A 117,649-nucleotide genomic window follows, 5' to 3' on the forward strand; every position below is an offset into this window, starting at 1 on the left:
TTTTCAAAGCTCTAAGTTTGTTCATTACGGAGATACGCAAGCTGAAACTCAAAAAATTGAGTAAAAAACTAGCGTTTTTCGTAAAAAAGGCTGATTGTTTAATTTTAACATAGCTCAGCCATTTTAAATGTTTTATTAGGACAACTATACATCGTTGGAAAGGTAATGAGATAAGCTTTGAAACTATTTATAAATAAAATGTTGTTTCCAAACCAAAAACTGAAGTTTTCATCGAATAACTGGAGCATTTTTTTGACAAAACTTATTTTTTGTGTTTGTTAATCGAGTACTTTTTTTGCTAACCGATGCTAAACAAGAAACTAAGATCACTTGAAAGATTGGATTATAATCTAACATTGCTGAACATTGCGCCCGTTTATTTCACTTGCTTTGCTACCTACTTCGTGGGCATCGTCGCTTCAAAAATCAATACCTGGTTTCAAGAAGTTCGAAATGACTTTATTGGAATTTTCTGTTGCCTACATTTAAAATTGAGTACCTTAGACAAAATAAGGTATTCGTACCGAAGTTTCTCAAGCGAAACTGGAGAATCTCAATTTGATACCGAAAAAAGTATTCAGCAAAATGTTTACTTAGCATGATGAATTTCTGCGATCAATCCATGAAACTGATCCACGTTTAAGTTCTATGTTGGTTAGTACAAAACATCATAGAAAGTACCTTTAACATATCCTGAAGCTGTCACAAACTCTATAATCAAATGAATTTTAAGAATTATTTTTTTCTGTAATTTGATTTAACAATTAAAATTTTCGCAATTTATTCCCTTGAAGGTAGGGGGTGTCTCAAGTTATATGGCATGGACTCACAACAAGAAACACACAGCAGTAAATACTAAATATTTGACTTAAAATGAATTTATTACGCTTTAACAAATTTTGTTGTAGGGGAGGAGGAGAGTGGAGGGAGGGGGGGGGTGGGTTGAAAGAAAAAGAAGGGAGGGGTTGTGTCCTTAAAGTGGGGATGCAAAATTATGCTTATCCATAATTTAATAATATAAACTTGCAATACAATATATACGCAATTCTGTTGCACTTGCAAATGTATGAAAAGACTATTTATTATAAACAATCAACTATTGAAAAACATGAAAAGTCATAAAAATCGACGTTTATCATTTCAATACCATACAATTACCCAAATTTGTATGAAAAAAACATTTAAAAAGCAAAAAAATAATTTGGCCGCCTGTTTGTATGGAGATGGCCCATAGTGCATTGGTATGCAAATTTTGCTAATTGATTAATAAGGTCTAGCGGACCGAGCGTACTGCCGTCAGATTTTAAAAGGAAACAAAGTTTACGTGTGGCCTTCGCTGGATGATCTTCGCGTTTAATAAAAAAAAACATTTTATTTCTTGTCATTTGAACTGTCTTCTAAAGATTGATTGTTCTTACAACTAGATTTTTTATCGCACAAACTCTTGGAATCAACAGAAAACCGATTTATTTTATTGTTTTCAATGATATTTTTATTTTCTCCATAGAATGAAATTTCATCGCCAAAACTCGATAAAATTACTCAAAACTTTCGAAAAGCTAGCTATTTTCAAATTCATCGGAAAAAAAATACATGAATCTATATTTTTTAGCTAGATTCAGACTACTAGCAAGAACCTTCTTTTCAGCAAGATTGAGAAAAGATGCCATGTTTCCACGAAACAATTGGGTACTAAAGCCCTATGTCATTTAAAAATCCATTTTAAACTCTTTGTAGTCGTACAAAGGGTCATTGTACTCAGAAAAATAAGCTTTATCGCTGTAAACAATAATATCAGCAATCTAAGCTTCATTTTAGGACCCAATTCTGCGAACAAGGCTGTACAAAACCATGGTACTGGATGCAGTGGTACTAAATCTTTTAAGTCGGTTGTTCAACAAGTCTCAGTTTGCAAAACTTGTGGGAAATTGTTATCAAAACACAATTTAGTATGTTTTTTGCAAGTTTGCAAACAAAGTTCGTCCTTAAAATTAGCGTTTGTTTCGCACGGGGTCCTTATAGCCGGTTTTTAAAATGTAAACAAGGTTTTATCTCAAACAACTTTGACAGTTGAGCAATTCTTCACCAAACTCGGAAATGAATTTTACTCATATTTTTTTATTTTGCTCAAACTTTGTGGGGATTCTGTGTCATTGGTTCACCCATAAAAGTCTCCATAAAATTTTGGCAGCTGTTCATATATGAAAAAGACAAAAGTGTTAAATTCCGTTTGCATCAACCGATCAACCAATTTGAGCTTATTTGGTTATGGTTTAGTTGCTCCAGTTTTGATCTGAAATTAGAATGGAATTTTAATGAATTTATTTGATTTATTTTTAACTTTTTGATTCTTCTTCTGGAAAGTTTTTCTCAACCCGATAAAATTTTATCATTAAAAATCTTGTTGTAGGTTTTGACCCGGGAACAACTTTATAGAATATCGCAAAGTGCAAGGAATTGATCCCAGAAAAATACAGGGTTATTTGTTGAGCGTGTTTTGAAATTTTGCCGAAAAAAGTAAACTCATTAAACAGCCTGTACAGTCATCCCACATATTCGGAACACCCACAAATTCGGAACACTTTTGTGTTAATTTGTCAATATCACGCCAAATGCATCTTTTCTGTCGACCCTACTATTTTTAGTACCTTTTTTTATACATTCTCTTGCTATTTCACTAGTAAAAGTAGTTCTTTTAAAACAACAAACTGCATTTCGAGACTATTTTATTCTGAGCTGCAAAACACTGCCTCCAAATTGCCTGTTCCATAATTGTGGGATGTTATTGTGCCTCCCACAATTGTGGAACACCTGAATTTAACAGATATTTTCACCAAAAAGTTATCAGACCATTCATAAAACATGACTAAGCATGGGTTTCATTGGTTTTTAATGTGTGAAGTCATTATTTTATATAATGACTTCACACATTAATGTCATTAATATGTACTCCTGGAGAGAATCAAAGTTTGTTTACATCCGTAAGAAAAAAGTGTTCCGAGTTTGTGGATTTCAAGGGTCAATGTTTTTCTTTGAAAATTTGATATAAAATGTAAAAAAATTACAGCCAGTCAATACATCAATCGAAAGATCGCAAGAAAAGCTTTCACATGCTGGTAGGAGCAAGTCATTATGTTCAATTTTCGATTTTCTATGATTTTTCGAACATTGGCCGATCTGTAAACTGTTCCGAATATGAGGGATGACTGTATATCTTTTAAAAAATCAAAGAACCGAAATTTTTCGAACAAAATTTAATTTTAAATGGCTATATTTTGAAAACGGTGCACTTAATAACAAAAATTTAAGAATTTTCGAATGCAGATTCGATTTGACATAAACAAATTAGGTTAAAACATTTTAAACGCTAGATTTTTTTTTACCAAAATCACTATTTAAAAACAATGTATAACTCGTCGGCAAAATTTTGGTCCATACTGCTGAATGGCTTAGGAGATGCGGGGTTTTGTCCCATAAAACATGTTTTAAAAAAACTCAAAAATTAAAAAATACGGATTTCGGAAAATTTATTTTTGAAAAAAAAATTGATTGTTTATTTTGAAATAAACTTTTAAATGTTTGAATTGTTTTATTTGTTTTTTTGGGGACATATAAACCGCATCTTTTTTGCCTTTGAGAAGTATGAACAAAATTTTGACGCCGGATCATGATTAAAATAAATTGTAAATTTTTTTATTAACGCCAGTTTTTAATTCAAATCAAATTCGCAATCTTAAATTCTTAATTTTTTGAAAAAATGCGCCGTTTTCTAGACACTTAAAGTTAAAGTTTTACTGAAAAATTCCCTTTTTTATTTTTAGAAACAGTGTCAATTTTTTTTCGAAGAGTTCATAAAATTTCCAACAATTTCTAAGTGACATTGAAGATTGGACATCTGGTTGCTGAAATACAGCGGCTTAAAGAAAAAGAAACATAAAAATTGAAGTTTTTTACGGCTTACAAAAACGTTCCAACATTTGATTATGCCAATATCTCAGCAACTTTAGATGGACATTTTCATAAATCTGATTATTTGACCATTTCCGTCTAAAACGTTTTTTTCGTCGTTTTTTTCATTAGGGTGGTCAAACTAGATCCAAAAACTTCTTTAAAACAAATGTAAAAGAAATGTTTCAAACTATTGGAGATATATAGTAACTAGGGGAAATTCTCGTATGTTTGGCAGGTTAATCGTTTGCTCCTAATTCCGTCCAATTTGCTGATTTTCACTACTTAAACAAATAATTGTGCAAAACTTTCGATAGAAACTGGCTTGCTCACTTCCTATTGAGCTGATCATCACTCGATTTCAGTTGAAAACGCTTTTTATGAGCTGTAATTGAATGTCGCTGTGCTGATATGGCAACATTAGAGGCACGCTAGAATTAGATGCTGTTCCCCTACAGTTTAATTTAAATTTTATTTGAGTGTTAGTTTATGAGGCCGTTGCAAACATTTTTTTAAAGTGTATGTCGCTCCCTCCCCCCACCCCCCGCAATTTCAACAAAAGTTGAAATTTAAATAGCCATAGTAAAAAATATAATATTATGTGATAATCGTATTTTATCATAATTAAGCTCGTTTTAAAGTTATTAGATTTTTTTAAATACCAATTTTAGATACCACATAAAGTTAAAAAAAAACTAATGATTGCAAAACAACTGTATTTGTGTAAAAAGCATTTTAAAACACTTATTTCGCGGTGTGTTTCCTAGAACAAACTTAAGATAAAAACTTCGGCAAACCTAATATATGGCACCATGAAAGAAGGGCTCTTTCCGGACATTTTGCGGGGTCCGGCTAAATATTTCATCGGGGGGTCTAGAGCAACTTTTTTATGAAGATTTTTTTTCGAAATTATAGGATTTTCTTCAGAAAAGTCGATGAAAATCGATGGGTTCATGTTCATATCCATCTAATTTCTTATGAATGTGCCTCAAGCGACTCTAAATTATATATTTGACCTCAAATAAAAAGTTTCCAGCCCCAATTTACCAGATTTCTAGCTTTCTATGAAATAACCCCAACACCCAAACTGGAAACCTCAAAACGACCAAATAAAAATCTTTTCTTTGTACAATTTGTCATGAAAATACAGCAACAGATTGCCCGGATACAAATTCGAGCTTAAACCATTGCTAAACTTGGAGTATTTCATTTAAAAGCTATTTATTACCCAAAAGGTTCCCAACATTATTTTTTCAATCCTCTGCCAAACAACACTTTAATATTTTAAAACGTTTTCGAATCAATCACATTGTGGAAAATAGTTTTCTGAACAATTTCCATAAAAAAGTATCAATTTCGGTTCAATATAAGCAGAGATATACTCAATTCGGTAAAATAAAAATTGACTTTCTTCAAAAATTCTAGATTTAATTTCCATTCAAACGATGAACACTGCCTACTATGATATTTTAAGGATGAAACAATTTTGCTGAAACATACCATTTATTTAAAATGTCTATGAAATTTATAGAAATTATTTTATTAGAATCATAAAAACCCAGTAGGCGGTGTTCATCGTTTGAATGGGAATTAAATCTAGAATTTTTGAAGAAAGTCAATTTTTATTTTACCGAATTGGGTATATCTCTGCTTATATTGAACCAAAATTGATATTTTTTTATGGAAAGTGTTCGAAAATGATTTAAAATATTTAAGTGTTGTATGGCAGAGGATTGGCAGAGGATTGAAAAAATATTAGGAACCTAATAATAAATAGCTTTTACATGAAATACTCCAAGTTTAGCAATGGTTTAAGCTCGAATTTGTATCCGGGCAATCTGTTGCTGTATTTTCATGACAAATTGTACAAAGAAAAGATTTTTATTTGGTCGTTTTGAGGTTTCCAGCTTGGATGTTGGGGTTATTTCATAGAAAGCTAGAAATCTGATAAATTTGGGCTGGAAACTTTTTATTTGAGGTCATAAGAAATAAGATGGATATGAACATGAACCCATCGATTTTCATTGACTTTTCTGAAGAAAAATCCTATAATATCGAAAAAAAAATTTCATAAAAAAGTTGATTTAGACCCCCCGACGAAATATTTCGCCGGACCCCGCAAAATGTCCGGAAAGAGCCCTTCTTACATGGTGCCAAATATCAGACTTGTCGATTTTTTTATCTTAATGTTCTCGAAAAAATGCACCGTGATTTAATTCAAATGCTGAAACCTTGACTTGGCAATTTTCGACTTTGGTCAGAGTCTAAGGAGTCGAGCAAAAAATACTTGCAACGGCAATACTTAATAAAAGATAATTTTTTTATAATATTTTGTTTGCATCAATGTTTTTTTTTAAAGAAATTGATGAATTTTTAGAATCATGGAAATAATTTAGTATTTTATTTTATTTTTCTTACCTGAATGATAAGAAAATTATTGTATATTTTTTAGATTACAGCTTTTTAAAATTTGGCATTCATTCGTTTAAAACTCAACTCACTTTTAAACAGTTTTGATCACTTTGTACTGAGCCCCAACAATCTGCACTACTCCCGAGCGTCGGAGCTAATAAATATTCAGCGCAACTTTCAGTTTCGTTGCAAGCCATTGATAAATTGCTGGGTGGAAAATGCAAAAACCGCGACGTGCTTGCACCTGACCTGAACTGGATCAGACTCAAGGTTGACGAAAGTGGTTAATACGATTGTTTAGAAATGTGAGATATAACATTAATTGAAATAGGATATTTTGCGGAGGAATGTAGCGTTTTTGATAAATTCTATTCAATTTCAGTTCAAATTAAATAAATTCGAACAAGATGGAATCGCTTGTTTTATATACAAGAAAATTGCTGTGTAGTTATTTAATTCAATTATTTTTAGCTGTTTGCAGGTTCTTTTCATAGATTAAATATTTGATTTGCAATAAAATTACATTGGAATTCTACCCGATTTTACAATGATGGTATCGTTGACACTGACAAGTTTAAATCTTGAACGTAATTTCCATCATTCAAATCACGAACGGCTCTGAGAATGACAAAGCAAACAATTTGCTCTAAGTATTTAGATCAACATTGAACTAGAACGAGAATGAGAGTGGAGTTCAAGATTGTATAACACGCAACGCTGTCGTTCAAGCTACATCGCAATTATGGCTTCAAATTGATTCAAAAGTTCTACACCAACGTGTCACTGACCACAACTTCTTTTGATTTCCATTACTTATGGGCTTTCAGGGAAACCACAGCCGACAGCCATAGATCACAGCTTTAAAAAAATCATTTGCATTTGCATTCATCCATGGTCAAACGCTTTCCAACCGCCGCGCGTGAACCAGATTTTCTAACAGTTGCGCGCCGCATAATCTCGCGCACGTGAACAAGATTGCGTCAGGCACGTGAAAAACCTGGCGGAAATTGGCCGCGATTATCTCATTACGATCGTGAGTTTACACACCTTCGGGCGTACCTTGCCCCACGCCATGTTCTGAACGATGCTGCTGCTACCGATGATTAGCTGGTCTCACCAAGTTCAAGATCTTCAATGTTAAGGTGAATGCTGCAATGCAGGTATGCACCCAGGCAGCGAGATCTGCTGCATCGTTGATTAAGGTAGAGCGCGTACGTTGCTTTACGTTGAGTTGCACAGATATTGACCTTGAATCGCTGAAGTGACTTAATTTGGTTGCTACTGAATATGGTAATTTGGTGAATGTAAGCAGTATTAAAGATATTTTCGGGTTGGATTCGTCAGATTTAAATTATATTTATTCAGTTCCAAACACTAAATTGCAATTTTGAGATCAGTTTAAATTTGTAGAGTATTTGCCATAAACATCCTGGATACAATGATGTCAATGGGCCACTCCAGCACTCCGTTCCACCCATTTAAGAACAAGAGTAAAGCAAGTACAACTTTCAACCAACAACCGTCAATCCCAGCAACCCGTCAGCTTCTTCTTTCACATTGTGTAACGCGCGATGACGTGATAGCTTCGATGTGACACTTTTGTGCGCGATGGCACCGCATTACGCACGTGAAATACCACGGCCGGTATTAGTAGGCCGGTCACGTGGCGGGCGGGGGTCCGTTTTTGGGATTTGCTCAAAATAAATAAGCGACGACGAAACCGGTGACGACCGTAACAACGCGAATTCTAATTCATTACCCTTCGATGGATTTCGATGTGTCGGCACCTGTTACCGACGGTCGTTGAGTAGAGTTTACCGCTGGAGCTTTCGCGCGAAATTTCTGTTCGATGGATTTACCCTATGATTTGCCAGAATAGAATCGATTGATCCAACCAAACACGGTGTTTGTCCGGGTTGTTAGAGTTTGCATGTCAAAAGCGGAGTTTGTAATTGTTTAGGGCGATTGTGACATTGTGAACATGTTTGATTTGGATTCTGCTGATTAATTCTCTACATTTTTGCAAATCGACATTTCATGGTTTTTTGTTATTCGGATGACAATTTGTCTATTTTGAATCAAGACTGACATTTAAAAAGGGACAAACATTCAATATCCTTTTGAAATGTGAGTCTTGATATAAAAAATATAAAATATTGTTTTCGAAAATATCGCAAAATTTCACTAATTTTTCATGTTTTGACATTGATAATCGGACCTTTACTGCCCTTTTACGGCGATATGATGTATACGCCATTGAGGTGATTTTGCTGTAGACACGATTTGCTGTTTTTGTTCATTTTTTCAATTTAAAATGACTAATTTAAGGTCTGCTCTGTAGAAACTGTTAAAAAGTATATTACAAGCCCCTACAACATTTCTGTTTTTTTCCTATTCTCTACGATTTTAAACCACAAACATCATTTGGCCGAAAAAATAGCATTAAAAAATCACTACTTTTCCTTCTTAATGATGTATGTATACATTGCTCGATCAAAGTAGGGTATATTTATAATGCCAGCTATTTTGACAGCTGAGCGGATCCCATAATGTATTCTCTACGTGGATACTTTAAGGGAGAGGAGGGTATTAGGGCGCGTTCTTTTATTACGTAACGCAGTGGGGGGAGGGGGGGAGTAGGAGGCCGTGTTAAGCTCTATACAAAAAAAATAAAATTTGTATGGAAATTTTGTTACGAGGAAGGGAGGGGGTCTAAAAATCCGACTGTTTGCGTTACGTAATAAAAGAACGCTCCCTTAGCGATTGTCTACGCTCCATAAACACATTTTTTGCATGAACAATTGTCCGCATGGGAGGTGGGTAGGTCTAGAATTTTCAAAAAAAGTGTCTACGTGGATGTGGATAAGGTGTCATCCGTTAAGTACGTCACATTAAAATCAGCCAAAATTTACTCCACCCCCCTTTGTCACGATTTCCCTATGCTTTTAACACGCAATGTCACGCTTGCTCAAAACCCCCCTTTTTCCTCAGAACGTGACGTACTTTATGGATGACGCTTAATAGACGTCCCCTCAAGAATTAAATCAAAATTATGTAATAAAATATTGCCCAGTCTTGATTTGGTCACAAAAACATCAAATTAACTTTCAAATAGTATTGAATTTGACTTCTATCAATTCTCAATGTATACATACATCATGATGAGTAAAATTGGCGTATACATCAGAACAACTCTCTACGAAATCGGCCGATTTCGACCATTTTTATTTTTTGTATTTTTTTATTTGACTCAAACTTTGTGGGGGCCTTCCCTATGACCAAATAAGCTATTTTGCGTCCTTGGTTCACCCATACAAGTCTCCATACAATTTTGGCAGCTGTCCATACAAAAATGGTATGTAAATATTCAAACAGCTGTAACTTTTGAGTGAATTTTCTGATCAATTTTGTGTCTTCGGCAAAGTTGTAGGTATTGTTGAGGACTTTTGAGAAAAAATAGGTACACGGAAAAAAAATTTGAGGATTTTTTATCAACTTTTTTATCACTAAAACTCAATTTCCCAAAATACGTATTTTTTGATTTTCGAGATTTTTTGATATGTTTTAGGGGACAAAAATCCGCAACTTTTGAGCCATAGATAAACATGGTCAAAAAATCTGCCGCCGAGTTATGAATTTTTGAAAAAATAGTGATTTTGGAAAAAAAATCGAAGTTTCATGCAAAAACAAGTTTGACATTATTTTTTAATGCAGAATTGAATTTGCAATCGAAAAGTATTTTAAAGATATTTTGATAAAGGGCTCCGTTTTCAAGATATAGCCACCGAAAGTTTGATTTTAGCGAAATATTTGCAGTTTTTCAATTTAAAAAAAAAGTGACCATGAGTGACCATTTCTAAAAATATTTTTTTTGAAAAGTTCAGAAAATTTGCTATAAAATTGTCTAAGAGACATTGAAGATTGGACCTCGAAAGAAAAAGAAACACGACAATTGAAGTTTTCTTATTCTCACCAAAACAACCCACCATTTTCTAATGACCATATCTCAGCAACGAATGGTCCGATTTTCAATGTTAATGCATGAGTAATTCGTGAAATTTTCTGATATTTTCGAAAAAAATATTTTGAAATTTTTTAAATCAAGACTAGCATTTAAAATGAGCGTTATATTCAATGTTTGGCCCTTTTTAAAATGTTTGTCTTGATTTAATCAATTTCATTTTTTTTTCAAAAAGATCGAAAAATTTCACGAATGTTTCATGTGTTAACATTGACAATCGGACCATTAGTTGCTGAGATATCATCATTAGAAAATGGTGGGTTATTTTTGTGAGATTAAGAAAACTTCAATTTTCGTGTTTCTTTTTCTTTCGAGGTCCAATCTTCAATGTCTCTTAGACAATTTTATAGCAAATTTTCTGAACTTTTCAAAAAAAATATTTTTAGAAATGGTCACTCATGGTCACTTTTTTTTTATATTGAAAAACTGCAAATATTTCGCTAAAATCAAACTTTCGGTGGCTATATCTTGAAAACGGAGCCTTTTATCAAAACATCTTTAAAATACTTTTCGATTTCAAATTCAATTTTGCATTAAAAAATAATGTCAAACTTGTTTTTGCATGAAACTTCGATTTTTCAAAAAATCACTATTTTTTCAAAAATTCATAAATCGGCGGCAGATTTTTGGACTATGTTTCTCTATGGCTCAAAAGTTGCGGATTTTTGTCCCCTAAAACATATCACCTCCGTGTACGCACGAGAGCAAGCAGCAGTCAAGTGCTCTGTGCTCTACCGTTTTTTCGAAATTTTTCACCGTAGTTGATAGTGATTACCCGCGAGTTTGCTTCTCCAGCATGCCACAGGCCGGCCGTGGCCGTGGCAGTTCGAGTGCGGCCTCGAAAAACCCGCGAAGTTCGTCTACCGGCCGTGTGCAAAAAGGTAAACAAACAAACGCCGTGTCGGCCGCCATCGCGCAGGGGAGCGTGAGCGCAGATGGAATCGACAAAAAGTATCTACATCCCGGATACGTTCCGAGATCACCAGTGCGAACCCGTTCCGGTACTTCCGGTGCCACGACCAGTGGCACATCAACATCCGCCAACATCCCCATCAGGAACGAGTTCCAGATGCTGAGCGACGACGAAGAAAACAACAACACCGACGGTAGCAGCACTAGCGACGACAACGACGATGACGGGCGTGCACGGAAGAAAGTGTCGACGCCAAAAAAGAACAATTCTCCAAAGGAGCGTAGACCACCTCCAATTTTTGTTTTGGACACGTTGGCGGACGATGTTGACGAGTTGCTGGAAGGCCTCGGATATTGTCTGAAAATCGGTAAGTCGTCAGTGCAAGTGCAAGTTTACACATTTGACGAAAAGAACTTCGACCTGGTTGTGGAGAAATTGAAGCGTCAAAACTTCAAGTTTTACACATTCGACCCCGTGCAGAAGACTGCCGTTAAGGTCGTTTTGCAGGGGTACTAAGACCGCCCGATCTCCGACCTCAAGAAGGACCTCTCGGGTGCTGGAATAACGCCGCGTGACATAAAAGTGCTCTCGCGGAAGACTACAGTCACAGGTACACACACACTGTACCTGTTGTACTTCGACTGCGGCACCGTCAAAATTCAAGACCTGCGGCGAACTAAGGCGTTGGACGGGTTTTGGGTAAACTGGCGGTTCTACTCAAAGAACCCGTCGGACGCAGCACAATGCCACCGTTACCAGAAATTCGGCCACGGCTCGCGGAACTGCAACCTCCCGCCCCGCTGTGTGAAGTGCGGTGAATCACACCTCTCCAAGGCGTGTGCACTGCCGTGCAAAGCGGACTTGGGGGACAAGGCAGAGCAAACGAAGGCGCGCATCAAGTGCGCCAACTGCGGAGGTAACCATACCAGCAACTACCGTGGATGCAGCGCACGGAAAAACTACCTCGAGGAGTAGGAAAGAGGAAGAAGCAGCAGCGTCCCACCCTCCTCAGCGAAGTACGAGCGAAACCGTGCCGGCAGCTGGTCATCGTACGGTTCCAGCGGACAACTCAGCGTTCCCTCCTGGATGGGGGCGATCGTTCGCCAGCGTGGTCGCTGCCGGCAGTGGCAATACGGCCCAGCAAGAAGTTACCGGAGAAGATCTCTTCACCCTGCCGGAGTTCTTTGCTCTCGCAGGGGAGATGATGACGCGGTTTCGGACCTGCCGTAACAAGGTGGAGCAATTCCTGGCCCTTGGGGAGCTGATGATCAAGCACATCTATAAAGGATAAAAAACTGTGATCTAGTTTTAAGCTTTTTCTATTTCTATCCCCTTTTCCTTGCAATTTTAGTAAGTTTTTTTTATTTTTTTCTTACTCTTGGTGACACCTTTATTTACAAGCAATAACTGTTCCAAAATGGATTATGATGTAACACACAGCTGTGTAGAGTCGTGCCCTTTGTAAACACCCCTACACATACCATCTTAGTGCCAAATGTTGGATACCTCTACATCGAGTACTTTGGCAGGGAGGGAGTGTGAAGGTGATGGAGAGAGAGAGTCGGTGGAAGGCATTGGGAGCAGCAGAGGACGAGGAATCTACGACGAGTCCGAACGATTACGGCCGGAAGTGCAGGACACGGATCGTCGGTAAGCGGGTGGTTGGGAGGATTTACCGGCGGCTTAGATGCAGCGCTTGAGAGCGGCCACGACGCTACATCTGGCGACGAGGATGAACGGTAAGAAGTTATCAGTTGGAGGAAGTTTTCAGTGCGGGGCGTAACGCTAGTGTTGTGTTTTTTTTATGCTTCCTTGTAGTAGTGTTATGTTGAAAGGTGGTTTTGCTTTTCATGTTTGTTTATTTTTTCTGTTACTGCAGTACTAGATTGAAGGAAACATTGTTGCTAGTTTTTGATTTGACGTAGAATTACGTTTAATTTATTTAAGATGTTTCACATTAGTAGTCAGTTTTGGTTCAATTTGGAATTCAAAGCAGTTTAATGGTGTTAAACAATTCTATTTTATGGCAAATTTTTGGTTATTGCGTATTTACCGGGAGTTGATTGTATATACAAAATACATTTTAAATAGCAGTTGCTGTTGATAAAAAAACTCTGAGGAGTTAAAAGTTTTTTTTTTTGTAAAAGTTGAGTTCAGACAAAAAAAAAAAAAATCTGAATTTTTTTTGCGTTTTGTTCGGATTTAAGTTACAATGAAACATTGACTTTTGGTATTGATACATTTATTTGAAAATAATCGATTTTTAAGTATCGTTTCAGTTTTTCTTTCATCGACTGCAAGATTTCAACTTTATGGGGCACCAGTTTTAACAAATGTTTTATACACCCGGAGGAGTCTACTTAAATCTTGACGAAACTTGATAGTTCAAGATCTGAGAAGTAACCTGAAAACATACTCTGAGGAGTTAACAATGTAAAAGTTCTGAGAAGTGAGCTCTGAGGAGTAAGCTTAGTTCAAACTCTGAGGAGTGAACAAATAATCAACTCTGAGGAGTTTACCGAGTACAATTTCAAGCTCTGAGTAGTGAGCTAACTGTGAGGAGTATGATGAGTTCAAACTCTGAGGAGTGAATTAGGATGCTACTCTGAGGAGTTTAACCAATTTCTAAGAAGTGAGCTAGTTCTGAGGACAGCTAAGTTCAAACTCTGAGGAGTGAGTAAAGACGCAACTCTGAGGAGGTTGCCGAGAACAATTTCAAGCTCTCTGAGGGTTTAGCTGAGTTCAAACTCTGAGGAGTGGTGAGATTCAACTCTGAGGAGTTTACCAAGTACAAGACTCTGAGGAGTTGATAAATTTTCTAAGTAATTTTCCAAGTTCAAGGCTCTGAGGAGTAGATGCATTTTCTGAGGAATTTGGCAAGTACAAGACTCTGAGGATTGATGAATGTGCTAAGTAATTTTCCAATCCAAGACTCTGAGGAGTTTATGTTCAAGACTCTGAGGAGTAATGCATTCTCTGACTAATTTTCCAAACTCAAGACTCTGAGGAGTTATTGCATCTTCTGAATAGTTGAACTGATGAACTCTGAGGAGTTGTTCTGAGAAACCCTGAGGAGTTTTGCTGAAGAAGTCTGAGGAGTTGTATTGGAGATTCGTGAAGTTGTATGGAGAAAATATTGTTGTTCTGAGAAAATCTGACGAGTTTTGCAGAAGAATCTTGTTAAAAAAAATCATTTTGATTATATTATAGAATAACATTGCTGTCTAAATTTAAAACGGATGTTAGAATTTACAGTTCTAAAGAGTTTACTAAGCATTGACTTTACAGCTTTTACTCTGAGGAGTATATGTTGATGCAGTTGATTTAAGGAATTGTTTGAAAAGGGTAAAGCCCTTGAATTCGAAAATTCAAAAGTTCCGATAAGTTGGATTAGTTGAAAGATTTCAGGAATTGAAAAAATGTTCTAATTGATTGAATAATTATTAATAGTAAATGAGTAAAATTCAAACTAACCTTAAGGATTTTTTTTTCCTGCTTTTATACATTTTTTTATGCGTTTAAAAACCCTGCTTGAAAACAGGTCTAATGCAACTGCAAGAAATTTAAAAAAAAATCGAGATAAATTGTAACTTGACTCGGAGGAGTATGTAAATCTATGAATGGAAGTTGGTTTAAAGGAATCGAGTTTTGTTGGTTTGCTGGTTAAGCAATTTTGAAATCAAGAAAATTTGTTACTGCTTTGGAAAATTCGAAAAAAAGAAATAAAATCCTGAAAAGTGCTGCTTTCTAAGTTTTAAAATTACTTACATTTGCTACATTTCTGGGAGTTTAGGAGATTTCAATCCCGTGGATAAACATGTTGAAGCTTGGAGGAGTTAATTTAAATTTGATTCAGAGGAGTCGGTAAATAAAGCTCTGAGGAAAGAATGAAAGCCAACTCTGAGGAGTTAATTGATTCAATTTTCTGAGAAATGGACTTTGATGCTACAGTGCAAGCTCTGAGAAGTGAATCATGAGTAGACATATGGAGCTGATTTTACTTTCATAGTATTATTGTGAAAGCAGACAAAAATCAAAATACGAACGCAACCTGTCAAAACTGTTGCGCCACAGGCTGATGTACACGCTAACGACAAACCACTACATTTTTGTTCGGCGCAACAGATTTTTTCGCGCAACAGAAGTGTTGCGCACTTCGGTTTGGTGGTGCGCGAATAATATTTTTCAATAAGGATATCCTGAGAAGTTCCAGAGGATGAGTTACTGTAATGATTTTTGAACGAGTAAGCAAGAAGTTTTTAGAGTTTATAGTTGAAATGAGTGGATTCGAGAAACAATTAAGGTATATCCTGATGAGTTTGATTCATTAAAAAAATCTAATTCAATTAAGCATTTCAAATTTATTCTCCGACTATTTTTTTCCTAATATGGTTTTCCATGGAGTGTGTGTCCTTCCATTTAAAAAATAGTATCATATAATGACAAACAGTACATATTGAATGAAGGAGAAAAAAAAAAACAAATTAAAGTGGCAGGGAAGGAGTACATACAAAGATTCATAAGTCTGAGGAAAAAAGTCTGATTACGTGATACGTCAAAAGAGATTGTGATGTAAATTCATATGTATCATCAATTTACAAATAAAACTAAATATATGGGTTTTCAAAATAATGGAATTAAATGATTGTACTGAAACTTTGAGGTTTCTGATCACGTTTAAGGTCTAATAAAGTAAGGGGGGGATGTAGAGTCGTGCCCTTTGTAAACACCCCTACACATACCATCTTAGTGCCAAATGTTGGATACCTCTACATCGAGTACTTTGGCAGGGAGGGAGTGTGAAGGTGATGGAGAGAGAGAGTCGGTGGAAGGCATTGGGAGCAGCAGAGGACGAGGAATCTACGACGAGTCCGAACGATTACGGGCCGGAAGTGCAGGACACGGATCGTCGGTAAGCGGGTGGTTGGGAGGATTTACCGGCGGCTTAGATGCAGCGCTTGAGAGCGGCCACGACGCTACAAGCTGTAAGGAACTCCAAAACTCTGTTATGAACTTCAAAATAACTTATTGTATCTTGATTATTCACCAATAAAACCGAATTGAAATTGAAATTAAAACATATCAAAAAATCTCGAAAATCAAAAAATACGTATTTTGGGAAATTGAGTTTTAGTAAAAAAATAGTTGATAAAAAAATCTGCTTTTTTTTCCGTGTACCTTTTTTTAGCACAGCATAGCATAGCATTGGTGTCTACCCGTAGCTGCTACTTCGTTATTGACCAGGACCCCCAAACATTGCTCCGTGGACCACAGATGAAAAGCAGGAACCAATCATCACCCCTTCGCAATTTTCAAAGGTCCCTATCGTGCTGATCAATACCGACGCCGGCCACGACCAGTGGTAAGACACGGGAAGTGGATGGGAATGTTAGTCCGATACTTGAGTGATGGGACCGCCAAATCGACTGCGTCTCCGACAAAGTATCACATGAGTTTTGAGGGTTAGTAAGATGGGTATGAGGTCAGGATTCACTGTGGTAGGTGATGCGACCATGAGCAATTTGTTTATCGGTTGAAATTTTAAAAATCTTAGGCAGCCGGCTGCGGAAAGATACCTATCTAGGGATTTAAATATAGTATTAATTCGACCGCGATTCTCCAGAAATTCTCCGTCGGCGTGCCTTCCGATCAACGGTGATGTAGGAAGGGCTTCATTCATTAAAATTATTTTATATCATAAGCCTTAAAACATATCCGTCGACGTGCCTTCCGATCCTCGATGATATGGAAAGGACTTAATCCAGCAATACGACTTGCTTGTCTCAAAAAACAAAATCGGATCGTTTCTATCGAAAACTATATAAAGAGAACAAAAATAAAATTCATCGGCCAACGAACGCGCGAACAAAAAATAAATGAAAAAAGAAGAAGAAGAAATCCAATCACCCCATGTACACCAATAGCGACACAAAAGAGACGGAAAATAGCACGAAAAAAAAACAGGACAGCGCGTCCACACAGGCACTGCACTATTGATCTTTTTTTCCGTGTACCTATTTTTTTCTCAAAAGTCCTCAATAATACCTACAACTTTGCCCAAGACACCAAATTGATCAGAAAATTCACTCAAAAGTTACAGCTGTTTGAATATTTACATACCATTTTTGTATGGACAGCAGCCAAAATTGTATGGAAATATTACGGGCTTTCATCGGTAGTTTTCGGTGAAATTAAACTCACAAATTAGAAGAAAGTAATGAAACTGATAGGTGGATAGATGACTAGTGTCTTAGAAGAAGATGGAAAAGGACGGAAACTAAGTCAGCGAAAGGGCGAAAGGACCGTCCTGGAGTCATTTGGATGACACACAGGGATGATTTGTCTGTGTACACTTACTGAGGTTGCGACTCAGTACTTGTATACAGCCAAATTAGAAGGTTAAAAGACTTGATCACACACGTACGCTTTCTCATATGGCCCTTTCGCTGATTTAGTTTCCGTCCTTTTCCATCTTCTTCTAAGACACTAGTCATCTATCCACCTATCAGTTTCATTACTTTCTTCTAATTTGTGAGTTTAATTTCACCGAAAACTACCGATGAAAGCCCGTAATATCAACAATTTAAGGTTATTAAAACAAAGTTGGGTAAATAAACAATCAGTCCCAATACTGAGCAAAATTGTATGGAGACTTGTATGGGTGAACCAATGACGCAAAATAGCATATTTGGTCATAGGGAAGGCCCCCACAAAGTTTAAGTCAAATAAAAAAATACAAAAAATAAAAATGGTCGAAATCGGCCAATTTCGTAGAGAGTTGCTCTTTTAGAATTTTTAACAACAGATTTAAGCTTTTTAATTATACATATTAACCTTCTTACGGTATTGGGGTCCTTTTCGGTCTTTTTGAAATTTAAATTTGCCATAACTTTTGCTATATACATGCTAGAGCCTTGAAATTTTTTGATATTAAATTTATAGTATAAATACACATTTCACACAACAAATAAATCTCGGACGACCCCTAGGGGAGCGTCCATAAAAAAAAGTTACTTAAAAGGTATTGGGGTCCTTTATGACCACAAACTTTAAAACATCGTCAAAAATCCAGTTTTTGATCGATTCTGGTTCTTTTGGTCACAAATGAAAGCTTAGGACGTCCCCTTTCCGAAACCGACCTGGAATACCGGATTTGGTCACTGTGGCCACCGGGAATCGACTACAACCTAAAAAGGACCGTTTTGAGACCCCAACTTTGGCGACCTGTATCTCCGGCAAATTTCAACCAATCAGGATGCTCCGGGTTGCATTCGACAGGTGTAGACGCGTAGTGAACATTTATAAAGATCCGGAAATATCTTCAAACCGGACATTACAATTAGACTTATTCTCATAGGAAGGAGGAAATATCAGGTAGATTCACCTGACCACAGGGGGGCTACCAAGAACAAAAGGAAATATCAAAGGGTTAATGAGATTAGTGAGAAGGTAGACACCATGTGGCGAGGTAGTTAAAAGGATTACATGACAAGGAAGGAAGTGTGTAAATCTGATTAATCCGTCCCGCTTACTCTTATGCTGATCAATAATTTAAACTATATACTTCAGTAGTGTAACACGTAGGTTTAATGTTATATTGTAAAATTTTCCAAATAAAAGTTAAGTTCGGAGATCACTCCCAAAAACAACTGTTTTACTTCAGTCAATTGAGAACTCCTCATCCTCGTATTAGAACGAGCAGTCTCCAGCAGCCAGCAGTCTCCAGCAGTCACCCGGGATCAGCACCAGCAGTTCTACTTGGAGTCGTCGGCAGCCAGAGCGTAAGTTCCGCAAATTAAAAACGTACCCACACGTTTTTACATGGTGGCTCCAGAGAGGATTAGGAGAAGTGCTTGTCGGAATCAAGCACTGAGGACTCGAGCTTCCGGTCAGTCGAAATCTGATCGTGATCGTAAGTAAAAGCGTGTCCGACGCTATAGAGCGGACAAGTGATCAAGTGTGAGCAGTGTCAGGCTCAGTTAGTGCAGACGAATTATCGTCAAGAGTGTAAAAGCGTCTCCGACGCTCTAGAGCGGTCAAGTGACCAAGTATGAGCAGTGTCAGGCTCAGATAGTGTAGACGAGTTATCGTCAATAGTGAATAATCCTGGACAATAGTCCAGAAGAACACAGTGAACGATCCTGGGCAAGAACCCAGAAGAAGAAGAAAGTAAGAAGAACCTTTTAATAGGTGATTCAACATTAAAACTTTACTTCAAGTAAAGGGAAGACTGGATGAAAATTCAGAGATCCGCTTGGTTGCAGAAAATCACCAAAAATAGTAAAAAAACCTTTTAATAGATAGGTGATTTCAAGAAGTGAAGTGAGTGGTTAAAGGAAGACTAGAAACACATATATAAATAAAAAAATATATATAATAAAGGAATAAAAACTGTAAGATTGCAAAGCAGATTTAGTGCAAAGCGAGTGATAAAAAAATATAAGAAGTAACACAGCGAGGTCGAACATCAAGAAGCAACATCGAGCATCAACATCGACAAAGCAACATCGAGCATCAAGAATCGACGAAGCAACATCAAGCATCAAGGATCGACGAAGCATCATCGAACATAAGGTATTTAGAAATATGGATCACAAATTCATAGTGAATCCAAATGGTAGGTGCAGGAGTTGCACCAATCTTGATGATCAGCACATGCTAATGTGCAGTCATTGTGATCGGTTCTTCCACCTGCAATGTGTAGGACTTGGCCGTATGCCAAATAAGAATGAAAACTGGCACTGCATCAAGTGTGATGCAGTTGCCAAGACTTTACAAAGTTTTGACCAAAAGGTCAAACAATTAGAAAAAAGTATTGAGGATGTTTCAACTAAACCCTCAACAGAAAACAAAGATATATTGACTTGCCAGTTTTACAAGGCATAGTCAATAAATTAGAAGGACTGTCAGTTCAACCAAGAACTGCAGATTCATTTTTATTTAGGCAAACTTTAATAGACTTGCCAAAATTCAACGGCTCTTTTAAAGATTGGCCAAAATTTAAACAAACTTTCTTTGAAACCACCAAGCTTGGTAATTTCTCTGACATAGAGAACATAAACCGGCTTGAAAAATGTTTAAAAGGAGAAGCTCTACTTAGAGTCAACTCCTTTTATCGGATTCTAGTAACGTCAGCAAAATTATGAACGTTCTAGAAGAGCGATTTGGGAGTATTGAACAAATTTACAACGGATTAATGAACGATATTATAAAAGTTCGTAATCCGAGTTATGATAACCCAAAATCCATGGTTGATTTTATATCAGCCATCGGAGATTTGGTTATTAATATGGAGAGTCTTCATCATGAAGAATATTTAAACGATCCTCGACTAGTTCGGGATCTAATGAAAAAACTTCCATCTGGTCTTCAGAACCAATGGTTAGATAATATAAACGAAGAAAAAACGCTATCATCACCTACCAATCCTTATAAAGCTCCAACGATAAAATTTTTACACTTTTCTAAAACCAAAAGAAAAGGTAGCCATTGCAAAATTAGTCGATTCTGATAGTTCAAATTCAAGAACTAAATCAGAACGAATTCTTTACACACAGGATACAAGCCAAATTAGCTGTATCAAGTGTAATTTAAATAATCACAAACTAATACAATGCTTTAAATTCAAAAAATGACACCAGAAGAAAAGCAAAAATTTGTGACGGAAAAGAGGTTATGCTTCTCTTGTTTAGGAGCAAATCACGTAACAAAACAATGTCGATCTGCTCGAATTTGTAATATAAATAATTGCAAAAGTAAGCATAATAGGATGCTTCATGGAAACAAACCAGATTCTGGATCAGGAAGGGTATCAACAGAACATACAGTAAACTGTCATGTTAAAAGGTACAACAAGGTCTTTTATCAAATTGTTCCAATAACGTTGATAAATGGTAACAACAAAGTTAAAACCTTTGCCTTTCTTGATTCCGGCTCATCAGTAAGTCTCATAAATGCTGATACTGCAGAGCAACTTCAGGTTAAGGGAGTATTTAAACCAATGACATTAGCATGGACAAATGGAGATACCCAAGAGGACTCCAAGAGCATGTCAGTGCAAATAAGCATCAAATCTTCCAACAATGGTAGATTTAACGTTAAAGATCTACGCACTATCGAGAATTTAAAACTTCCAACACAATCTCTAGACATTAACTGTCTTAGAAAGCAGTTCTCGTATTTAAAAGATGTTCAATTAGAATCATATGAAAATGCAACACCTACAATACTATTGGGTTTGCCTCACGCTTACTTGTTCAAAGGGAAAAAGAAATATCAGGACAATTTTCTGAACCTGTAGCAAAATTGACTAAGTTAGGGTGGGTATTATATGGCAATAGTAAACATGACGCCCATAACAACAACGAACATTTATTTGTAATTTCAGAAGACATAGATGATGAGCAATCAATTAAAGAAATGATGTCCAAATTCTTTTCGGTTGAATCTTTGGGAGTAAAAGTTCCCGAAAACGTTCTTATTTCTAAATCAGATGAACGTGCCTTACAAATAATGGGCAAAACATTAGTACCAACAGAAAAGGGATATGAAATTGGTCTATTATGGAAGGATGACAATGTTAATCTTCCTAATAGCTTCAAAACAGCTCTGAATAGATTCCTCCTTTTAGAAAAGAAGAGCGCTAAGGATCCTTCATTGAAGGAATGGTATAACAATAAAATAGATGAATATTTGGGTAAAGGTTACCTGAGAAAGTTAAGCCCACAAGAATCAGTAGCGGAACTTCCGAGAACCTTTTACCTGCCCCACTTCATAATTGAAAATAAAAATAAAGAACCCCCAAAACGAAGATTGGTCTTCGATGCGGCGGCAAAAATTAACGGTATTTCATTAAATTCTCAGTTGTTATCTGGGCCTGATATGACCGAATCATCTCTAGGAATTAAAATGCGCTTTAGGGAGGAACCAATAGCTGTATCCGGTGATATACAGGAGATGTTTCATCAGGTGGGAATTCGTAAGGAGGATAGAAACTCTCAAAGAATTGTTTCTCGAAAAAATCCTAATGAACGTTTAGACATCTATGAAATGCAAGTAATGACCTTTGGTGCCACTTGTTCTCCAGCCTGTGCACAATACGTAAAAACACTAACGCAAAACAATTTTTGAACACTTGTCCAGAGGCAGTTGAAGCTATTTTAAAAATCATTACGTGGATGATTATCTAGACAGTTTCAACGATTTAAACAAGGCAACAAAGATTGTGTTAGATGTGATAAAAATCCACGACAAAGCACACTTTAAGATGAGAAATTTTATCTCAAACTCAAAATCATTGTTGGCAAATTTACCCAGCGATAGAATAACTGCATTGAACGAAATCAAATTAGACATGGACGAGAACGTTTTTGAAAAAGTACTCGGCATGTACTGGAATACGGATAAAGACAATTATAAATTTAAAATAACCGCCAAATTTGATGAGATACAAAATCCTACAAAAAGACAGTTATTGTCGTTTGTTATGAGCATTTACGATCCCCTAGGTTTGATTGCACACATAACGATACACTCAAAGATCATTATGCAAGACCTTTGGCGTGTTGGAATAGAGTGGGATGATAAAATTCCAGATTCAGTAAAAGAAGATTGGTCTACGTGGATAAAACTATTATCTACACTAAACAACCTTAGAATTCCTAGATGTTATTCATATGCAAAGAATATTATCAAAAGAGAACTACATGTATTTTGTGATGCGTCAGCAAGAGCGTACGCTACCGTCATCTATATCAGAACTATACATGATAAGGGAATTGATTTGACAATAGTAGCAGGTAAATCAAAAGTTGCCCCTACAAAAATTATGTCAATACCTCGTTTGGAACTACAAGCTGCTGTATTAGGAACAAGACTAGCAAATACTGTGCAAAAGGAAACACGGTTGGAAATTAATACAATAACTCATTGGTCCGACTCAAAAACAGTTTTAAGCTGGATAAAATCTGAAGTCAGGAAATATAAGCAATTTGTGCAATACAGAATAAGTGAAATCTTAGATACCACAGTAGAGTCTCAATGGCAATACATTGATACAGCCAACAATCCCGCAGACGAAGGAACTAAAATGATAACAACACAATCAAAATGGGTTTCCGGTCCAGATTTTTTGAAAACTTACGATAACCTTTGGAAAATTGGAGATAAAGGTTCCCCAGATCTGAGCCATGAGGAATTACGACCTATTTTTACCATAGCAGCTATAGATAAACCAAATTTTGATTGGTTGAACATTGAATGGTGCTCTGATTGGACCCGTTTAAAAAGGTCGGTATGTATAGTAATGAAATACATAGATTGGTTAAAACATAAATCAAAACAGACAACATTTGATAAAAATATTACAGCCTTTGATATGGAAAAGGCAGAAATAATCCTTATCAAGAAGGCACAATGGGACTCGTTTAGCGATGAAGTGTTGGACTTGACAACTAAAAATAGAATCGAAGAAGAGAGTAATATTAAACCACTAACACCAATCTTAGATAAAAATGGCGCACTGGTTTCAAACACTCGGTACGTCAATGCTAAATGCTTACCATATGGAGCTAGACAACCATATATTTTGCCTAAAGCTCATTATGTTTCACAACTCATTTTGAAAAAACATCACGAAATCTTTTACCATAAAAAGAGAGATGTTGCAATCGCTGCAGTGAGATTGAAATACCATATAATTCAGATAAAAGCAGCTATGAATAAAGTTGTCAATAGATGCCAATATTGCAAAAACAATAAGGCGAAGGCTTACGTTCCACAAATGGCGCCTTTACCTGAATGCCGAATTCAACCGTACGTAAAACCATTTACGCATACAGGAGTAGATTATTTTGGTCCTTACAATGTCTCAATAGGTAGAAGGACCGAAAAAAGATGGGGAGTCGTTTTTACATGTATGACGACAAGAGCAGTTTATTTGGAAGTTGCACACGATCTAAGTGCAGACGCCTTTTTGGTCTGTTTAAACTCCGTTCAAAGCAGACGGGGGAAGATAAAGTTCTTGTATAGCGACAATGGCACCAACTTTGTAGGTGCAGATAATGAGTTAAAGAAAATTCGCTATAGGCTTGCGTCTGATGGAATCGTTTGGACCTTCAATCCTCCATTATCCCCTCATTTTGGAGGAGCATGGGAACGAATGGTAAGAGAAATTAAGTCCTTGCTTCCCAGCGATACTATGCCTGAACATACGCTTAGAGCACTCCTCACTGAAATTGAATTTATTATAAACTGCAGACCACTTACATCTATATCGTTAGATGCAACGGATGACGAACCTATTACCCCGCATCATTTCTTAATGGGATGTGCAGGAAGTACTGAGACGTCACTAAATGATGTTTCTAAAGCCGAAGCCTCAAGGCAACAATGGAAAAGAGTACAACTCTTAGCAAAGAATTATTGGGACAGGTGGCTACACGAGTACCTGCCCACTCAAGCAAAACGATCAAAATGGTCGAAGGTTGTAAAAAATGTGAAAGTTGGCGATATAGCACTTATAGCCGACGACAATCAGAAAGCCAAATGGAAAAAGGGAATGATAATAAAAATTCATACTGGCAAAGACGGTAATGTAAGATCAGCAGTGGTAAAAACCGCTAATGGTGAATATACCAGACCTGTCGTGAAATTAGCAGTTTTAGATGTTTTGGAACCATCTAAACCTAAGGAAACTGAAAAACAAACTAAAAATATACAAGAACAAAACCCAGTACATTTTGTAGGCTATATAAAGGTTATTGAAAAACCAAAAGCCAACTGGGGTATAAGAAAACAAGTAGACATAGATGAAGTTAAAAAATTAGCTTCAAGGTTATCTGCATCCGACCCTAAACCAAAGAGGAGGAAAATTATTAGACCCTGCACCTGGATGAACATTTTAACAACGTTGTATTTTATATGTTTATTCCTTGGAAAATCCCTTGGATTTCAAGGATCTGGATTAATTGCATATGATTGCAGCAATCCTGAGGTAAATTTAACTAGCTACTCTCTCTTGGACGTGGCTTCATGTTTACCACCGACAACTAATCTGTCAACACAGGAAATATATATTCAGGTGTTACAAAAAAAGGTGAACAAGGAGACAAAAGTTTTTCAATGTAAAGTTATAATACAAAGAAAAATTAGGCATTGTGGGATGCATTCACACACATCGGATTATTACAAAGGGTATGAATACATAGTTAAAGATTTTACTTCAGAGGAATGTAGATATTCACAACAACTGGGAACAATCAAACTAGCGTATGACTTCCATCTTCACGAATTAAAACGCAATGCTACCACTAGAGGGGAAGAGTTGATCGTTGGAACACTTTCCGGTAGTAGTTGCAGAGGTGGGACTTATAAAACTCATCTTTACACCTGGGAAGACGCTCTGGTTTACTACCAATATGAAATTACGCTACGCGATTATACAGCAGTAGTAGATTCAGAAAATGATATTATTCATTTGAAAAATGGCTTAACCTGCACGTACAGCCAAGGAAAATGTCTGGATGCAGAAGATGGGTACTTAACATGGGACATAGAATTCAATAAAAAATGCGAAGAAACTGAATTTGAAGTTTTGTTTGAAGGGGTAGTTAACAAAACCGTGAATAACGAAAAATCAAACCCAATGTATAGTACTATTACGTCCACTCATTTGTTCTCGATACGCACCAAAGATGTAACGAGAATCTGTGGAAGAATAGGGTATACCACTGATCACCCCGCATTATTCTTTTAGAAACATCTGTTGGAGATTCCCCATTCACGAAATCAAACGTGGTGGGAAGAAATTTTGATCTCTTTACATATTTCAACTCAAAAATTACGTTCGTAGAAAACTACTTCGGACAAAGTATGACGGAGTTGTACAATACTGTAATGACAGAGATGTGTAAAGTCGACAAATCTTTACTAGAAACAAAACTAACATTAGCAAGAATTAATCCAGCTGAATTCGTCTCAAGCATTATAAGACGATCAGGATATACAGCAGTAGCAGCAGGGAAGTATTACATGTACTCGAATGCAAACCTGTATACGTAACACCCCGGTTTGAGGATAACTGTTACCAAGAGATTCCAGTATTTTATAATAATAAATCCATGTTCATTGCACCAGTAACAAGAATTTTACAAAATCGTGGAAATCAAATTGATTGTACACCAATACTGCCTGCAAAATTTCGCATTGGAGGGAAATGGTACACAGTAGATAACAAATTTAGAGAAACGGTAGCACCGTCTAAAATATCAACAGAAATAGTCATAGCTTGGAAATACACTCCTTTACCAAACTTAATGGAAAGCGGTGTTTATGACTATGACAGTGTAGAGAAAATGAAAAACATGATTTATAATCAGGTAGACAAACGCGTTGCCTCAAATGTGCTTCATAGACTATTAGACGGCCATCAATCAGATCAACAAGGATATCGATTAGAAGCATTAAATGTAGTTGAAAAAGCCCAGAACATTATATACTCGATATTTGAATCATCATATATTATAGGTTTTTGTCGTATTTCATCATTCTTTTCTGGAATAATCATGATGAGTTATATATGTATACTAATATTTAATCCCATGACATGGATAATGATCTAAAGGAAGATTAAATGTAACAAAACAAGAGAACAAGCACAGATCAACATAAATTTAGAGACGCATCTGTAATATTTTATTTTGTAAACCATAGGATGATTTACGGGTCCCGGAATGTAGACGCGTAGTGAACATTTATAAAGATCCGGAAATATCTTCAAACCGGACATTACAATTAGACTTATTCTCATAGGAAGGAGGAAATATCAGGTAGATTCACCTGACCACAGGGGGGCTACCAAGAACAAAAGGAAATATCAAAGGGTTAATGAGATTAGTGAGAAGGTAGACACCATGTGGCGAGGTAGTTAAAAGGATTACATGACAAGGAAGGAAGTGTGTAAATCTGATTAATCCGTCCCGCTTACTCTTATGCTGATCAATAATTTAAACTATATACTTCAGTAGTGTAACACGTAGGTTTAATGTTATATTGTAAAATTTTCCAAATAAAAGTTAAGTTCGAGATCACTCCCAAAAACAACTGTTTTACTTCAGTCAATTGAGAACTCCTCATCCTCGTATTAGAACGAGCAGTCTCCAGCAGCCAGCAGTCTCCAGCAGTCACCCGGGATCAGCACCAGCAGTTCTACTTGGAGTCGTCGGCAGCCAGAGCGTAAGTTCCGCAAATTAAAAACGTACCCACACGTTTTTACAACAGGTATTACCTGTACTTTGACCACAAATATTAATATCAGGGCCAGGTGACCTACCGGTTCCGAAAATCCAGAACATCCGAAAAGTTCATGTTTTACTGTTTTTCACATACATGTGATTTTAATACTCTCATGATAGTTGAAATTGAGCCATAAAACTTACTAAAAAGTTAAAAAATGTAATTCTGTTAAAATAAAAGAAAGAAAATTCCATTTTAGCATAAGGGTTTAATAACAGTTTATTTTATCATGACAAAATTTGTTATTGGTCTGATATTGGTTGAAAGCTAAAACCACTTTGAAATAACATTTTTTGTTATGGAAGAATACCTCCAACTGTTATTGGGATGATCGGACTACTTGTGAAAATAATAAAAACAATAATAAAGATTTGTTCGAAGAATAACTAAAAATAACTAAGTCTGTTATTACAATAACAATCCAATAACAAAAAATCATAACGACGAATAACAAATCTTGTTATAAATAACATAAAATGTTATTGGCCAAGTATTTTCAAACATCAAAAAAATGTTATTCCCAAGATATTTTCGTCTGCTCGTTTTGGTAGTATATAAGAACATTTTTTTTCTAAAATAAAATCACCTAAAATCAGGATCAACTCGGTTGACTCAAGAAAAAAAAAATTTCAGAACATTGGCAAAGTTACATACAACAAGATTCACTTCCAACCTAATAATTTTCCAAAATTTCAAGAGCTATTCTTTCCAATGCTTTTAAAGATCAAAAATTTGGATGAAAAATTGATTTTTGGCGATTATTTTAGATCGAAGCTCGCCTAGAGGGATAATTGAATAGTTATCTGTTGCATCTGCATTTGCAAAAAAAATGAAATCATGCTCCAGATATTCATAACACTACCCAAATAAGACGTTACTCAAATTCAGTAGCCTAAAACAACCCTGAAACAAAACATGTCAACAGCAACGGTAAAAACCCTTTTCTCCAAAAACCCGTGAATCCCACAATCCTGTTTCTATTGACGGATGCTTCGCGACTTGAAAGGGATGCCCACATAGAAAAATGGGCGGAAAACGTCCAAAAAGCGGGGACGTTTTGCCTGAAAGCGGGCCCGATTTTCAGCACGCTTTTTCCCCTCGTTGTGGCCCATTTCGTGCCAGAATGCAACATTTAGGCGGGCGTTACGCATTTTGGCCGATGCATTACGCCCGTCTGAGGCACGATTTTAGGCCCGTTTTGACCACGATGACGGGCAAAAAGGGTGGCGGAACGGGGCGCATTTTGGGGGTTCTTCTTCTTCTTTATTATTTCCGGTTTCAGTTTAGGGCGGTTAGGGTGATCAATATAATTAGGGTGACAAAAAAACAAAACAAATTAAAAATTTTATTCAATTAAATCTTACATCAACAATACAAACTTAACCTAATTATAACTAGCTCAGATAAATATAAGTTGGGTTAGTAGGATTACATGACTTTGAATAGGTCTTATTGGTTCTAATGGCTAATTTTGCTAAAATAAGTTTACAAAATGAGGTATAAATAAATTTGATAAAATTAAGATAAACTAAGTTGAAATCAGTTAAATTTAGTTAAATTTGGTTCAATTAAGTTATGTTAAGTTTCATTTGGTTAAATTTGGTTGAGTTTATTTAAAATAAGCCAAATTTAGTTGAGTTTAGTTGAATAAAGTTTTTTTTTTTATTAAATCGAATTTAATTCAGTTAAATTTTAGTTAAATCAAGTTAAATTTAATTCAACTAAGTTAAATTACGTTGAATTAATTGAAATTAAGTTAAATTGAGTCAACTAATGTCGGATTAAGATAAATTCAGTTAATTAAGTTAAGTTAGTTAAATTGAATTAAATTTGGTTAAATTTAGTAAAATAAAGTTGAATACAGTTTCATTTAGTTAAATTTAGATAAATTAAGTTAAATTTAGTTAAACATAGTTGTATCAAATAATTGAAGTTTAGTTAAATTTAGTTAAATTGAGTTAATTTTAGTTAAATTGAGTTAAATTGAGTTAAATCGAGTTAAATTTAGTTAAATTGAATTAAATTTAGTTGAATTTAGATAAGTTTAATTGAATTAAGATAATTTATGTTAAACTGAGCTAAATTTAGTTAAATTAAGTTAAATTTAGGTAAATTTAGTCAAATTTAGTTAAATTTGGTTAATTCTGGTTAAACTTGGTTAAATATAGTTTAGTTGAATTTAGTTATTTTTTGCTAAATTTGATGAAATGAAGTAAAATTTAGTAATCTTTAGTTGAACTGACTTATTTATTGGTATGTTTAGATATTCTCAGATTAATTTTAAAAATTCAGTTAAATTTTGTAAAGTCAGGTAAATACTAAGTAAATTTAGTTTAATTCGATTAAATTTGGTTAAGTTTATTTAAAATAAGTCAAATTTAGTTGAATAAAGCTATATTGTATTAAATTGGGTTTAATTCAGTTAAATTTTATTTAAATCAAGTTAAATTTATTTCAACTAAGTCAAATTAAATTAAAGTTAAGTTAGTTGAATTTGATTAAATTTGGGTCAATTTAGTTAAATAAAGTTGAATACAATTAAATTTAGTTGAATTTAGATCAATTAAGTTAAATTTAGTTGTAACAAATAATTGAAGTTTAGTAAAATTTAGTTTAATTGAGTTACATTAAGTTGAATTTAGATAATTTGATTTGAATTAAGATAGTTTATGTTAAATTGAGCTAAATTTGGCTAAATTAAGTTAAATTTAGGTAAATTTAGTCAAATTTCGTTAAATTTGGTTAATTTTGTTAAAACTTGGTTAAATACAGCAAAGCTTAGTTGAATTCAGTTATTTTTTGCTAAATTTCGTGAAATTTAGTAAAATTTAGTAAAATTTAGTTGAATTTACAAACTTTTTGTTAAGTTTAGATATTTTCAGATTAATTTTGTAAAATTCAGTTAAATTTTGTAAAATTAAGTTAAGACTAGGTAAATTTTGTTTAATATTATTAAATTTGGTTAAATTTATTTAAAATAAGTAAAATTTAGTTAAGTTTAGTTGAATAATATTATTTTTTATAACATTGGGCTAATTCAGTTGAATTTTAGTTAAACTAAGTGAACTAACGTCGAATTAATATAAATTCAGTTAATATTAATTTAAGTTAGTTAAATTTAAATAAATTTGGTTAAATTAAGTTGAATTTAGTTGTTTTAAATAATTGAAGTTTAGTTAAATTGAGTTAAATAAAGTTGAATTTAGATAAGTTTATTTGAATTTAGATAATTTATATTAAATTGAGCTAAATTTAGTTAAATTTGGTTATTTTTTGTTAAACTTGTTTAAATATATTAAAGTTTAGTTATTTTTTGTTATGTTTAGATAATTTCAGATTAATTTTGTAAAATTTAGTTAAATTTTGTAAAATTAAGGAAAAATACATTAGTTTAATTTCATCAAATTTTGTAAACTTCAGTTGAATTTAGTTATTTTTGTTAAATTGAGTTAAATTCAGTTAAGTAGAATTTTGTTTATCTTAGCTAAATTAAATTAAATTTAGGTAATTAAGTATATGCGTTAAGGTAAGTTAAAAAACTTGGTTGAAATTAATTAAATATATTAAAAAAATAGTTTTATCTAGTTAAATTTAGAAAAATTTATCAAAATTTTGGAAATTTTAGTATAATTTAGAAAATTTGTAGTTGTAGTTGAATTTAGTATTTTTTTGTTATATTGAGTTAAATTTAGTTATTTTTTTAGAATTTAGATAAATTCAGATAAATTAAGCTAAACTAAGCTAAATTATGGAAAGAGTGGAACTCTATAATAAAGAGTTAAAAAAAATCAATTACGGTAAGTTTATATGAAATTAAGTGCAGTAAAATTAAGTAAAACCAAGTTTAATTTAGTGTATTTTAACTTAATAAAGTTTTAAGTAAAATCAGGTTAATTATAAATAAATTAAGTTAAATTAGATTAAATTTAGTTATATTTAGAAAACTATAAGCTGAATTTGGATATTTCCTGTTAAATTAAGTTGAATTTTGTAAAATTAAGTAAATTTTTATTACAGTTAGTTAAATTGTGTTAAATTCAGTTATATTAATTTTAAAGATGAATTGAGTTAAAATTAAATTTGTTATGTATAATAAAGTAAAATTTAGTTAAATTAAGTTAACTTAAGTTAAATTTAGCTAAATTAAGCAAAATTAAGTTAAATTAAGTTGAACTTTGTTAAATTAAGTTAAATTATATTAAACGAAGTTTATTTAAGTTCACTTAAGACAAATGCAGTTCAATTCGTTAAAATTTAGTTAAATTAATTTAAATTCAGTAAAATTTAGTAGAATTTTGCAAAATTTTGTTAATTTTGGTTACAGTTAGTTCAATTTGATTGAAATTAGTTACATTAGGTTCAATTAAGCTTGATTAAATTTAAACTAAGTTAATTAAAATATGTATTAAGTTAAAGCAAGCAAGAAAAAAGGAGTTTATAGAAGATCCAGAGATATTTTTTTAAATTCAGTTAAATGTTTAAAAAGAATTGGGCTTAATTTAATTAAATTTTGTTTGATTAAGAAAACTTTTGTTAAATTTAGTGGCAATTTGTTAACTCAGTTAAATACAGTTAATTTTTGTAATAATAAGTTAAATTTAGGTAAATTAGGTTAAATTTAGTTGATTTTTGTTCAATTGAGTAATTAGATTAATTTTGTAATTAGTAATTAGATAAATTTTGTAAAATTAAGTTCAATTAAGATAAACTTAGTTGAACTAAATTATATTAATTACATTTCATTACACTTAGTTGCATTTGTTTGATTTATTAAAAAAATATATAGAAAAAAAAAAGTTTTATAAAGTCAAATGGAGTTCAATTATGTTGAATTTAGATAAGTTAAATTGAATTAAGATAATTTATGTTATATTGAGCTAAATTTAGTTAAACTAAATTAAATTTAGTTAAACTAAGTTAAATTTAGTTAAATTTGGTTAATTTTGGTTAAACTTGGTTAAAAATAGTAAAGTTTAGTTAAATTCGTTTATTTTTTGTTAAATTTCGTGAAATGAAGTTAAATTTAGTAAACTTTAGTTGAATTTACTTATTTTGTGTTTAGTTTAGATATTTGCAGATTAATTTTGTAAAATTAAGTTAAATTTTGTAAAATCAGGTAAATTTAGTTTAATTTCATTCAATTTGGTTAAGTTTATTTAAAATAAGTCAAATTTAGTTGAGTTGCGTCAAATTACGTTGAATTAATTGAAATTAAGATAAATTGAGTAAACAAAAATCGAATTAAGATAAATTCAGTTAAAATTATGTTAAGTAGGCTGAATTTAATTAAATTTGGTTAAATTTAGTTAAATAAAGTCGAATACAGTTACATTTAGTTAAATTTAGATAAATTATGGTAAATTTAGTTAAATTTAGTTAAATTGAGTTATATTAAGTTGAATTAAGATAAGTTGAATTGTGTTAAGATAATTTATGTTAAGAATAACGAGGAGGTTATAGAAGATCCAAAGATATTTTATTTTTATTCAGTTAAATGTTTAAAAATAATGTAAAAGGTAGTTGAATTGGGCTTAATTTAGTTAAATTTTGTTTGATTTAGAAAACTATTGTTATATTTAGTGATAATTTATTAACTCAGTTATATACAGTTTATTTTTGTATTATTAAGTTAAATTTAGGTAAATTCAGTTAAATTTAGTTGATTTTTGTTCAATTGAGTTATATTTAGATAAATTTTGTAAAATTTATTAAAATAAACTTAGTTGAATTAAATTATGTTAATTACATTCATTAAATTTAGTTACATTTGATTGATTTATTACAAAATATATAGAAAAAAATGTATTATTTTGTAAAATTTATTTAAGTTTCTTTATATTTAGTAAAACATATTTAAAATAAGATAAATTAAATTAAGTTAATCAAATTATGTTAAGTAAAGAAAAGAAATAGTGAAAGTTAGATAAATTTATAAAAAAAATGTTTTATTTAGTTGAATTTATCAAAGTTTAATTAAATTTAGTTATGTTTATTAAAATTCAAGTAAATTTATTAAAATAAAATTAAGTGAATAAATTTTGATTAAAAATAGTTAAATAAAGGTTAAATTTTGTTAAATTAATAAAAAAAATCGTTTTATTAAGCTGAATTTAGTAAAATTTAATAAACTTTATTAAAATGTAGTTAGCTTTAGTTAAATCAAGTAGAATTTAGGAAATTTTTGTCATGTTGAGTAAAATTTTATAAAATGTTGTTAAAGTAAGCTAAACTAAGATAAATTACGTAAACTATGTTAAATTTGGTTAAATTTAGTTATATTTAGAGAAAAATAGATGAATGTAGTTATTTTCTGTTAAATTTTTTAACATTTGATTAATTTTTGTTACAGTTAAATTATGTTAAATTTAGTTATATTAATTTATTTTATGTTGAATTCAGTTAAAATAAATTTAATTAAGTTAAATTGAGTTTAATTAACTTAAATCAAGTTAAATTTAGTAAAATGAAGTTCATTAAGTTAATTTAAGTTAAATAAGGTTGACTTCGGTAAAACTTAGTTAAATTAGGTTAAATTCAGTTGAATTTAAAAAAAATCAGATAAATTTTGCAATATTCAGTTAAATTTTTAAAATTTAGTAACGTTTTGTAAAATTTAGTTAAATTCGGTTAAATTTAGTTAAACATTTTAGGTGAATTCAGCTATTTTTTGTTAAATTGAGGTAAATTCAGTTAAATTTTGTAAAAGGTACATTTAGCATTTTTTTTTTAAATTGAGTTAAGTTTTTATTAAATTTAGTTAAATTAAGTTAAATAAAACTATTTTAAATCATTTTAAATTAAGATGAATTAAGATAAATTATGTAAAATTAAATAAAGTTTGATAAATTTAATAAAATTAGTTAAATTTAATTCAATTTAGGCAAATAACGGTAAATTATGTTAAATTTATTGAAACTTAGATAATATTGGCTAAATCTGGCTAGTTAAGTTGAATTTAGTTAAATTTTTTAAAAAAATAATTAAATTTAGTTGAATTAGAATAAATTTAGTCAAATTTAAAAATAGTTAAATATAATTAATACTATAGTTAAATATAATTAATACTTAATTTAGCTATATTAGTTAAATTTATTAAAACTTAGTAATTTTGGTTAAATTTAGTTAAATTTAGGTTAATTTAGTAAATTTGTTTATGCGTGCAATAGATAGATAAAAAAATAAATTGTTTTCAATAAGTCCAAATAAGTAAACATTAGTAAAAATTAGCTTAAATTTGATTTTAATTAGTTTATGGGTCTCGTGGCGCAGGGGTAGCGGCTTCGGCTGCCGATCCCGATGATGCTATGAGACGCGGGTTCGATTCCCGCCTTATCCAATGAGCTTCTATCGGATGGTGAAGTAAAACGTCGGTCCCGGTTTCTCCTGTCTCGTCAGAGGCGCTGGAGCAGAAATCCCACGTTAGAGGAAGGCCATGCCCCGGGGGGCGTAGTGCCAATAGTTTCGTTTTTTTTAGTTTAATGAATTAACATTAGCTACCGTCATCAGGGGTGACATTGGGTCTGGGGTGAGATTGGGTTATACAAAAAATCAGAATGTCGCCCCTGATGACGGTACATATAGTTGAAATTTGTAAAATTTAGTTTAAAGAATTTGTAAAATTTAGTTCAACTATAGTTGACAATAAGTAATATTAGGTAAATTTTGTCAAAATGAGATGAAACTTGATAAAATTTCTGAGAACTTTGAATAGTAAAATATAAACTACTTTCCTGCCTAGAAGAGGAACAAAAAGCGTGCGAGAAGTCAATTCTCTCTCGGAAAAACCAAAAAAGGAACAAATGCGTAGCACTTAAGCAAATCGACGCTGGTCAGTTGAGGTTCCAGCTGACGGAATCCTTGCCGATGCGACCTCGGCCGGCCCCGATGGCGTGACGTCGTTTGGGTTGCGAGAGATGCATCATCTGCTGCAGCGAGTTGAACAGCTCGGTCACGGTTGATCCGCAGGCGTAGCACCGACAGACTGCTTTGGATGTTGGGACAGACGGACTGGACAAACTGCTGGACGGCCGGGTTGGCGGCAGACGGTTTGACGGCCTGCCCGTACAGCTTTTTGCGCTGTTCTTGAAGCTTTTTGCGCAGCGAAAGTTCTGCATGATGCTCTGGGTGTCGAACTGCAGCGCTTGCGGGGCCGGTCCGGTTGTTGGTTATTGGTTAGTAGGTGCTGCTGGGCCAGTACCGTGCTGGACTCATAGCCAAACCGTGACGTGGCCTTGTTGATGCGGATCAACGGTTCCCGACGAGTGGAATCCACAGTTGCCGAACGCTTCAGATTGATGACGTTGGTTTTGCTGCTGGGGGAACCGACTGTTGCCGAAGGCGTCGCTGTTCGACGGGAAGGTCTGGCAAAATTTCGTTCCGCTCGACTTATTGTACTGCGGAACCACTTGCTGAAGCCCGATCTGGATTGGGCGACACTGTTGCCGGTGCCGATTTCGGTTGTTCACGTTGACCCCGTTCCGCTGCCATCCAGCGGCCATCCACTCCTGCTCCTCCTCGATGACCGTGTCCTGAAGGCGGTAGTGATGATGGAATACGTGAGAATAATAATCAATGTTAAAAACTTACCTTTAATCTGCCGACCAACACCACACCTGCACACATTTTTTCCTGACCAACTGAAAAGTTCAAACGAAAAAGTTTGACAGTTCGCGCGTTATGAAAAATGAGAGAGTGTGCGTTTCGGCCTGCACGAATTTTATTGGTGTGCGTGTGCAACTCAAAAATCAACATTCTCGTGGATTGAGTCTTTGATAGGGGGTCTGAACTGGCCCTGGCGAAGCCCGCTAATCGCCCGCTCCCCCCCCAAAAGTTAGAGTGGGTGATTGATATTCTAGTGTTGTACTGCGCACTTCAGAAATTGCGCGTACGGGACAGATCATCCCCTGGCCCAAAGTGGGAGTGACAGTGTGTGTATGTGTGCGAGTAATACCAAATAGTTACCCGTTTCCCGGAATACTTAAACGCGGCGATTGGCATTGTAATGATGATGATGATGGTGGCGATGATCAAAAGATGGGAAAATTAATTTTAATGAGACGCTCTGCCGGTCACACCGGATAGGGGTTGGGTTGGCAGATATATTTGTTTCCTTTTAGTTGAAATGGATGAGTACTGTTGGGCTTTATGACTGATTATGGCACAAATCGATTTTCTGACGTTTGCTTTCAGTAAATTACAAAATTGCATACTAATCACACGTATCAATTTTATATCTTTTGAATTGCTTCAAGCAACGTGCCTAAAATTAAGTTTTTCGAAAAATAAACAGATTTACAAAATTAATCTTTTTACCCACATGCCATTCAACGTTTGAATCTCCGGCTATAGCATGGATTGTGTGAGTGATAATTTAATTACATACTATAGCCTTATTTTATTACCTGAGAGCTGACATTGACATCCAAAATGCTCAAGCTCTACCATATGTATCAACCGGCAGGCAGCCAACTTTACTGTGCTTTGCATAGCCAATTCAACTGTGGTGGACCAATTGATGAAATTACGGGTGGGTCATGCAAGCAAACAACTTTTTGTTGGTTTATTTGTTTTTATTTATTATACTGATTTAAGGTAAAATTCCTCAAATTTTTGAAAATTTAATTCGGTTTGAATTTATTGCTTTTCTCTAAAAAAATACTCTATTACAACACTAAATAATTGAAAATCTTAATTTTTTTTAATTGTAAAATTATTTGTTTTTCAATTATTGGAAGCACAGCTAAATCTTCACATTTCAAAATAAACATTTCATCACAAAATCTCAATTTTGACAATCCTTTGATACATATTATGGAGAAACAGAAAAAAATATCAAAAATGTCTATTTTCATTGCCAAAATTTTCATCGTTTGTCTTTTTGATATGACTGGTGACTACTACATCAAGAGATCACGACAGTGACGATTTACACCGTGCACAAGCTTACACACTTAAACTAAGTTCCCAATTTGGAGCGCACGCACGAGGTCTGAATAATTAAAATTTGCCCCTCTTCTTTGTATGCATCCATGCAAAAACTTGCACACACACACATACGTTAAATTGAATACACTCACACGAACACAAAAAAAGTACTGAATCACTATCATAGGTGCAGATATAAGTGATATTTTCGGCTAGCCGGCCTCCGCAGAAGGTTTTCTGAGTATGGACTGTCGGAAAACGCTAGGGTTTGGATGTGTGCTAACCGGTATGAAGTTATTCTTGAAACAATCAAACTTGGTAGTTTAATGGAAGTTCACCTAATTGATCGGGTATTCAAAATTGATTAATTGCTTCGCCTAATTAAAAAAAACATGTAACACATGAAGCTATCACAAAATTAATTTTGCAAGATCGAAATTTTTTTTTAGTTGCATACTTCTTAAATGATTTAAAAAATCTGTACCGATTTTAAAAACAAGAGAAGCTTATTCCAGATACGTTAATGATAAACGGTTTTAGCAACTTAAACGTTTTTTGACTTGTTGCCAAAAAACTGTTTTTATCCTTGATCTTATTCCCACACGGAGAAAAAAGAGTTCCCAAAATCGTGAACCGTTCATGAAAATGGGAACCAAGAACAAAGTGTTCCCATCCCATTTCCGAAAACGTACCATGGGATTTGAACACTTTGTTCGTGGTTCCCATTTTCATGAACGCTTGTTCACGATTTTGGGAACTCTTTTTTCTTCGTGCAATTATTCAATCATTTACAGGCTAGAACGCTGTGTACGGTTCTGTGCCAAAATGTTTCCATGCAAGTAGAACTTGAATGTCAACGGCATGTTACCCCAGGGTTAAAAGGGGTTGCATATATCAAATGTTAGTGAAAAACAAACATTTAAACAAAATAAAAAAAAAACTGTGAAAATAACAAATTTATGTTTTTTTCCATTTTTCCAACAAAAAAAATGTATCGACATGTAACCCCGTATGAAAGAGAGAGGTTTTTTCCCTTTACTCCTTACATTGACATTGAGGTAGTCTTTTCGAGGGAACTTCGAAAAAACATCGTCGTCGGTGAAAGGTCCGACGAATTTTTGTGCAAAATTTCTCGTTCTCCTTGAGCGAGTCTCTGGGCAAAACAATCAATGTTTACATCATTACTTCTGGCAAGAGTATTTCTGGTTGACCTTCCAGTACCCTTAATCTTTGAGAATCAAGGGTACGATGCATTAATGGGCTCAAGTTCGCGAAATGATTGCACCTTAATCCATCAACCAGTGCTCATAACTTTTACTCGCACTGAAAACTAAAAACTAAAAACTAAAAACTAAAAACTAAAAACTAAAAACTAAAAACTAAAAACTAAAAACTAAAAACTAAAAACTAAAAACTAAAAACTAAAAACTAAAAACTAAAAACTAAAAACTAAAAACTAAAAACTAAAAACTAAAAACTAAAAACTAAAAACTAAAAACTAAAACTAAAAACTAAAAACTAAAAACTAAAAACTAAAACTAAAAACTAAAAACTAAAAACTAAAAACTAAAAACTAAAAACTAAAAACTAAAAACTAAAAACTAAAAACTAAAAACTAAAAACTAAAAACTAAAAACTAAAAACTAAAAACTAAAAACTAAAACACACTTGACACTTGACACTTGACACTTGACACTTGACACTTGACACTTGACACTTGACACTTGACACTTGACACTTGACACTTGACACTTGACACTTGACACTTGACACTTGACACTTGACACTTGACACTTGACACTTGACACTTGACACTTGACACTTGACACTTGACACTTGACACTTGACACTTGACACTTGACACTTGAAACTTGACACTTGACACTTCACACTTGAAACTTGACACTTGACACTTGACACTTGACACTTGACACTTGACACTTGACACTTGACACTTGACACTTGACACTTGACACTTGACACTTGACACTTGACACTTGACACTTGACACTTGACACTTGACACTTGACACTTGACACTTGACACTTGACACTTGACACTTGACACTTGACACTTGACACTTGACACTTGACACTTGACACTTGACACTTGACACTTGACACTTGACACTTGACACTTGACACTTGACACTTGACACTTGACACTTGACACTTGACACTTGACACTTGACTCTTGACACGTGAAACTTGACACTTGACACTTGACACTTGACACTTGACACTTGACACTTGACACTTGACACTTGACACTTGACACTTGACACTTGACACTTGACACTTGACACTTGACACTTGACACTTGACACTTGACACTTGACACTTGACACTTGACACTTGACACTTGACACTTGACACTTGACACGACACACGTCCGACACTTGACACTTGACACTTGACACTTGACACTTGACACTTGACACTTGACACTTGACACTTGACACTTGACACTTGACACTTGACACTTGACACTTGACACTTGACACTTGACACTTGACACTTGACACTTGACACTTGACACTTGACACTTGACACTTGACACTTGACACTTGACACTTGACACTTGACACTTGACTCTTGACACTTGACACTTGACACTTGACACTTAACACTTGATAACGTCATGATTCGAATTCCCGGACGCTTCGAAACCCGGACACTTCAACTTGTTTTATCAATTATTTGGATATAAGTTCGCATTATGAATGTCAAAACTGTGTTATTTGATGATTTCTAACATCAACTTTTATTTAAAGTTTGTTTGAACGCTGTAGTTAATGGCAAAACAGTTAAATAAAATAAAAAAGCTTATCAAAAATGCGAAACATTTCAACGGAAATATTTTATAGGCGTCCGAAGCACTGGGAAGGCAAAGCAGAAATTTATGTTTTTGATTTTCTTAAATTCTAGCCATTTTTTATATAAACTATCGATTGTTTTTATATTAACAGCTTATTTGAGACCTAAAAAATGCCATTCACTAACATTTCAGTTCAAAGAGCAAAATCGAGTGTCCAGAATTCGAAGCAAAAGTGTCCGGGATTCGAAGCACAACATTTTAATTTTCAAATTCTGATGAATTTTTTTTCGAAAAGACATATTTTGCATGCATTCTCTTAAAACTTTGACTATTTGTCCCGCCCGTGTGAATCAATCGGACCGCGCACTGGACTAACAATCCAGAGGTCGCCGGTTCGAATCCCGCGGCGGGTGCTCTAAAATTCTTTGTGTAAATATGGGTATTCGGCGCCGTCGCTCCGTGCCATACTTTCATACACTTAGGAGCCCAGGGCGGCGAAGTTCTTGTAGATTAAAAGGAAGACACTAGTGGTTGGTACTAGCAATGGTGGCCGACAGCTATAAAGTCAACTTCGTTTTTTTTTCTCTTAAAACTGACTATTTATACTAAATCCTTATGATATTTCTACATTTCCAACTTATTACATGATTTTTTGCCAGCTATAACAAAAATATTATGGTACTAAGTGTCCGGATTTCGAATCATGACGTTACTTGCAAAACCTCGATGAACCTCGTTGGATACATGTACGACGCGTGCTGAAAAAATCTTGTTTTTGCAACTTGTTGCATGAACTCCTATTTTGAAAAATTGCAGATGACAAACAATGCCATTTTTTAAGCTTTGGCACATGTTGGTCCAAATCCAAATTGGCAGTGCTGCCAATTTTTCGAAATAATAATTATTTATAAAAAAAAAAACATAAAAAAACTATTGAATTTGTTTTACTTTATTTTTCTGGAATCCTTGATGCACAATCAAATTTGCAATCGAATGTTTTATATTTACATTTCATTTACAAAAGAAAATAACACATAAAACTGTTTCTTTTTGCATCATCAGCGACGATTTTTTAAGTGACGATAATTTAGTAAATCAAACCATCCACATTAACGACCCCCGGGTCTTTTGTGGTCTCTATTGCAAGTTTCTGCTCGAACCTAGGAGTCCGAAGGCTTGAATGGGGAGAGCACCCAAACCTCTTTTACTCCAAGGAACCTTCCACCCCAGTGTTTGAACTGACGACCTTTGGATTGTGAGTCCAACCGCCGCCAGCGATTCCACCGGAGTAGGCTTGGTTTGGTGTGTTGTTTGTACTTATGGCATGGAGACGACTCCTACACCTGGAATGACTTTAACGGCCTAACAACCAAGGCCGGGACCGACATTTTACTTCCTCATCCGATGGAAGGTTGCACCAGATGGGAATCGAACCCAGAATCATCCGCTTACAAAGCGGACAGCGTAACCATTCGGCCACGCACTGCCAGTCAATATGCGTTTGATTTTCAAGGTCAAAAATGGTAAAGTATCGTGAAATTTTCTGATGCATCGAATAAAAATACTTTCATTATTTTCAAATTGACCGTAATATTTGATATTATGAAAAAAAGGTTTCGACTTTTATAAATGTTTGGGTTGATTTGAAATTTTTGAGCATATGTTTATTCAAAAGACCAGATTTTTTTTCTTTTTGAGGAATTCAAGTAAAGTTCTTCTCAATCATAAATTTTATTTTGCGTTTGAAATAAAGTAAAAATATTTTGTTCGTATTTTTTCACTTTTTCCAATAATTATGATTTTTTTTTGATAAATTGGTAATCCTGCCACATGAATTTTTACCAACTTGTGCCAAAGTTTAAAAGATGGCATTTTTGTCGTTTAAAAATATCCAAAAAAGAGTTTTTTCAAACATGTTTATTTTACACAATCCATTTTTTGCAAAAATGTAATTGTGTTTTATTATATTTTATCAAGGGTATGACTTTTTTTTAGAAGTCCAATGTCTGAATAGATTTCAAAATTCCTTCCTAAGAAAAATGTTTTCAGTAGGAATTTTGCTAGTTTTTTCCTGCTTCCGTTAATCCTTTTTCATACTTTAAAAACGTCCTTTAATGCAAATGTACTTAAAATTAGATGCAAGGAATTCCATAACACTAAAAATTGTAAACAAGACACCACTTCTGTAATCTGATAAGTATAAATAATAAACACTGAATTGAAAATAAAATAAACATATTTTTGAATATTTTAATACCTATGGAGAGCTGCCAAAGTTATACGGATGAATTCCAAAATTTCCAAAAGATTTGCTCGTTCTAGGATGAACTGCTTAACAGACTATCAAAATAACAAAATCGAAAAGTATTACTCTTCGATACAAGTTTACATTTACCATTCACCATAGAGTGAATCTTATCAGAACTTGTTTCGTACACTTAAAATACCATTCTAAGAGTGAACTTGTTGTATGAAACTCGATGCAAAACAGTTTCCCAAAAATCTCCTATCTCTGAAACAAACAATCTCAAACTATCGCCCAAAGATCTCAATTACCTCGCCGAGAACAATTACTGCTGTATACTAATACATTAAGTACACACAATTTCCACTTTATGCTCCGGGGGTGGCTGTTCGTGTTCTAGCCCCGATCACCACACGACGACGACGGCCAAGTACCACAGTCAGTGCAATGCTGAGTACGCCGTGAATTGAATATCAACTACTTCTAGACGCCGCCGCCGCCACCGATCGTTCGACGTATTCTCTTCCAGAGTAACACGAGACTTTGAACGACTGGTCGAAGTCATATGAACGCGCTATCAAAGCTGGGCCTCGTTAGTCTTTGGTGAGCTACCGCACGGATAACGCGTCTCGTCTAGGCTTACGAAACAAAAAAAGTGAGCTGAGAGAGAGTTTTGGGTTTTCCGAATCGGTGGGGGAAATCAGTGACACAAGAAAAGGATAAAAATAATGTAGTTAAATTTTTGAAAACGAAAGAAGCAAATAGGAAAAGTGAATTTTCAACGAATTTTAAGAAAAAGAAAATGAAGAAGGAAAAAACAGAAGCAAGCAGAAGAAACGAAAAGCTGGTGAAAATGCAGTGAAAATCTAAACGAATCAGTGCTAATTGGCCAAGTCAACAGTGGATAAGTGACGATAGAATAAAACACAAAACCAAAGAAAACAAGTGCCAGTGCAGCTAGTAACAACGAAGAAATGTACGTCCGACTGGTAGCGGCCCTTCTAGGGTTGGCTTTGGCCACAACGGCCGTTGGCGAGGACCAGCGGAAGCAGTGCAACAGTTCCGCTGGCGAGGTCACGGGCGATTCCACCGTAATTGGGTGGAGTTGGTCCCACGTGGCCAGCAACAGGTCAACTGCCAGCGGGAGCAGTGTAGCCAGCAGCAGCGGAAATCTCAGTGAAATTGACGAGCTTCTGCTGAGTGGGGTGGGGCAAAAGTTTCGGACAGAGTTTGCCGGGGCTGCCCGGCTGGAGCAGGAGGAGCGGCTGGAGGTTGGGGAGGATGAAGCAGGTAATGGAACAGAAGAGTGAATATGTGGCATACCGGGCGCCTCCATTGAAGTGATGATCTTTTACTTTTGTTTTATTCACATTAAATAAAAAAATTAGACTTCATCAGAGTGAAATAACTTAAGCAGTTTTTTTTTTAAATTTTGAACTCTTTAAAGTGATGCAAGTGGGTTGAGCATTTTTAGTTTTCGAGGAATTTTGAAATATTTACCATTTTTTTGCAAAGCATTTTTTGAAAAGAGTTACCTGAACTTCAATCAAGTTTTTCTATATGGCATCCAATTTTCCAGGGTTTTGAAATTCCCGGATAGTCATAAAATCTATGTTTTCACTATATATGTTGTGTTTTTCTAGCTTAAAATCATGCTCAATACTGTTAATTAGTGATAATCAACACTTCAATCTCAACAAGGACAGCGCCTTTAAGAATGCTTAAAATTCATTAAAAATAGTTTTTTGTTCAATGTTGTGCTTTGAATTCTAAATGAACCACCATTTTTAATCCAATATGATTTAATATACTTACACGGAGAGACCGGCCGGAACAGTCTAAGAAAATCTTGGTTAATTTAACTAAAAATATGGGTCATTTTTTTACACAGCTCTTTCTCAACAATCGATTGTTGATTTTGTTAACCCGAAATTGCTGACCACCAGTAACTAAAAGTAACTAAAAAAATAGTTGGAAATGTCATTTTTAATGGTTAAATGGCCGAAAAAAATCCTAGCAGTCGACTGCTAGCATATTTTTTACAGAAAATTAACTTTTTTTTTTGTTTCAGCTGAAATATTGTGGAATATTCTGTAAAAAAAGGCTGGACCATATTTTTCAACTATTTTTTAACATTTTTTTTTCGTTGTATCAGCCGAATATATTTTTGCATGCAGCAAATTATTAGTGGTTTTTAACAAAACATTTCTTAATTTAACATAATTTATGTTAGTTTCTATATATATTTTCTTTGATTATTTATCGATACAGGCTGGGCCGAATTTCTAGGTATATTTTTAATTAATGTCTTACTTGAATACAGAAAAATATTCGTACATGTAGTCAATAATTAGCTGTCGTTAGCAATATTTTTTTATTGAATTTGCAGTAAATTTTATAATAATGCCTCACAAATTAATGCTGAGTGTTTTTATATACACATTTATTCTGCCTAAAATTTTAACTTTTGGTACTAATTTGTTTTTTGTTTGCATGAAGTTATTAAATTACTGTTAACTTTTTTTAACTGTTATTATATAACATGTAAAGTTTGATTAATGTTTAAAAAAGTATAATGAAAATAGCATATTACAAATTTTATTAAACATATTTAAAAAAGATTTTTTATTTCTCGTGAATGCCTTAAAAATAGAAACCGAGCAAAATGTTCACCAAGTTTTAAATTTATATTTTTATTATGTTGTGTGAAATTAAAAGTTGTATTCACTTACCATCACTGTGAAATCATCCGATAAGTCATCATCATCTACAACGGTCTCAGGTTTAGTTATTTTTTCTGTGGTTGTACACAGAATTTACACCAAAGCGAACCTTTTGCTGCAAAAAGACATATGAAATTTATTAGTAATTTGATACAAAATTCTTAATTTCGGCTATAAACTGATAAAAGGAACGTAAATAAATGTAATTATACTGAGGAAAGAAGAAATATCAATAATGCTACTTACCAAGCATGCATTAATTTAACAACTACTTTTAGCAACACACTTTGATTGCATTTGATTCAATTTATTCAACGTACTCCGATTCCTGAAAACAATATTTTGGGTTTTACTTACCAGTTTAATGAGCAGCCTTCTTTAAACAGCATTTTTTTTAAATATTGATGTCTTCTTTTGTATATCTCTTATAAATTTATTTTTGAGACATTTCCCATGATCGAATTTTTATTTTGATATTATGTGTACGCATTTCCATGTATTTAATGGTTGATGATTCTGAAAAAATTGGTTCATTTAATTTGTATCCATCGTAAGAACAAAGGTTTTTGATGATTCTGTTTTCTAATTAAAATCACAATAGATAAATTGTTGTGTGAAAATAAACCAATTCTTACTTAGATTAACCAACATTTTGTTAAATTTGCCCGTGCAAGTATTGTCGTGCAAGAGCTCTCCCGCCTCTTCTTTTCACTACCCTTTCCTTTCCTTCAAACATTGTCATGAAGTCCCCTCGCATCAGAGGTCCTCATTGCGTATGTCCTCGTCTTGCTCTTCATAGTTTATCACCTGCAAAGAAATCATGTTCGAATTCTGACTTCAAATGACAGACGTAAACAAACCCAAGTTCATCTTTTAAATATTCAGCCAATTGTAAATTATATTCAACCAACAAAATTTTTAATTTCCCAAAACCAAAGCTAACAGTCGAGCACGTTCATTCGAGTTCGGGATATCTGTTAGCTTTTTGCCTTTAGCATTTTCAACAAACAGGTTATTAAATTAATACTGAATTTTGGTTAATTTAATTGAATATTGGCAATGGCAAGAACGTTTTTGTAAAATCAACAATTTTAATTGTTAAAATTTCTGGGCACAGTCTCTCCGTGAATATTAAAATATATGCTAAGTTTTTAAATATATTTCTCTATATTTTGATATGACATGACGAAAAAGCCTTTCAATTTTTTTTAACTGTCTGAAAAAACAAAATAGGAAAAACAATTAAATTGATACCAGCCAATTTAAAATTTAAGATAAGTTTAGAATTCCATGTTTTATACAGAACAAATTTTACATAATTATCTTCAAGTCAGTATCGCCTACTGGGGAAAATCGGAACCTCAGTCTGCATAGGTACAGAAGAGAGAGAGAGAGAGAGAGAGAGAGAGAGAGAGAGAGAGAGAGAGCTACAAATCAGGAAATTGGTGTTGTTTTGTTCTGTTCCTGTTTTAACCGAAATCAGTAAAAAAATCAAAAAAATATACATCAAATTGGCTTAAACAGCTATCTTAATTCGTTACTTTGGTCCTTAATGAGCAGTTCTCTAGGATTTCGGTCATTCGATTTTTTTTGTATTTTTTAATCCGACTGAAACTTTTTTGGTGCTTTCGGTATGCCCAAAGAAGCCATTTTGCATCATTAGTTTGTCCATATAATTTTCCATACAAATTTGGCAGCTGTCCATACAAAAATGATGTATGAAAATTCAAAAATCTGTATCTTTTGAAGGAATTTTTGATCGATTTGGTGTCTTCGGCAAAGTTGTAGGTATGGATACGGACTACACTAGAAAAAATAATACACGGTAAAAAAATTTGGTGATTTTTTATTTAACTTTTGTCACTAAAACTTGATTTACAAAAAAACACTATTTTTATTTTTTTATTTTTTGATATGTTTTAGAGGACATAAAATGCCAACTTTTCAGAAATTTCCAGGTTGTGCAAAAAATCATTGACCGAGTTATGAATTTTTTAATCAATACTGATTTTTTCAAAAAATCGAAATTTTGGTCGTAAAAATTTTTCAACTTCATTTTTCGATGTAAAATTAAATTTGCAATCAAAAAGTACTTTAGTGAAATTTTGATAAAGTGCACCGTTTTCAAGTTATAGCCATATTTAAGTGACTTTTTTGAAAATAGTCGCAGTTTTTCATTTTTTAAAATTAGTGCACATGTTTGCCCAGTTTTGAAAAAAATATTTTTGAAAAGCTGAGAAAATTCTCTATATTTTGCTTATTCGGACTTTGTTGATACGACCTTTAGTTGCTGAGATATTGCAATGCAAAGGTTTAAAAACAGGAAAATTGATGATTTCTAAGTCTCACCCAAACAACCCACCATTTTCTATCGTCAATATCTTAGCAACTAATGGTCCGATTTTCAATGTTAATATATGAAACATTTGTGAAATTTTCCGATCTTTTCGAAAAAAATATTTTCAAAATTTTCAAATCAAGACTAACATTTCAAAAAGGCCAAACATTCAATATTACGCCCTTTTAAAATGTTAGTCTTGATTTGAAAATTTTGAAAATATTTTTCAAGGGTTTCCAGCAAGGCCCAAGACTGGCAAGTAATTTATAATTACTTTGATTTGTAGCTGGTAATTAGGTTATTCTTTAATTACTAAGTAATTAATGGTAATTAGAGTAATTTAAAGTAATTAATTGGTGATTAAAGTAGTTTTTGAGTAATTAAAGTAATTGATTTTGTACGTTATCAACGAAACTATTTAGATATAATCTATTATAACAGTATTTTATAAATTTCAAATTAGAGTGAAACGCAAAGATTAAATAAAAACTGATTCTGTATGTAGAAGGCCTTATTCACCATAGTTGTCTTATAAAACTCTCCTAAAACTTATTTTTATCATGTTGTTTATCGAAGCTGATTAACAACAAAACGCCATGATATATTACTCATTCCTTCCTTAACCTGATACAAAGTGTTATACTAACAGGCTATCGTTTGCAATAAATTACATATTACTCAGTGAAAAATGTTTTGTGAATCCAAAATCTATTCATTTTTATTAAGTAATTATTAAAATATTTTTTTTGCAAGAACTACATTTGAATTGATTAATTTTTTAAGCTTTTCCTTCTAATAGGCAGTCAACATTATTTGAAGTTTATGTGGATCAAATATTTAAAACCAAAATGTACTTAGTAAAAAAAAAACATAGTTTTCAAGTCAATCAATCAATTAAAATAAAGATATGTTTTTTTTTTAATATTTTTACATCATCTGCAGAAAATGACAGTCCTGTAATACCTCTCTATTACGAACTAAGCTAAAAATCAAACTCAGTGAAATTAAAATCGACTTATATTCAGAGCTTTTTTTTTAGCCGAGCTCCCGTGGTGTAGTGGTACGGGTTTCGCTTTGTAAGCGGAAGGTCGATGGCTTGAAACCCATCTGGCGAGGCAAAAGGGGTAGGTGGCGGTCGAGAGGGGATATCGGCTGCTGCGGGAATTGACTTTGTCAAGTCCCAAGCCTCCCCAAAACCCATCCCATCCAATCTCTCGGACGATCTGTTGGCGACTGAGTCTGAGCGTTGAAGAACTCTGTAACAATACGCAGAGAAGAGCTTCAAATGCTACTTTCGACTCGGTCACATGCTCTCAGGCAAAATTCGAGCTGAAGATTGGGCTATATGATCGGTAACGATCTCTAGATGGGTCAAAAATAAACGAGATTTCCCTCAATCTCGCTCATCTCCACGTCCTCCGATCGGTCTCTCGTGCTCGTGTGGCATGGCATTTGGGGGATTGGTCTGGGGAATGAGAGGGGCAACTGCTCGAATAATTTGTCAAATACTGTCTCGCTCAAACAATAGCGCTACGGAAGACGATCGTTCGGCAGGCTGTGTATAGCAGCAAAACAGAAAACCTGAGAACAGATCATACTACAATAGATACGCAAGTGTCGCAGTGGTCCGTGTCTGTTCACAGTAAAAAAAAAATATATTCAGATGTGGAAATTAAATCCAATGTAAATGTCACGTTCCACATTATCCGTATTTTCAGTAACAGGTTTTTTTTAATTTGCGTGAGAAAAAAATATGCAAAGTCATGTCAAACCAATGTTTGAAAAACGTTTTAAAACTTAACGTTATTTTGATGAATTTCACAATTTTCAAGTAGAGCCGCTGCAAATATTTGTCAAAGTTTATGTTTTGCTCAAATAATCTGGGGGCCTTCTATATTTTAATGGCATTCGACTTTGGAAGCTTAAAATATTATAAAAATTCATATATTTATGTAAAACAGTACAGTATTTTTTTGCTTTTATGACAAACATGACTTCAAAAACGTAAGTCAACTTAAATAATCTTCTTTTGCAATTGATTGATAAGGGTTCGGTTGATTGAAACGTGAAACATAATGGAATTTCGAATCAGATAATGAACAGGTTAAATTGGCCTTGAAACGAATATTATTGTTCATATCCAGAGTTTTTTTTTTAAAGCTATTGTGTTTCATATGTTTATAGGACCTGTTAAAAAAACTCTAGATATCAATTGAGCTACTTATTTTTAACCGAAAAACGGTATAATTTAATACTAATGCCAATTTTATAATAAAATAAAAAATTCCAAATTTCAAACTAATTAACTCGCTGTAGAATATCATGTAAGCATCACTCAAAGTTCCAGCGCCCTCTAGTGGGGGGCATTTTTGACGTTTGATCGCCTATAGCTATTTTCAATAAAAATTATACGTGAATTCACAATATCCAGATTGGTAGAAAAAAAAGTAAACAGCATAATTTTTGAAAGAGCTATCGAATGAGCTATTTATAAATAATTTAGTTTAGAACCGTAGAAATGAATACTTAAATTTAAATTAAATGTTTTTTATCGTAGTGAAAAATAATTAAGTAATTCGAGTAATTAATCATTTTGGACCAGTAATTTGAGTAATTAATTGGCAGACTGGCAAGTAATAAACGCTTCTGGAAACCCTTGATATTTTTTTCGAAAAGATCGGAAAATTTCACAATTGTTTCATATACAGGGTGTTTGGTTCATGGATGCGGATACTTGGTGGTTGCCTAAAGGACCCCGAAACATGAAAAAAAGTCTTCTACGGTATGGTCGAATTCTCATCCTAAACCGAGTTAAGTAGAATTTACTGTTTTGAGGAGTTTCTACACTAAAATCGATTTATCTCATGATTGTGATCACGGAAAGCTTCGCTTCTGATTTCATGTGAAAGCTGAGTAAATTTCACGATAAAAAATGATTTTTGAAATTTTTTAAACTTTAGTTAAGTCTGCCTACAGAGCCTTTACATTTTTTCCTTGCCCTAGTGTTGTTGGTTTTTTGCATTTATTTTGCGTAAATGGCAGGTAAATGGTTTGTTTTATGTATCAAAACGATGCTCCTAGATCCTCTCTACAATTCTCTCTAAATAACCATTTCCCGAATTCTTTTCCTAAAGCCGCTATTTTAATTTTATTGGTGAAAAAAATCGAAGCCAGAAAACCTGATATGGTACCTTAATAAATCAAACCGACGCCTGACAGAGCATCGCGCAAAGCATACTTGATCAACGCGCGCGCGGCCGCATGTTTGCTGGAAGGAGGGTGACAGTAAGAAAACAAACCACGTGTGCCCATCGCATTGTGGAAAAAAGTTCGTTTCAGAATTGTTTTATTACCGCAGGTATTTTGTCTCGCGTTCTTTTGGCAAACAGGTTAAAACAAAAGTTAAGGGACGGCTATTTAAGGGAAAGAAGGCGTTAATTATTAAAATGAGCTAAGATGCAATAAGTGCGGCATAGGGTCTCGTTGAAGGATTTCCACTGTTGTTCAGTGTGCGGATCGTTTGATCCAACAATAAATAATTAAGCTGATTAAACCAAACATTTTAAAAAATCCCATTGACAATGCAAATAAATGTTCAGTTCGCAGGAAGTAGATACTTTGCTTTTTTAGAGTTCTACTTTTTTTGCATTACAAAAAGGATAAGTTGGATTGTTTCTTGCGTACATAGGACAAAAGCATACATTTCAATCAAGCACCAAATGTTGGCATATCAACACCCTTTGTTTATTTAAAACTTTTGAAAAGGGTTTTTAATTGAATAGCTCAATCAAGACCTAATTCGGAATGTGATCTTACTTTGATAAAAAATATCGAAAATTTCAAAATAATGGTACATTTATTTATTTTCTGAGAATTTAAGAATTTCAGAATTTAAGAATTTAACAATTTAAGAATTTAAGAATTTAAGAATTTAAGAATTTAAGAATTTAAGAATTTAAGAATTTAAGAATTTAAGAATTTAAAATTTAAGAATTTAAGAATTTAAGAATTTAAGAATTTAAGAATTTAAGAATTTAAGAATTTAAGAATTTAAAATTTAAAATTTAAGAATTTAAGAATTTAAGAATTTAAGAATTTAAGAATTTAAGAATTTAAGAATTTAAGAATTTAAAATTTAAGAATTTAAGAATTTAAGAATTTAAGAATTTAAGAATTTAAGAATTTAAGAATTTAAGAATTTAAGAATTTAAGAATTTAAGAATTTAAGAATTTAAGAATTTAAGAATTTAAGAATTTAAGAATTTAAGAATTTAAGAATTTAATCGTTTAATCATTTAATCATTTAATCATTTAATCATTTAATCATTTAATCATTTAATCATTTAATCATTTAATCATTTAATCATTTAATCATTTAATCATTTAATCATTTAATCATTTAATCATTTAATCATTTAATCATTTAATCATTTAATCATCATAATTTTTTTTTTTTACCAAAAACATTTCAAATCCATCTATTGGATAGCAAAAGATTTTATTGAAAGAATGTTTAATTCGATAAGAATTCGTGCATGGTGGTTTATCATGAATAAATTAAATAAATAAACACTTCCTTAAATAAATAAAATAAGTAAGCACTTCCTTAAATAACTAAATCAGTTCTTCCAAAAGTTTTTTAGGTTTCTTTAGAAGTTTTGTTATTCTATGCGTGCATTTTTTTATTTACTTTAAAACGAATTGCAATGTTTGAAAATGATTGAAAATATCAATTCACGTTTATAAACAAAAATCTCTCATAAAACGATTTTCAACATGTTATGATTAAAGCACAGAGGTAAGAAACCCTTTCTATTAAATTGGCTGATTTTACATTTTTATCAAATTATGATCACATTCCGAATTAGGTCTTGATTGAGCTAGCCGGGAACCATGGTGTAGGGGTAAGCGTGGTTGCCGCTCACCCAGTCGGCTTGGGTTCGATCCCAGACGGTCCCGGTGGCATTTTTCGAGACGAGATTTGTCTGATTGCGCCTTCCATCGGATGGGGAAGTAAATGTTGGCTCCGGTCTAAACTAGAGGTTAGGTCGTTAGCTCAATCCAGATGTAGGAGTCGTCTCCCTGGGTCCTGTTTTGGTGGAGTCGCTGGTAGGCAGTTGGACTAACAATCCAAAGGTCGTCAGTTCGAATCCCGGGGTGGATGGAAGCATAGGTGTAAAAAGAAGTTTGCAATTGCATCAACAATCAAGCCTTCGAATACCTAGTTTCGAGTAGGAATCTCGCAATCAAGAACGCCAAGGCAATGCTGTAGAGCGAATCATTTGAATTTTGATTGAGCTATTCAATTAAAAACCCTTTTCAAAAGTTTTAAATAAACAAAAGGGTGTTGATATGCCAACATTTGGTGCTTGATTGAAATGTATGCTTTTGTCCTATGTACGCAAGAAACAATCCAACTTATCCTTTTGTAATGCAAAAAAGTAGAACTCTAAAAAAGCAAAGTATCTACTTCCTGCGAACTGAACATTTATTTGCATTGTCAATGGGATTTTTTAAAATGTTTGGTTTAATCAGCTTAATTATTTATTGTTGGATCAAACGATCCGCACACTGAACAACAGTGGAAATCCTTCAACGAGACCCTATGCCGCACTTATTGCATCTTAGCTCATTTTAATAATTAACGCCTTCTTTCCCTTAAATAGCCGTCCCTTAACTTTTGTTTTAACCTGTTTGCCAAAAGAACGCGAGACAAAATACCTGCGGTAATGAAACAATTCTGAAACGAACTTTTTTCCACAATGCGATGGGCACACGTGGTTTGTTTTCTTACTGTCACCCTCCTTCCAGCAAACATGCGGCCGCGCGCGTTGATCAAGTATGCTTTGCGCGATGCTCTGTCAGGCGTCGGTTTGATTTATTAAGGTACCATATCAGGTTTTCTGGCTTCGATTTTTTCACCAATAAAATTAAAATAGCGGCTTTAGGAAAAGAATTCGGGAAATGGTTATTTAGAGAGAATTGTAGAGAGGATCTAGGAGCATCGTTTTGATACATAAAACAAACCATTTACCTGCCATTTACGCAAAATAAATGCAAAAAACCAACAACACTAGGGCAAGGAAAAAATGTAAAGGCTCTGTAGGCAGACTTAACTAAAGTTTAAAAAATTTCAAAAATCATTTTTTATCGTGAAATTTACTCAGCTTTCACATGAAATCAGAAGCGAAGCTTTTCGTGATCACAATCATGAGATAAATCGATTTTAGTGTAGAAACTCCTCAAAACAGTAAATTCTACTTAACTCGGTTTAGGATGAGAATTCGACCATGCCGTAGAAGACTTTTTTTCATATTTCGGGGTCCTTTAGGCAACCACCAAGTATCCGCATCCATGAACCAAACACCCTGTATTAACATTGAAAATCGGACCATTAGTTGCTGAGATATTGACGATAGAAAATGGTGGGTTGTTTGGGTGAAACTTAGAAAACATCAATTTTCCTGTTTTTAAACCTTTGCATTGCAATATCTCAGCAACTAAAGGTCGTATCAACAAAGTCCGAATAAGCAAAATATAGAGAATTTTCTCAGCTTTTCAAAAATATTTTTTTCAAAACTGGGCAAACATGTGCACTAATTTAAAAAATAAAAACTGCGACTATTTTCAAAAAGTCACTTAAATATGGCTATAACTTGAAAACGGTGCACTTTATCAAAATTTCACTAAAGTACTTTTTGATTGCAAATTTGATTTTACATCGAAAAATGAAGTTGAAAAATTTTACGACCAAAATTTCGATTTTTTGAAAAAATCAGTATTGATTAAAAAATTCATAACTCGGTCAATGATTTTTTGCACAACCTGGAAATTTCTGAAAAGTTGGCATTTTATGTCCTCTAAAACATATCAAAAAATAAAAAAATAAAAATAGTGTTTTTTTGTAAATGAAGTTTTAGTGATAAAAAGTTAAATAAAAAAATCACCAAATTTTTTTTACCGTGTATTATTTTTTTCCAGTGTAGTCCGTATCCATACCTACAACTTTGCCGAAGACACCAAATCGATCAAAAAATTCCTTCAAAAGATACAGATTTTTGAATTTTCATACATCATTTTTGTATGGACAGCTGCCAAATTTGTATGGAAAATTATATGGACAAACTAATGATGCAAAATGGCTTCTTAAAAAATACAAAAATTAAAATTGAAGAAAAAAGACCGATTTCGTAGAGAATTGCTCTAATATTACACACTGCATATACATTTTTTGCAAACACAAAAAAATTTGCAACCGACGGGATTCAAAGCCAGCACCAACAGTAAGAACTGGCGCCTTAGCCCACTCGGCCATCAGGCGGATAAAAAGCTGTTAGGATAAACGCATATATGAGCTTGACATCTCGGTCAAGTTGGTTTCCCATACTGATGAGCTACATATTTCAGGGTGTAAAATCACATAAAATTGCATAAAATAATGCAATATTTATATTACACCCAGGCCTTTTACACGCATCTGGATTACTACTTTTTTTTTGCTGTGTAAATATAATACCAAGTCATCAAAAAAAAAAAAAAAAAAAACAAAATAGAAAAAAATAACGAAAATTATAACAGTCTTCCCTGATAACAAAAAATCATGCTGATTTATGCCGATTACAAATCTAGTTTTTTGTTAATGGTCCTATAAGGTTTTGTTTTTCATATGTTTATAGGACCCATTCAAAAAAACTGTTAATGCTTTGAAATTCTTATCGATCGCTTAGTATTCTAATGTTCATCTATTTCCATAACCAAATCTGAATTATCAGACCCTTATTTGTTTTTTTTCAATTTCGGGAATTCCCGGGACAAGTTTATTTAAAAATCCCGAGATTCGGGAATTCCTAGTTTTGGAAAATTCCGTGCATTTTGTTCCAAAAATTACGATGATGGACGCATTATTTTTCTATTTTTTTTCTAAATTTATTCTTTATGATTAAGAATGGAATTTTTAATAAACCATATTTCTGAATCCGAGCTTTTTATAAAGTGTTATATTATTATTGGAACATTCATCAGCTTGATGCATCTTTTTCCAAAATAATGTCCCTCGTCGAAAAAACACATTTGAAATATAAAAAAACTGAAATTTCAATGAAAAAAGTGTCCGAAATGCATTTTACACTAGCTAAGTTGTTTGCAATAAATAGCTTTCAAACAATGTAAGATTTTATGAACACAAAAAAAATGCGAAAAGAAATCTTTGTTACATTGCAAATTTACAAAAATTCTAATTTTTTTTAATAAACTCAAACAGGCAAAAAAAATATTTTTATAAAAATTTCCGTTGAAATTTTGAAGTTTTTTGATGGAATAATTTTGTCATCCTCTGATTTTTCTGCTGATTTTAGAGAAGGGGTTTCAAAAACTAAAAAAAATAATCTTAAATTCATAATTATTCTATTTTTTTAATGAATTAAATTAGAATATAAAGTATGTGGAACACTTTTCCATGCTAAACATTTTGGGAATTATCCAGATTAATTGTATCTATGGATCCAGTTCTGAAGCAATTTGTTTGTAACAATAGTCCTACGCCCCTACTTTGTGCTGAATCTATTAGATATTACTTCAAGGAGCTTAATCATAAATTATATCGATAGTTATCGTAGTTAAAATAAAATGAATTTCTTGCATAAAAATTCTCGGTACGTTAGGCTGGATGGAAGCTAAGGTGTAAAAAGAGGTTTGCAATTGACTCAACTACAAGCCTTCGGACACCTAGTTTCGAGTAGGAATCTCGCAATCGAGAACGCCAAGGCAATGCTGTACAGCGAATAATCTGATTTTGATCCTTCAAGTTTTTTTAGTCCCAATTTTTTTTTAAATTGTTCAAGACGACCCAAATATAGAGAACAATTACAGAACCTTCTACCTCATTCTAGTCGTCAGTATTCATAGAAAATCCCGATGCCAATCTGCGGCAGTCTGCCATAAAGTGCCATTGAAAACTGCCAATCTTAAAATCGTTACGTGTGCGTGCGTGCGTGTGTGTGCAGGTTCGTCGCCGGAATAACTAAACGACTTGGTTTGGAGCTTGCTTGCTTGCAAGCAAGTGCACCACATAATCGAAATAAATAATCGCATAAGTCGACGTGTCGGGTTATGAATGCCAAATCGCCAAATCTGTCCCGCGGGCAGGGCAAGCCAAGAAAGGGTACGTGCCCTTTGTCAGGTATCAGTCTATTGTTTTGCTGTCGGGGAGGCGGTCATTACTGTCTAGCAGTGCAATTGGAATATCGGTGGGCGGAAAAAGGTTTACCTTTAATGATGTGATGCATTTCAATTGATTGAGGTATTATTTACGATGCATGAACTGAGGTACTTGCGCAGCATTCGAAACCAGAACTTAGTTCTGCAGTTTTTTTTTTGCTTTTTACTGCCAAAAATATTTGACAACAGAAAATCTAGCCATTATTTTGTTTTTGCTGTTAAGGTTTTATTATCAGCTACTCTGGCAGAAATTCTACTGTTAGTGGCAACTGCAGAAACGACAGTTGTCATTCTCATCTCATTGTTAATTGACGGAACTCAACATGTTTTTGGAGTGAAAATGAAATCGAGAATCAAAATTTGTGCAGCAAAGTTGTACAGGGCAGTGAATAAGTAAGAACTGAGAACTGGACCTCTGATCAGTCGAAATCAGCAAAAATCTTCCTCTGGCAGGTTTTTCTGAGAGTGAAATTTGGATTTAACGTGATGGTGGGGTCCTTCTAATTTAATTGTAAATGTGTAGAACAATTGTTGGTCAGTATTATCAGAATTCCTCGGAATAAAGCTCACTACGTATAATCGATTCACGTATTTTTAGATGTCTTATTTTGGATGACAGTGGTCTGTAATTTTGAATCCAATTGAAAAAAATGGTACTGTAAAACAACTTAAATTTGACTTGTCAAACCCCGTGATTTTAGCTCAAATTAATTATATGATTGAATTTCTTATATAAATGAAATACATCTGAAGTCATATATACATATTTTCACCCCTACCTCATCACATTCAGACAGTTGAAAAACAACAAAAAAAGGACTTCCCAAAGCTAAAATAATATATATAATATGTAAACTCACAGAAGTTTTTATTTTATAATATACCCTACTATTGCATTGAAAACAAAAATATTATTTTGAACCATATTTAAAATTTTGGCTTCATAAGAAATGTTATTTGTGAAATATTTAATAAAATTTCATAACTTTAATGTTTTATTTAAATACCGATTTTTGTAAAAATTTGAAAACTTGTACTTAAAATGTTTTGACCTTATTTTTTATGTATTATCGAATTTGCATTCAAAAAGTACAATATTCAAAACAAAAATATCAAGACTAACATTTCAAAAGAGTGTAATATTGAATGTTTGGCCCGTTTTGAAATGTTAGGCTTGATTTAAATAATTTATTATTTAATTTTCATTTTTTTCGAAAGATTGGAAAATTGCACGAATGTTTCATTTTCTAACATTGAAAATTGGACCATTAGTTGCTGAGATATTGACATTAGAAATTGGAGGGGTTGTTTGGTTAAGACTTAGAAAACATAAATTTTCCTGTTTCTTTTTCTTTAAGCCGCTGTATCTCAGAAACCAGAGGTCCAAACTTCAATGTTTCTAAGACTAAATAGCAGGACATTTTTTGAACTTTTCGAAAAAAAACATTTTATGGAGACATGGACACTACTTAAAAAAAGTTTGCAATATTTTGGTCCATGACTGCAGTCATTCTACATATTCGGAACGGAAAATGGATAATTGAACATAATGATTTGCTTTTATCTCCATGTGAAAGCTTTTCTTGCGATCTTTCGATTGTAAATTTTTACGATTTATGTAATTTTATAAAGAAAAACAGTGACTCTTAAAATTCACATATTCGAAACACGTTTTTTATGGATGTAAACAAACTTTGGTTCTCTCCAGGAGAACATATTTTTAACAAAATAATTACTTCACACACTGAAACCATTGAAATTCAAGCTTATTGATGTTTTATACAAGGTCTGATAACTTTTTTCGTGAAAATATCACTTAAATTCAGGTGTCTTCATCTAACATCCCACAATTTTGGAACAGACAATTTTATGGCAGGGTTTTTCTGCTCTGTACAAAAAAGTCTTGAAATGAGGTTTTATGTTCAAAAAGTATTACTTTTACCATTGAAATATCAAGAGAACGTCCAAAAGAAGGCCCTAAAACTAGTGGGGTCGACAGAAAAGCTGCATTTGGCATGTTATTGAAAAAATATTAAAAATTAAAGAATTCCAAAAAATGGATTTTAGGAAATTGATTTTTTTGTGAAAAAAGTTAACTAAAAAATCACATTTTTTCTTCCTTGTACCTATTTTTTCTGAAAAGTCCTCATCAATGCCTACAACTTTGCCGAAGACACCAAATCAATCAGAAAGTTCCTTCAATTTAACAGATTTTCAAATATTTACGTACCATTATTGTATGAACAGCTGCCAACATTGTGTGGAGATTTGTATGGGTGAATCAATAACACAAAATTCCTTCTTTGGTCATATAGAAGGCCCCCACAAACTTTGAGTCAAATCAAAAAATATAAGTAAAATCAATTTTCGGGTTTGGTGGAGAATTGCTCATTTGCTGTTTTTATTATCATTTTTCAGTAATTTATGGTATCTTAAAATGAGTAAAAAAAAGATAAACCAAACATTTTTTTTCTTTATTTTTTTTAAATAAATAATGGAGTCAGATTTGCGATTCCTTTCCGTAGGGTCGTAAGAATTTTCGCGTCCGCCGTCGGTGTGTTTTTCGTTTTTTGGCGTGCGTGTGTGCGTGTGAAGGTGCGGCTGGCTTTGGCTGTCTCGATGACAGTTGAGCCAGTCGGATTTGCGATTCCTTTCCGTAGGGTCGTAAATTTTTCGCGTCCGCCGTCGGTGTGTTTTTCGTTTCTTTGGCGTGCGTGTGTGCGTGTGAAGGTGCGGCTGGCTTTGGCTATCTCGATGACAGTTGAGCCAGTCAGATTTGCGATTCCTTTCCGTAGGGTCGTAGAATTTTCGCGTCCGCCGTCGGTGTGTTTTTCGTTTTTGGCGTGCGTGTGTGCGTGTGAAGGTGCGGCTGGCTTTGGCTGTCCCGATGACAGCTAGCCAGTTTGATTTGACCCTATCAACACCCTATCATACCATTTCAGTTCGATACACATCGAAACTCGTCGTTCGCACCGTTAATCAGTACCTCACTAAACATCAATCATTTAAAACTCGTAAAATCATCTCAAGTTAAAAGTTACATTGTTTAATCCTTCATTCTTTAATTACAAATGATTTTTGTTCTATCTTTCCACAGCCGGCTGTCTAAGACTAGACCATTTCATTTAAAATTTAACAACCGATAAACGGGAAATGTCTCATCCGCAGCATCCGATTGTTTGCCTTGAGAATAATATATAATACCTTTCACCAAACACTATGATTTTGGGTCGCATCATCATCTTCTATGATGAATCCTGACCAAACACCCTATCCTACTAACAAGTTTTCAGGTTCCTGGCGCTCGTGGGGTGTAAGCACAGAGTAAATCAGCTGCCCTAGTAGCAACCTGCGCTAACTAACATTCCCGTCCCTTAAAATCGAGGTCTACAAACTGACATGGCGGGCGCCGTTGGTGGCCAATGACTGTTACCTATTCGCAACTGATCTAGCTTTAGCAATCATGGTGTTTTATCTTTTCAGCGCATTCATACATGCTGTTGATAAGGGAAACACCACTAGATCGTCGAAGCCTATAATCAGTAGTGCTGAAAGGATATTACGGTTCTGTTCAGCAACGGAGGGGCAACCATGGGTGATCTCTCATGCTCATGCTCAATAAATAATGTTGCGAGATATTTAAAATTCGCTTAGAATGAATCCTTACTAAACTACACCCTCAACTTCAACCTAAGATGCACCCCATTCTCGCTGGCCAAATTGACAAACCCTTTGGCCAACTGAATCGGCACCTCCGTCTGCTCCGTCCGCTCAAAGCTAAAGCTCAACAGCAGCTGGTACACGATCGCCTTAATCTCCATCAGCGCAAAACGCGACCCGATACAGTTCCTTGGGCCAACTCCGAACGGCATGTAAGCTGCCGGGTTGATGCTCGCCCGGTTCGTCTCGCTGAACCGCTCCGGGTCGAATCGCTCCGGATCGGGGTAATATTTTGGGTCTCGATGGATGCCGTGCACGGGAAACCACACGCAGGCCCCTTTGTCGATGGTGAACTTGAGGCCCTCGCCGTCGTCTAGAACGTAGTCTTTCACGCATAGTCGATCGATCGCCGGGGCGGGCCACTTTCGGAGACACTCCGAAACGACCATGTCCAGGTAGGTCAGTGTTTGGAGGGCGTCGTACGTGAGGGGTTTACCTTTGAGAAGGTTGTTGGTTTGAACCACTTCTTGGTGGAGCTTTTGTTGGACGTCCTGGTTGAGGGCCAACTCGTAAGCCATGAAGGTAAACACCGTGGAGATTGTGTCGAATCCGGCCAGGAAGAAGATCAGACACTGGGCGATGAGTTCTGGTTCTGTTATCGCTCTGTTCGAGGTTGCCTGGCCGATGTGGGATTCTTCCACCGTTGCGAAACCGGCTCCGGTGTTGGAAGATTCTTGTTGGTGCTTTAGCGTACCTTTCCGAGCTTCCATCAACAGCTGTATCATATCTGGGCGGACGATTCCTCGAGCTTCGCGCGTTTCCACAGTGTCTCGGATGATCCGCGTAAAGTACTCCAACTGTTTCTTACCGATGATGTCGTGGTTGAGCTTGCTCATGATTCCCGGGAACAGCTTGAACGCAATCATCCGAAAGATCACAAACGCTCGCTTGAAGTTCAACATCTCCTTGCCCATAGTGAAGAACTCGTTGTCGCGATTCTTGAACGACTCGACCTGCAATCCGAACGCACACGTAGCGATGATATCGTTCGCGATCCTCCTGAAAAAGTCCTTCATCTCCTGATCAACGTATCCCGATTCAGCAGCTTCACCCCTCACGACCTGTACCATTCGCTCACTGTACTCCGTGATCAGCTCAAACATGGCTCTCATCTTGCTTCCAGTAAAGGCCGGACTCAGCGTTCCTCGCATATCCTTCCACCTTTGGTCCTTCAATCCAACAAGCGTTTTCAGGAACATGATGTTGGAATTTTCACTCGTTCGATCCCCAAACATTGGCCGCCGATCAACGAAATGGTCAAAATCTTTAACAGCCACCTTCTTTATCAGCTCCGGATCACGCAGCACGAAAAATCGCTGATTGGCGTCAAACAAGCCGAAACACTTGACACCCTCGTACTGGTCGTAGATCTTCTTGATAAACTCGTTGAACGAACACTTCTTCGTCAGCACGGGCTTGGTGCTACCAAACATCGGCCTGGCAGCCATCGACGGGATCGGTTTCTCGTGGAAGTAGCCGTAGACCCGGGTTAACCGGTGGTAGAACCAGACCAGGATGGCGACGACCGCCAAGGGGTACACGATGTTTACCTCCATGATTAGGGCGTGAAAGTGCAGTGACTGACGGTGCTATGAGTTTTGGGCAATTTATATCAGCGCGACAACGCGAAGCAGATTCATAGGTCAAGAATTATCAAGACCAGTGTTGCAAAAGAGTGATAGAAAAGCTATCTATAGATTATCTCTGCACCAAAAATATCCGAGAGTATAGCGGCCGTCACTATAGCTTGTGAGATCTCTTCTTGTGTCTCGTGATTCCCAGCGATGCCATTCTCTCTCTATCACTCCTTCCCTTTTCCTCGACTATGTGCTCTCACCGCTGAGTCTCTCAATCTCTCCAAAAAACTGCAATGAGTGAACGCGAGATGGCGATTAGGAGCCGACCACGCATGACGCCCCTTCAAACTGCGTTTGCAAAATTAGTTTTGTGGCGGCTTTTGTGGTTAAACGCTGTTGCGGTAGGATGTTCGTGGAAGCGAGAATGAGAGAGAAAAGGAAAATGTCAATCGCGAGTGGGTAAACACGAAAACGTGTTCGGCTATGTTCGGCGCTGAGAGTTTCAATGAGGAGAGAAGAGCAGTTGTATTTGAGGCATGAATATTCAGGCGAGATAATTGTAGTTGCTGAGAGCTGATATTTTGATATTTTAACAACCCTGATCAAGACTGATAAGATAACTTTCGGGTTTTGAGGTAAACGGAACAATTGCCAGCCTGGTACTAATACAAATTTTACCATTATTTTTGCTGTCCAAAACATGACGTTTACCCTATGTGACCAAATTTGGAAGCGACAACTTTTATCGATCGCGTGGATTATAGCGGTACTATCGGTATGTATGAAAATGCATGTTGATGAGTAACCGCTGAAGCAAATAGCTACGGGATAAGCATTACATCAAATGTATGACTTATTCAGATACCCGCAACTTTTCTCATTAAAAAGTTCATATCAGATCGTTGCAAATATTTGCCCCCTTTCAATGTTGACTCGAAAAATCATAGAGCAATTTGTTTGTCAATGTAACATCAATCGTTGAATTCGGATAACAATGATTATTGTTATCGTATTTTTGTTTTTTTAACATCAAATTCGAGTTCTGCGACCCCATTTCAGTCAAATTTGAATAGTTGATGACTGTGTTTCAAATTACCGTGATATGCAAATGCATTTCCTCAATATTTAATTCTTTCTTCTATTTGGTTCACCATCTTTCATCTTAATTTATTCGGAGTAGTTTAGGATCAAAAACAAGCCAAAGAAAACAAAATCGTGATTCAATATTTGCAATTTTGCACCTCAAAATGTAATTGGGTCATTTCCTCCCAAGAGACCAAGCGCCCATCCTTACCCCATAAAATTCATTTGAAACCTCAGGGTGAATTGAATAATTCAAAAAAACAGTCTCATGATCCAAAAACCTGTCCCATTCGTTTTTTTGCCTTGATCTTAAAACTGTTTTTTTTATTATTTTCATTACTTTAATTTTAGACATTCACTTACTTTCGTTATAAAATTTATATAAACGAAATAATATTAAAGAAAATTGAAGGATTACTAAAACATTTGCTAAGCAATACAGGACTTATCGACTTAAAAATGTGTTATCTCAAGAATCATATAATTTACCCTGAAGTTTTAACTGAATTTAATGTAAAAAAAACCCTCAGCAATCGAATGCAATTGTCAACTTTCCCGTTAGTGCTGGTTCAAAGAGTTGAAAATTCATTTCAAAACATCACACGCAAAATTCTATGGTTATCTCTTAGAATAATGCAAAAAAAAACGAAACTATTGGCACTACGCCCCCCGGGGCATGGCCTTCCTCTAACGTGGGATTTCTGCTCCAGCGCTTCTGACGAGACAGGAGAAACCGGGACCGACGTTTTACTTCACCATCCGATAGAAGCTCAGTGGATAAGGCGGGAATCGAACCCGCGTCTCATAGCATCATCGGGATCGGCAGCCGAAGCCGCTACCCCTGCGCCACGAGACCCACGAGAATAATGCATTTCAAGTTTATCAAAAATCTTTAAAAAGAGAGATGAACCAAATGTCACCAAACTTGGGAACCAAACAACTCCCATGCCAAATGAGGAATGATCCATTTTTGAGGATTTCAAAACATTGTAATAGGGCCGAAGCTGAAGTTTAAACAAAGAGTCTTTCCTGCTCATTCCTAATGTAAACATCAACTGACGTGAGCAGGATAGACTCTTTGTTTACACTTCGGCTTCAGCTCTATTACAATGTTTTGCTTGATTTATTTTTTATGTTTTGTTAAAGTAATCATTGTAAAAGAATGTGTGATATTACGTCCTTGTTTTAATGTGAACATATATTTAAAATTTAATAAGAAGAATGTATTATTCGAGTATATTAAAAAGTCACATTATGGATTAAAAAAAATAAGGGAATATATTACTCACAACCACAAATAAAAAAAAGTAATGACAACTGAGCTTTTTGCCTTTCTTACTTAAGAAAGGTATAGGTTTTGCTTTATGGCTGGACACCATTTTCATCTTCGTAAATATTACAATTCAGCTTGAATTTTAATCTGAAAAATCGCCAAAAAATCGCACTGCATCGATTTTTGACGCTCTATCGATTCACCTTGACAGAACTTGCCTATCTCCAACCCTCGGATTTTTAGAAAATAAATTCCATGGAGTTCGAGTGATGTTCGTGTGTGGTAAAATTTTGCAAAATTTTGTGTCACGTCGTTCTCAGCTCCCCTATATCCGATTTTGATTCTTCTGTATGCATATGAAAGCTAGTGTGCTGAATCTGGGCGAGTTGCCGTTCAAATTCGAAATATCAATCTGTTTTCGAATGTGATAAGACTTTTCAATGAATTACACAGTTTTCATATAAAAATAAGTTAATTTTTTTTCAATCTCAAATCTTTTATTTATCATAAAAACTGCATTTTTCGAGCTCTGCAACCTCCCAAATTTTCATCAAGATTCATAATTTGGTTCTGGAGTTAGAGCAGTTTGATTAACCTACCATAACAAAAAAAAGTACTAAAAAAACGTAAAAGCCCACCTGGTGACCTTCGCCAACCTTTTTCATTTCTTTTTTTATCCGAAATTTCTGTCTTAACATTCCAACGCCCAAGGCTCCAAAAAAGTTGGAACGGTAATTTCAACTCGCTGGTTCTCGGGCATAACTCAACCAATCAAGATGATTCTTCTTTCCAGTAATTTGTTAGGATGTCTAGATGATTCTAGAACTTTGCAGTACTTAATTTGATCAAAACTGTAATTTTTGCGATGAAAAACATCGTTCCAACTTTTTTTTTCGCGTGTAAAAAAAATCGCCGAAAATTCCGCGGAGGCAATCGTTTTAAAAAAAGGTGGAACGATGTTTTCGGTCGCAGAAATTACAGATTTGTTCAAATCAAGTTCTGTAAAATTTTAGGATCATCTAGACATTCTTGCAGGCCAAGGGTGCACATGATACTGATGATACTCGTCGGTTGACACACCTAGGCGAGGAACATCCCGGAAAGAGCCCAACTACATCCGTAGTGCTGTTTGGACAAAACAGCATGGCTCTGGTTCCTTGCAAGTGTCCTATTTTCTTACCTCCACGTTGGCTTGGTTTAGTCATCATGATGACAAGGTGTAACCTAGCTGGTGGCCTGTGGAAACGACTCGTAAACCTTTGACCAGCGAGGGTCAGAGTAGAGACGGCTAGAAGAAAGGGGCGCGTCAATGTGGGAAAGGGAAGTAATTTGTGATTGTAGACGGTATTGTTTTGATTCGCAGTATGTTGATTTAACTGCTGTGGATGTACCTGAGCATCGCAGAACGGGGTTTCTCTTTTTTCCATTTCAGCTAACAGCTATCTTCTGTTTATTTTGTTTCACTGATTTTCAAAAACGGCTTCTGTTTACTATCCTCCATTTGATTTCGATTTTACGTATTTGATTCTCTTATTTCCCAACGCTTTTCCACTCTATTTTACCAATTGATGCTGCTGTAAAAAAAACTGTCTGCTTTCCCTTAATTTAGCAGCGATGTCAATTTTGTTTATCATGTGCCTTTTCTTTATGTATCTATTTGAATAATTTCTCATCTTCCCTGTAAATGTTCCATCATAACAATAATCTAAGCTTGTTTGTTACCTCTTTTTATTAACTATTGTTAATTTCTATATCTACTTCATAAATTACTATATTCCTTTTACTATTGATTCTTTACAAAGTATGTTTCCTTCACTCCTTCATTGTTTTGAAACTTCACCTTTTCTTAAGCAAGTGAGGTTCGAGCCCTTGCTCAATTTATGGAATGATTAAAGGATTAACACAAATATTACTATTGTACTTTTGAAAAACTTTTCTAAGATGCTTAGGACCAAAATATTGTAACAAAACACCGCGACAAAAGAAACAGATAAACACGACTCAACAATAGGGAAGATTTCAGGAGAAAACAATACACAGTAAAATAACAACTAGTTTTTGAATTCAAACTAAAAATAAAACAGTTTTTGCTTTAAAGAAAGTTGATAGGCACACTATAAATGGTTAGGCGCTTATACTTACATCAAACCCTACGTAATGTACCACCCCCGGCCGAGTTAAAATGCGTAACCGGAAAAGAAGGTGTGCATGCCTGGCACGAACACTTAAAGCGTGTTCTAGCGTGCTGCTCGTACTGACTCAGAGCAAGGGTGAGATGTAGGTGTAAGGGCAGTGCGTGTTCGTCGGGAACCTGGTGCATAAGATCGGTCAAGGCCCGTTCTTACACTGAAAATTGCGAATTGCGAATTGCGAATCATCTAGACATTCTTACAAATCACTGGAAACAAGAATCGTCCCGATTGGTTGAGTAATGCTCGAGAACCAGCGAGTTGAAGTTACCGTTCCACCTTTTTCGGGAGGCTTGGGCGTCCGTGTAAGTTGGACATGCGTTGGGCGTTCCAGTGTTAACTAATCTGAAACAAATTTGACATCTATCGGCAATACCCATCAATTTTTAGAACGATTTACTTTTTGCCTTTCTTACTTAAGAAAGGTATAGGGTTTACTTTATGGCTGCATCGATTTTCGACGCTTCGTCGCCAAGTTGTCAAGTTGAGCTTCGAATACTGGCGCGAGAATGCTGGCGCATATATTTTGTGGCTCGAGATGTATTCGTTTTGTAATAGCTTGGCTATCGATGTTTCCTGCAGCATGTCAGATATCGTAGCTTTTTGGTTTCTTTTTCCCTGTCCATTTGTGCATAACTGGAGCCTAACATTTCAAAAGGGCACAAAACTTTTGTAAACAATAGTGTATCCCTTTCACTCAACTGACAGTTTGCATAAGGTGTGAGAGGGATACATTCTTGTTTACAAATGTTTTGTGCCCTTATGAAATGGAAAGCACGAATTGTCCAATGTTTATGCAAAAACATAGGACATTCATCCGGCTACAATCAATTTGTTCCCCGTGTGCTCCTAAAATCGCCTAAAAGTAGACTTTTTTGTGATTTCGTAAGTTTAGAGAGAGAGAGAAAGAGAGAGAGAGAGAGAGAGAGAGAGAGAGAGAGAGAGAGAGAGAGTTTATTTCATTGACATATACGGGGAAACTCATTTTTTTCGTGTTCCAAAACATGTTTTTAAAAGAAAAAGGACCCACATTTTTGCGCGCCCAAAAATTGATATTCATTATTTTTAAGCAAAAAATTTTTCTCGTCTTTTGCAACAAGTTTCATTAAGATTGATGCAGGGAATCATGAGAAATAAGCAATTTTGTTCTTCAATCCAGCAGAAAGGAATACGATTTTTGGCAAGTAACCTCATTTTGGCGCCACCTACATTTGAAACACAAAAATTAAAAGGTGTCCAAATTACCCCCACTTTTTTGTGTGGGGGTAATATGAACACCCCTATGGGGTAATTTAGACATGCCTTGTGGGGTAATATGGACATACCTATGGACACCTTTTATGGGGTAATTTGGACACGTGTTGAAGAATAAGTTTAACATTTGATTTTTGAGCAGGTTTTTTTGCAATTGCTTTATGTTTTTAAGTGTTTTTTGCTCACAATATTTCATCAAAGGTAATAATGATTTTATGATAGAACTATACTTCAATAGGAAGATAACAAATGGTTCAGTGTAGTATACAGTGTAATATTCATTCTGTAATGATTTAAACATTGATTCTGGATTAGGCACAAGTTTAGTTTTTAGTGATTATAGGTATCGTTTAGATTTATCTAAATCAATCTTTATTTCGAGCTAATTAACCTGAAACCATTCATTTTTTAATTTTACATTCCGTAGTCCTGCAAATTTAAATATTATTGTAAACCAGCATAGAAATTAGAAATGTCAAAGAAATTAATTAAAAACAATCAACATTAGAGTCTAGTTGAACGCCAAATGTGCAGTAGTCAGATTTTCATCCATTCAAATATTGAGGGGTCCATTCAAATAATAGGGGTTTTGTGAAAGTCTCATTGCTCACATTCCTTTTTGAGTGTTTTGACATTCTAAATCCCTCTTAATTGAATTCAATCCCTTTAAAAACTCAACCGACCATGAAAGTTACTTTTTTTGCCTGACAGGTAGACTTCCAGGTATGTCCAAATTACCCCATAAGCCATTTCCAAAATACCCCAATTGCATGTTCTATCAAAAACTGCAATTTTTGATATTGAAAATTGATAAAAGGCACAATATTTATACGTACATATCTCAGGTATCGTCCAAGCAACCCCCTTAAACAAATATTGTCCACTATTTTGCTATATAATCCTTGCAAAACCTTATTTCCCAACCCTCAAATATTAGAACTTAAGGTAGTGCCAATCAGCCTTTGGAAACTTTTACATATTATAACAAAATTACTCAACCTATTCCAACTTTTTTGGTTTGTCCATACTCCTAGGTCATTACTAGTACTTGCCTTATCATTTAAATTGCCATTTTTACTTTATAGCCGAAGAAAAGGTGATTTTTAAAGGGGTGTCCAAATTACCCCAAACTCCCCTACGATTTAAAATATTCTTTTGGCGAAAATTGCGTTTTGAAATTATTTTGGAAAACATATCATTCGTAATAGTTTGCTTTCATCATATGATTTTTTGTATCATTTCACTTTCTTTTGTGCTGACGTTATAAATAAACAAAGTCGATGTTATGAATTGGAAGAAGTTCTACCATTGTTATATTCTTTAGTAAGAAAGGCTCTATCTCACCCCGGGTGGGATTAAATCGGTTTTTTTTAGTCAAAAAGGACAAAACCCCTTTGACTCTGATGAAAAACAAGTGAAATACATAGAAAAATCAAATTTTAAGCCTTCTGTATTTTTTTTTTTAATCTTTGATAAAAATTTTGGTTTTGTTAAGGGATTTCAGGAGACACAAGGAAAGAAAATCATTATTTTTTATCTCATTAAATAAGTCAATTCTGATAAAATTACGAAATAAAGTTTTTTTTTAAGTTTCGAAAAAAAATACATTATATATTTTTGAAAAAAAAAGTGCAATTCATAAGTTCAATAGTGCAATTATTGTAAAGATGCACGTTTTTAACATAAATCACTTTTAAGGTCAAGTTAAAAATTATTTTTCAAATATCTGAAATAATGTTCATCTCCGTTCAGCTCATAAGAAATAGTTTTCAAATAGCTGAGAAAATTCTCTGTAATTTTTTTTACAGTGCCAATCCAACTTTTGTTAAGATATGGTCTTTCAATGAATGAAAATTACGAAAATAAGTAAAATATGAGTGCCCAAAAAATAGAAATACATATCGGAATAGGTTTATAATGCCATAATATATTTTTAATGTTTTAATGCTATGAAAATACATAAAATCGTTGTAAACACCTTGCATCCATGTTCACCCTAGTTTTTATTTATTGCTTCGGTAAGGAAATCCAACTCATCCACATTTTACGATCGAGACTTCTTCATCGTGTAAACAATCCACGCAAAACCTGATCGCACACACATTCATTACAGCTGGTTGCACTCCAATTTCCACGCCGCGACAAATCGCCAGCGTGACCTTGACCCAGTTTGGACCGCCATCACGTCCACTTGCTGGTGAGCCGTAAAACCAGACCCGCGCCACAATGTCAACGACCTTGGGCCGGGCGCTGCTTCTTCGGCCAACAAGTCGTGTGCAAGTGCAAGCCGCCAGCGTGTAGGTCTAGTTCAAAGTTGCACCAGATCGGCCACTCACTGCACTTGAAATTCTGCAAAACCTGTTACAAAATGAGTAATCCACATACCGTTCTCCCTCTCTTTCTCCCTCGCAGAGTATGTTTCCATGCTGGGCCAGAAGTTTTTCTCCATCCACGCGCCGTTCAACCCGGCCTACAGCAGTCGAGTTTCGCCGGGCTGCAAGCGAGCCTCCGACGCGTATCTGGCAGCACTGCGCACCCCCCGGCTGTGGGCCTGGCGAAGTAAGTACAAACCCTTCTCAGATTTTGATTGTGCTAGAATCATGTAATTTGAATAGCTTTTAATATATTTAATATTCCTTTTCCAGTGCACGACGCCAGCGGCAAGATCAGCTCCGGTGTTCTGAACGGCAACATCAACCAGTACGGCGACTACGACCAGTGCTTGAACGTCAACGTGCCAGCAACCGCGAACAGCAGCAGCAACAACGATCCGTCACTTCAGGGCCGGTACTGCCTGGCCGGAATACAGCCCAGTGTTGCCAGCACGGCGCTGCTGCAGCACGTGTTCAGCCTGGTGCAGTCGCACGGGATGCTCAAAAGTCAGCTGGGTGATGTAAGTACAGCTGTTTTTCATTGCGGAGAATTTGATACGAGGAGATTTGGAATGTCATGTTACAGCGGTGTGATGTGATGTTGTAGCAGTTTGTTGAGATTTTCATGATTTGATCACGAGAATGTATCAATGATGAGATTTTATGTAAACATTGTTTCACGATCAGGTGTCAATGCTGTGTTTGTTGATTGATGGTAGTGAATTTTTAATTTGAGCTTAGACTATGTTAGAAAAAAGCTGGTGATTTGTTTTCAAAAACTCATCAATTTGTTCAATTTGCCTTAAATTACTAAACCGCTCAATTAACCTTGCTTTCAAATGTAAGGTCGAGTATTGCGCACGTGATCGATGAGCAACCAGTTTAACAAATCGAGCAATATCAGTAAAAAGTGTGAATTATCTCCTGAACGCATCCTTGAGTCAATACAAATCCTCACAATAACGAGTGTGGGATTCACTGCAAAGAGACTTAAATGCAAGGTTAAGTCCGTACTTGTCACCTTGATATCCGCACCCATCGAAACGTTTTGTCGTGTGAATCCCGCCAAAGAGGCTCGTCCGATGAGCCCCCCCTCTTGAAATCGTTCAAGCTGACAGAACAACTTTTACTTATAGCGTCATGGCTGTGGCATTCTGAGCACATTATCTGCTCTCTGGCTCTCAAACTGGTAGTAACCGGCAAAGCATGAATGAGCGTGCACGTGCCCAGAGATGCATCTGAGAGTAAACGGTTTTCGAATGTTGTGTGCTGCTGCTGCGATTTGCATTTGAATAATGAAATGGTGAGAAACACGATGCGAGATAACTGTCCTGACAGATTGAATTAGCTATTCATCATCTTATCAGCGAATCACAAATAAAATGCCGCCCTGTTAGGGTAGAGGACCCAGTTTTCGCCCTGCTCCAGTTTTCGCCCACCTACTGGATTTAATCTGTATTTAGCAAACTCATACCGTTTTTTGGTTGAATTTATAATGCAGGTTTACATATTCATTCATTTCTAGTACTAATTGAAACTTTCCTAATGAATTTCTATTGTTTATTAAGTTTTTATAAGCTTTTCAAAAAAAGTCTTACTGCAGCCGCCATATTTTTGTCAATTTCGACTACAGCGGGTAATAATGTTAATGAGGGAAAACAACTCATTTTGTCCGAAAATAATTTAAATGAGTAATTCATTAGTTCACTGTATGTCTGAATTTCATGAAAATCTAGTGATTTACCTGTTTTAAACGTTTACCAAAGGTTATTTCAATAAAATAAAGAGGGCGATTTCTGGGGTCATGAAAAAACATGAGATCCAATTTTCGCCCAGGGCGAAATCTAGTATTGTGTTTTCAGATTTTATCTAGAACCAGTTTTCGTTTACAATAAAAACGAATCAAATCGCAGTGAAATGTGCTTGAAAATATATTTGGAACATTCTAGATTATTTTTAAAGGTTAAATAATCATTTTAATTACTTTCATTCATAAGGGGTTTTGGTTCAAATGTTGTAAAAGTTTACTGGTACATAGGAGAACAAATTAAGCAAAGGATGGAGAAGTAGTTACACATGTGCTTAGATATTTTTATTAAGAGGTACTCGATGTTTTATATTGAGTCAATTCGAGAGCAAATGACCCACACAAAGCTAAGCAAATATGGTCTCTTATTGATACACAACATGTTCCCGAAGCTAAATTTCATTGATGTGCACATATTTTGTCGTACATATTATAAATTGAGGTTCAAAAAATCCTAGGAGTTTTTTTTTTCAGATATTATCCTACTTATTTTGAGATTCTCTGTCTATTACAACTAAAACCAAAACATGTTCTCACTCGCATTAAAAAAATATGACTGAATCAAAATTTGTGATAGAACTCATGTGTCCCTGTTCACCCAAGATAAGGGCAAACAGTTACAATTAGCTCCATGTTGTTGTTGATTTTGTTAGGGGAGCTTTAACCTGAGGTGTTGTTGTTGATTTTGTTAGGGGAGCTTTAACCTGAGGTTAAAGCTCCCCTAACAAAATCAACAACAACATGGAGCTAATTGTAACTGTTTGCCCTTATCTTGGGTGAACAGGGACACATGAGTTCTATCACAAATTTTGATTCAGTCATATTTTTTTAATGCGAGTGAGAACATGTTTTGGTTTTAGTTGTAATAGACAGAGAATCTCAAAATAAGTAGGATAATATCTGAAAAAAAACTCCTAGGATTTTTTGAACCTCAATTTATAATATGTACGACAAAATATGTGCACATCAATGAAATTTAGCTTCGGGAACATGTTGTGTATCAATAAGAGACCTTATTTGCTTAGCTTTGTGTCATAATTTCATTTGATTTCTTGATTTTTGTCATGGGCGAAAACTGGTTCCAAGGGTGGGCGAAAATTGGATTTAGGGGGGCGAAAATAGGCTCTTCAGAGCACTTTATTAAAACGCAAAATTTTATAAAAAATGAACATGTAAATGATAAAAACCTTGTGGAAACTTAAAATCAAATAGTTTATCAACGTTCTACAACAAATAGAACCAAAAACCATAAATTGTCATCAAATTCTCATCAAATTTCCTAGATTGCCACTATAAAGTGGGCGATTTCTGGGTCCTCTACCCTAGTTAGCCAGTGCACAGTGTTCGGAATGGCAAAATTAAGTGAAATAAATTGATAACACCTTTATTTGACGTCCTAGGCAAATGGTGTCTTGGGAAGAGTTGTTGTACTTGATAAGGGCTATCTTTTAAAGTTATTGACATACAGGGTGACGACCTTCCAGGATGTCAACCAAAAACTAACTTTGTTGGAAAGTTGTAGAGTTTCATGAAAGTTTCATGAAAGTTTGCCGAAAGCGTCAAATTTGTAGCTCTTAATCTACTCGAGATATACGCCATTTTTGCAAAAATGGTCCAAAAAAGCACTTTTTTGATGATAACTCAAAATGTTAGCATTTTAGCGGCCTACTATGTTCTGAAGAGTTGTTTATGACATAAAGTTACACATCTTTGCCGAAGACAGCAAAATTTTTTGAGCATTTATTGAGGAGTTATTACCATTTTTAAGTGATTTTGAGCCTATTTTCAAGTTGCTATGTTTTCAAAATGGCACATTTTGGCGCAAACCCGAACAATGCACCTGAAAGTACACACTTTCAACTACATTTCCTGAAAATATCTCCGTGTCTCTCAGTGTCTATTTTTAGATATCTCAATTTGAATTTGACGGTTTTTAATTAATTTGTTTATAATTTTTAAGCGGAATCTTATTGAAATCGGAATATTGAAGGGTAAATTGTTCGATTTTTTCGAAAACACAACAACTTGAAAATAGGCTCAAAATCACTTAAAAATGGTAATAACTCCTCAATAAAGGCTCAAAAAATTTTGCTGTCTTGGGCAAAGATGTGTAACTTTATGTCATAAACAACTCTTCAGAACATAGTAGGCCGCTAAAATGCCAAAATTTTGAGTTATCACCAAAAAAGTGCTTTTTTTGACCATTTTTGCAAAAATGGCCTATATCTCGAGTAGATTAAGAGCTACAAATTTGGCGCTTTCGACAAGCTTTCATGAAATTTTCTGCTCTACAACTTTGCTCAAGACACCAAAGCTTATCAAGTACAACAACTCTTCCGAAGACACCATTTGGCTAGGACGTCAAATAAAGGAGTTATCAATTTATTCCACTTAATTTTGCCATTCCGAACACTGTGCAGTGATTAGAAAGCGGTTTACTATGAAAAAAAAAAAAAAAAAACCAAAAAAGGAAAAAAGAGCTATTTAAACTCGTAGTAGGAATTTCAGAGTATTAGCCATTTTAGCAAGTTGTGTGAGCAAGATTAGTTAGATAACCTGGAAAATGAAAAGTTGTTATCATTCACTTTCACGGCGTGTTTTCTAGAACAACCTTATCAGGAAAAAATAGTCATCGCCACTTTCAAATGTGTCTTATAGGAAATTTTCTCAGCTTTCTAATGCTTCTAAAAGGGAAATGTTTCATCGGGAAATTTCTGAGATATCTCTTATGTTTTTTCTTTTAAAAGCCTTGATCATTCATTGGAAACTTTATACTAACTGTTCAGAAAACTAATCAAATGATGTGTTTTATGAGTCAAGACAAGAAACAACTTTGTCGAAGGTTGCAAACCACACAGAAAAAAATAATGTAAATTTGGAAGCTTTAATTTTGGAAGGTTGAATATTACCTCTTTTATTATGTAATTTTACCTCAATTAAGACTGAAAAAGTGACATTATAACAGAAAAGTGGTAAAATTACACATTTCCAGAGGTAAAATTACACATTTTTTCTGACATAAAAGATGTACCCCTTCCCAGATGTAATATTACCATGATTTTTATTTCTGTGCGCTAAACATTTTGAAAATTATGTTTTGTCTAAGTTTTTGAATAAATGGGATTTATTCAGAAATAAAAACATAAAACAGCGTAAAAATGTATTTTTTACAAGAATTATTTGACAATTACATATTTTTTGTGTACAAATATCACGTGTCCACTTTGATTTAGCTTGTTCAACCGAAACTTTGGCAGGTTTGTGATTGTTAATGGTATTATATCTTATTTTAATGAATAAATTTGATATTTTCTTAAGCAAACATTAACCAGGAACATAAATACAAACATGATTTGAAATCGAAAATGTACTACATATTACTGTAGCAAACTTCAAAAGCCATATTTTCATTAGTATAAAATAAAGATAAAATTTTATAAAATGTTTTCTGTAGAAAACGCACTTAAAAATAGCAATAAAACTCGAGTCTTCCAATTCAGAATTCTGAAAACACCGTCACAAACATTTATTTTTGTTTGAACAAAAATTAAATAGTATTTTAACAAAAAAAATTAACAGAAACTTTCTTTCCAAACTATTTGAACAAAAATCAAGACAAATATATTTTTTAAGATGAGATTGAAGATGAGAGTCTTATAAACTTCTAAAATATTGCTAATTCCTTGATCATTTAATACAAAAAAAAACTGAAACAATCATTTCATATTAATGAAAAGTATTTCTCCCAAAGCTAGCAACAGTAATTTGCAGTCTAATTTCGAGTGCAAAACATGTTTTGTATCCATGCAACTAGTTAGCGTTTGATTAAGGAAATATGGGTCATTCCATCTCAACTGTGCACGAAAAAGTGCAAATTTGAAAATTACCCTCTCCGATTCTGCTCAAATTTGGCAGAGCTGTTAATACTATCAAAACATGCAAGAATCCCGAATTTCATCCAAATCGGACCACCCCTTCAATTTTTGTACCTCCCCAAAAAATCGACTTTTTGTCGATTTTTGACCAAACCTTCAAGTTTCAAACGACGATAACTCAGGAACCACAAATCTTAGAGGGTCGGTCTTGGACTCAATTTTGAAGGAAATTGGACGTAGAATCCATTTCTGTGGTCAAATTTTCGATTAATTTATTTTTTCTACCTGTATTGCGCAATTGAAAACTTTAAACGGCCGTATCTCAAAACACCCCAACTTATTTTTTTTTAATTTGACCTCACCATCGTGTTGCCCGGCCAATTTTACATAAGAATCACTTATCGACAAAAAGGAATATGTTTCGTTCCAGAGATAACGAATTTTAAAGTTTTGTGTTTTCGAGATTACCTACATCAGCTTCATTCGCCGCATCTGCTAGAAGCACAAAGGCGGGCTGATCAATAACTGCTACCTGGTGTTCTAGGAGATGATTAATTTAATTTATATTTTCATAATTTTACGCAAATATTTATTCAAATGGCTAATAGGGAAATTCTGGTATGTTTGGCAGGTTAAGTCCTCGCTCCTAGTTTCGTCCAATTTGCTCATTTTCACTATTTAAACAACAAATTTTGCAAAACTTTTGATAGAAACTTGCTTGTTCACTTCTTATTGAGCTATTTATCACTCGATTTCAGTTGAAAACGCTTTTAATCAGCTGTAATTGAATGCCAAAGCGCTGATATCGCAACATAAGAGGAACGCTGGAATTAAATGCTGTTCCCCTACCTTGATCAATCTATTTTTGTGAAAGGAATATTTATTGGGTTATTTTACGTGTTGCTAACCGTTTTAGAGTACCTCCGAGGCCATGACTAGGGCCTTCATCATGAGCGGTAGCAAAATAGTGCCATTCAGCAAAAACCCCAAAACCTGCTTTATTATTATTATTATTATTATTATTATTATAGTTCATTATTGACACTTTACCATAATTTGGCAAATCCTATTTATGGTTTAAAAGATTGGTCATATTAAATCAATTTTAATATTGTGAGCCAGCTCCATTTGATTAAAAGAATCCAAGAATGATGTAAGGAAAAAAATACTGTTGTTCGGACGGTGTCGAAATCATCGCAACTAAATTTGGGGAATTAGCCGCTTTACAGCAGATCAAACTTTGTGATTTTCTTACATTTTTCAGTTTTATACTTTCCAGAAATCCTTTTCCTACTCCTTGTGATCGTCCTTCACTAGAGTACAATGTATCAACAAATTTTATTAATTTTTGTTCATATTTTTTACTCAGTAATGTATCGTGTACTTATTGTTCAGTGTTACTAACAAGATTAATTGCATTTTCCTGCTCGCTCCGTCGGAATCCAATTCTGCCCTTTACTGTGTGTCGTTATTGCTCTGTCCTGTGGGTTAGCACAGAAATTCACTTCATTCATTTTTTGAGCAGATAAACATTCGTGATTCAACTCCAGTTTCCTACAGTGTTATACAGTCAATTTTTGCCCAATTTGATAAAGATTATTTATGATGAAATATTATTTCAATAAATGACCAGGTAGCAGTTATTGATCAGCCCGCCTGTGTGCTTCTAGCAGATGCGGCGAATGAAGCTGATGTAGGTAATCTCGAAAACACAAAACTTTAAAATTCGATATCTCTGGAACGAAACATATTCCTTTTGTCGATAAGTGATTCTTATGTAAAATTGGCCGGGGAACACGATGGTGAGGTCAAATTAAAAAAATAAGTTGGGGTGTTTTGAGATACGGCCGTTTAAAGTTTTCAATTGCGCAATACAGGTAGAAAAATAAATTAATCAAAAATTTGACCACAGAAATGGATTCTACGTCCAATTTCCTTCAAAATTGAGTCCAAGACCGACCCTCTAAGATTTGTGGTTCCTGAGTTATCGTCGTTTGAAACTTGAAGGTTTGGTCAAAAATCGCCAAAAAGTCGATTTTTTGGGGAGGTACAAAAATGGAGGGGGTGGTCCGATTTGGATGAAATTCGGAATTATTGCATGTTTTGATAGTATCAACAGCTCTGCCAAATTTGAGCTGGATCGGAGAGGGTAATTTTCAAATGCTGTTCCGCTTCAGATGGAATGACCCATATGATATTTATTCATAAAAATCTTGTAATACTCTATCAATCTCAAACCTGTAAAAATTTCGGTTGTATCAGCTAATTCCAAGCTGAATCAGAGCAGACCGATGTTATTTGTACACAACAATTATGTACCGTCAGTGGGGGTGACATTGGGTCTAGGGGTTGAGATTGGGTCAAAGTGATTTTTGACGGATTTTACCATTTCTCAGGTTCTTCTCAATGAAAATGAGTTCTGTTGAAAGGGTTGTGTAGGGGACATCTTAAGATGACTTCGCTGAAAAAATCTCGTTCCTAGAACAAATCCTGTTATTTTGGCAGATGTCTAAATTTGGGGTACGTTTTTGGCCAAAAATGACCTCTCGAAAATTCATTTTTCTAATATTTTTGTTAGAATTGCTCGAAAACTTCCCAAATGTTTGAAAATCTCCACTTCAAACATTGTAGCGTTTCAATACGATTCCCTCGAACAAGAAACGCTGTTGGATGACTTGTTTTTACCATATCGTTGTATTTGAGCATCATTTTAGTTTCATTTGACCCAATGTCACCCCCTCTAAGGGGTGAGATTGTGTCAATTTTCAAACTATTGGCATTTAAGGTAGTGTTCATCAAAATCCACCATATTTTGGGAAAATGTTAGTAAACTATCTAAGAACAAATCTACGTTGAAAGATTTTCGATGTTATTGAAATTGTTTTTGTTATTATGTAATTACGAGAGGTGTATCGTTTTTTGACCCATAGTCACCCCCACTGACGGTAATAATCTATTTGCTCTTGTAAAAAAAAATATTTCAGTATGGTTTTATTATTTTATTATTTTAATAAAACCCACATATTCAAAAAATCGGTCAAAACTTAATTTTCAAAATGTTTAGCGGTTTGCAACCTTCTACAAAGTTGTTTCTTGTTTTATTTTGCACATTTTGGTCAGTAAAATACACATGAAACACATCATTTGACTAGTTTCCTGGATTGTTATTTAAAAGTTTCCTATAAATGATCAAGGATTTTAAAAGAAAAAAACATAAAATAAAGATATCTCAGAAATTTCCCGATGAAATATTTCGCTCTTAGAAGCATTGGAAAGCTGAGAAAATTTCCTATAAGACACTTTTGAAAGTGGCGATGACTATTTTTTCTCCTTAAGGTTGCCCAGAAAACACGCCGTGCTTTCTGGATTGTGCAAAGGCTTTCAGCCTTTTTATTTAAATTGGAGCTCAAATTTCCCGGGGTTATAAAAATCCCGGGAAACGGAAATTTTCAGCAAATTTCCCGTGAAATTTAATTTATACCGTCATCAGGGATGGCATTTGGTCTGACGGGTGTTATTGGGTCATAAAAAAACGCTAAAATTTGTATGACCCAATCTAACCCCCCAGACCGGTGGGTCCGGTAGTCAAAATTAATGCGAGGATCAAACCATTCCTTGTTTTTTTTTTTGTAGAAAAGCACACAATTTAAAGAAAATATAAATATTGTTGTACGAAAATGGTACCATAGGTTTGAAAGAAATTATAGAACAACGATAATTACACATAATGATTCGCTCTAACGATCATTATATCTCGTTTTTTTTAAAAAAAAAAGGGACTTATAAACATATGGAAGACAATAGCTTGTAGGTCTTTAAAAAAACCTTGATATCTTTTCTCGTGATTTTTTGATTGGTATATCGACCGGCTGCAACTTCTAACTTTTTAAGTGAAATTAGGTCGGTGCAAATATTTTTCAAAGTTTTTATCCCTCGGCTTTGGCCGAGGTCGAGGGAGTGGCAAAAAAAAATAAAAAATATAAATAATGAAATATAAAGCCACAGTTTCATCATTTGCACCCATTTTTTTGCCTTCCTCACTGAGGTAAGGCTATAATCCTGCTCTAAAAATGAACTTTTCATTAAAAGCTTAAAGACCCACCTTCATGTATACATATCGACTCAGAATCGAAAACTGAACAAATGTCTGTGTGTGTGTATGTGTGTGTGTATGTGTGTGTGTATGTGTGTGTGTATGTGTGTGTGTATGTGTGTGTATGTATGTATGTGACCAAAATTCTCACTGAGTTTTCTCAGCACTGGCTGAACCGATTTTGACCAAACCAGTTGCATTCGACTTGGTTTAGGGTCCCATACATCGCTATTGAATTGTTTGAAGTTTCGATAAGTAGTTCAAAAGTTATGTATAAAAATGTGTATTCACATATATCCGGATCTCATTTATATGCATGTAAATGATGTCCGGATCCATCATCCGACCCATCGTTGGTTAGGTAATCAAGAGACCTTTCCAACAAGTCCACAACATTGAAGATCTGGCAACCCTGTCTCGAGTTATGACCACTTAAGTGATATTTATGTGCTTTTTTGAAGCCGGATCTCACTTAAATGTATGTAAACGATGTCCGGATCCACCATCCGACCCATCGTTGGTTAGGTAATCAAGAGACCTTTCCAACAAGTCCACATCATTGAAGATCTGGCAACCCTGTCTCGAGTTATGATCACTTAAGTTATATATGTGTACTTATTTTTCTGGATCTAAAAAAATAGCTGAAATATGTGTCCAATGTTACCCATTGTTGGTAAAAAGTGAGGAAGGCATCAACCACGTAGGTGGATTTAGTTAGTTTTTAAATGAATTTTACACCTGTTCAGTTGCTTTGCAATCATTAGTTTTCAAAAAAAAATGTAAGATTTGAAAAAAATAAAAATGTTTGCGATAACGAACATCGAATTAAATTTTAAAGCAACCCAAACAAGTTAAAAATAATTCTAAACGCAGGGGAATTCATTTTAAATTGAATCCAGCTGATTGCACTTTTTTTTTCCGTGAAATTTTGAAGTTTAACAAAAAACCAAAATCTAATTTATTCGCTCTACATTCGATTGCGAGATTCCCACTCGAAACTAAGTGTCCGAAGGCTTGATTGTTGAGGCAATTGCAAACCTCTTTATACACCTTAGCTTCCATCAACCCTGGGATTCAAACTGAAGTTAGAATGGAATTTCAATCAATAAACTTGATATATTTTTCACTTTTTAACTCTTCTTCTAGAAATTTTTCCACAACCCGATACAAATTTCTCGTCTTAGAGATTTCTTATAGGTTTTGATTCGGGGAACATCTTTGTAGAGCATTGCTAAGCGCTATGAATTGATCCCAAAAATATACCGGTTTTTTTCCCCCGAACGCTAGTGCGCAAGGTTTCTTAAAATGACACCATACCATTTATACCCTAAATTTACAATTTTATTTGTTGGCTGGGAATTCACTAAAATTCAATTATTTTCATTGCAGCAGTTCACATTCAGGGAGCCCAAATCAATCATACCTTGACGAAATTGTATCTTTCACTGACATTAACTTCAAAATGTCGAGTAGTGTTATTAATTAATAATGAATGATGGCGAGATCCTCATTTTTTATAAATATAATTTGAAGTTGTTAAGGGAGTCGATGCGGTTGTATCCATCCAGAAGCTGTCTGAATTGTTTGATTCCGTTTGAAAACCAACCGGTTTAGTTAAAATCTTCTCTGTTTGTTGGATCAGCTTCGCTAGAATTAGCGATGTTTTTCCGCTGGACCAGGAAGAGCTGCAGGATTTCAAAACCAGCCAGGGAATTGACATTTTCGCTGCAGTTCTTCGTCACCCGTAAAAAAGAAAAAGCTCTTTTTATCGATCGAAACTTGAAAACATACAAAATTTACCATACCACTAATTATAAAATAGTTCATTCACCAGTAAAATAAGTCATGCTTGTGCTTGCACAGCCTCCTACTTTGTAAATGTAAACAAAGTGGGATCATTCCCTTTCCTTGTCCCTGGTGCGCGGTGAAGATGGGAGCGGTCGGCAATGGACGGCTGCCATGGTGGTGAGAATCTGGTTCAGGTGGAATTGGTTCTATTCCCAATTATCGATTCCTAGGCAACTTGGGCTTAGACAATCATCACATCACATGGCGAAAATCCAGTCTGCAATCCGCTAAAATCACCGTCTCCTAGCGAAGCGAAACAAAGTGGGATTATTCGAAAATCACGTTACGCATTCTCTCTATTCACCACCCAGAGTACACACTCAAACCCCGATGGTTTGACACCAACTGTTGTCAAACGAACGGGGTCACGTTTTAGTTTGACACCCCTTTTACACGGAGTTCACACACACTACTAGACGTTTGTTTTGATAGTGTGCGTGAGCGCCGTGTAAAAAGTGACAGTTCGTCACTTTTTAGTTTGACTTTGACCAACCAACGGGGTACACACTAAAAAAGTGTCAAACGAAAAAGTGACCAACCACCGGGGACTTTTTTAAGACACTATTTCAAAGCACTGAACTCGTGTTCAAACAAACTAAAATATTATTGATACAAGAAAAAAAAACACTTAAGATTATAACTAAAAAAGAATAAATTGCCTTGAAAGAATAGAAAAACAAAAGAGTACCTAAATAAATTGAATTGAAAGAATATGAAATACCAAAACAAGTCTCTATAAAATTTTGGCAGCTGCCCATACAGAAATGGAACTTAAGAGCAAGTCCACGAGCAAAGCATACCCATCTCGCATTGACCCCACCAATCTGCCTGAAATTTTCAGGGGTTGTTTGTACATATAAAACTAGCATCTAGCCAAAATATGAGCACTCCAGGACAACGGGAAGTTGCATGTTTCAAAAACGTCACATATAATTAAAAGGCTGTAGCTTAGGCAAAATTCAATTGAATTTCAAAAATGCAACAAAATGCAGGGTAAAGCATCTCAATTGGTAAAATCTAAAGCTAATTACACAGAAAAAATATGGTAATATTCATCAGGAAATGGTGACAGATTTTATGGCAAAAAATATGTAGTAAAACAACAGGAATTGGTGAATTTTCATCAGTTTCTGATGAATATTCAATTCCTGTTTTGTGCTGGAATTGCTCTAACGTAACATATCCAAAAATGTTCAACAGGTTTCTGATACATATGATCTTTTGAATTGGGTACATTAGTTAAACATAAATCACCCTGCGTCTCCAGAAAAATGTCCAGGGAACTAATTTCGATGGAGAAGCATGGTCCATTTAGTTTGATTAACAAAAAATCATATCTCAGAATCCTACTGATGAATATCCATCATTTTTGGATATGTTACGTAAAACATTCTTAAAATTCATTGAAACATATTTTCAACAAAGAAAGCATTCATAACATCTATAACTAAATGTCTTAGTATTTTTCATTAAAAGCCCAACGAATCGGAGATGATTTCATGAAAAATTGTTGTTTTACGAAAAACGTTATAAAACGTAATTTTTTGGATAACCTAATTTGCTATTTTGGATACCAAAGAAACTTGAATGCTAAATTCGAGAAAAATCGGAGTAACTATACGAACAGTGCTATTAAAAGTTTGTCTTTTTTTATGAAAATCCGGGTTGGACTTTTAAATGGCGATCGGTTTGAGTAATCTTCTGTAATTGAAAAAAAATATAATAAATATAGTTTAAGAAACAATTAATTGAATTCCCAGCTGATTCCCCATTCTATTCCTCCTCTCTTTCCCAGCCAGGGCACCGAGTACCCCGCTTCTCCACCATCAACTGGGGCCTCTGCGTTCCGGCGGCGTGCAGCCCGCAGGATGTCCAACACTCGCTAGCCGAGTTCCTGCGTGACTCCACCGAGGGCACTGGCCTGCGGCTGGACGTACTCATCGAGCCGGAACTGTGCGAGGTTCGCGATTCCGTCTGGAACCGGTACTACACACCCAACACGGGCCGCGTTTGGGCGGGGTTCGTCGTCTACCTAGTCGTGGTGCTCCTGTCCACCGCGTACGAGCTCCGATCGGACAGCAAAAGTAAGTCCTCGTTACGGTAAGAGTGCACTTTTGGTTGATTGAAGCTATTTGAAGCTGGGCGTTTTTTCTTAGGAAATTATTGCAACGTTTATTTCCCATTTTTTCCCCCCCAAAGACACTTGGCTAACGTCCTTTTCGTTGATCCGTAACACGCGGACCATCTTCTGCGTCAAGGACGATCCGAACGATGTGGCGTGCGTGCACGGAATCCGCTTTCTGAACGCCCTGCTCCTGATCATTGCACACAAATCGATGGCGATGTTCTTCAATCCGTACACGAATCGCACCGGGATGAGTGAGGTAAGTTGGAGTTGTAAAAGGTTGATCAGGGTGGGTCCCTTAACATCTTCTTTCTTGTTTTTCGTACCCTCCGCAGGCCCTCGGTCAACCGTGGACCGTGATCGGCCGGGCAGCATCCATCTTCACCGACCCGTTCATCATGTTCAGCGGCTTCCTCACCACCTACTCGCTTGTGGGTCGTTGGATGCGCGGCAAGCGGGTCAAACTCTACCAGGACTACATCGGTCGCCTTCTTCGGATAGCTCCACCCCTGGGAGCGCTCATCCTGTTCTGCACGTTCGTGCTCCCCTTCCTCGGCAGTGGCCCCCAGTGGAACCTGGTCGTCACCGGGCACGGGGACATTTGCAAGAAGTACTGGTGGCGCAACATGCTCTTCATCCACAACTACTTTGGCTTTAAGGACATGTGTCTGACGCACACGCACCACGTGGGCATCGACACGGAACTGTTTGCGGTGTCGCCGCTGTTCATCTGGGCCCTCTGGAAGTGGCCCCGGAAGGGTGCGATCGCGCTGGTCGTGCTCGCACTCGTCAGCACCGTGCACCGCTTCTTCATCACCTACAACCTGCGGCTGTCGAACTACGTGTACTTCGGGACGTCGTGAGTATTTTTTAAATGATTTTTCAGCTATTTCTAATCAAAATACTATTTGAGCATCAAAAACATGTTGCGAATGGTGAACAACCATGTGGCTCCCTCAAAATTAAATGACAAAAACAAAATGAACAGAATGATGAACACCTCAAAAAAAGAGAAAATAATACCGTATATAATTTAAAATTATCAACATTAATTTTATATAATTTCGCAGACATAACTTTAAATGGCATTAAATTTGATTTAAATTCAAAAGGAATAAGCTGTTTTTTTTTGTATTTTCAATAGCTTCTAGCAGTGTTGTAAATGAGAAACAAAAAAACTATCATTTGATCGATCCTTGCACCATATTATCGGGGGGTATAGCGACCGTCACTATGGTTTGTGAGTTCTCTTCTTGTATTTCTATCACTCCTTCTCTTTTCTTCGTTCACGAACACTCGCCAATGATTCTTTTGTTTTCTCCGAAAACCGCAAAGAAAGAACGGGAGAGGGAGATTGGGAACCGTTCACGCACTACGACCCGTTAAACTGCCAGAGCAATCTAGCAAGCCGAGAAAAACGCAAGGCAAATAAAATTATTTGTCCCGCCCATAAGGTTTCGTGTTAGGATTTCACGAAAAAGTGGAATTTGCTACGGTTTTCTGGAATAAAACTACTAACTTTTATTGGTTTTTTTCTGATAGTTCACATGATTTTTAACAAAATTGCATCGTTAACTATAAATTAACCAATTAACATATGGGACGGACTAGATTTGAGTGGCAGTATACTGTATTGACGAATTTTGTTTTGTGGCTACGTTCTGTAGAGGGGATGATTGGGAATGCAAGAATGAAGGGGAAAAAGAGAATAACACAAGGATTGTGTAAACACGCGACTTTGCACTCGTCCGTCTTGTGGGGACCCCCACAGTTGTTGCACCTCCCTTTCAGGTGATAATTCCTGGTTCCATGACCCAGCTGCAAACAGTTCCTGCACTGGGTCACGTTCGGCCGCTTGTTCCGGTAGGCCTCCCACCGGATGATAGTGCTTGCCACAACTTTCATTGCAGAGAGCTTCTTCAGATTGGTGTAACCCTTGGGGAAGACCACAATGTACGGAGATTCGTCCACGGTGTACTTTTCCTTCCGCTTGATGACATGCACCTCCAGCGCGTCCAGCTTGAGATCCCTCTTCAGCAGGTACGTGACCTCGTCCGGTTTCAGTTCATCAGGTAAACCACGAAGAACTACCCGATGATTTCGTTTGCTCCGCCGTTCGTGGGTGTAGAATTCCACTTTCTTCCTCTTGAGGAGCTCCTGAAACTTGTCAAAATCTTTGACAGAGAAGCAGGTCACCTTGGTTCCAAATCGGGTTAGTTTGTAAATCGGATTGAGCTTGTAAAAATCCGTGGTGTTCTTCACCACCAAAGGTGGTTGCTTTTGTTTCATTGCCGACTGGCCGGGTGCTGGAACCGCGTCTCCTCCTCCTGCTGGGCTGGCATTGTTGTTGTTTTTGTCGCCCGAAAGCGCGCTGAATTTGTTGCTATTGAGCAGGGTCTTCTCAACTTTTTCTCCTTCGATGCCAATTTCAGTGACCTCGCTGGACTTCTTCCGCTTCCGATTCCCGCGGACGGGACGAAAATCTTCCTCCTCGGAGGATTCCTCCACCTCCATCCGTCAAAAACTTCCAAACACGCGAGATGACAACACGAGCAAAACACGTCTTAACTTGTCGCTGGCTGGCGACTGAGTGAAGGAAGAATTTTAACGCCGGGAAAAGGTGCAACCCATTTTTGTGAAAACATCGTCATCGGGTTCGGTGCGAAAGTGGCTGACCGGGTTTATCAAATCTGGTCCTGTCTGATTTTCAATGTTAATAAATGAAAATATATATTATGAACATTTTTAAAATCACGAACTAGGGGAAATTCTCGTATGTTTGGCAGGTTAAGCTCTCGCTTCTAACTCCATCCAAAAACAGCTAATTTTGCAAAACTTATGATAGAAACTTGCTTGCTCACTTCTTATTGAGCTATTTATCACTCGAATTAAATGCTGTTCCCCTACTTTTTGGAATTTTTCAAATGTTGGGCAAGATTTTAAAAATTTCGCTATATTTTTTATTGAAAAGAGCAGAAAATTTCACACAATTTCAATTTTTTCACATTGAAATCGAAGCATTTGTTTTGAGATATCGTTGCAAAAAACGAGCACTTGTGGGAATCACCTCTTCGAAAATATTTTATTTAATAATTGGTGACACTGTTTTAAAAAAATGAAAAGCTGCGACATTTTCAGAAAAGTACCTTAGAATTATTTAAAACAGGTGTATTTTGTCAAAACTTTACTCAAATACTTTTTGATTTAATTTTGTTTATAAATTGAAGAGTTTGGTAATTTTTTAATATACGTCATTAATTTTTTAAAATCACCTCTTTTTAAACATTTATATTGATTTACTTAGATTTTTTGTCCATTCTGCAATATTTTTATAAAGGTTGCATTTTATGTCCCCAAACAAAGTCATGTTTTTATTTTGAAATCAATATTTATTGACAAAAAGTGAATTTAAATATCATCAAGAAAGAAAAATCCGTTTATCATTTTTTATATACAGCCCTCAACCGTACCTACCAATTTGGTAAAAAAAATGAAATCGTTCTATTTTTCAAAAGAATCCAACTTTTAAATTATCACATACCATTTTTTTATGGACAGTTGCGAAATTTGTTTGGAAAATGATATGGACAAATTGATTAAGCAAATTGGCTTCTTTGGGCATACGGAAGGCACTCTGAAAGTTTTGGCGAGATTTAGAAAGGAAAAAATGGATAGCCGAAATCTCAAAGAATTGCTCTTTTGATCGATTGAGGACTTATTGGATAGAAATTGGAACGTAAAATCGATTGCCACAATTTATTTATTGTTAAAATTTTAAATTGTTGTCCCTTTTTGTTTCAACATGAGCAGTTTCTTAACAAGATTATGGAAAAGACTGAACTGAAAAAAAATTCAAAAGGTATATTCTTCAAAATAGTTCATTCTTGTATCAGTGATTTTTGGTGTGTTCATTATTTCAACAGTTTATAAGATTTTTTTACAAATCAACATATTTTAAACTATATTCTTTCAAATCAATTTGCTTCTTGTATAATTTCTTTCTGAGTTTTTTCATTCGTTCAAACATCAGCTTTTTGGATGGCTAAAAGAAACCATTTATTTATTTCTCTCCAATTACTTTATTTTCATTTCAATAAGCTCTTTAATGTTTTTCTTTAAAAAAATAGGGACCAACAATTTATTATTGCCTAAACTTCTAAATAGACAAACCATTCGAACGTTTTGTCTTTTAGGCTGTATCGAAAATACTGCTTCAAGTTACGGCTAAGCCTTAATTTAAGTCTTCAATTTACTCAGATTTCTCATGAAAAATATGCTTTGTGGCAAATGTTAACAAAACAATAAAACCCAGAATCAAACCCAGAGCTGAGTTGAGAATTAGACCATACAGCAGAAGATTTTTTTTTCTGTTTTTATGGTTCTTGGTCAATCTGTCCTTGTTTCATATGAAATGTAAAATCTTTTTAGTTTTAGGGGAACACAACTTATTTCGTTTCCTCATGTAAACAATCCCAAATAACACATCAAGCATCCGACACACGTTTAATCCTTACTTCCTAATTGACATCAAATGACTGCAAACTGCACTCTAAGTATCACAAACTGCTGCACTAACCGCGGATTAGTTCAAGAATTGCTTATTCCTATCGCATCCCACTAATTACGGTCGGTTAGTATTTTTTCTTTCTTGAGACATGTAACATGCAACTCTCCGAGGCCTGACCGCACGTCCCCGCCGTTAGTTATGAGCCTCGGTCCTAAATTACCTTCTAAGTACACATATTAATGCCATGCTTTACATTAAAACCATCCTCCCCATCATCGTTTTGTATTTTGCATTTTTTTTTTCAGCGTGAAACAACTGTTCGACACGGCCGACCTGATGTACATCATTCCGTACTACCGGTTGACCGTTTACCTGATGGGCGTTTTGCTGGGTTACGCGTGTCGTGTCTACAAATCGCACCGTCTAACACCGGTGAGTATACTCGTCAGCGCCGTCAATTTGCGGGACACTAAACACAGCCAGATTCGTGGCTTTGGTCACGTTCTGCATTTGCGAGACGGGATGGGGGGGGGACTCTTTGGAAGAATTTTTTGATTCGTGTTTTATATTCAAAGCAGCAATTGAAATCACATTTTGATTCTTTGGAGAATCGGTAGTTTTTATTTTTCATAAATATCATTTCAATTATTGTTTCAAAGCATCTTAGCTCATTTAGTAAATCGACGAGTTTTTGAATTTACAGTTAATTAACTATTGAATATTTAGTTATCCTTATTTAAAAAATTCCAAGTAGGGGAACTATACCTTTTCTCAGCCTATTTCTATTATCGGCCTATCAGCACTTTGATCATGAATTACAGCTTTCATAAAGTGTTTTTGACTGCTCCAAAGTAATAAATAGCTCAAAGAAAAGTGAGCAAGCAACTTTACATAGTTGATACATCTGAAAACGGCTTAGAGTGATTAAAATGGGTATATTTCCTCTCAGAGCCGTACCTAGGGTCCACGGCGCCCTTGGCGAAGCATCAATTTGGCACCCCTCCAAATTTTTCATCATTTTGATATGTTTACTTATATTTTCAGTGATTGCTTCAAAGAGTTTTAATAATATAATGGTAATTGATTGAATAAATATAACAGCTAAAAAATCCAACCACAATTTAATTCTTTGAAGAATATTCAAATAAATGTTTTATTATTTTTAAACTATTTCAATCGATTTATATCTTTCCAATACAGATAGGTTGTAACGAAAAGGTGCTTTAGAATTAAGAGCAGCAAAGTGTTGTTTTATCGTTTTAAACAGAATTTAATCTGACCTAGCTTAAATTTCATTGTATCAGCATTTTCCTGCATTCCTGAAAAAATAGTATAACTGATTAGAAAATGGACTCATTTTCAAACTTGTTTTTGGATGGATTCCTTTAGAATTTATTTTTGAAAACAATATTTCTCTTCTCTGTGACTGTGTTTTTTGATTATATCAATCAATCAATTCCTAAAATTTGTTTTTTGAAAATTCATAGCTTCAAACAAAGGCAATTTGTTTTTACCTTTTTAACACATTGAATTTTTTTGTGTTTATTTTTCGACATCTAAAGTTTCTTAAAATTTTGTATAAAAACCATTACACTCAAATAGAGGGTGACGAGCGGGAATTCCCGGGAAATCGACCATTTTTGGACTTCTCGATTCCCGGGAAATTTGGTAGAAGCAAACAAATAAAAAAAATTGAAAATTCGAAATTGTTCAGAACATTGGGTGTTCAATGTAAGATGTTCAAGTTCAAATGAACCAATGCTTCTCTTATCTTCTAATTCAGAAAGTGTAAATTTTAACTTATTAAAAATTCCAATAACTATAATTGGGAAAATTTAAAATAATGTGGACCCCAAAATTAACCTTAAAGCATACTTATCAGTTAGCCACAAGGAGAAAGTCTATTTTTTATATTTTTGTTTATTATTTCTAAGAGTATAATTTTCATATCCTCTTTCAATCATAGCAATTCTTATAATCCATTTTTTTTTATTCTTATTATTTTAATTTCGCTGTATCAAGGTAATTTCCTTTTTTGATGTCATGGAGTAATTTTGTGTTTCGCTTAAACCACAATATTAAATTATATCTTAGAAAAAAACTCTGGAAATCTTTGTAAAGTCCGCCAAATGTGAACATTCGGGTTTTCCGGATCACTATTTCTTCAATGCATATTTACAGTTTTAAAAAAGAAAAAAAAAATATTAAAATTTTTGTTTTGAGTCGCTATTTATTATATTGTAAAAATCCCGATACTGGGAAATTATATATTAGCTATTTTGTTATTTCACAAAAATCTAATAACAAGTTCATACAACAAGTTGTATTGCAAATTCAGAAAAAAATCAAGAAGTAGATCATAGTTCCCAAAAATAATGAGGCTACTAATTAACGTTTCATTAAATAAGCATGAATAAATCGTAACTGAATTCATTGAAAATAATTTAACTTTTCTTTATACATTACTGGCACTATTGGCATAGTTATAAACACTACCAGGTCCCGGGAATTCCCGGGAAATTTCCAAATTCAACTCTCGGTTCCTGGGAAATTGAAAATCTCGAGAATAGTCACCCTCTACACACAAAGCTTTTAGAACCGTTTGTGTAAGTGTAGATAAGCAACTTTATCCATTCCATTAAAACATAACAAAACAAAAATTTTCCAGGAAAATGTTACTAACATTCTTCAAATTATTGACCCTAGAAGCAAAATTAAAACTGGTGAAATTTAAATTGAATTTTATATACTGTAGTTGGAATATAAAATCTCTAGCTATTTCAAAGAATTGTTATAAAACCCTGAAATTTTTGCCACTTGAGCGCCCCCTTTGATAAATGAATTGAGAGAATTTAATTTTAGATTTAATTCTGGTACAACTATTGAAATAGTTGATTTTGGCGCCCCAAGTGTTATAAGTAATATTTGAAATATTCCGACCAAGATTATCGAGTTATTTTGTAGTCCTACTTTAAAATTTGGCGCCCCTTTTGTTCTGAATACCTTTCTAGGATTTTATAATAACATGACAAATTTGTACAACCATCGTTTTCGGCGCCCCCCAAGGGCTGGCGCCCTTGGCGGTCGCCAACTGCGCCAACCCCTAGGTACGGCGCTGAATTTCCTCTATTTTTTTGATGTCATAATTAAGCAGAAAATCACCGATTTCTTCGAGAACTCCTCATTTGCGTCACAAACCCATTCTTCGAAATTGATTCACAAAAAGTAGGATTGAATAATTTGGAAGTGACTAATAGACTTTCTAAAAATCATCATTTTTTTTTCGTTTCACCAACAGAACCAACTCCGGCTGGGCTGGTACGCGACCAGCATTCTGCTGGTGTTGGCCTTCTTCGGACCGGCCCCGATGGGATCCATCGACTACCAGTACAATCCGCTGCACGCGGCCAACTACGCCGCCTTCTCCCCGATCGCGTGGTGCATCTTCTTCGCGTGGACCGTGTTCGCGTCCCAGCTGGGATATTCCAGTGAGTTGAGGGAGATTTTATTTTTTTTTCCATAAATGACCGTATTTTTATCGCAGATAAACTAATCGAGCTGTTCTCCTGGCGGGGATTCCGGGTGACCACCAAGATATCGTACGCCATCTACCTGACGCAGTTCCCGATCTTTTTCTTCAACGTTGGAAGGGTACGGTCGGCGACGCACTTTAACTTCGTTTCGATGGTTTTGGTGAGTAAAAGCCGAAGGATCTGTTCATATTTTGTACCATTTAATTAAAAGGAGTAATTTTCTAAAATTTCGGTCATTCGACTTTTTTTGTGTTTCTTATCTGGCTGAAACTTTTTTGGTGCCTTTGATGCCCAAAAAAGCCACCTTGCATCATAAGTTTGTCCATATAATTTACCATACAAGTTTTGCAGCTCTCCATACAAAAATGATATATTAACATTCAAAAATGTATATCTTTTGAAAGAGTTGTTGGAAAATGCATTAGGCCGATGCAAATATTTAAAAAAGTTTTTGTCCCTCGGCCCTGGCCGAGGTCAAGGGGGGGGGGGCAAAAAAATAAAAAAATATAAAAATTTAAATAACAAGCCATAGTCTTCACATTTAAACGAAAAAAGTGTTTTAAAATGCATTTTACACTAGTTCAGTTGTTTTGCAATCATTAGTTTTCAAAAAATCTAAGATCTGACAGAAACAAAAATTGTATCGAAAAAAAAGATTTTGCATCGAAAATTTTCAAAAAATCTTAAGATTTTTTAATAAACCCAAACATACTAAAAATGATTTTACACGCAGGAGAATGTATTTAAATTTGATTTCAGCTGGTTGCATTTTAGTTTTCATTGAAATTTTGAAGTTTATTGTAAAAATATTTTTTTTGCCCCCTGATTTTTCGGGACAATTTTGAAGGGGGGTGACAAAAACTTTTAAAAATATTTGTACCAGCCTTATACACTAATACAATTAGTTTACAATCATTGGTTTTCAAAAAATCTATGTTTTGAGGAAAAAATAGTGTTTTGAGAAAAAACATTTTTTTTGCGGTGCTGGACGTGGATAATTCACTAAAACTAAACATTAAACACCCCCTGATATGATTTATAAAAATAGAGTAGTACGGGGCAAAGGTACGCACCGGTCTTTTTGATACATAATCTTTACCTAAAAAGCTCATATTCGGGGTTTCGACTTGTTTTAGAGTAAATTTTATGCGTTTACAAAAATAAAGTGAAAAAATTATGTTTGTGAAAATTATTGAGAAAAGTCACTTTTTGACAATTTTGATCTAATATTTGAAATTTACAAAATAAGGTTTACAAAACTTCAGGTTCACGAGATCTTTGAAACCATTTAACTAGTATTTAGCCTAACCGATTTCTAACCATTAAAGATTTTTTGTTTCCCAAAAAGAAATTTGCGGGTCAAAGGTGCGCATTAAAATTTCCATCCATTTTTGTATGGAAAAAAAATCAAACACATTGGAGAACTTTAATTTTTGATAGTATTGATTTAAAATCATTCAACAATAGTAGGGGAAATCTGGGTGATGAATAGAGAGAATGCGTAACGTGATTTTCGATTGATCCCACTTTGTTCACATCTACAAAGTAGGAGGCTGTTCAAGCACAAGCATGACTTTTTTCTTACTGTTAAATGAGCTGTTTTATAATTAGTGGTACATATATGTTTTATATTGTCTATTTTTTACTTATATGCTGTGAAATTGTGTTTTTTTTTCAAATTTCGATCGGTTAGAATATGTTTTTCTTTTTTACGGGTGACCACGAACTGCGGCGAGAGTGCCATTCTGCGTTGTTGCAGATAAATTCTCTGGCTTATTATGCAAGGCGAATTCAACAAACAGATAAGCTTTTCGCTGAACAAGTAGAGTTTTAAACAATTGAGACAGCTTCTGGATGGATATAGCCGCATCGACTCCATAAATAACTCCAATTCATAATTATAAAAAATGACGATCTCGCTTTCAACTTTCTTAAGATTTATTGACTTCAACTCCAGGTCCTCAAAAGCCACAAATTTGCCATTCTCGCGAAAAAAAAAACAAAACATTTTTCAATGATCGATAACAAATACTCTCTACTTTTGGCGAACAGTAAATTGGTTCCACTTTGACAGTTCAAAATTGAGGCCCTTTTTGCGAACCACTATTCAGCACCCAGATAATACCTTATTTTACGATTAAATTTTCGATTTCTTTTTGCATTTTATAAATAATTTTTGAAAGAAATGCGCCCGTTTTTTTAACTGTGATATTTTGCCACAATTTTTTTTATAAATGATTTTTTTAAGTGTAACCTAATAAGCCTGTAATTTTCAACTGACGATATCATAAACTTGGAGAAATATTTGCAACGGCCTTGACCCAAAAATTTTCATTTTTCAAAACATTAATTTATTTCGAAAATTTTTACACTTTTGTTTACAATAATTTTCAAATTTGACCCCGCTGAATAATTAGATTTTAGAGGGCTTAACTATGCTTATTTTGGAATTCAAGCTTAATGTAGGGGAAATATACCCTTTCTAATCAAACACCTATCTTCGTCATATGGAGAGTTTGATGCTCAACTAAAGCTCCAAAATACTATTTAGGCTGTAAACTTACCAGCAACAGCACCGCCTCGAGTAAGCACGCAAATGTATGCCACTTACTGGCCAAAAAGGTCAAATTTAATGCACTTTTGATCATAATTTATATTTTGCGAGACCATTTCTCATAATTTTGGTGGCACACACATCCACACGCAAGATCAGAGGTTAACTGCTTAACGAAAGTCGCCATCAATACCTTTTAACTTTCGCTAACGATTTCAAAGCGCTTAAGATATAAAATTGCTTTCAACTACCGGCAACATGTTTTTTGACCGTTACTTAGTCACTCACTTGAAAAATAATCCCGAAACATGTAAATAATTGGCAAGCGCCATCAAAAAAACAAACGCGCAAGTCTTTTGGCGTTTCAATTTTGACCATCCATTCCAATCGAAGGCTGAAGAAAACCGAGCGAGAAGCGAAGGCAAATAAAGAACAAAGGGTGGCCACCAACACCACCAGCAGCGCTTGTGGTGTTGCCAGGAAACTTTCTCTATAAATGCTACTTTTCGTGAGTGTTCGCTCAAAATTTCATCAATTTTGGCAGCACGAAGCAGACCCAAACGAGCGTTGGAAGAAAAAAAGAACTAAGCTGAAAATAGAAAAATGGGCGTGGCCCAATGCACACGACTGATCAGAATGTGTTTTTGAAATATTTTTTTAAAATGCTTGTAAAAGGAATAGCATAACTTTTAATAAAAGTGAAAATAAACAGAAATGTTCACAAAAAGTTGCTCTACTCGTTGGTGTACTTGGTTTTACTGAATTTCAAGGAACACTCCAGATTAACCAGCATCATTCAAACAAGACCGCTTATTAGGCTTAAAATGGGTTTATTTCCCCTAGATGAAGATGCAGCTTCTATCGGATGGTGAAGTAAAACGTCGGTCCCGGTTTCTCCTGTCTCGTCAGAGGCGCTGGAGCAGAAATCCCACGTTAGAGGAAGGCCATGCCCCGGGGGGCGTAGTGCCAATAGTTTCGTTTCGTTTCGAAGATGCATGGTTTACTCCTTAAAATAAATCCGATAATAGTTCAAATTTTGTAAATGACATAGATTTAAACTATTTCTCTTATCTTCCCAGCTCGACCTCACCGAGTACATCGTAATCTTCGGGGCGTCCTACCTGCTGACGGTGCTGTTCGAGGTCCCGTTCAGCAACATCAAGAAGCTGCTGTTTGACGATGGCCACCGGCGAAGGAGTGCGACAAAACTGCCCAGAAAGGACGAGTGTGATTTCAACGAGAATAGCAACAAAACGATCGTCTATCCCTCGAATCAGACCAAGGATTTGACGGACTGATGGACGCGAGGACCGTGAGGCACGTGTGTTCACCGCAACATAACTTTTTTAGGGGTTAAGAGAAAAGAAGACGCGTGTGGGACTTTTTAGATTTTTAAGTTATTTATAGTCGTTTAATTTTTCCGAACAAAAAACAAGACAATTATTAGCTAGAGTCGTGGATTAGAACAATAAAGAGTGGAAAACAAAACTTGTAGTTCAGTTCTTGCTGCTCGAAAGCCTTACAAACTATGGTTAATGACTCGAACGAGTTGGGTAAACTCTGTGCGTATCGTAAAAGTTCAATGCTTCTTTTGGAATGATGAAATTGCTAATTGCGCTGCGACTGACTGAGAATACTGTGTTCAGCGCGATCCAAAACCAGCATCGGTTCGTCCACCTGGTACCGTTCGACGATTTCGCGCCACTTTCTCGGATTCAGTCCCAGAATGGCCTGCGTTGTGTCGCTTTTCTGCTTCCCCTGGTCCGCTTCCCTCTGGGTCGTCGGTCGAATCAACGGATCGTGGTTCTCGTCCACCACGAGCGCAACCCGTCCGTCCCGGATCAAAAAGGAAATCTGGAACGCGTTGTCCACCGTGTTCATAAAGTCCTCCGGGTCGCAAATCAGCTCAAAGTACGGAATCGGCGCGCCCCGTCGCTTCTCGAACAGTTCGTTGATTTGCGCGAAAATGACGTTCAACTTTTGCGCCGTCTTTTCCTTCTTCTGCAGCTTGTCCACCGTCTCGGGCTTCTTGGCCTGGCCGTAGTCCACCCGTTGGCGCTGGGCACGCTGGCGGGCCACCTTCTGCACCGGAGTCGCTTCCGCGTCGAACGCCCCGTACAGCGACTGGCTGTGCTTGGTCATGCGAAAGACGGAGGCGGCCTCCCGCGTTATCTTGTCCCAGTCCTGGACGCCCTCGTCGCTGTCGAACGTGGTGAGAATGACCCCGACCAGCTCGTCGTCCGCAAACTCCGAATTTCCCATCCTTTGCATCGCGGCGTGAACGACGTCATGGCTCATCTTCAGGACCTGGGCGTCCATCAGCACCTCCGTCGCATTCTCCGCCCGGTCCTTGCAGCGACCCTGGTTCTGCAGCGCGTTCGATTGTTCCATGATCTTCGTGACGGCCTCGAACGTCTCCACCGGGTCGGCCGTTTCCGCCCGGAGGCTCAGCTCGGCGCCCTGCTCCAGCAGCTGTTTGTACTTTTGTTTGCGGACCAGCCGCTCGATCTTCAGGGCGATTTCCTTGCGGTCCATTTTGAGGCGAGAGGCACTTTTGAGTAATTTAACAAGCAAATTACGCAAATTCTGATTGAAATGAAATTTTACGCAGCAACCAAACCAAAACGCTGAGCGGCGCGAAATTTGAAACACAACTTCGGTGCGACGAGGAAAAGTCAAAACAAAACGAATATGCCACAGTGGCGACTTCACTTGACAAGTGGTCGGTTTCGGAAGTAATGATGGTTGAGGGGTGCGCTGATGGATTTTTGATGCTTAATGGAGTGAGTTTTTAGTTTGCTAGAATTTTACTTTTTTTTTTGTTGATTTGGAGTTTAGTATTATGAAATTTTCACAGTTATTTTATTTTTTTGAAAAGATCCAAGATACATAACCAAATATCCTGAATCACACACAGTCTACTACTAACAGGATATCGTGACCAAAAAAACAACAAATTACAAATAACAATCAAGGCTATTTCAAAAACACTCAACAAACAAAAAAAAAATTTGTTCATTGAGTCTTTCCGAAAATCTGTATCCATGTCTGTATCTTGAGAAGGGATTTGCTGATCGATTCTGTGCTGTAAGCAATTTTTAGGTTATGATATATGGACCTGTTTTTTTTCAGAAAATTATTTTTATTAGGTCCTTTTCGGTACTGGGACCTGGTTAGGACCGAGTCGGCTTTTGTAATTGCTAAAAGTAAGAACAAGATTGTCCGTCAGGACTGAACGCAAGCGCAAAGTTTTGCGCCTGTCATCATAGCCTGCCAGTCATCGACCATTGAACAAAGCAACCCCATGCAGATTGTTCGACTGACAGTTGACGGAAAAATCGAACTGGCACAGCGTTCTGCGTTCACCACTGCGTCCAACGGACAATCTTGCTCTCAGCTTAAAGGTAAGAACAAGATTGTCCGTTCGACGCAGTGGTGAACGCAGAACGCTGTGCCAGTTCGATTTTTCCATCAACTGTCAGTCGAACAATCTTCAGGGGTTGCTTTGTTCAATAGAGTTATCTACGTGCGCATGTATTGCGTGTACGTACACAAAAAAGATTGAGGTTAAATTTTGTCTGGCCAGCAAAATCAAATGGTGCGCTAGTGTGTGTACGCGAAACGTCATAAAGCTCTATGGTCGATGACTGGCAGGCTATGATGACAGGCGCAAAATTTTGCGTTTGCGTCTGGGCCGAACGGACAATCTTGTTCATACCTTAAGAGTACCGGATGCCGGATTACCTTTATGAAAAAATAACTTATTAATTTTACTTTTTTTTCTCGAAAATTTAATAATTTTTAAATTTTCGATTTTGTTTATGAATAAGAGGAGTAAGAGTTTAGGATGTTTCAAATTATGGTACCGGAGACTTGAAATTTCGAAGAAAAAAAAAAGATTTTCGGAAAATATCGAAATTTTCAATGCAATATTAATTTTTCAGTCGAGCATGGGTCCCCATATTTTTTTGTATAGTGCGCCGTTTTCATGTAAAAAACATTTTGGTGGTGGTAATTTTTTTTTTCTAAAAAACTGGGTCTCAGTGACAGTTCTAAAGTTTTTTTTTTTTTTTGAAAAAGTCCTTTAAACCTAATTTTTTTTTGCTTTTAGGGTGTTTTAAATCTGGAATTTAAATGCCCCATAAATGCCAAATTGAGGATTTGAAAAAAAAAAATCACACAATGTTCAATGTTAAAACATTGAAAATCGGCGTACCGAGATACCGGTAAACAAAAACTAGGGATAATAGAGTCGTAAAGCCCTAAGTAAGCCCTAAGCCCATCAGCCCGCTAGACAGTTCGTACAAACTAAAAGAAGGGTCAAACGAAAAAGTGACTAACCACCGGGGGTTGAGTGTATATCAATTTTCTAAAATCAATCCTTTGGAATAACAACAAAATAAAAAAAAAACATCAACAAAAACTTTTAAAGTAAATTTTATTAGTTTTTAATTGGGTACTAAAGCCCTTTGTCAATTTTTATGTACAACGGTAAAAAACACGATTAAAAACCATTTTTGATCACTTTTTTTTCATTTTAATGCAATTTTTTTTTTGACAAGACAACATTTTTTAGATGAATCAACTATGGTCCCCTTGGAACGAGCTGTCAAGTAGGAGCTTTTCTGTCAAGAAGAACCGCGAGGTTAATTTTTCAAAATTGATTTAAAAATCTATTTTAAACTCTTTGTGGTCGTACAAAGGGTCATTGTACTCAGAAAAATAAGCTTTGTCGCTGTAAACAATAATATCAGCAATCTAAGCTTCATTTTAGGACCCAATTGAAAATCGTGATATGAAACATTTGAATAACCGTAAGCAAAACATAAATTACCATGGTGACATTTAAATATTCTCGGAATCATTAAGTTATCACAAAAAAGCCAACAATCAATCAACATCAATCATTTTTTTTTAATTTTTTTTGTAAGGTTGCACAGATTTTTTAAAATTTGTTTTTGAAGTTCATGTCCCTCGACTCTGATCACATAAACTTTGAAAAATATTTGCAACGGCCTGATTTATTTTTAAGAAATTTCAAGTTTTTTTTCTGAGTCTTGTTGAATTTTCACGATACTTGATTTTTTTGGGTGGATGGCTCCCGTGGAAGTTAAACAAAAACCCACCTTTTTTGTTTTCTGTTATGATTATGAATAAAATTATGGAGATGTCGTAACAGATTAAATTATTTTTTTCCATTGATTTATAATTTTGCTTTCGTAAAGTGAGATGAAAACCTTGATTTTTTGTTAAATGAGCAAAATATCGCACAAAATTCAATTTATTTCAATCATTTTGGCTGGACAAGATTGATAAATCTTGCTTTGATGTGACGTTCAATTAAAAGTAAAAAGATACAATAGATGCAAAAAAAAAATGGAAATTAGGAACAATTATCTTTGTGTCACGTTCAGTAGTTTTTGTGATTGAAACATAAGATTCAGAGTTTTTACCTTTTTTTTTTTTTTATGGCCCACCACAATCCCCCACACCAAAAAGCTCATTATTCCAGAGCCCCCTGGTTATGGACGCAAACTAATTTCAGCTCGAATTCAAAATGATAATAAAGCAATGCAATAAAAAAAATGAGCTGACTTTACTAGGATGTGCGGTAGTTTAACTACTATTAACTTTTAGGATGGTATCCCAGTGGAAGCTACTTCCTTTTAAGGGAACCACAACAATGTAATGATTTGTTAACGCTATTGACGGGTTAATAAAATTAAATGACGATTAGTTGAAAGTTTCGTTTAATTTTTGTTTATAATGTTGTTTGATTCTAGCATTAAAGATGGAGCGGTTTTCTAATAACTTTAGATTATCTGGCAGCAGATTATAAAGTGTAGGTCCTATGAAACTTAATCTATTTTGACCTCGTGTTGTATGTGCTCTAATGCGTTGAAGGTTGTTCCTCTGACGAGTGCTGCGGGAGCTATTTGTAGTTATTAACTGAATTGTATGATGGAATTTTGGGTTATTAATAACATCATGAACAAACAGCGTAGTTTGGATGTCACAGAGATTGGTTAATGGTAAAACTGAGTGACATGCATCCGAATACAAAGTTAAAGTTGAATATAACAAAGGTTTGTTGAAAATTATTTTTAAACAACGGTTTTGCAGTGTTTGTAATTTTACTAGGTGAGAGCTTGCAGTACGTCCCCACACCGAAATTAGATAATTTAATTGTGAATGGATATAGGCGAAATAATATTTTAAGAGAATTTTCCTCGGAACGAACAATCTTACCCTCCACAGAATGCCTAAGTAGGACGAAACACGTTTTTCTACCACTTTAATGTGATTGATCCAGGACAAAATGGGATCCAATTGTATGCCCAGATACTTAAAACAATTTACTTTTTCTATAACAGTGGGTCCAAGTCTAGGATCATCATGCTCTGGCTCAAGTCTCCTGATGGACCTGAAAATCATATATTTAGTTTTCGAGGGATTTAAGGACAACAAATTTGCATTAAAATATTGATTTAAAGTTTGTAAATCTTTCTCCATTAAAGTGATAATACTGTGAATGTCTTTGTTGGGGTAGAAAAGAGCAGTATCGTCTGCGAAAAGTCTAGCTTTACCATTCAAGTTGAGTCTGGGTAAATCATTGATGAATAAGAGAAATAGCAAAGGTCCAATATTACTGCCTTGTGGGACACCAACATTGATGGGAGCTAGACTACTACGCTTATCTTCAATTTGGACAAATTGTTTTCTGTTGGTTAAATAACTTTTAATTACTGTATTTGCAACACCTCTTATTCCATAACATTCAAGTTTCCTCAACAAAATTTCATGATTTAAAGTATCGAATGCTTTTTCAAATCTAAAAAAGGCCACCCATAAATTTCCTGAGTCAATTGCATCGATAACGTCATCAACTAATTCAATAATTGCCGTTTGCGTGCTGGAACCCTGTCGGAACCCGTACTGAAATTTATATAAGACTTCGTGAATATTTAAAAATTTGTTAATCTAGTTACTAACATTTTCTCCAAAATTTTATTAAAAACTGACAGGGTAGAGATCGGTCTGTAATTGTTACAATCCCAAGACTCTCCTGCTTTAAAAATCGGCACAACTTTAGCAATTTTGAGACAGTCCGGATAATCTCCCGTTTGCAAGATTAAATTAAAATTTGAGACAAAATTTTTGCAAATTCTAAAACATTATTTTTCAGTAGTGACGCTGGTATGTTGTCCGGGCCGTTACTTTTTTTAGTATTTAAATTGTTAATCAACAGAATAACTTCATTTTCTGAGGAAGGTCGGAGGAACACTGACTCTCGAATCCATCGTAAATTTCTTTCCGGGTTTGTTACTGATGTAGGAATATTGTTCGCCAAATTTTGCCCAATGTTAGAAAAAAAGTCATTGAATATTTCGCTGACCTCTAACTTGTCGCTTGTTTCAATTCCATTATTAATTAAAGTTATAGTTTCACGATTTTTCTTAAGGCCAAATATCAAATTAATATTGTTCCAAAGTTTTGAATGGGGTGTATTAGTAAGCAAATTTTCATAATAAAGTTTCTTGGTTTTGTGTTTAGTGGTTTCTACCTTTTTAGAGATATATGATAGCATTTCTCGAAGATGTTGGTTTGTGGGAAATCTTTTAACTCGAACCAAATAATTTTCTTTAATTTTCATAAGTGTCCAGAGATCGAAAGTCATCCATGGACAGGAATTTCCTTTTTATGTTTACATTCTTGGTAACTATTTTTGAATAACGATTAAGTAAAGTGTTATAAGTTGAAATTATAGCTTGTAAAGTTGTTTCTACATCGTTGACTTCACCAATGCTTCGTACAAATGAACTAAATTCCTGATTAAGTTGACAATATTTCACAATTTTTTTTGTTAGTACCATGGACTCTTTTTTAATCTTAGTTCTGAAGGATGTGATAACCGGTATATGGTCACTCAAGTTAGTTAGGTCAATGGTATCATTCCGGATGTGATTGGCGTCATTTAATTTACAGATTACATGATCAAGAATATTTGCACTAATTGGTCTAGTTGCATAGGTGTTTGTAGTTATAAAACCGTATGACTCAAGTAACATTTTATATTTTGTAACTGTATTCAAATTGACGTGATTTATTGGTACATTGATATCACCAACGATCAAACAAGAATTTCCAGGCTTAGACGAGCTCAAAACATGCTCCAAATAGTTACTAAAAGTATTAAAATCGTAATTTGGGGGGCGATATAGTCCATGAACATCATAAAAATGTCCTTTCAAATCAATTTCAACGTGTACGTGGTGAAAACCATTCTCGTGGAAGTTCTTTTTATTTTGCTTTTTAAATTTTTGTTTACATATAATGCAAGTCCACCGCTGGACTCCTCTCTGCAGGAAAATTCTGATTTATAGTTAGGTATTTCATAAAGTTTACAATTTTCTCGTTTCAACAATGTTTCGCCGATTACAATAACATCTATTTCAGTTTCAATCATATCAACAGTTTGAATAATTTCATCAAATTTAAAGAGGTTATTGATTCCTCTAACATTCCATTGTAAAATTTTCAATGATTTTTATTTTTAACGTAACAATTATTAAATGCACTTATGTTATCATGAAATAAATTTTCTAAATTCTCAGCCATCGCAACATAATATTATTGTCCTGAGATAGAAACAACATAATTGAAATCATGTCTTTTTTGTCTTTTTCTTTCGTCTAGGAGATTCAGGTGAAGGAGAAATTGAATTTTGATCAGCGTCGGCTGTTTTGTACAAATTAATGATCTTATTAAGGTCATCTCGATTTGAAATTTTGTCTACATTTGAATTGTCATCTTTTTTAACTAGAATTGTTCCATTGCGGCCCGGCCAGACATATTTTATCTTGAGTGTGGTTTGAGATTGACGCATTTCATTTAATAAATTTTGAGAAAAAGCTGTAAGTTCTTCGCGAATTGCAATTCTTGAACCATTTCCATTTACCAGTAAAGATTTATCAATTGATGTTGAAAGCAATTGCCCAAATTCCATTTTTTTGTCCAACACAAACTCTCTCATGGCTGTATCTTTGAAAATAATTCTAATTGGAATTGGAGGGTTATTGCTTTTATTACCTTTATTATTTCGTGTGAAAAAACGACAAACAGAAACTATTGAATCAGAAGGAATATTAGCGCCAATTAGCTTGAAAGTTTTTAAAGTAAGATCAAAGACATTTTCGTTGGGTAACGAAGGCATCCCAAGAATAACGACATTGTTCGAGACCGATTGTCTGTTGACTTTGTCAAAATTCATTTCAAGTTTACTAACAACTGCAGAAAGCGAATTCTGGGTGTGTTTGACATCATTAAGTTCATGTTTAAGTTTATCGTTATCAATTTTCAGATCAGAAAAATCCGATGTGATTTTATCAAATTTTCTGACAGAAAATTTTGGGAAGCCTCCACAGCACTTGTAATTGATTTAACTTCACTTTTAACTTCACGCATTTGATCATTTACAACACTTGAAACGGCTGCATTGAGTTGTTTACTGATTGACGAGAAAAACGTTTTTTCATTGTGCTGCATATCAATGATTCGTTTGTAAATTTCAGAACATTTGGTTGAGTAGAAGTAAGGGTTTTTTCTAACACGGCTGGCTGCCACTCCTCTAATACCTTTGCATTCGAGGTGAGTAGCAGCAAAACAGTACAAACAAATGAGTAATTTATTTTGATCGGGCTCAATGCTGTTACATAGCCCACAAGCCATGCTTTCATCATCGTCACAATCCATCCTGAATGCTATTTGCAGATTATCAAAAGACGAGTAAAAAAATCAAACGATATCAAAAAATAACTACAGCAAAAAAAAATATATATAATTAACCGCACACCCCCTTGGAAAAACCCCAAAGTGGGGAAAAAACCATCAATTGAAAATTTCAAACAGTCGATCAAATAGTTGATTTATACTAGAAAGCTAGTCCCTGTCAGGTCCAAAATTGCGGGTCGAGAAATTGAAGCACGAACACATACCTTTAAATACCATTGGTTATCATCATGTAGCGTGTGAGTGCCGCACGAGCAAACTGCATGTGCAACTGAGTGGTTACACAGACGAATTCGCGATCAAAAGCTCAAAAATTCCGACAGATGGCGCAAAGCATCGAAGAATGACGATTCAAATTTTCGCTGTTCGGTTACATAGGAATGCAAACTTAAAATTGAATTTACAGCTCATAGAACAACTTTTGAGAAAAAATTCAAGTAGTACGATTGTTAACTCTTTGCCCTCTATAAATTAACGCAGTAAAAAAAAATTGAAAAAAAAATATTTTTGAAAAAATAATATTGTTTAAAATGATATAGCATCAAAAGTTAACAAAGTATCAGCTCGAATTTATGCTCAAAAGTTGTTTTCAACGCTGGAATTTAACAAAACAGAATTCGCATACATAACCTCAAAGGGCGGAAATTTCAATCGACATTCTTCGCTCTGTTTTGCTACTCAACACTAGGTGTCGCATGTCGTTTGACTCTTGAACGGCAATCGGTTGGGAGATCTTTTGCCACGGTACTCAGAGATCTTTCACACACTCCACTTAATCTGCCTCTGGATACAACCACAGTCACTCCGAAGATGCGCGACGAGTTCTTCCTGTACTGAGTACAACGAGTGCCGTTATTGAACAGAAACCGCAACTGTGACACAGCTTTAAAAAAAACCACAACAACTCTAGAGCCACCGCGAGACTCACGCACCCAGAGTGTGCACGAGTGTCGTTATTTAGAGCCGAGAACACAGGATAAGCGGGTAGAGAATATTCTAGATCACTTGCACGAAGCTTGATTCTCACTAAAACAACCACAGTCTGCACTTCCACCAGTTGTATTGGTGCAGAAAGTCGATAACCACCACAGCTGATCAGAACACGAAAGGCACGGATACAGCTCAATCACCAGTTCGCAAAATGGATAAATTTCAGCAAGAGCCGAAACTTTGCCCAGCAGTAACACCACTTATCTAGCACCAATCAACGATACTCCAATCGACCGGAAAAGGCAATTAGCCTGTTTACAATTAAAATTGCACTGATTTTGAATAGGATAAGTAAAACACTTTGAAAACTTCGAAATGTTAGCAGCCTTTGAAAGGTACAAATAATAACCGTCAATAGTATTTGTGTCACCTTACTGAGGAAAGGCTATAAAATCGCAATTCGAAATTCGCAATTTTCAGTGTATGAACGGGCCTTGACCGATCTCATGCACCTGGTTCCCGACGAACACGCACTGCCCTTACACCTACATCTCACCCTTGCTCTGAGTCAGTACGAGCAATACGCTAGAACACGCTTTGAGTGTTCGTGCCAGGCATGCACATCTTCTTTTCCGGTTACAGCGGTATACGCACCTCGGAAGGAACCGGTCAAGAAAAAAATCAAATGGGCAGCAGCGGCAGTGCAAGCAAGTCAGAGAGGGTGAAGAAAAGCCCCAAGAAATCGCTCCCTCTCCTTTGTTCTGCTGTTCGTAAAGCTGTTTCTTGACCCCTTTCCTTCCAATCTGCATACTAACCTTACGCATTTTAACTCGGCCGGGGGTGGTACATTGCGTAGGGTTTGATGTAAGTATAAGCGCCTAACCATTTATAGTGAAACTGTCCACATTAATTAAAGTAAAAACTGTTTTATTTTTAGTTTGAATTCAAAAACTAATTTTTATTTACAGTTTATTGTCCTACATTGACGCGCCCCTTTCTTCTAGCCGTTTCAACTCTGACCCTCGCTGGTCAAAGGTTTACGAGTTGTTTCCACAGGCCACCAGCTAGGTTACACCTTGTCATCATGATGACTAAACCAAGCCAACGTGGAGGTAAGAAAATAGGACACTTGCAAGGAACCAGAGCCATGCTATTTTGTCCAAACAGCACTACGGATGTAGTTGGGCTCCTTCCGGGATGTTTCCGCCTGGGTGTCAACCGACGAGTATCATCAGTATCATGCACCCTTGGCCTGCACTGAGGAAAGGCTATAAAATCACTCGAAAAATGTACTTATCAACTCAGAATCACCAGCTGAGCAAATGTCAATGTGTTTGGCTGTATGTAGACATGTGTACCAAATCAATGTCACTGGAATATCTCGTCACTGGCTGAACCGATTTTGACTGTATGGGCCTCACTCGATTTGTCTTGGGGTCCTAGTCTCTATTGAAATTTATAAGAGTTAGTTAAGCATTGAAGTTATGCTTAAAAAATGAAAACCTGCCATATTATATATTTTTAGAAAGGTTCTGAAATTAACGTCATGATTCGAATTCCCGGACGTTTCGAAACCCGGACACTTCAACTTGTTTTTGTCGTGACTTTCACCCGATTTATTCCACGATTTACCAATATTTCGGATTCAAATAACAAGACGCGTCTTTTCATGCCCAAGCAAAACACACGACTGATTTATTTCTCGTTTTCTCACGCACACATTCTCAACATCTCTCTCTGCTGACCTGCTCTCTCATTACGCTACATGAACGCTCTCTCTTCTCACTATCTCTCTCTTCCCTGCCACACTCATTCACTACATCCTCGTTCTTTCCTACTCTAAAAATTCAATCATTTATTCAGATTAACATCAGCTTGGTGATCCTTTTATGCGGAAAATTCAGCTCATCTCAGAATTCGGCTTCAGCAGATGCTTCTCCGGTATCCTTGATCGTGACACATATCAGCCACAACCCCAACGTCAACGTGGTTACCTGCAATTAAAGAAATAAAAAACGACAACTTGGAAAGCTATCGTGTAATTAATTGATTAAATAATACACCTGGAAATATACCCTACAATCTTCCCAGAAATTCTATTAGGAGCTCTGATTCAAGTCGTGTAGGTTACAGCCTATCGTTTCTTAAATCATCACTTCAAAAAAAAGATTGAAAATCTAAACAATTCCTATAAAATTCCTAAAATTGTTTTGCTTCATCTTCCTGAATCCAATCATAACCTTACATTTAAGTTTTGCAAGTGATGCCTATCGATTCTCAAACCATCACTTTAACAATATTGAAATTTGAAAACAAATTTCCAACTTCCTAAACATCGATAAAATTTACCTCTTATTAAATCTTCCCTGAATTCCAATCATGAGCACGAATTTAAACCTGTCTATTCATAAATCATTTCTCAAAGATATCTAAAAAAAAGTCTTCTCAAACTTTTCGAACAATCGATAATATTTATCTATTAATAGATCTTCCCTGAATCCAATTATAAACTCAAATTTTAGTCGTGTAGGTTACAAGCCTATTGTCTGTTAAATCATCACTTCAGCTTGTTCAGCAATCGATAATATAACAATATACGAATTCCAATCATTGTCGAGTCCAATTTTCCATGAATTTTGAATATTTCGGACACAAAATTAAGCTCTAAATTAGGTCGTGTAGGTTATGAGCCTATCGATTCTTAAACCATAACTTTAACAATATTAAAATCTGAAAATATCATTCCTAACTTCCCCAACAATCGATATTTATATTTTAAAATCCAAACATGAGCTCAAATTTAAGCCGTGTAGGTTATAAGCCTATCGATTCTTAAATCATCACTTTAAAAGATTGAAACTTCGTTAAAAATTACATACTTTTCCAACAATCGATTATATTTATCTTTCAATATAACTCCCCGAATCAAATCATTAACTCAAGTTTAAGTTTTAGCCTATCGCAATCACCACTTCAATAGATTGGAAATCTTAACAATTTCTTACCCAGCTTGTTCAACAACCGATAATATACCAATATATGAATTCCAATCATTGTCGTGACTTTCACCCGATTTTCTATTTATTTTGAATATTTTGGACAAAAAAAATTAGCTCAAATTTAGGTCGTAAAGGTTATAAGTCAATCGATTTCAATTTATTTCTCCAACAATATTGAAAATCAGATTTTTTAATTCCAACTTCTCCAACAATCGATAAAATTTATCTTTTACTAAATCTTCTCTGAAATCCAATCATAAAGTCAATTTAAATCGTACTGGTTATGAGCCTATCTATTCTTTAACCATCACTTCAACAGTATTGAAAATTTGAAGAAAGAAAAAAACTTTTCCAACAATCGAAAATATTTATTTCTACTATACCTTCCTTGAATCCAATCATGAGCTCAAATTTAAGTAATGTAGGTTATGAGCCTATCATTTCTAAAACTATCACGTTAAAAGATTGAAGATGTGAAAAATCTTTTACCAACTTTTATAAATCGATATCATTTATGTTATACAATCTTCCCGGAAATCCCACATCGAAGCTTTATAATCACAAAAACTCAAGCCAAAAGCTCAAACATCCACGCGCTACCCTATAGGGTACTCAAGCTCAGAGATTTGTCCTTCACGCTCTAACCTCTCATGGGACTCAAGGTAAAAAATATATCATCTTCCATGCTCTACCCTCGCAGGGATTCAAGCCCACAAACTCAAAAAATTACGCTCTACCCTCACAGGGGACTCAAGCTAAAGAAACTACAGCAATCACGCTTTACCCTCTCAGAGGACTTAAGCTCACAAACTCCAATAGTCATGCTCTACCCTCACAAGGGACTCAAGCTCAAAACTCCAGCAAATACACTCTACCCTCACAGGAGACTCAAGCTAAAAAAAAAGTCATCATCCAGGCTCTACCCTCGCAAGGGAATCAAAGCTCAAAGATTCATCTACCAGGCTCTAACCTCGCAGGAGACTAAAGCTAAAACATTCAATATCCACGCTCTACCCTCACAGGGGACTCAAGCTAAAAAAAATCATTTTCCATGCTCTACCCTCGCTGGGGGCTCAAGTTTAAATATTTATGATCCACGCTCTACCCTCACAGGGGACTCAAGCTCAAAACTCCAAAAATCACGCTCTACCCTCACAGGGGACTCAAGCTCAAAACTCCAGCAATCACGCTCTACCCTCAAAGGGGACTCAAGTTCAAAACTTCAACAATCACGCTCTACCCTCACAGGGGACTCAAGCTCAAAACTCTAAATATCACGCTCTATCTTCACAGGGGATTCAAGCCCAAAAACTCTAACAATCACAATCGTCTTCCATGCTCTACCCTAACAGGGGACTCAAGCTCAAAGTTTTTATAATCACGCTCTACCCTCTCAGGGGACTCAAGCTCAAAACTCCAACAATCACGCTCTACCCTCACAGGGGACTCAAGCTCAAAACTCCAGCAATCACGCTCTACCCTCAAAGGGGACTCAAGCTCAAAACTCCAGCAATCACGCTCTACCCTCAAAGGGGACTCAAGTTCAAAACTTCAACAATCACGCTCTACCCTCACAGGGGACTCAAGCTCAAAACTCAAAATATCACGCTCTACCTTCACAGGGGATTCAAGCCCAAAAACTCTAACAATCACAATCGTCTTCCATGCTCTACCCTCACAGGGGACTCAAGCTCAAAACTCCAAAAATCACGCTCTACCCTCACAGGGGACTCAAGCTCAAAACTCCAACAATCACGCTCTACCCTCAAAGGGGACTCAAGTTCAAAACTTCAACAATCACGCTCTACCCTCACAGGGGACTCAAGCTCAAAACTCAAAATATCACGCTCTACCTTCACAGGGGATTCAAGCCCAAAAACTCTAACAATCACAATCGTCTTCCATGCTCTACCCTCACAGGGGACTCAAGCTCAAAGTTTTTATAATCACGCTCTACCCTCTCAGGGGACTCAAGCTCAAAACTCCAACAATCACGCTCTACCCTCACAGGGGACTCAAGCTCAAAAACTGAAAAAAATCACGCTCTACCCTCACAGGGGACTCAAGCTCAAAACTCCAACAATCACGCTCTACCCTCACAGGGGACTCAAGCTCAAAACTGAAAAAATCACGCTCTACCCTCACAGGGGACTCAAGCTCAAAACTCCAGCAATCACGCTCTACCCTCAAAGGGGACTCAAGCTCAAAACTCCAGCAATCACGCTCTACCCTCAAAGGGGACTCAAGCTCAAAACTCCAGTAATCACGCTCTACCCTCTCAGGGGACTCAAGCTCAAAAACTCCAACATTCACGCTCTACCCTCACAGGGGACTCAAGCTCAAAACTCAAAATATCACGCTCTACCCTCACAGGGGACTCAAGCTCAAAACTCCAGCAATCACGCTCTACCCTCACAGGGGACTCAAGCTCAAAACTCCAGCAATCACGCTCTACCCTCTCAGGGGACTCAAGCTCAAAACTCCAAAAATCACGCTCTACCCTCACAGGGGACTCAAGCTCAAAACTCCAACAATCACGCTCTACCCTCACAGGGGACTCAAGCTCAAAACTCCAAAAATCACGCTCTACCCTAACAGGGGACTCAAGCTCAAAACTCCAAAAATCACGCTCTACCCTCACAGGGGACTCAAGCTCAAAACTCCAGCAATCACGCTCTACCCTCTCAGGGAATTCAAGCCCAAAAACTCCAACAATCACGCTCTACCCTCACAGGGGACTCAAGCTCAAAACTCAAAATATCACGCTCTACCCTCACAGGGGACTCAAGCTCAAAACTCCAACAATCACGCTCTACCCTAACAGGGGACTCAAGCTCAAAAACTCCAAAAATCACGCTCTACCCTCACAGGGGACTCAAGCTCAAAACTCCAACAATCACGCTCTACCCTCACAGGGGACTCAAGCTCAAAACTCCAGCAATCACGCTCTACCCTCAAAGGGGACTCAAGCTCAAAACTCCAGCAATCACGCTCTACCCTCAAAGGGGACTCAAGTTCAAAACTTCAACAATCACGCTCTACCCTCACAGGGGACTCAAGCTCAAAACTCAAAATATCACGCTCTACCTTCACAGGGGATTCAAGCCCAAAAACTCTAACAATCACAATCGTCTTCCATGCTCTACCCTCACAGGGGACTCAAACTCAAAGTTTTTATAATCACGCTCTACCCTCTCAGGGGACTCAAGCTCAAAACTCCAACAATCACGCTCTACCCTCACAGGGGACTCAAGCTCAAAAACTCCAAAAATCACGCTCTACCCTCACAGGGGACTCAAGCTCAAAACTCCAACAATCACGCTCTACCCTCACAGGGGACTCAAGCTCAAAACTCCAGCAATCACGCTCTACCCTCAAAGGGGACTCAAGCTCAAAACTTCAACAATCACGCTCTACCCTCACAGGGGACTCAAGCTCAAAACTCAAAATATCACGCTCTACCCTCACAGGGGACTCAAGCTCAAAACTCAAAATATCACGCTCTACCTTCACAGGGGATTCAAGCCCAAAAACTCTAACAATCACAATCGTCTTCCATGCTCTACCCTCACAGGGGACTCAAGCTCAAAACTCCAAAAATCACGCTCTACCCTCACAGGGGACTCAAGCTCAAAACTCCAACAATCACGCTCTACCCTCAAAGGGGACTCAAGTTCAAAACTTCAACAATCACGCTCTACCCTCACAGGGGACTCAAGCTCAAAACTCAAAATATCACGCTCTACCTTCACAGGGGATTCAAGCCCAAAAACTCTAACAATCACAATCGTCTTCCATGCTCTACCCTCACAGGGGACTCAAGCTCAAAGTTTTTATAATCACGCTCTACCCTCTCAGGGGACTCAAGCTCAAAACTCCAACAATCACGCTCTACCCTCACAGGGGACTCAAGCTCAAAAACTCCAAAAATCACGCTCTACCCTCACAGGGGACTCAAGCTCAAAACTCCAACAATCACGCTCTACCCTCACAGGGGACTCAAGCTCAAAACTCCAACAATCACGCTCTACCCTCACAGGGGACTCAAGCTCAAAACTCCAGTAATCACGCTCTACCCTCTCAGGGGACTCAAGCTCAAAAACTCCAACATTCACGCTCTACCCTCACAGGGGACTCAAGCTCAAAACTCAAAATATCACGCTCTACCCTCACAGGGGACTCAAGCTCAAAACTCCAGCAATCACGCTCTACCCTCACAGGGGACTCAAGCTCAAAACTCCAGCAATCACGCTCTACCCTCTCAGGGGACTCAAGCTCAAAACTCCAAAAATCACGCTCTACCCTCACAGGGGACTCAAGCTCAAAACTCCAACAATCACGCTCTACCCTCACAGGGGACTCAAGCTCAAAACTCCAAAAATCACGCTCTACCCTCACAGGGGACTCAAGCTCAAAACTCCAGCAATCACGCTCTACCCTCTCAGGGAATTCAAGCCCAAAAACTCCAACAATCACGCTCTACCCTCACAGGGGACTCAAGCTCAAAACTCAAAATATCACGCTCTACCCTCACAGGGGACTCAAGCTCAAAACTCCAACAATCACGCTCTACCCTCACAGGGGACTCAAGCTCAAAACTCCAAAAATCACGCTCTACCCTAACAGGGGACTCAAGCTCAAAACTCCAAAAATCACGCTCTACCCTCACAGGGGACTCAAGCTCAAAACTCCAGCAATCACGCTCTACCCTCTCAGGGAATTCAAGCCCAAAAACTCCAACAATCACGCTCTACCCTCACAGGGGACTCAAGCTCAAAACTCAAAATATCACGCTCTACCCTCACAGGGGACTCAAGCTCAAAACTCCAGCAATCACGCTCTACCCTCAAAGGGGACTCAAGCTCAAAACTCCAGCAATCACGCTCTACCCTCAAAGGGGACTCAAGTTCAAAACTTCAACAATCACGCTCTACCCTCACAGGGGACTCAAGCTCAAAACTCAAAATATCACGCTCTACCTTCACAGGGGATTCAAGCCCAAAAACTCTAACAATCACAATCGTCTTCCATGCTCTACCCTCACAGGGGACTTAAACTCAAAGTTTTTATAATCACGCTCTACCCTCTCAGGGGACTCAAGCTCAAAACTCCAACAATCACGCTCTACCCTCACAGGGGACTCAAGCTCAAAAACTCCAAAATCACGCTCTACCCTCACAGGGGACTCAAGCTCAAAACTCCAACAATCACGCTCTACCCTCACAGGGGACTCAAGCTCAAAACTCCAGCAATCACGCTCTACCCTCAAAGGGGACTCAAGCTCAAAACTTCAACAATCACGCTCTACCCTCACAGGGGACTCAAGCTCAAAACTCAAAATATCACGCTCTACCCTCACAGGGGACTCAAGCTCAAAACTCAAAATATCACGCTCTACCTTCACAGGGGATTCAAGCCCAAAAACTCTAACAATCACAATCGTCTTCCATGCTCTACCCTCACAGGGGACTCAAGCTCAAAACTCCAAAATCACGCTCTACCCTCACAGGGGACTCAAGCTCAAAACTCCAACAATCACGCTCTACCCTCAAAGGGACTCAAGTTCAAAACTTCAACAATCACGCTCTACCCTCACAGGGGACTCAAGCTCAAAACTCAAAATATCACGCTCTACCTTCACAGGGATTCAAGCCCAAAAACTCTAACAATCACAATCGTCTTCCATGCTCTACCCTCACAGGGGACTCAAGCTCAAAGTTTTTATAATCACGCTCTACCCTCTCAGGGGACTCAAGCTCAAAACTCCAACAATCACGCTCTACCCTCACAGGGGACTCAAGCTCAAAAACTGAAAAAAATCACGCTCTACCCTCACAGGGGACTCAAGCTCAAAACTCCAACAATCACGCTCTACCCTCACAGGGGACTCAAGCTCAAAACTCCAACAATCACGCTCTACCCTCACAGGGGACTCAAGCTCAAAACTCCAGTAATCACGCTCTACCCTCTCAGGGGACTCAAGCTCAAAAACTCCAACATTCACGCTCTACCCTCACAGGGGACTCAAGCTCAAAACTCAAAATATCACGCTCTACCCTCACAGGGGACTCAAGCTCAAAACTCCAGCAATCACGCTCTACCCTCACAGGGGACTCAAGCTCAAAACTCCAGCAATCACGCTCTACCCTCTCAGGGACTCAAGCTCAAAACTCCAAAAATCACGCTCTACCCTCACAGGGACTCAAGCTCAAAACTCCAACAATCACGCTCTACCCTCACAGGGGACTCAAGCTCAAAACTCCAAAATCACGCTCTACCCTAACAGGGGACTCAAGCTCAAAACTCCAAAAATCACGCTCTACCCTCACAGGGGACTCAAGCTCAAAACTCCAGCAATCACGCTCTACCCTCTCAGGGAATTCAAGCCCAAAAACTCCAACAATCACGCTCTACCCTCACAGGGGACTCAAGCTCAAAACTCAAAATATCACGCTCTACCCTCACAGGGGACCCAAGCTCAAAACTCAAAATATCACGCTCTATCCTCACAGGGGACTCAAGTTCAATAACTTCAACAATCTATCCTCGCATACTCAAGCACTCAAGCACAAAAAACAACGACATTGCTGTTTTCAAGGTTCAACGTGATAATGTTCAGGCAAGTTTAACACGAGTCTTCCAGCCCAATGACCGGCAAACAGATCGTTCACATTTTTCTGCTGATCGATAAAACAAGGAAACCTTAAAATCGCATACAAAATGTTGTAAACTTTTATACAGCCTTTCAATTATTAAACAATTTTAACCGCAAAACTAACCCGAACCAATCCGGGGCTCTCACAAGAAGCAGTCCAAACATTATGCATATAAATTACCCATGATTAAATCTCAACAACGTTTATCTTGTTGTTAAACAACAACACTCGAGAAAAGTATTAGTCGTACATAACTCTTCAATTCCAGCACCGGTACTACAAAATCGAAAAATCGTGATTACTACACAAAACCTTCGTGAAAGGCCGGCCCACATTTATCTGTACTTCGTTCGTCTTACCTTAGCGGGGGAAACGCATCCACATAGATGTCATCTTTTTTTTTCTCCTTTTCACTTTTTTTCTTTCGGGGGCTACTGTAAACTTTCATCAAAAAAGAACCACCCAAACACAGCACACAAAAAAACAAAAATCGCCACTATGTCTTTCCCCACAACACAGTTCCTTTGTAACCTCTCTACTGCCACCAAGGTCACAGGCGTCAGATTTTCAACACTGCTACAACTTCAAGAAAAAAACACAGACGCCATCATGGCGGCTGCTCATAGCCGCACGCCAAACAATCTCACAAACACAGCTGCTGTAAATTTTCTTCTTCAACCATCCAAACACAACTGAAGGAAGTGAAAAATCGCCACTCCGTCATTCCAAACAATAAAGCTCGGCTGCAAATCTTCTGCTACCACCATGGTCAAACAAAAACCGACGCCATCATGGCTGCTGCTGCTGCTGCACTGCAAATACGTTTCGCCTAGCAAAAACGCAAAATTCACTTAATTTTCACAAAATTACTCTACGCACTCGCGATGGGAGCAATTGCTGCGCCATTGTCGTGACTTTCACCCGATTTATTCCACGATTTACCAATATTTCGGATTCAAATAACAAGACGCGTCTTTTCATGCCCAAGCAAAACACACGACTGATTTATTTCTCGTTTTCTCACGCACACATTCTCAACATCTCTCTCTGCTACATGAACGCTCTCTCTTCTCACTATCTCTCTCTTCCCTGCCACACTCATTCACTACAGTTTTATCAATTGTTTGGATACAAGTTCGCATTATGAATGTCAAAACTGTGTTATTTGATGAATTCCAACATCAACATTCATCTAAAGTTTGTTTGAACGCTGTAGTTAATGCCAAAACATTTAAATGCAATAAAATTATAAGCTTCCCAAAAATGCGAAACATTTCACTTGAAATATTTCATAGGCGTCCGAAGCACCGGGAAGGCAAAGCAGAAATTAATGATTTCGATTTCCTTGAATTCTAGGAATTTTTTATATAAACTATCGATTGTTTTGATGTTAACAGCTTATTTGAGACCTGAAGAATGCCATTCACTAATATTTCAGTCCAAAATTGTGCGATTCATAGTAAAATCGAGTGTACGGAATTCGAACACGCAGAAAAATGTTTTGTAGAATCAGCCTGTATGAGGTTTGATTCAACAAAATATTTTGTTGAATATAATCAACAAAATGTTTGCATTGAATCAACTCCCAAGTTTTGTTGTTTCAAATCGGGGTTTTTTGTTGCATCAAAGCAGTTCTTTGTTGATCAAAATTTGACAGAAAGAACGTCCAAATCAGATTTTTGTTAAAACAACGTCGATTTTTTGTTGAAACAACCCACATTTTTTTTCAAAATAAGGTTAGTCTTTCAGTTGAATTAAAACAAAAAATGAATTGAAATAAAAATAGTTATTATTTATTGATAATAGCATATTATTTTATTTTATCGGATGTAAAACAACTCAATCTGCTCGATCAAGTGTTGCACCTTATTCGGTTCGAGTACTGTTTTGATCTTGGTGTCGGAGCCACCGCCGCCGCATGATGAACCGACGAGTATGTTAAGTGGCCTCCCGCGTTTAAGGTGCATTGTTCCCACTGGCGTTCCGGTAAAACGTGGTTGCTGTTTTGTTTTCCGCAAAGGTCTGCAAGGCTGGGAAAAGTATTAAAAAGCTTAATTTGAAGTAAAATGCTAGAGCACTTACCGAGCATGTTCCGTCGATGATTTGGGAGGGTTCGTGAAATCTGCCAAACTTGGCCTTGATGGTATCACACAGAAAAACTTCTGCCTGAGGTGGCCTAGCCGGTGGAGATGATATCGGCCCGACTTTGCGCACTAACTTCTCGCATAGTGTAAAACTTCACTTTCAGCAAGCGACGGGAGCAAACAAACGAACAGAATTGTCGCACGGAATGGAAACTTATTCACTGGCCACTGATCAAAACCAAGAAAAACTAAAGATTTTGACATTTAGCGGGCACGTGTGACCAGCAAATAAATTCATTTTAATCAAAAAACAAAGTTAAGTTGGTTCAACGCCGTTCATGTTAGAATCAACGCAATAAATTTGTTGATATTTTCAAAAGGATTTGACAAAATACACAGAGTAGATTCAACTCGAAATTTTGAGTTGTTTCAGTTGGTTTTGAGATCTGTTTCAACAAAAAATCTTAAAGTGAGAACAACAAAATATTTTGTTGATTCAAACAGGCTTGATTTTTTTGCGTGAAGCAAAAG

General features: G+C 35.9%; 4 protein-coding genes across 4 annotated transcripts; 1 reads left to right on the forward strand and 3 right to left on the reverse strand.

Annotated features, from left to right (window-relative positions):
• Positions 1–35,580: 35,580 nt before the first annotated feature.
• Positions 35,581–36,242, reverse strand: LOC119765305. Its single transcript, XM_038248911.1, has 2 exons — positions 36,174–36,242; positions 35,581–36,115 (listed from the first exon to the last, which is right to left on the reverse strand). Exons 1-2 carry the CDS (start codon positions 36,207–36,209, stop codon positions 35,795–35,797), a joined length of 357 nt encoding a protein of 118 aa, XP_038104839.1. The 5' UTR covers positions 36,210–36,242; the 3' UTR covers positions 35,581–35,794.
• Positions 36,243–43,119: 6,877 nt separating this feature from the next.
• LOC6042689 (nose resistant to fluoxetine protein 6) lies at positions 43,120–96,148 on the forward strand. The gene is made up of 10 exons (XM_038259212.1): positions 43,120–43,863; positions 70,359–70,505; positions 70,592–70,839; positions 83,737–84,025; positions 84,141–84,325; positions 84,402–84,925; positions 88,879–89,005; positions 91,872–92,061; positions 92,118–92,266; positions 95,740–96,148. Exons 1-10 carry the CDS (start codon positions 43,548–43,550, stop codon positions 95,956–95,958), a joined length of 2,394 nt encoding a protein of 797 aa, XP_038115140.1. The 5' UTR covers positions 43,120–43,547; the 3' UTR covers positions 95,959–96,148.
• On the reverse strand, positions 60,491–62,146 carry LOC6042688 (probable cytochrome P450 9f2). The gene has a single exon (XM_001870674.2). The coding sequence runs from the start codon at positions 62,124–62,126 to the stop codon at positions 60,522–60,524; it is 1,605 nt and encodes a 534-aa protein (XP_001870709.2). The 5' UTR covers positions 62,127–62,146; the 3' UTR covers positions 60,491–60,521.
• Positions 96,057–97,312, reverse strand: LOC6042690 (EP300-interacting inhibitor of differentiation 3). The gene has a single exon (XM_001870676.2). The coding sequence runs from the start codon at positions 97,193–97,195 to the stop codon at positions 96,269–96,271; it is 927 nt and encodes a 308-aa protein (XP_001870711.1). The 5' UTR covers positions 97,196–97,312; the 3' UTR covers positions 96,057–96,268.
• Between the last annotated feature and the right edge of the window lie 20,337 nt (positions 97,313–117,649).

The sequence above is a fragment of the Culex quinquefasciatus genome, chromosome 1, assembly GCF_015732765.1.
Source record: "Culex quinquefasciatus strain JHB chromosome 1, VPISU_Cqui_1.0_pri_paternal, whole genome shotgun sequence".
NCBI classification, from domain to species: domain Eukaryota; kingdom Metazoa; phylum Arthropoda; class Insecta; order Diptera; family Culicidae; genus Culex; species Culex quinquefasciatus.

Bases quoted from the DNA above. Each gene is read 5' to 3' on its own strand.
- LOC119765305 (XM_038248911.1), bottom strand. From the start codon at position 36,209: ATGTGTGCAGGTGTGGTGTTGGTCGGCAGATTAAAG. The intron at 36,116-36,173 runs GTAAGTTTTTAA...TACCGCCTTCAG, and splicing joins TGTTGGTCGGCAGATTAAAG to GACACGGTCATCGAGGAGGA.
- LOC6042689 (XM_038259212.1), top strand. From the start codon at position 43,548: ATGTACGTCCGACTGGTAGCGGCCCTTCTAGGGTTGGCTTTGGCCACA. The intron at 70,506-70,591 runs GTAAGTACAAAC...TTCCTTTTCCAG, and splicing joins CCGGCTGTGGGCCTGGCGAA to TGCACGACGCCAGCGGCAAG. The intron at 92,267-95,739 runs GTGAGTAAAAGC...TTATCTTCCCAG, and splicing joins ACTTCGTTTCGATGGTTTTG to CTCGACCTCACCGAGTACAT.
- LOC6042688 (XM_001870674.2), bottom strand. From the start codon at position 62,126: ATGGAGGTAAACATCGTGTACCCCTTGGCGGTCGTCGCCATCCTGGTC.
- LOC6042690 (XM_001870676.2), bottom strand. From the start codon at position 97,195: ATGGACCGCAAGGAAATCGCCCTGAAGATCGAGCGGCTGGTCCGCAAA.